The sequence below is a fragment of the Spermophilus citellus genome (genome assembly GCF_964194105.1).
Source record: "Spermophilus citellus genome assembly, chromosome: 12".
NCBI classification, from domain to species: Eukaryota; Metazoa; Chordata; class Mammalia; order Rodentia; family Sciuridae; genus Spermophilus; species Spermophilus citellus.
Window position 1 is genome coordinate 46,768,143 of NC_138198.1, and position 144,179 is coordinate 46,912,321.

The following is a 144,179-nucleotide window of genomic DNA, read 5'->3' on the forward strand; positions in this document are numbered from 1 at the left end:
CAGCCTGCCAGAATCTCTGCACATGCTACAGGTCTTTTTCAGGCAAAGTCAGTCTGCAAAGATTGAAATAACCTTCTCCTTCAAATACACAGACATTCTATTAATGAAATAAGAAACATGAAAAATTAAAGGACTTTCCCACCCCAAAACACAAAAGTCTCAAAGTAGTTGACTCAAAAGGAATAGAGATATGCAACCTAACAAAGAATTAAAAACAATCATTTTAAAGAAATTTAGTGAACTTCAAAAAATTACTGGAAAACAATAACAATTAAATGAAATTACAGAAATGATAAATGATTAAAATAGAATTTTAACAGAAAGATTCAAATTTTTTTTTAAAGAGAGAGTGAGAGAGGAGAGAGAGAGAGAGAGAGAGAGAGAGAGAGAGAGAGAGAATTTTTTTAATATTTATTTTTTAGTTCTCGGTGGACACAACATCTTTGTTGGTATGTGGTGCTGAGGATCGAACCCGGGCCGCACGCATGCCAGGCAAGCGCGCTACCGCTTGAGCCACATCCCCAGCCCCTCAAATTTTTAAAAATAAAAAAAAAAGCTTAGATATGAAAAATACAATGAATTCAATGAAAATACAGTAGAAAAATCAATACCAGAATTGATAAAGAAAAAGAATTTGTGAACTAAAAGGTTATTTAGGGATGGGATATAGCTCATTTAATAGAGTACTTGCCATGCACAAGGCCTAGGTTCAATCCGCAGCAATACCGAGAGAGAGAGAGAGAGAGAGAGAGAGATATGAATACAATAGAGGAAAGTTTATGGAAGTTATTGGAAAGTATTAAAAGTGAATATTTAAATTAGAGGAGTTTGTGAAGCAGAAGAGAAAGAAAAGGCAGAGTGGTTATTTAAAGAAATAGCATGAGAGTATTTTCCAAATATGGATAAAATATCTAGGTACAGGAGGGTCAAAGTTGTCAATCACATTTAATTCAAAAAGGACACCAAGACATTATTAGAAAACTGTAAAAAATATTTAAAAATTAAAAAAACAAGCACAAAGGGAAGATTCTCAAAGAGAAAAGAAGCAAATAACACACAATGATTATCAGTAAGACTTCTCAGCACAGACCTTACAGGCCAGGAGAGAGTAATATGATGAATTCAAAGAACTGAAGGGAAAAAAGAATCTCAAACAAGAGTACAGTGCCAAATAAAAATGTTCTCTAGAAATGGATAGATAAAGACTTTCTTGAACAAGCCAAACAAAGTTCAACAATTATGTCAAACAGTTGGCAAACTATAGAAAGGCAAATTTAATGTCAACACGATGGTCATCATGAGAGAAAATTTTACTCACATAAAATTTGTAATTTTTTACATCTATAGACAATTTACACTGTATTAATAAACATAGTCAGATATATTCATATTTTATTTATGGAATTCAAAATTTAAAAACTATAAAATATTTTCAATGATACTGTAGGACAAAATAAGACTTATTACACTAAGGGTATTTCTTTATTGATAGGTATATAATTAAAATCACTTATTATCTTTTGAGCAATGGGAAGAAAATCTGTATCATGAAATCACAAACCAAAAGAGACCTCAAGTTGGTCTAGTAATATGAAAGAAAATGAACCTCAAAACCAAAACTACTATGTGAGATAGAAGGCAAATTACCTGAGGAAGAGAACAATTCCATAAGTCTTAAAAATCCTAAATTTTTATGTTCTCCCAAAAGTTAAAGTACGTGAACACATAAAATGTTAGATCTAAAAGCAAAATACTTAAACTCAATGACAAAGATGAAGTTTTCAATAGCACTTGTTCAATAATTAATAGAAAATCTACACAGAAATTCAACAATTCATAGATGATAATCTTTACGAAATCATCAGAGAACCTGAACTAATTAACATTTACAGAACAAAATCCCATCACCAAAAAAAGAGCACTTCTCAAATGCACTCAGAATATTCAACAATCTAGACCACAGGTAAAACAAACATCAAAATGTATCATTGTTGATATTGTGCAAAGCCTATGTTCAATATCAATGGGGCTGGGGTAAATAGCTCAGTGGTACAGTACTCAGTTGCATACTTAAAGCACTGGGTCCATTCCTGGGCAACACCCATACACACCCCAACACACACACACACACACACACCAGAAAGAGACAGATAATGTTTAACATCCCTAATATTTGGCAATCAAATAGCATAACTCTAAATAATCCATGAGTCAAAGATACAAATAGAATTTTTAAAAACTTAGACTAGATAGATGATATAAGTAAAATCATATAGTGTTGAGAAGAACATGTGTAGCATTGAATGTTTCTATTAGAAACAAAAGAGTTTTAAAATAATTAACCTGAGCATTGACATTGAAAAAAAGAAAAAATTCAATCTGTGTCAAAATATAACAAATATTAAACTCGGAATCAGTAAAATAAGATAAAAGAAAATGGATTAAAAAAATTCAATGTGAACCTGGATATTAAAAAAACATAATTGTTAAATTCCTAACCATACTGATTGAAGAGGGGGGCAAAAATTGTTAGTATCAGGAATAAAAGAAGAGGCACCTTCAATGCCCCCAAACATATTAACAAGGAAATGATATAATACTACATAACTCTTGATCCCCAAATTTGACAATTTATGTTAAACAGATAAATTCCTGGAAATAGATTTTCTATTAGTTATTTGAAATGAAATGGAAATTTGAACTGGCAACTCTTCTTCCTAGGCCTAATAATTGGGATTATAGTTATGTGATCACAAATCATGTGTCACCATGTATTGCCTGTCTAATTTTTAAATTAATTTCTTATTTTGAATAAATAAAGTGTGAAGTTATATATATGTGTGTGTGTGTGTGTGTGTGTGTGTGTAAAGAAAATGTAATCAATTTGTTTTAATATGTATGAATAAGTACACATACCTTACAAAGGGTCCCCATAGTGAAATTAGAGTTTCATACTTGTACTGGAGGGTGGGTTCCTCAGAAGCAGCAAGCCTCTACAGCCAAGCAGCTCTGGGTAGCAGGCTCTGCCCACCCATGTACCAGCAGACCACAGCAGCTCACCACCAATCTTCTCCAGGTTACCGGTGTTTGGAATCCAAGAGAGGAAGTCCAGCCCCTAAGACACTATGGCAACTAGCCACAGAACTTTGCGAGGTAGAGGTATATATATACCTCTTGGGTCAATGCCATTGGTCACGTTTATGCTAATAAGGGTTTGGAAAAAGTTGCAATACTATTGGTCCAAATTTATGAAGGTTCCGTGACACCACGCCCCCTGAGGGGAAAACGGAAGTGAGAGCACCTGAGCTAACCAATAGCGTCTGTCTATTGCCAAAGGACCATTAGCTCAGAGGCCATCATTTCCTTGCAGCATCCAGAGCCCGGGAGCCGCCACAGGAGCAGGGGCAGGAGCCAGCTTCGTCGCGTGGGAGCCGCTGGAGCCACCGGACCAGAGCTGCTGTTGCAGAAGCCCCCAAGGCCACCGCCAACGCTGCTACCGGAGCCAACCGCCCTGCCCAGAGCAAATGTTGACGCCTCCACCAGAGCACAGGAAGGGCCAGAGCGCGGGAGGAAACGCTGCTACTGTCTCCCTCTTCTGGACACCAGAGCCACCTGCCGCCGCCACCACGTGCAGAGCACAAGAGCCGAAGCCACCATCGCCATTCTCAGCGATTAAGGAGCCGCCGCCGGCATCACCTAATCGCTGGAGCCAGGACGCCACCGTCTCGGACTCCAGGAACAGGAGCCGCTGCCAGAGCACAGGAGCCACTGAACGCTGGAGCCACGGCCGGACTCGGTGAGTTCAGAGCTGCCCAGGACAGGACCCAAGCCAAAAGGACGCTGCGCAAGGCTTGGCCATGGCCGTTAGGGAGCGGGAAGGACAGCCTCCGTCATTCCCACCGCAAGTTCACCCGCGCATTCCTGGCTGCTCCCCCAGGGGCAGAAACCCAGCAGAAGATGTGGAGCACCTTGAAGAAGGAGGTACAGGGACCCACTCGGGGAGGGTGCAGGCTCTTTGGGTGAGGTGCAGCGGCTTTTCTAGAGGTGCTCCTTGGCAGCAGAAGCCGCCACTTTAGAGGGCAGCAGAACTCGGGGGAGAGGAGCCCAGTGGGGAGCAGGGCCCAGGAGGACAAGGCCAGGAGGAGCATGGACTGGGGCGGGGGGCAGGACCAGAGGGAAAATAGTCCAGGGGACCCGGGCCAGCGGGAGAAGGACACATCGGAAGTAGGGACCAGGGGAGCAGGGCCAGGGGAAGCAGGGCCCAGGAGAGGAGGGCCCATGGGAGCAGGACTCGGGGGAGCAGTGCCTAGGGGAGCAGGGCCAGGGGGAGCAGGGCCCAGGAGGAGCTGGACCAGGTGGAGCATGACCCAAGGAGAGGAGGCCTATGGGGAACAGGGCCCAGGAGAGCCAGGCTAGGAGGAGAAGAGGCCACAGGAAATAGGGCCAGGGTGAGCAGGGCCAGGGGAAGCAGGGCCCAGGAGGAGCCGGACCAGGTGGAGCATGGCCCAAGGAGAGGAGGCCTATGGGGAACAGGGCCCAGGAGATCCAGGCTAGGGGGAGAAGAGCTCACAGGAAATAGGACCAGGGGAGCAGGGTCAGGGGAGCAGGGCCCATGGGGAGAAGGACCATGGCGAACAGGGCCCAAAGGAAGCAGGGCACAGGGAAACCAGTGCAGGGGGAGTAGAACCATGGGGAGGAGGGCCCAGGGAGCATGGCTGGGGGGAGCTGGGCCCAGGGTAGCATGGTCAGGAGAATCAGGGCCCAGAAATGAAGGACCAGGGGGAGCAGGGCCCAGGGACACCAGGGCCCATGGGGAGCAGAACCTGGGGGGGGGGAGGGGGTGGCTAGGGCTCAGGGAGAATGGCCAAGAGGGATCAGGGCCAGGGGAGCAGGGCCAGGAGGAGCAGGGCCGGGGAATGCAGGACCAGGGGGAGCAGGGCCCAGTGGAAGCAGGGCACAGGGGGAGCTTGACACAGGGAAACCAGGGCCCAGGGGGAGCAGAACCCAGGGGAGCAGGGCTCAGGGAGCACGGTCAAGGGGGAGCAGGGCCAGGGAAGCAGGGCCAGGAGGAGCAGGGCCCAGGAAAGCAGGACCATGGGGAGCAGGACACATGGGTGCAGGGCTCACGGGAGTAGGTACAGGGGGAACAGTACAGAGTGGGAGCAGGGCCCAGGGTAGTAGGACCGGGGAGAGAAGATGCCAGAGGAGCAACGCCCAGGGAAGCAGAGCCAGGGGAGCAGATCCAGAGAGAAAAAAGCCAGAGGGAGCAGGGCCAGTGGGAGAAGGGCCCACGGTGAGCAGTACTAGGGGGAGCAGGGCCCCGGGAAGCAGTCCCAGGAGAAACAGGGAAAGGGGGAGCAGGGCCCATGGGGAATGCCTTTAATTTTTTTTTCCCATTTAGAATGTTGTTAGCCTGAGGCTTATCATAGATAGCCTTTACAATATTGAGATATGTTCCTGTTATCCCTAGTTTTTCTAGTGTTTTGAACATGAAAGGGTGCTGTATTTTGTCAAATGCTTTTTCTGCATCTATTGAGATGATCATATGATTCTTTTTTTTTTTTTAAAGAGAGAGTGAGAGAGGGAGAGAGAGAAAGAGAGAATTTTAATATTTATTTTTTAGTTCTCGGCGGACACAACATCTTTGTTGGTATGTGGTGCTGAGGATCGAACCCGGGCCACATGCATGCCAGGTGAGCGCGCTACCGCTTGAGCCACATCCCCAGCCCGATCATATGATTCTTATCTTAGAGTCTATTGATCTGTTGAATTACATTTATTAATTTCAGGCTGTTGAACCAACCTTGCATCCCTGGGATGAATCCCACTTATTTGTGATGCATGATCTTTTTGATATGTTTTGTGTTCGATTTGCAAGAATTTTATTGAGAATTTTTGCATCTATGTTCAATAGAGATATTGATCTGAAGTTTTCTTTCCTTGGTGTATCATTGCCTGATTTTAGAATCAGAGTGATATTGGCCTCAGAATGAGTTTGCAAGTGCTGCCTCTCTTTCTATTTTCTGAAACAAATTGAAGAGTATTGGTGTTTGTTCTTCTTTAAAGGTCTTGTAGAACTCGGCTGTGTATCCATCCTGTTCTGGTCATTTCTTGGTTGGTAGTCTTCTGATGGTGTCTTCTATTTCATTTTGGGAGATACAAATTGTGAGAAGAGATCACTCCTCCTGAACACAGTTGGAACTGAAAATTCAACTTATGGGTGAGCTTCCTAGATGAACAACACTATACATAAATCCATGTTCAGTAAAATATATATTTATGGGTCTGTGGATAATATATATTTCATGATGAATTTCTTTTTTTTTTGTTTCTCTTGTCCTATTTTTTAGCCAAAGGATGTGATGTTTATTTTATTTTATTTATTTTTATTGTTGGTTGTTCAAAACATTACATAGTTCTCCCTTACCCTCCCACCTCTCATCCTTGTTTAATGTTGGTCTTCTTCTCGTGCTCTTCTTCCCTAGTCTGTTCTTAGTTACTCTCCTTGTATCAAAGAAGACATTTGGCATTTGTTTTTAGGGCTTGGCTAGCTTCACTTAGCATAATCTGCTCTAATGCCATCCTTTTCCCTCCAAATTCTATGATTTTGTCATTTTTTAATGCAGAGTAATACTCCATTGTGTATAAATGCCACACTTTTTTTTATCCATTTGTCTATTGAAGGGCATCTATGTTGGTTCCACAGTCTTGCTATTTTGAATTCTGCTGGTATGAATATCGATGTAGCAGTGTCCCTGTAGCATGCTCTTTTTAGGTCTTTAGGGAATAGACCAAGAAGGGGAATAGCTGGGTCAAATGGTGGTTCCATTCCCAGCTTTCCCAGGAATCTCCATACTGCTTTTCAAAATAATTTCCAATTATCCTTTGTATTTCTGCAGTGTCTCTTATGATACTACCTTTTGCATTTCTCTAAGTGCTAGAGATGATGAACATTTTTTCATATATTTGTTGGTCGATTGTATATCCTCTTCTGGGAAACGTCTGTTTAGGTCCTTATTGATTGGGTTATTTTTATTTATTTTTATTATTATTATTATTATTATTATTATTATTATTATTATTATTATCATTATTATTTTTTTTGTGTGTGTGTTTGTGTGTGCTTAGCATTTTGAGTTCTTTATATACCCTAGAGATTAGTGCTCTCTCTGCTGTGAGGGGTAAACATTTGCTCCCAGGTTGAAGGCTCTCTGTTCATCTCACAAATTGTTTTTTTCTTTCTGAGAAGAAACTTTTTTAGTTTGATTCCATCCCATTTATTGATTGGTTTTAATTCTTGTGCCATAGTAGTCTTACTAAGGAAATTGAGGCCTAATCCAACATGATAAATATTAGGGCCTACATTTTCTTCTGTCAGACACAGAATCTCTTGTTTAATTCCTAGGTTCTCGATCCACTTTGAGTTGAGTTTTGTGCATGGTGAATGATAGGGGTTTAATTTCATTTTGTTACATATGGATTTCCAGTTTTCCTAGCACCATTTGCTGACGATGGTATCTTTTCTCCAATGCTTGACTTTGGCACCTTTATCTAATATAATTTTAATTTTGTGGGATAGTCTCTGTGTCCTCTATTCTGTCCCATTGTTCTACCAATCTATTTTGGTTCTATTACCATGCTGTTTTTGTTAGTATTACTCTTTAGTATAGTTTAAGATCTGGTATTGCAATGCCACCTGCTTAACTCTTCCTGCTAAGGATTGCTTTACGTATTTTGGGTCTCTTATTTTTTCAGAAAAAAAAATTAATGATTGCTTTTTCTATTTCTATGAGGAGTGTCATTGGGATTTTGATCAGAATTGCATTAAATCTCTATAGTGCTTTTGGTAGTATAGTCATTTTGATAATATTAATTCTGCCTATACAAGAGCAAAATAGGCCTTTCCATATTCTTAGGTCTTCTTAGATTTCTTTGTTTAGGGTTCTGTAGTTTTCATTGTATAGACCTTTCACGTCTTCATTAAGTTGCTACACAAGTATTTCATTTATTTATTTACTTATTGAGGCTATTGTAAATGGGGCAGTTTCCCTCACTTCCCTTTCTGAGGATTTGTCACTGATATAAAGAAATGCCTTTGATTTATGGGTGTTGATGTTATATTCTGTTACTTCTCTGAATCCATTTACTCATTCTAGAAGTTTTTGGTGGAGCTTTATGGGTCTTCTAGGTATAGAATAATGTCTTCAGCAAATACTGCTAGTTTAAGTTTTTCCTTTCCTGTGCGTAACCCTTTAATTTCTTTCATCTCTCTAATCGCTTTAGCCTATGTTTCAAGAACTATGTTGAATAGAAGTGGTGAAAGAGGGCATACCTGTCTTGTTCCTGTTTCTGGAGGGAATGCCTTTAATTTTTTTTCCCATTTAGAATGTTGTTAGCCTGAGGCTTATCGTAGATAGCCTTTACAATATTGAGATGTGTTCCTGTTATCCCTAGTTTTTCTAGAGTTTTGAACATGAAAGGGTGCTGTATTTTGTCAAATGCTTTTTCTGCATCTATTGAGATGATCATATGATTCTTATCTTAGATTCTATTGATCTGTTGAATTACATTTATTAATTTCAGGCTGTTGAACCAACCTTGCATCCCTGGGATGAATCCCACTTATTTGTGATGCATGATCTTTTTGATATGTTTTGTGTTCGATTTGCAAGAATTTTATTGAGAATTTTTGCATCTATGTTCAATAGAGATATTGATCTGAAGTTTCCTTTCCTTGGTGTATCATTGCCTGATTGTAGAATCAGAGTGGTATTGGCATCAGAATGAGTTTGCAAGTGCTGCCTCTCTTTCTACTTTCTGAAACAAATTCAAGAGTATTGGTTTGTTCTTCTTTAAAGGTCTTGTAGAACTCGGCTGTGTATCCATCCTGTTCTGGTCATTTCTTGGTTGGTAGTCTTCTGATGGTGTCTTCTATTTTATCTTGGGAGATACAAATTGTGAGAAGAGATCACTCCTCCTGAACGCAGTTGGAACTGAAAATTCAACTTATGGGTGAGCTTCCTAGATGAACAACACTATACATAAATCCATGTTCAGTAAAATATATATTTATGGGTCTGTGGATAATAAATATTCCATGATGAATTTCTTTTTTTTTGTTTCTCTTGTCCTATTTTTTAGCCAAAGGATGTAATTTTTATTTTATTTTATTTATTTTTATTGTTGGTTGTTCAAAACATTACATAGTTCTCCCTTACCCTCCCACCTCTCATCCTTGTTTAATGTTGGTCTTCTTCTCGTGCTCTTCTTCCCTAGTCTGTTCTTAGTTACTCTCCTTATATCAAAGAAGACATTTGGCATTTGTTTTTTAGGGCTTGGCTAGCTTCACTTAGCATAATCTGCTCTAATGCCATCCATTTCCCTCCAGATTCTATGATTTTGTCATTTTTTAATGCAGAGTTATACTCCGTTGTGTATAAATGCCACATTTTTTTTTATCCATTCGTCTATTGAAGGGCATCTAGGTTGGTTCCACAGTCTTGCTATTTTGAATTCTGCTGGTATGAATATCGATGTAGCAGTGTCCCTGTAGCATGCTCTTTTTAGGTCTTTAGGGAATAGACCAAGAAGGGGAATAGCTGGGTCAAATGGTGGTTCCATTCCCAGCTTTCCCAGGAATCTCCATACTGCTTTTCAAAATAATTTCCAATTATCCTTTGTATTTCTGCAGTGTCTCTTATGATACTATCTTTTGCATTTCTCTAAGTGCTAGAAATGATGAACATTTTTTCATATATTTGTTGGTCGATTGTATATCCTCTTCTGGGAAACGTCTGTTTAGGTCCTTATTGATTGGGTTATTTTTATTTATTGTTATTATTATTATTGTTATTATTATTATTTTTTTTGTGTGTGTGTTTGTTTGTGCTTAGCATTTTGAGTTCTTTATATACCCTAGAGATTAGTGCTCTCTCTGCTGTGAGGGGTAAACATTTGCTCCCAGGTTGAAGGCTCTCTGTTCATCTCACAAATTGTTTTTTTCTTTCTGAGAAGAAACTTTTTTAGTTTGATTCCATCCCATTTATTGATTGGTTTTAATTCTTGTGCCATAGTAGTCTTACTAAGGAAATTGAGGCCTAATCCAACATGATAAATATTAGGGCCTACATTTTCTTCTGTCAGACACAGAATCTCTTGTTTAATTCCTAGGTTCTCGATCCACTTTGAGTTGAGTTTTGTGCATGGTGAGTGATAGGGGTTTAATTTCATTTTGTTACATATGGATTTCCAGTTTTCCTAGCACCATTTGCTGAACATGGTATCTTTTCTCCAATGCTTGATTTTGGCACCTTTATCTAATATAATTTTAATTTTGTGGGATAGTCTCTGTGTCCTCTATTCTGTCCCATTGTTCTACCAGTCTATTTCGGTTCCATTACCATGCTGTTTTTGTTAGTATTGCTCTTTAGTATAGTTTAAGATCTGGTATTGCAATGCCACCTGCTTCACTCTTCCTGCTAAGGATTGCTTTACCTATTTTGGGTCTCTTATTTTTTTCAGAAAAAAAATTAATGATTGCTTTTTCTATTTCTATGAGGAGTGTCATTGGGATTTTGATCAGAATTGCATTAAATCTCTATAGTGCTTTTGGTAGTATAGTCATTTTGCTAATATTAATTCTGCCTATACAAGAGCAAAATAGGCCTTTCCATATTCTTAGGTCTTCTTTGATTTCTTTGTTTAGTGTTCTGTAGTTTTCATTGTATAGATCTTTCACCTCTTCATTAAGTTGATACACAAGTATTTCATTTATTTATTTATTTTTTGAGGCTATTGTAAATGGGGCAGTTTCCCTCACTTCCCTTTCTGAGGATTTGTCACTGATATAAAGAAATGCCTTTGATTTATGGGTGTTGATGTTATATTCTGTTTCTTCGCTGAATCCATTTACTCGTTCTAGAAGTTTTGTGGTGGAGCTTTATGGGCCTTCTAGGTATAGAATAATGTCTTCAGCAAATACTGCTAATTTAAGTTTTTCCTTTGCTGTGCATAACCCTTTAATTTCTTTCATCTCTCTAATCGCTTTAGCCTCTGTTTCAAGAACTATGTTGAATAGAAATGGTGAAAGAGGGCATACCTGTCTTGTTACTGTTTCTGGAGGGAATACCTTTAATTTTTTTTCCCATTTAGAATGTTGTTAGCCTGAGGCTTATCGTAGATAGCCTTTACAATATTGAGATATGTTCCTGTTATCCCTAGTTTTTCTAGTGTTTTGAGCATGAAAGGGTGCTGTATTTTGTCAAATGCTTTTTCTGCATCTATTGAGATGATCATATGATTCTTACCTTAGAGTCTATTGATCTGTTGAATTACATTTATTAATTTCAGGCTGTTGAAGCAACCTTGCATCCCTGGGATGAATTCCACTTATTTGTGATGCATGATCTTTTTGATATGTTTTGTGTTCGATTTGCAAGAATTTATTGAGTATTTTTGCATCTACGTTCAATAGAGATATTGATCTGAAGTTTTCTTTCCTTGGTGTATCATTGCCTGATTTTAGAATCAGAGTGATATTGGCCTCAGAATGAGTTTGCAAGTGCTGCCTCTCTATTTTCTGAAACAAATTGAAGAGTATTGGTGTTTGTTCTTCTTTAAAGGTCTTGTAGAACTCGGCTGTGTATCCATCCTGTCCTGGTCATTTCTTGGTTGGTAGTCTTCTGATGGTGTCTTCTGTTCCATCTTGGGAGATACAAATTGTGAGAAGAGATCACTCCTCCTGAACGCAGTTGGAACTGAAAATTCAACTTATGGGTGAGCTTCCTAGATGAACAACACTATACATACATCCATGTTCAGTAAAATATATATTTATGGATCTGTGGATAATATATATTTCATGATGAATTTCTTTTTTTTTTGTTTGTTTCTCTTGTCCTACTTTTTAGCCAAAGGATGTATTTTTTATTTTATTTTATTTATTTTTATTGTTGGTTGTTCAAAACATTACATAGTTCTCCCTTACCCTCCCACCTCTCATCCTTGTTTAATGTTGGTGGTCTTCTCGTGCTCTTCTTCCCTAGTCTGTTCTTAGTTACTCTCCTTATATCAAAGAAGACATTTGGCATTTGTTTTTTAGGGCTTGGCTAGCCTCACTTAGCATAATCTGCTCCAGTGCCATCCATTTCCCCCCAAATTCTATGATTTTGTCATTTTTTAATGCAGAGTAATACTCCATTGTGTATAAATGCCACACTTTTTTTATCCATTTGTCTATTGAAGGGCATCTAGGTTGGTTTCACAGTCTTGCTATTGTGAATTCTGCTGCTATGAATATCGATGTAGCAGTGTCCCTGTAGCATGCTCTTTTTAGGTCTTTAGGGAATAGACCGAGAAGGGGAATACCTGGGTCAAATGGTGGTTCCATTCCCAGCTTTCCCAGGAATCTTTATACTGCTTTTCAAAATAATTTCCAATTATCCTTTGTATTTCTGCAGTGTCTCTTATGATACTATCTTTTTCATTTCTCTAAGTGCTAGAGATGATGAACATTTTTTCATATATTTGTTGGTCGATTGTATATCCTCTTCTGGGAAACGTCTGTTTAGGTCCTTATTGATTTTGTTATTTTCATTTATTATTATTATTGTTGTTGTTATTATTATTATTATTATTATTATTATTATTATTATTATTATTTTGTGTGTGTGTGTGTTTGTGTCGTCTTCTTTTTTTTTTAAACCAACTTTTCTTTCTTTTATTTTTTTATTTATTTTTTTTTTAGAGAGAGTGAGAGAGGAGAGAGAGAGATATAGAGAGAGTATTTTTAATATTTTTATTTCTTAGTTCTCGGCAGACACAACATCTTTTTTGGTATGTGGTGCTGAGGATCGAACCCGGGCCACACGCATGCAAGGTAAGCGCGCTACCGCTTGAGCCACATCCCCAGCCCCTAGGTCTTCTTCTTGCAGGCAGCTCTGGGCTTCCAGTCCGTCCTCCACCCTTGGAACATGCGCACGCCCTTGGCTGGAGGCGCTTTGGCGCTCGCCGGCCGCCACCCAAGGTTTCCAGTGTCAGTTGGGGCTCTGGCGTCCGTTGGGGCCCCAGCAAGGCAAGGCGCAGGCGCCAGCGTGGATGGCAGGTTCCCAACGCCAGGCCGGGCTCCCATGGCAGCGTCCAGACTCAGTCCCATAGGCCCGCAGGTACTGGCCCCGCGAACCTCTCCTGTCCCCAGTGTGTCCCTGCCTGCTTAGGTTTGGAGGGTGTGGGAAATAATACATATAAACTCAGGGAGTTTGGTGTAGGTGTAGAGGAACAGGACCCAGGGGAGTAGGGCCACGGGGGAGCTGGGCCCAGGGAGCAGGGCCAGGAAAGAGTAGGGCCCAGGAGAGCAGGGATAGGAGGAGCAGGGCCCAGGGAAGCAGGACCAGAGAGAGAAGGGCCCAGGGGAACAAGACCCAGGTGAGCAGAGCCAGGAGGAACAGGTCCAGGGGAAGCAGGGCCAGAGGGAGTGGGTCCTGGGGAAGTAGGACCAGGGGGAGCAGGGCCAAGTGGGAACAGGGTTCTGGGGGAGCAGAGCCCATGGGGGAGCAGGGCCCAGGAGAGCAGGGCCAGATGGAACAGAGCCCTGGGGGAGGAGGACCAGAGGGAGAACAGCCCAGGGGAGCAGCGCCAGGTAGAGCAGGGCCGGGGGAGAAGGGCACACAGGGAGTAGGGCCCAGGGGAGCAGGGCCAGGGAGAGCAGTTCCCAGGGAGCAGGGCCCAGGGGAGCAGGGCCCAGGGGAGCAGAGCAAGGAGAAAAGGGCCAGGGAGAGCAGGGCCAGGGGAAGCAGGACCCAGGGGAGCAGGGCTAGGGGGAGTAGGGCCCAGGTTAGCAGGACTAGCTGAGTAGGCCCCAGGGGGGCCATTGTGTATAAATGCCACATTTTTTTTTTAACCATCTGTCTATTGAAGGGCATCTAGGTTGGTTCCACAGACTTGCTATTGTGAATTGTGCTGCTATGAACATCGATGTAGCAGTGTCCCTGTAGCATGCTCTTTTTAGGTCTTTAGGGAGTAGACCAAGAAAGGGAATAGCTGGGTCAAATGGTGGTTCCATTCCCAGCTTTCCCAGGAATCTCCATACTGCTTTTCAAAATAATTTCCAATTATCCTTTGTATTTCTGCAGTGTCTCTTATGATACTATCTTTTGCATTTCTCTAAGTGCTAGTGATGATGAACATTTTTTCATATATTTGTTGGTCGATTGTATATCCTCTTCTGGGAAATGTCCGTTTAGGTCCTTATTGATTGGGTTATTTTTATTTATTATTATTATTATTGTTGTTATTATTATTATTTTGTGTGTCTGTGTGTTTGTTTGTGCTTAGCATTTTGAGTTCTTTATATACCCTAGAGATTAGTGCTCTCTCTGCTGTGAGGGGTAAACATTTGCTCCCAGGTTGAAGGTTCTCTGTTCATCTCACAAATTGTTTTTTTCTTTCTGAGAAGAAACTTTTTTAGTTTGATTCCATCCCATTTATTGATTGGTTTTAATTCTTGTGCCATAGTAGTCTTACTAAGGAAATTGAGGCCTAATCCAACATGATAAATATTAGGGCCTACATTTTCTTCTGTCAGACACAGAATCTCTTGTTTAATTCCTAGGTTCTCGATCCACTTTGAGTTGAGTTTTGTGCATGGTGAGTGATAGGGGTTTAATTTCATTTTGTTACATATGGATTTCCAGTTTTCCTAGCACCATTTGCTGAACATGGTATCTTTTCTCCAATGCTTGACTTTGGCACCTTTATCTAATATAATTTTAATTTTGTGGGATAGTCTCTGTGTCCTCTATTCTGTCCCATTGTTCTACCAGTCTATTTTGGTTCCATTACCATGCTGTTTTTGTTAGTATTGCTCTTTAGTAGAGTTTAAGATCTGGTATTGCAATGCCACCTGCTTCACTCTTCCTGCTAAGGATTGCTTTACCTATTTTGTGTCTCTTATTTTTTTCAGAAAAAAAAATAATGATTGCTTTTTCTATTTCTATGAGGAGTGTCATTGGGATTTTGATCAGAATTGCATTAAATCTCTATAGTGCTTTTGGTAGTATAGTCATTTTGCTAATATTAATTCTGCCTATACAACAGCAAATTAGGCCTTTCCATATTCTTAGGTCTTCTTTGATTTCTTTGTTTAGGGTTCTGTAGTTTTCATTGTATAGATCTTTCACCTCTTCATTAAGTTGATACACAAGTATTTCATTTATTTATTTTTTGAGGCTATTGTAAATGGGGCAGTTTCCCTCACTTCCCTTTCTGAGGATTTGTCACTGATATAAAGAAATGCCTTTGATTCATGGGTGTTGATGTTATATTCTGTTACTTCGCTGAATCCATTTACTCGTTCTGGAAGTTTTGTGGTGGAGCTTTATGGGTCTTCTAGGTATAGAATAATGTCTTCAGCAAATACTGCTAATTTAAGTTTTTCCTTTCCTGTGCATAACCCTTTAATTTCTTTCAACTCTCTAATCCCTTTAGCCTATGTTTCAAGAACTATGTTGAATAGAAGTGGTGAAAGAGGGCATTCCTGTCTTGTTCCTGTTTCTGGAGTGAATGCCTTTAATTTTTTTTCCCATTTAGAATGTTGTTAGCCTGAGGCTTATCGTAGATAGCCTTTACAATATTGAGATATGTTCCTGTTATCCCTAGTTTTTCTAGTGTTTTGGACATGAAAGGGTGCTGTCTTTTGTCAAATGCTTTTTCTGCATCTATTGAGATGATCATATGATTCTTATCTTAGAGTCTATTGACCTGTTGAACTACATTTATTAATTTCAGGCTGTTGAACCAACCTTGCATCCCTGGGATGAATCCCACTTATTTGTGATGCATGATCTTTTTGATATGTTTTGTGTTCGATTTGCAAGAAGTTTATTGAGAATTTTTGCATCTATGTTCAATAGAGATATTGATCTGAAGTTTTCTTTCCTTGGTGTATCATTGCCTGATTTTAGAATCGGAGTGATATTGGCCTCAGAATGAGTTTGCAAGTGCTGCCTCTCTATTTTCTGAAACAAATTGAAGAGTATTGGTGTTTGTTCTTCTTTAAAGGTCTTGTAGAACTCGGCTGTGTATCCATCCTGTCTTGGTCATTTCTTGGTTGGTAGTGTTCTGATGGTGTCTTCTATTTCATCTCTGGAGATACAAATTGTGATAAGAGATCACTCCTCCTGAACGCAGTTGGAACTGAAAATTCAACTTATGGGTTAGCTTCCTAGATGAACAACACTATACATACATCCATGTTCAGTAAAATATATATTTATGGATCTGTGGATAATATATATTTCATGATGAATTTCTTTTTTTTTTGTTTGTTTGTTTCTCTTGTCCTATTTTTTAGCCAAAGGATGTGATGTTTATTTTATTTTATTTATTTTTATTGTTGGTTGTTCAAAACATTACATAGTTCTCCCTTACCCTCCCACCTCTCATCCTTGTTTAATGTTGGTCTTCTTGTGCTCTTCTTTCCTAGTCTGTTCTTAGTTACTCTCCTTGTATCAAAGAAGACATTTGGCATTTGTTTTTTAGGGCTTGGCTAGCTTTACTTAGCATAATCTGCTCTAATGCCATCCATTTCCCTCCAAATTCTATGATTTTGTCATTTTTTAATGCAGAGTTATACTCCGTTGTGTATAAATGCCACATTTTTTTTATCCATTCATCTATTGAAGGGCATCTAGGTTGGTTCCACAGTCTTGCTACTGTGAATTGTGCTGCTATGATCATCGATGTAGCAGTGTCCCTGTAGCATGCTCTTTTTAGGTCTTTAGGAAATAGACCGAGAAGGGGAATAGCTGGGTCAAATGATGGTTCCATTCCCAGCTTTCCCAGGAATCTCCATACTGCTTTTCAAAATAATTTCCAATTATCCTTTGTATTTCTGCAGTGTCTCTTATGATACTACCTTTTGCATTTCTCTAAGTGCTAGAGATGATGAACATTTTTTCATATATTTGTTGGTCGATTGTATATCCTCTTCTGGGAAACGTCTGTTTAGGTCCTTATTTATTGGGTTGTTTTTATTTATTATTATTATTGTTGTTGTTGTTGTTGTTATTATTATTATTATTTTTATTATTATTATTTTGTGTGTGTGTGTTTGTGTCGTCTTCTTTTTTTTTTAAACCAACTTTTCTTTTATTTTTTTATTTATTTATTTTTTAGAGAGAGTGAGAGAGGAGAGAGAGAGAGAGAGAGAATTTTTAATATTTTTATTTCTTAGTTCTCGGCAGACACAACATCTTTGTTGGTATGTGGTGCTGAGGATCGAACCCGGGCCACACGCATGCAAGGTAAGCGCGCTACTGCTTGATCCACATCCCCAGCCCCTAGGTCTTCTTCTTGCAGGCAGCTCTGGGCTTCCAGTCCGCCCTGCACCTGTCGCGCATGCGCACGCCCTTGGCTGGAGGCGCTTTGGCGCTCGCAGGCCGCCACCCAAGGGCTCCAGTGTCAGTTGGGGCTCTGGCAGTTATAGATAGGCCTTTTGGATACTTCAAGGTTGGGCTTTTTAGCAGGAGGACAGATCCTCTATTTGACCAAGACAATAGATGAAGTTGAAACTGTGGAAATTCAGGTGCCAACACAAGCAGCAGGGAGTGATGCAGGAGAGCCTTCAAGATTCCCACAAATCCCTCCCAGAGCCCAGAATTGGTCTGGGAGATGCTTCCCTGCACCTCTGATCCCCAGCCAACCAACTGAGCAATCCAGGGGCCAAGAGTGACAGACAATCTGAAGTTTCTGGTGATGGGTGTTGATTCTGTGCTCAAGAAACACAGCTGAACTGGAGTCAAATGCTACCACAGAGTGGGTTTTACATATGTCTCTCTCTCTCTCTCTAACTTTCTTTTTTCCCAAATTTCTTCCCTTTCCTTCCTCCCTCTTCTTTCTCCCTTTCCTGCCTCCCTTTCCTGCCTCCCTTTCCTTCCGGGCCAACAGAGATACCAGTCCTGCCTTAGAGCAGGGCACCACTGAGAAGGGTACTGCCCCCCAGATTTCGGCGCTCCCAGACACCTCAAGTGACACCTTACAGGAAAAACGGATCCCAACCAGCACAGCAGCAGGCAATCTCCTGCACAGAGCATCCACTGGGCCTGAGGCCACCCGGCCTGCCCTCCCGCCACCCCCCAATCCTGCCTCAGCTTCTCGGCCTCCCTCCACCACACTGAAGGCGTCGCCAACCACAGACAAGCTGCCCTACGTGCCCCACAGCCCCTTCCACCTCTTCTCCTATGACTTTGAGAATTCTCTCTTAGCCACCAAGGAGAAGGAAGCGGAACTGCAGAAGGAGAACAGGTAGATTTGTCCGTGTGGGGCCCTTTTGAGGTTAACCTGGGGGAGAACACAGCACCTTAATTGCATTCTGTGACATGTCTTCTGCCCAGCTTGTGGGGTGAAGTCAGAGCAGACAGATGTAGCCTAAACTAACTCCCTGACCACTGACTAATCAATGACAAGTATTTAGATAAGAGGCAGAGGACTTGGGGGTGTAGCTCAGTGGCATAGTATGTGCCTTGTGTGTATCAGGTGCAAGGTTCAACTCCCTGAACCACCAAAAAATAAAATCACTGTACCTAAAACGCAGAGGAAAACTGTCATGTGTTTGAACTAAAGAGATCTTTTAATATAATTTTCAAATAATAGATTTTTAAACAGTCTGCCAGAATCTATCCAACTCCCACCCACCCATCCATCAGCATGGAGAGCTTTTGAACAGCAGCAGGCAGGGGAAGTGCTTCCCCCTCCATATAGCTTGGTGAGTGAGTTTTCCTTCCTTTAGCAGTTCCCCTGACTCCTCTTCTTGGAACACACACTCTGCTTCGGAGCCTTACAACTTCCGGTCTTTCTCTTCTAATAGGTGGGTGTCTTACTATTTCCTCCTTTCCCTATTCTGTAGCTGTCTGTTTTCTAATACATGCATTTTTCTTCTCAAAGATTGCTAGTTGATGACACACAATTACAGTCTGAGCCACTTCATGGGGCCTTGATGTAATTATACTACTTAACCATGCTCATTTAAATAAGTTATATAGTAAGAAATCTTACTGGCAATAGGGATGGAGATGCGCAAGTCCAATCACTGACTGGTAAGTTTAACTGATGTTTGCCGTATGAATGCCCTTCATTATTGCCTGAATTAGGAGCTCTCTGCTGGGGTACAGAACTGGGGAACAATGAGATTGTATATTTCAAACAGTTGTCCGCCATCGATAGTTAATCATTCTGATTGGCCACCACACATTAGAAGAACAATAATTAACATTTATTAGAAGCCAGGCCCTGTGTTTTCCATGAAATTAGTACTTTCAAGTACCACTTAACTCTTAAGTAGGTTCTATGATGAGCCCTTATTTGTGGAGAGGAAACTGGGGCACAGAGAGGCTAAGCAGCTTATCCCGAGTCACTCAGCTAGTGAGTGGGAGAATAGACAGCCTGTTCCACAACTGGTATCCTCACCTGAGCCTTGAATCACTGGCTGTCTCTAGCAGTCTGTTGCTATCTGCTCTGGGCTTGCCATACCTCTGCCAGGGGTCTTTGGACAGATCCTTATCAGTGAGAACTTTTGACAGAGGCCTGTGTTTGGGGGGCCCTGAGCCTGGGTGCCTGGCAAGAAGCTGTACCTCATTTTGAATGAAGCCTTATAAAACCTGAACCTGGAGGGCAGCTGTTTCACACCATGAAAATGACCAATCTCCAGGGTTATCAGACCTTCCATCTAATAAATAGAAGGAGTAATCTGTGGCCACTTGCTTACCTATAATCTAAAAGATTTTTGAATCTTGAAGTTTTAAGTAGCCCGTCTAAACCATTTTTAACCATAAGTTTCCATCGTTGTAAAGGGTGTAATTTGTCTATGGGGTATGGGTTGATTTTTGTCAAAACATTCAGATGTCACTTATTCAGTTACTAAAACATCTATGTACACCTAATTGGCAGAACCAGTCCTCCGTCAAATGATATCTAATTTCCATCAAAAGTAGCCTGGCTTCATGTTTCAATTCAAACAAACCAGCTCATCTGTGTCCCTGTGATAGCCATCTCGCTCCAGGGGCTTAGGTATGTGGGCAGGTAGATGGAGGTCAGGCATGAAGCCTTTCTCTGAATTTGTCCCTGGATAGATACAGCACCATTGTCTCCCTCTAAGAATTCCTGTGGAACTAGTTGCTTTCCCAGGTTCTACCTCTGCTTGGCCTCCTGGAGTCTACAAGGCAGTGTCCCATTTGGCCTCCGTCCCCTTGAGGTTTCTTCTTTCTAAAAGTGGAAAGCAAATGTTGGGGAAGTCCTTTGGGGTGGCTCAAGCAGATTCACAGTAGGAAGAGTAGCGCTGGGGCTAGTGAATCTGAAGATCCATTTCCCCTTGTTTACATGATGGCTTTGTATTCCTCTGGGGGTTACAGCAGAGTTTTTCTCCTGCTTCTCATAAGGTAAGTTTTTTTTTAATTGCTTTTATTTTTTAAATACATGACAGCAGAATGCATCACATTTCTTATTACACATGTAGAACATGACTGTATATAAAGTATGTTCACACCAATTCATGTCTTCATACGTGTACTTTGGATAATAATGTCCATCACAATCCACCATCATTGCTAAGCCCCTGCCCCCTCCCTTCTCCTCCCTTCCGCTTCCACCCCTCTGCCCTATCTAGAATTTGTCTATTCCTCCCATGCTCCCCCTCCCTACTATGAGTCAGTCACCTTTTATCGGAAAACATTCGCCATTTGTTTTTGGGGGATTGTCTAACTTCACTTAACATTATCTTCTCCAACTCAATCCATTTACCTGCAAATGCCATGATTTTATTCTCTTTTATTGTTGAATAATATTTCATTGTGTATATATACCCCATTTTCTAATCCATTCATCTACTGAAGGGCATCTAGGTTGGTTTCACAGTTTAGCTATTGTGAATTGTGCTGCTATAAACATTGATGTGGCTGTGTCCCTGTAGTAAGCTGTTTTTAAGTCCTTTGGGTATAGACTAAGGAGAGGGAGAGCTGGATTAAATGGTGGTTCCATTCCAAGTTTTCCAAAGCTCCATACTGCTTTTAGTTTGAAATACCTCAAAACTACTGGTTATCTATTGGTCTATTCCAAGTTCAAAATCCTGGGATTGGCCAGGCACAGTGATGCACACCTGTAATCCCAGCAGCTTGGGAGGCTGAAGCAGGAGGATCATGAGTCCAAAGCCAGACTCAGCAACTTAGCAAGGCACTAAGCAACTTGGCAAGATATTGTCTCTAAATAAAATGTAAAAAGGGTTGGGAATGTGGCTCAGTGATTAAGTGTCCCTGAGTTCAATCCCTGGTACCCCAACCTCCCACCCCCAAATCCTGGGATTGTGGTGATCATCCACAGTTTTATGGAATGAATCCAAAATGACTCCTGGTGCTCATCAGAACAGAACCTATGTGCACTTTAGGAGCTGTTCCTTTGACCAGGAAAAGATAACTTTGGCAACCTCCTCTTTCCTGGCAGGGTATAAACCACATTGGTGATCCTGGACTTTCTGGTGATGTTCTCTGCCTCTGATGGGGCTTACCTGGGCCCCAGGTCCTTTCTCCTATGGTCTCCAGTCTTCACCACTATGTACAGACACGGGGAATGAGAACAGTAGGGACATGAGTTACCCAGTGGAGTATGCTTGTACCCTGAAATGCAGCTCCGTCCTTGTGAATGAAGAACAATGTTGGTTTAACTGAGCAAAGTTTACAATTGATCTGCTGAGAATTTCAAGACTGTATAAATATTGCACTTATTGAATTTTCAGATGTTCACTTGCTGTGCTTTTCATAGGCCTGTGTGGCCACAGATTTGACTGCTCAGTAGTTGACTGCAGTTGAATGGGTTGTGTAAGAGACCCACCCGTTAGTCATGAAAAGGAACCCTCCCGGACTTACACGTAAAAACGCTGAACAGTGGAGTTGTCTGATCCAGTTAACTTGGCTGAAATTGAGAAGCAAACTTGGGCAGACGATAACGCATTTGAATTAATTGCTTAGTCATTAGAAAAACCAAAGGAGGGAAAAATACATTATGCTTGTTTTATTTCCATCACGTCATTGAAGCAATTTTAGCAACGCGATCCTGTTAAAACATTCTGCAGGATGAACACTTGTGGTCGGAGGGGATTGTTTCAGCTGCTGGGGAGGGACAACAAACTGAGCGTCCAGACAGCTGGTGCTTGTCCAGGCTGCAGTTGGTGCACAGTGGAGGCAGCCCAGCCTCATCCCTGGGGCCCAGGCTCCTCGTTCCCTTCCTCATGGCAGCTCTGTTCTCTGCCTTTTTCTTTTTTCTTTTCTTTTCTTTTTTTTTTTTTTTTTTTTTTTTTTTTGCTTATCAGCTTTCCCCTTCCTTCTCTCCTTTTTATGGTCCTTTCATTGTTCTGGCTTCTCCGTGGCCTCATGAAAAATCAAATTAATGCTCACTTGGAGAAGCAGTTAATCTGTTGGACCTGTGGAATGTTGGGCTTTTAAAGAGGGGAAAAGAAAAATGCCCAGAAACCAGGTCCACGAAAGTGATGTGTTAACACAGTAGGACAACGGGGTGAAACTGTGTGGCAAGTCTCCACTTACCTGGCAGAGTGTCTGACACGGAGCACATGCCCAACATGTGACACCAAATAAACAAAGGGCTATAGCCAAGCTGACCCGAGTCGTCAGCACAGGATTTGAGGAACAGAAATATTCTCATTTTTATTATGATAATGTTCATTCTTTTTGGAAACTGAAATTTCATCTCTATTCTACTTTATAAAATAGAGGTCCTATGTTTACATTCTTTGTCAACTCATAGCTTTTCACTTTTGAGAGTATTTTTATACAGTTGTGATCAGACACTACAGTTTCATATCCTGATATTTTCATTCAGCCTATATATCAACATTTTCCACATTATCACAATATAGGTAATCATTTTAATGGTTCTGTAATATTCTGTCAGTAAATAATATTGGGTTTCCTTAGCCATTCCTGCATTGAACCTGATTGATTAGTTAACCACGATCTAAATAATGTTTCCAGTGAATAGTTTCCTGCATGTCACTTTTAGTGTATAAATAACCATGATGCCATTTCATTACTTTAGGTCCCCAAAGTAGAATTATGCTCTTCAAGGATATATATACTTTGAAGTCAAATTGCTTTTCAGAAGGGTTAATACTAATTTCAGTTGCACATTTATCATAGTGACCTTTAGAGTTCCACACACCCTAACACAGTACCCCTAAACAGTTGAGAGTAAGGAGCTGACCTTGCCCTGTGCCCAGGTAGGCTGAGAGACAAAGCTCTCAAATCTTTTTTTTTTAATTTTTTATTTTATTTTTTTATTGGTTGTTCACAACATTACAAAGCTCCTGACATATCATATTTCATACATTAGATTGAAGTGGGTTATGAACTCCCAATTTTACCCCAAATGCAGATTGCAGAATCACGTCGGTTACACATCCACAATTTTACATACTGCCATATTAGTGACTGTTGTATTCTGCTACCTTTGCTATCCCCTACTATCCCCCCTCCCCTCCCCTCCCCTCCCATCTTCTCTCTCTACCCCATCTACTGTAATTCATTTCTCTCCTTGTTTATTTTCCCATAACGAATCATGGGCGTCTGGTCCCATAAAAGGGCTCCAAATAATGATTTGTTTTCTGCTAATTCTCTGAGTAATGACAGCAAAATAAAAACTGCCGAAGGGCATCTGTTCTGAAGACGGCTGCAGAATTTTATAAATGCTGAAATTCCACTTGTCACAGATGACATGGAAAGATCAAAGCCCATGTAAGCATAATGGCTGTAACTTTGGTTCAGGAGAACTGTCGGATGAAAGTCTGGATGTATCTGTAAATAGTAAGCTGGTCCAGAAGGCCTGGGCAGAGTTTCCTCTTTATCACAGGGCATATGATGGTGAATGAAATTGATTCAGAAGTATCTAAATCGGAATGATTAATGTTTCCTTGGCCAAGTGTATGATGTTTTCTACAGAACTTTGATAAAATTAACACTCATGGTACCATCCTGAGAGGCAAGAAATTGTTATGGTTCAAATGAAAATAACTTGGATTCTTAATTTATGTTAGCAATTAATTTCAATGTACATTTAAACAGACAGGAAATGTGAGGGTTTTCTTTAAACCCTTTGTCATAAATCCTGCTGCCTAATGGTTTGGGACTTTGAGAAACTTCTCTAATGAGCTATTATCAGAACAAAGCAGTTAGTAAATCCCTGTAGGTTACATAATCACTAATAGTGACAGTATTTAGTGAGCTGTTTGTTTTGCAAAAATTAAGATGATTTGCTCAAACTTGGTGTTTGACTGACTTGTTCCTGTTCCTCCAGTCTTTTCTCCCCAAGTGAAACTTCTGCAGTTTTTAGATACAGCAACTTTGGTAATGGCTCTTTCTACTCCTCAAAATTCTCATCTGGACCCAGTGTGCCCCCCCATACCTTTATCATCTTTCACCCCCAGGAGGGCAGGTTGGAGAGGTGAGTCTATGAGGATTGCTGACAGCTCACTCCCTTCAAGTGAAGGGAAGCTATCTAATGAAGCATAGTGGAAGGGAAGGGACAGATAAAAGGCAGAGTCAGAAGCGTTTCTTGACAGAAGCAGCTCCAGAGGCAAGAAGGTTGCTCCATCTTTCACACTGCAAATATTTTGTTAGAGGGGATTTGTTGCTATTTTTCATATCACCCCCTCAACATGCTTCCCAGAGAAAATATAGAAATGTCTTCTAAAATATCTGAATGTTTTAACTCACCCCTTAAAAATGGCTCAGAAACTATGTAAGCTCTACAATTTGTCTTAGGCACATTAGTTTTTACCTTCGAATGTTTAAATCTATGTAAGTCGGAAGGTAGTGGTACTGTGTAATTAATAAGAAGGTAAGGTGCTATAATTAATCCAGGACCTACCAGAAGAGAGAGAAATTATAAAGGTACATGGAAGGAATTTAACTTGGCAAGAATATTAGACCACCAGAAATTATCACTGATTATTCCTCCTAGAAGCCAGCAGTTGCACAAGGATGTGTTTACAAGGGAAAGGTAAGACCTGTAATTTTAGAACAATTAAAAGCAGTTACCCTTACATGGCAAGAGTGCTGACTGCTAGGGTTCCAACTCACTCCCTTGGAAGTCATTTAATCCCTGAGGGTAAAATACCAATTATGCTAACCCTTACCTTAGAGGGTGATTTTGGTGAGCAAGAAAAAATGTCCATATACTGTGTGAAGTCCCCTGGGTGCAGAGGGTGACGGCACATAACTTCCAGCAGCTCCTGATTCATTAGGAATCTAGGTATGTGCAACCCAAATCTAGGTATGAGTAAATCCCAAATTTAAAGCAAGCGAGACTAGATTTTACATGCAAGTCCTTTTCTGTGTATTGTGAAGTGTGTGTTGCTCAGTTCTACTGGTGATAGGTGCTTTTGTCAGGTTGTAGAGCAGACCAGACTTCACAGTCCCAGGAAGAAGGGGTGTCTAGTGGGGTTTGCCTAGCTGCATGTCACCATTAGCCTAAAATGACGTATCAGTCCTGTGGTGTCAGATTCTCAGTTGCCACAGCCCAGCATGGCCCTGGGTCTGGTGTTCTCGGGCAAAGTTGAGTCTCGGTAATAAGGAAACCAGCTGATGACACTGAAGGTACACTTACCTGTCTGTAGCTCTGTCCTTTAGCCTAGGGCACTTTCTGTTAGGAAATCTACTTGAAGAGATCACCTTAGAGATGACACTTGTCATAAGATGCAAGATTTGGGGCCAAAAGAGGAAGATTGATGTTGGACTCAGGATACTTGATGAGTCTCTCACATCAGTTGAGTTACCAATTCTTTTGGACTAGAACAAGGTTATGTTCACTACTGTGTCCCCTTCAGTACCCGAGGCCTGGTCATTGTAGAACTGGGGTAAGCACTGGTTGAAGGATCTAGTGAATTCACCATTCGCTGGTTGGGAACGGTTTAGAAGTCCATTATATTAAGAAGCTGTAATGACAGGAGATCTAAATTGTCCCCAGGCTCATTGAAGATCTGGGTTTGGGGATGTGCTTCCCAGGTAAAAGGAAGCCCCAGGCTCTACCTACTTCCCAACCCCTGGAGAGTAGACCAGGTTTTAGCTGGCAGGTCCGGGACCAGATCCTGAAGGATTCTTGTCTGATTTCCTTCCCTGCTTGGACTCCTTGCTGTGCCTTTGCTGGGGTGGTGGTGAAGTTAAACCACAAAGGGTTGGGCTGGGTCCTGGGTGCCTTGAATATACTCTGGGAGGAGGCTAGACTTTATCCTGAGATCATGGGAGCTGTTCATGTTTGGAAGTGGGAGAAGAAGCCAACTCTAATTTTTCAGCAGTAGAGACTGAGCCAGCAGGGGAAGCAGAATGAGTGAGGGTCCAGGCTTGTACAAATGCATGCTAGAAATAGGGAACTAAGACCTGGTGGAAGAAAAGCAAAGTGGGTGTAGAAATGTTGGCCTGGGGTATGCAAAGTGTGATGCCAAGGGAGATGTACTGGAGGCTCCAGTGTGGTGAGAGGTCCAGTCCTCATCTTAAAGCAGGGATGGTGATTAAGTCCTCCAGGAGAGTGCACACCCTGAGACCAGGTCACTAGGGAACAGCAATGGCAGGAACAGCTCCTCTTCCCTTTCAAGTTGCACTATTGCTATAGGAATTTGGTTTCCTAAGAATTTATTACTTACTTTACATTTGCATGTCTTTTGACCATCACTGTGCAGTTTTGAAAAATCATGCAAAGAGTCATTTGAAATATCATGCCCAGTTTCATTAATACCAGGAAGCTCCTGGCTGCACCACCGCTGCTTTCTCACATCATGCTAGCCTGTACTCTGTGACTGTAAAAGTAAAGAAACGTAAGGGCTGTTCAACTTACACCATTGTCCAAGTATATTATGTTAGTTGCACTTGTGAAAACAGTTATTTTTGCAGTTTATTTTTTTTCATTTTGACAACTTAATTCTTTAAGATAAGTGACTATTTTTACTGAGGTGTAAACTCAGTAGAACTTGTAAGATTTGTTGTTGTTGTTGATGAAATGTTTTATATACACATATATTATTGAAACCCAAAGGAAAACTCTCCGGAAAGAGATTGAAATATTAGACAATAGTCACATATTTTTGCAAAAAGAACCCACCCCCGCCATCAGCATACCCCTAACTAATGAACATAGCACCAGAATCCTGTAGAGTACTAGAAATTTATAACTCCATTGCCTTAATTTAGAAACAGGCTCGATTTTCTTAAATCCTAGACAATCAGGCTAACTAAACAACCCCTTCAGGCCCTTGGGGCCACTTGGAAATGCAACTGGGCATCATCAGGAGCTTAGAGTTTTCCATTTATTCCAAATGTGTTAATATGTTGGATGCTAATAAAACTTGGAATGATAAATTGACGAGAAAGAAACTGCTGAAGAAAAAAAATGCAGACAATTAAGGCAAGGCAGGAGTATTAAAATGAATCCATCCTCTAGTCCTCTTACAGCTTTATTTAAAAGTGCTCTTTTAGAAACAGTGTAGCATTAATTTTCATGAAACTGCCAAAATACAACAAAAATCCAGAACTATTCACACAGACCCCTGGGGATATAATATGCAACTGTTTCATGAAAGCAGACTTTACAAATGCTTCAACTTTGAAAATGTACTTTTTAAGCAAAAAAGTTCTAAATATTTTCTTTTTGAAGGACAACAAAATTATTGGAATATGTGAACCATTCATTTCAAATATTCAGATGAACAAATGAGCAATAATTACACCACAAGCGAGTTTGCAGCCTTGGGGAAGGCAGAGGGCTTTTCTCATCCGCGCAGTGATATCTCCATCTTGTGGGCATTTTCAGAAATGGCGGCTGGAGGCTTGCTCAGTGGTGATGACTTTAAATTTGCGAGGGCCTGCAAGGGAGTGATAATTCCAGGGCCTGGGATGATGGTGCATTGAGGCAGTCTGTCCTTGTGCTGGGACTGGGGAGTCAGTACTAAGAATGAGGTGTGTTCTGAAGGGCTCAGTGTGAGGATGGAAGACCTGTGGGCCAAGATTGCAGGGAGACTTCCCTGTAAGCATGTTAAGCTAAAACTTAAAAGATTAGAATGGACCTCAATCATTCATTCTTTTATTTCCGCTTAGGATATTATTGTTTACTATAAACCACAGTTACTGCCTGTTTTACAGATTAATGCCCAGAGCCCTCGAAAGAGGTAGAAAATGGCCTGGCCCATATAGTGCCACAACAGTTTTTCCCTTCTTCCCAGATTATAAGCCCAGTAATGACATTCCTTTGGGGAGTAACAATGGCTAAGAAGGGGTAAATAAAGGATGTGACATTTTGTGCTGAGTGTATATACTGTGGTCGGAACACCTAACATGAGGTGTGCTCTACTAACAAATTTAAGTACAGTATCTGGTTAACTACAAGCACTGTGTTATGCAACAGATCACTTACTTTCTCATTGTATATAACCAACTGTGTACCCACTGAACAGTGATTCCCCACATCCCCCTTTTTACATCCCCTGGAAACCACCATTCTATTGTCCGTTTTTGACATTTTAGATGCCTCCTATGAGAGGAATCATGCAGTACTTATCCTTCTGTGACTGGTTCACTACAATTTTAAACTTTATTGTTTTATGAATTTTACATGTATAAGAATAAAATTAGAAAGATGTGAAGGGAAGTAAGGTGAAAGGGGAACTCCCTCTTATCCTTGCAGAAGCAAGAGTTCCTAGAAACTTCTCATGTCTACTTCCAGGGTCATGTTTATATAAGCTTGTAAATGTTTAATAGTTTTACTCAAATAATCACTACACAAACTATTCTGCATCTTTTTTTTTACATAAAAATCCTGTCTTGATTTTCCTTCCATAGCAGTACTTGCAGCTGTTGCATTTGTTCAATTTTAATGGCCATGGTGTGCTTCTTTACCTGCATGCTATTCTACATACCTAGACTGGTCCATGATGCTGGGCCCCAGCCTTTTGCTGCTATGAATGATGTTGCCTTGTAATACTTACCCATGTGTCATTTTGTACAGGTGTGGTTATGGATTCTGTAAATCAAAATGATTACACATTTTTAAATTTTGATTTTTTTTTTTGCCAAATTGGTTTTTGCAAAGATCATACCAATTTTGATTCTCAGTCATGCATGAGAGAACTTACTTCCTGACACCTTTGCCAAGAGGTATTAAACTTTAAGTTTCTGTGTGGTAGTAATGAAAAGTTGTATGTCAGTGAAATTTTAATTAGCATTTCTATCCTGAATGTGATTGAACATGCTTTCATATTTTATATTTCCTACTTTGGGTTCATAGTTGAGAGGTTTTTTTCCCCTTATTGAATTGTAGCAATTTATAACATGGGAAAGGAGTAGCACTTGTTTGCATCAGCCATTGGTGTTCATATTTGTGGAGTTTTTAATGTAGAGAAAACTGTCAGTTTTCCAAATCTGTTCATTTTTCCTGTCTTTCAGGTTTTGTGTTGACTGAAGAAAGCCTTTAATCCCGTGGTTTCTTGTAGCACTTGTAGAGCTCTGCTTTTCACATCTAATTTTTTTTCTACTTGGAAATTATTTAGCAAACCAAATTATTATGGTGTGAGGAAGGGGCCCAACTTCCACATCTTCACTCATTCTAATACCTTTTATTGAGTAGCCCACCATTTCCCTACTGATTGGTCATATACCAGCAGGAATGCGGCCTGTTTGTGTCTGAGTGTTCCATCTGTTCCCTTAAGAACATTGTCTGTCTCTTTCTTTGTGTGTCTTCCCTGATCAACCATCCTGGGCTAACAGGAACTACTACCCTTCCTCTCAGGGTTTACCGTTTCCTTGGTAGTCACTGCAACATGGCCGTATCATACTATCTTGAAACAGGCCTGTCGTCGTTCTTGTTGTCCGCTGTTTTGAAGTTTTGTACAGTGATTGCCGGTTCTGGGATAAAGAGCACATATTGGGATGCTGGGACCCAGCAGTGGGAGCCTGCTGTGCTAAGCAGTAGCACCTCCTACCAGCTCAGGCTTCCCTTTATTGGAATCTTCCTTATGACTTGCTTGGATACCTGCCTCCACCACTTGGGTGATGATTCCTCTCTAAAATGTTTCCTCCCTGCTCTTCTGGAGTTTACCTGCTGAACTTGCCTTTGATAATTGCCCCGCATGGAACTCACTGCTCCTTGTGTCTTCCTCTCCTAATGGCCGCCTCCCAGTGGACCATCTGTTCTGTGTGGACCTGGATGCTGCATCTTTCTCTTGTTGTCTGCTTTGGCTTTGGTGATTTCTGGTTCTGACCTTGCTGTATCTCCATGTACCTTAACGTTGTCCTGAAAGTCTAGTTTTTGGAGTATTGTGCTTTTGGCAAATATGTGATCTGTGTGCTTTTCTGGATCCCAAATACTTGAGGGCTGCGTTTCATCACTTGATCTGTCCATTTCTTTTAAGAAGTTGTTCCGATGGAGTCGAAAGTCCCACTGTCCAAAGGAACACATTTAAAATTTTTTATTTGATCACAGTAGATCCAAAAAACAAACTAAACATCACTGAAATTTGAAGAAATCCCCAAAATAACACATAAAGCAGGATAAGAGAGATGACCTTTCTACCCCATGGCAGTTAGTGGCACCCTATCATTGTCAATAGGAAAGAAAAGGTACCAGCACAGCCCGACTCCCTGCCATTCAAACAGAGAAGCCGTGTGTGCCCTGTTTGGTACAGCTGCAGGCTTCCCACTTGCCTGCTGCTGGCTCCTGATAGCAATCTTGTTACAAACAATAAAAGTCCCTGTAAGGCAAAATGTGGTCCTAATTAATTGATGGTGTTACATCCAAAGTGCACAAGAGGAGGAATGAAGGTCCCCCATTGTCTGAGAAAGTTTATGTAAGGTCTGGCTCCTGCTGGCAGCTTCCTGTTGCAACTCTGGGCACTGGAGGACCTGGGCTTTGAGTCAGCTCCCTGCCCTGCCTAAGGACTTTGGGTCCTCAACAGATGCAAGAGATTCTTTGTCCCACATCTGTTAGGGATCTGACACCTTATCATTTCTACCAGCCTAGGTTTAGTTCAAGATCTATGTCATGCCTGGACTATACGTTTGTGGTGATGAGTGTCACAGGTCCTTACTGAACTACAGATCTGAGACAGTGACTTTTCCTGCTTAGAAACTGATAAAGGTCATATGTAGGAGTTCTTGTGTGTCCCCTGCATGCACCATTCAGCTTCACTAGTGTGCCCTAACTGTATGCAAACTCCACACACACTCTCCCAAGCCATGGACATACCAGCCTGGCCTGAGTGCCCTCCTTTATATTTGCTCTCTGTCTGGCCTCTTTCCTTTCTTCATTTGGTTCCTCTTTGTCCTCCCAAGACCCAAATAGATGACATCTGTCCTGAGTAACTGATGGCCCAGACAGAGTTATCGTACACTTTGATTCATACACCTCGGTTCTGGCTCAGTCCTTGGAGTCATTCTGTTTATATGCATGTTTCTAAATTGAGTCTCACCCTTTGGCCTGTGATGGTACGTAGGTCCTACAAAGTCACTGAATGCAATGGTTTGCCTTTCTGACCTTGCAATATTAAAAGATTCAGAGAAGATATTAAGAGAAGCAGGCATATGCCCCGGGGGATCCAGTGTTCACATGGATTTGAAAGATAGAGGTCTTTGTGTTTGCAGGGGGTATATTGTGCTGTTCTGGTATTCTCAGTCTTCTGCCTTTAGGGCTTCTTCCCTCTTGTACAGCACCCATTTCTGTATTTTCGTGTCTCTCCTGTTGAGGCTAGGAGACACTTGAGAAGCAACTGTGCCTTCACATCTTCAGGGTCCCTCACAGCCAGCTCCTCTGCTGCTTTGTTAAATAACAAATGCACGGGCAGTTTTTTAACCTTCCTGAATTGTTGTTTTTTTCCCCTTTGGAAAGTGGGATTTTTTTTTAATAATTTCTCTCCTCCTCTGCAGGAAGTGTGTGCATAGCAGCCTTAAGGACTGATACTGCAATTCCTTTTGCAAATGAGAATATCTTGCTCAATAGTTGCAGATCAGATGAGGTCTGTAGAAAGGAGGGTAAATATCCCCCAATGAAAACCCTATAAGGTGAAGTGTCACTACCCCCTCCCCACAGATGTAGACAAAGCTAGTCAGTGCTATAAACAGAGCCCTATGTGCCACCACCACTTTCTATGTCCCCTCTCAGTGTGATGGGCTTCCAGCTGCCACTGGCTACAGTGGTTTTGCGTTGTTGTACAAAGATCACAGAGCAAAAGGGAGTGTGTGTGTATTGAGATTTCCACTGAAGAAGATGTCCTCCCAGGTCTTCGATGTTTGTTCCCTGATCCCATTTCCCCACTCCTCCTTTCAAAGCCCAGCAATGAAGATTCATTAAGCTTTACAGTTTTAATGGAAGGAGACTGTTTCTGGGTTGATTTTTGGAAATCTTGTACATAGGATGCACAAGACCTGTACACTCATGAATTTCATTCAGAAAATATTTATTGCTACCCCTAATGTTCCCTGTGCTTGGCATGGTAACCCAACACAGATTGAATCAGACCCAGTCCCTCACTGCATAGGGTTTACACATCAGTGGCAAAAACAGATGATAAGCAAACTGTCAGCAAATAGAGTTTCCGTTGTCATAAAAACTGAAGAAAATGAATCTTCGTAAAGAGCTAGAAAGAAAGGCCTGTGGGGGCCTGGCACAGGCGCTTTACTCTGGCAAAGGGTCTTGGAAACTGAGTCACCATAAGATTAAATAGCGGTTTGACCTGAGACCTACCTGTTGGGGATCCAGGGAGATGGGAGGGCAGGAGGGAGACCAAGAAATGGAGTGAGTCCACATCTTTCTTTAAAATGCAATCCTGAAAAACTGTGTATGAGCTGAGACTAAAGTAAGTTCAGGGGTTAGAGTTCAAACTGATGGATGTCAGTCCAGGCCAGCAAAACCTGGAAGCCACGGAGCTAGTGGCAATCGGTGCTTCTGGAAGCTGCCAAGAGAATGATTGAGTTGCATAAGCCAAGCAGGGGTGGACCTGGGCCTGGAGCTGTGAGAGGAGGAGAAAACTGGCCTCCTTGCTGCCAGAGAACTTGCTCAGTCTTGGATAGAAGGATGGAAATTAAAAGGGAATAAGGGAATGGGCAAGAACTGCCGAATGCCAAGGTCAGGGCCTACAGCAGAGGCCAGAAGATGGGCTGAAGCGTGACAACAACCAAGGCCTGGAGGACTGGCGGCGTGCTCTGCTCATGAGCCAGCACAGTAACCTGAGACCCCTCATGGGACCAACCTCCTCAGCGCACTGTGTGCACCCTGCCATTCCCTCCCACATCCAGGAAGCTCAGATCTGCACTCAGGCATGAGTGCAACCAGCTGGAGAAGAGAAAGCAAGAGCGAGACTTCAATTCACATCCCTGTCTTGGACGGTGGGCATATTCAGGATTGTAGCACTGAAGACAGGCAATAGTTAGGTGTTTCTTGGAGTTACCTCTGGGGTTCACTCATTTCATCATGATTGTTCGGATGCAGCTCCAAAGATGTGAAAGATTCTTGTGTTTCCTTGTTTTAGGGTGCTGTAATTGGGATGTTGAATGTTTCTCAAAGGCCCGTGTGTTAAAGGCTTGGTCCCCAATAACACTATTGGTGGAAACTTTACAAGGGAGGTGTGAATTGCCCTCCATGGGGATGCGAAACCTTGACACTTTCCTCTTTGCTTCCTGGCCATAAGGCAAGTGGTTTTGCTCTGCTGTGATACGCTACCTTGCCACAGACCCAAGAGCAACAGGGCAACTGTTCATGGACGGGAACTTCCCAAGACTGTGAAAAATAAACCCTTTATAAGTTAATCTTCTCAGGTATTTCATCATGAGGGAAGGGTGACTAACACAGGGTAGGTGAATGACTTTTACAACTAAGCATAAGCCAGTTACCTCTTATCCTGTGGTGTTTAGATCAAGGTGATGCTCAATTTCACAGGTTGTGGAACCATCTCACTGTTCAACATCATTTCATTCCCATTTTATGATGACTTTTTGACCTTTAAGCTTTCATATTAAATTTTCTGCTTGAGAATTAATAATTTCAAATACCAGACACTTTGTGAACTTAGTTTGACGTTGGTTAATATTTCACCAGACAGTTTTTAAAATAGATAATGTTAAAAGTTTCAGCATTTAATTCTTCTACTAGTAAGAACTTATGTAATTCAACAAACAATATTTTAAAGCAGTTTTTGCAATAAAATTATGAAAAACTGTACTTAAATTTGGGCCTGTGTATTACCACAATCAAGGTAAAGCCCATATCCATCACCCTCAAGAATTTTCTCGACCCTCTTTGTGATTCCTGCTGTCCTTCACTCTCCCTGAGTAACTGCTGATGGGTTTTCTGTCAAATTTTCATTTGTGTTTTCTATTAATGTAATGATGAACTCTTTAGGGAGTGTCGACTTAATTAGCTAAATTTTTGAGATTGATTTATTTTACTTTGTTTCAATAGTTCATCACTTTTAGTGCTGAGTAGTAGTCATTATATGAACAAACCACAATTTCTTTGCTTACCTGTTGGTAGGTACTTGGGTTATTTCAGATTTTTTTTACTATGAATTTTTTTAAATAAGTTACTCCTTTGTGTGTGTGTACTGGGGATCAAACCCAGGGCCTTGTCCATGCCAGGCAGACACTCTACCACTGAGCCACATCCCCAGCCCCTAGTATAAACATCTTATATACAAAAATCTTTGAATTTTCATGTCTTCATTTTTCTTACATAAATGCTTAGCAATGGAATGGTTGTGTCATACATGGGGGTTGCATGTTTAGCTTTTTAAGAAATTGCCAGACTGTCTTCCAGAGTGACACTATACCAGCCTGAAGCCTCTTCAACTTTCAAGAAAGTTATTTAGGTTAGTATTACTTGTTCCTTAAATAGTTTTTAGAATTCAACAGTAAAGCCATGTGGTACTATAGCTTTCTTAGGGGAAAATTTTAAACTATAAATTCAATTTATTATTTGATAGGAATCCATATTAGATCATCTATCTCTTCTTCAGTGAGCTTTTGTTGTGTTTTGTTGTTGTTTGTTTGGTCTTTCAAGGAATTTTTCTATTTCATGTAAGATGTCAGATTTATTGATATACATTTGTTCAGGGTAGTCCCTTAATGTTGTTTCAGAATTTATAGAAACTAGTGGTGTCATTTCTCACTCTTAATATTGGTAATAGGTGTCTTTTTCCTGATGATTCTGGCCAGAAGCTTATCAATTTTACTGATCCTGAAGAATCAGATTTTTAAATTTCATTTGATTGTGTATTTTCTATTTTATTGATTTTTATATTCTTATTTCCTTCTTTCTTTGGGTGAAACTTGTCCCATTTTTTTCTATCTTGGGAAAGAAGGTCATTGATTTGAGGCTGTTTTTTTGGTTCTGGTTTTTTTTTTTTTTTTGAGTTTTCTTTTTTTTTTTTTTTGGTGTAGGCATTAGTATTATAAGTTTTTATGTAAGTATTGCTTAAGCTGCATCCTCTAATTTTGTTTTATTTTTACTTTGTTCAAAAATATTTCTCAGATTTTCCTTTACTTTGTATATTATTTTGAAGTGTTTATTTGGGTACCAGGGATTGAACTCAGGCACTTGAACACTGAGCCACATCCCCAGCCCTATTTTGAATCTTATTTAGAGACAAGGTCTCACTGAGTTGCTAAGCACCTTGCTTTTGCTGAAGCTAGCTTTGAACTCGTGGTCCTCCTGCCTTAGATTATAAATATTTGTGGATTTCCAAATTATGTTACTGTTTGCTAGTTTAATAAAATTGTATTCAAAGAGCATACTATATACGGCTTGAATTTTTTACATTTATTGATGTATCATGCCAGATTTATCATCACAAATATCCTGTGTGTACTTGAAAGAATATGTACCTGATGAGGTTAGGTGGAATGTTCTGTAAATGTCATCTGTTTGCTAATATTGTTTCAATATTCTATGTCCTTAGTGATTGTGTGTGTACACATTCTATCAATTACTGAGAAGGTAGTAAGAAATATTATTACTATAATTTTGGATTTGCTTATTTCTTGCAGTTCCATTGGTTTTCCCTCATTTATTTAGAGTTCTTTTATTGGATGGATAAATTTTTATAATTATTTTGCCCTCCAGGTGACTGACCCTTTATCATTTAAAATTACTTTATCCCTGAAAACATATTTAATTCTTCCATTTCACATCCTTTTGTTTGAATATAAATTAGATTTTATATTTAAAGTGCGTTTTGCAAGCAACGTATTGTTGGATTAAAAAAAAAAAACAACTGATGATCTCTGCCTTTTCATTAGGGTATTTGGACCAGTTATTTTTAATGTAATTATTAATTTAGTTGAATTTAAATCTATGTACCTTTGTATTTTTCCATGTCTTTTTATCTTTTTCTGTTTTTGAATTGTGTATTCATATTTTATTTTTGTCCCTTGTTGTCCTTTCTGCAGTACCTCATGCTATTTTGCGGTTGCTTTGGTGTAAATAGTGTGCATTTCAACTCACTGTAGTCTACCTTTAAATAGACTATATTCATGCACAGTACAATAGTCCTGCAATAGTAGACTTGTGTTTCTTCTCCTAAGGTCATTATTGTGTTTTACTTTTAAATGTGTATTGAACCTCGTGATACATTGTTGTTCATTCTACACAGTATATTATCTTTTAAATATGCTTATATAATAATAAGGCTTTATGGGGCTAGGGTTGTAGCTCAGTGGTAGAGTGCTCGCCTAGCACATTCGAGACCCTGGGTTCGATCCTCTGCTCCATATAAAAATAAATAAAATAAAGGTATATTAAAAAATAAGGCTTTATATCTATCTTTATATCTATTTATATCTATTTTCTGATTCTCCTTATTCCTTTGCGCAGATCAACTTTGCCAGGTGGTACCATTTGCCTTCTGTCAACATTCGAATGTTTTGTAGGGCAGAGCTAGATGATGAATTTTATTTCTGTATTTGTGCCTAAAAAAAAATCTCTTCCCTGCAACTTTTTGAAAGATAGCTTCTGGTGGATAAAGAATTACAGGTCCATAGGTCTCCCTCCCTTCCTTCCTTGATGTTGCTGTTTTCTTCTACCGTATATTGCTTCTGACAATGTCTTCAGCCCCTTCACTTTTGTACCTCTGTGTATAGTGTATCTTTTTTCTTCTGGCTTCTCTTAAGACTTCCTCTTTATTATAGGTTTTTAGCAATTTGGTTGATAATGTCTTGGTGTCGTTTTCTCTGTGTTTCTTGTGCTTGAGACTTGTTGAAATTCTTGAATCTGGGTTTACAGTTGGATTTTTCAGTACTTATTAAACTTTGTTTCATTTCTTTTATAACTCTAATTACATGTGTACTGGGCAACTTGAAATTTTCCTGGTTTATTGGCACTCTGTTGATTTTTTTTTCATTATTTCTGTTTCATTTTGAATAGTTACATTGCCATGTAACTAATCATGTTTTTCTGCAGTGACAATCTTTCAACTGGGTTCTTTTTTATAACTTATGGTGTAACATGCTAAGTCTTTAGCTTCTTGACTGTGGGCTATAGTTACAGTAACTGTTTTCATGTTCTATCAACCAATTCTGTTCTCTGTCATTTCTGGATTAGTTTCAAATGATTTATTTTCCCCCTCATTATGGCTTGTGTTATTAAACTACTTTGTATACATAGTCATTTCTTTATTGGATACCACATCTTAACAAATTTTACCTTGTTGGGTGCTACAAATATTCTTGAGCTTGGTTTTGATGTAATTAATTCAGAAAGTTTGGTCCTTCTGGGTCTTCCGTTCTTAGCTTTGTTAGATTGAACCAGAGCTTTCTAAAGTCCAACATTTTTCTACTTCTGAAGGAAAACACTTGTTAGAACTTGAACCATTGCCCCCTAGATTACCAGGTTTTTCCCTCTGATGGGAACAGGCCTGCTCTCTGTAATCTCTAGACACTGTTTGCTCTAGTTCTTTTGAGTCATTCTCTTCTTGGCCTCAGGTAATTTCTTCACACAGGTGCTGATCAGTCCTCAACTGAATAGTTGATTGAAACTGCACATGCAATGAAGTCTGTCTGTGTCACTCCTTTCTGGTACAGTGCCCTGCCAACTTGGCCACATTGGCATCTCCAGACTCCAGCTGCATCTCCTCTACTCAGACTTCTCTTCCTGTCACAGCCTGAAAACTTTCTCCAAGCAGTACATGAGGGCAATACTGGGAAATCACCTCTGTTGCTTCTCTCAGTTGTCATGACTTGCACCATCTGATGTCCAGTCTTTGGTGTGCCATTGTTCTGTACATTTTGTCTGGTTTTCAGTTATTTCAGGTGCAGGCAGATCTGGCTCTTGCTACTCCATGTTTCCTGAAAGTAGAAATCCCAAAGCTAGCTTTTTTTTTAAAACCACCGAAATAGACCTTGAATTATATGTAGAAAATCTATTGTTCAGTGTGCCAAGATTTATTTTGTGGTAACTTGTATTGGTAAAGCTAATTTCTCTAGAGATAGAAAAGGAAAAAGCATGGACATAATGGGGTTGCGGTCTGTACATCTATCCACTTTCTGGAATCACTGATATAATTGAATTGGTGCGTATTGACACTCAGCTTGAGATATAACAGGATAGGTGTGGGGAGGAAAGGATGAGGAGATGAGGACCATGCTCTGAGTTTACAGCCTCATTAAAAATGGTGTTCATTCTCCAATCATTTGTAATGATGTGCCACACGGATACAACTAAGGGTTCAGGGAAATAACATGTCCTCTGTGATCATTAAGTGAGGTATCTTGAAGAACTTGGGGAAGATAAAAGGGGAGAGTGTTTCAGGAAGCAACAGGCTGGTAAGCAAAGGAGGCTGGACTCTTTGGGAAGCAAGGTAAATAGCTTGAGTAGCTGGGGAACAGTGAGATGAGTTTAGTTGATCGGTTAGATTGCAAGATGACTTTAATTGTGCCTACATTCAGATTTTATTGAAAGTCAACAAAAATGTACCAGCTTCTTCTGACAAAGAAAATATTCTAAAAACCCATCCTGTTTCTTACTATGTAAGAAAACACTAATGACAACTGTGGCTTAAAACAACAAGGATTCACCAAGTGATTCTGCTTATTTTCTATTTTGGCCAGGCTCGCCTTGAGTGGACTCAGCTGGGTGTGTTCAGGGGTTAGCAGCCAGATGTTGGCCTTCCTGGTTATCTGTATCTAATGATTGGCCCACTACCATTTGTGCTGACAGGGCTGTTGGGCAGTGGGCTTGTCATCCAGTTGCCTGGTCCCATCTTGTTTATGTGGTGGCACTTGCTGGGCTCTCATGGGCAACATGGGAGTAACCTTTGGGAAAATGGTTCAAGCCTTTGCTTTTATCATATCATGTCTCTGATTGCTGCATTGGCCAAACAAAGCAAGTTCCACATTGAGCCCATATTCAGGGTGAGTAGAGAGACTGCTTTTTTTCCCCCTCCCATATATTTTTATATGGTGCTGAGGATCAAACCCAAAACCTCACATATGCTGAGTCATAATCACAGCCCAAAAGACCATTTTTTGAAAGAAGCTGCCACAACATTTTGTCTGTTTTGTACACCCATTAAATATTGTGTAATAAATGAAGAGGATCGGCCTGCTGACTGTTGAGTTTAAAGTTATATCACTTCACTCAAAAAGTAATTTACAGACTAGCTGGCAGACTTAAAATTATATTTTGCATGATTCTCAAGTGTTTGTTTCACTAATGTATTTTTGTCTCTCCCATTTGCCTTAGCTTTATCTTTATAAAGAGTTCTCATTTTTGTTTAGTCTATTTGCAGATTATTAGGTCAACAAATGCCAACCCATCTAAAAAGAAAGACGTTGTTGACCAAAAAACAAACAAACAAAACTCTTCCTCCACTTGTGATCAAGTTATCTCGGTCGGTTGTGTTCGCACAGTTTAGGCAGTGGGTTCACTCTGTGAAGAGCCAAGAGATATTCCAAACAACTCCAGGTCCAGATCGGACTGGTTGGTTGTCTTGAGTTGTTCTGGAAGGTCACTTTACCACTGGAAAGGCAAGGAAATCTTGGGAAAAGGAAAAGTTACTGTTTATATGAAATTCCCTTGTGCTATAGAACACATGTAACTTTATGAATCTAAGAAATCATTCTGCTTATCACGTATATAATTTTTGGTTCTTCCTGGCACCAGTCCTTTTGCTACTCAAGTTAGCATAATGGAGGTAATGCTGAACTTATGAAAAAAACAATGTAAGTCTTGAGACTTTCCCTCTTCCCTTCAAAAAATGGGGGATGGTATAGGAAAGGGACTAGGCTAAGGTAAATGCTCTTAAATGCTAATTACCATGTGATAGGCTTTTTGGCAATAGTGAACACTCCCAGAAAGCAAAAAAAATTGAAGCAAAGTTGGAGTTCCAGAAAGCCCTGTCATGTGGTCAGGAGAACGAGAATACAAGTAACATTAACTGAGGGGAGCACCTCAGTGCTGCTGTGAGCCTTCATGCGGAGACAACCATGTCATGTAAGCACGTACCCCTGATGGTGAATTCTGGGTTAAGATATTACATGAACTCTGGTGCAGAGAGAAGGCAGCTTTGATAATACTCACTGATTTTTGGATTTGGCTCTGTCAGTATAATTTTATCTAAAAAGTTAAACCTAAAATTTACTGTTATTTTCAGGGCTATTTCATGCTGGTATAATTTTTTTTGTATTCTCTTTCTCTTTTATTAGTAGTTAAGCTCCTTTGAGCTTGGGGTACTCCCAGAGATGGGAGGCTAGGTAAGAACTCCCAGGACTATCGACACCATGATTTGTTGGACATGGTAAAGACCTCCTGTGTATCCAGGGAAGATTGAAGGGCCAAACACACACCATCTTTCATGGCCATCTTCTGCACCAAAGATCAGAGCCATCAGGTGTCCCTGGCAGATTTCTTAGCTTTGTGGTCTGTTGTTGTTTAATATGTCTTCGTCCCTTCCCATGTGGTTCTCTCCTGAGTCTGTCCCTTTGCTTACTGTTTCTACCACCTCTGTCTCTTACACATTCACTGTCAATTTTTATGCTCATAAGACTTGGGTTTGTTTTCCATAGTTTGGCATCTTAATTGGGTCTCATACTGGGCCACTAAGAGCCTCCTACCTGCAGATCTATGACTTCTGTTTCTCCCCAGCTCTCAGTTCAGAGTCTGAGTGTGGATCTGCAATTAGCTCAGCCTTCTGCCCTGGAAGCCTCTGGTGACACTGCACAGCCTGCCTTTGGATGGCTGCTTCAAGGCAGGAACTTACTCTGCTTTCACTCAGCTGTTGCCAGAGGACAGCGCCTTGTGCAAGCAGCTCCTTCTCCATAGATCATCATCATGTGTTTTCCTATAGAGAATGGGCTAGGGGTTGGAGGCAGCACTGAGACTGGGACCTACAAGTTGTTCTCACTTCATGCTTCTTACTCAATAGTTAATCGATTCTTCAGGCAGTATGGTTCTTCCACATGCCAGGCCAGAGAGATGAGCCACAAAATAGGATCTGATTCCAAAACCTAAGCTGTCAATAGAAAATATAAGAACATATGGGGGGCAATGATAAAGACAAAATTTATGGTAGTGATCATCTCTAGAGAAGAAATGAAAAAAAGTAATTATGCTGATAGTGTACTGTGACAAGTGCTGTGCCCATGGTACTCTCCGTACTAGAGGTATACGAGAAGGGATGCTGGTCAATGTGGACTCTGGCCCCACTCTTCTACATCCTCGATGTAACTTCTTTGTGCCTCAGTCTCCTCATTTTCTAAAGGGGACAATGAGAAAACTTGGTATAAGAGGTTGTATGGATTAAAACAGCTGGTTCTATCTGCATAAATGGGAGCTGCTACTACCAGTCATTTTCTACTCAAAGGCCCTGTTCCAAATGTTCCAGTGAGGGAGGCTTTAGCCAGGTGAAGGCTGAGGGCCAATTCTGGGATTAAATATTGCAGCTTCTGTTGCTCAGAGTATATCATCCAGTCTCTTGCAAACTCTCCCCCTCTGGCCTCTTGCCATCTGCTTTCCTATGGCTTCACTTGGTCACAGCTGCCTTGGATGTAACTTCCGATGACTTCAGCTTTCCAGGTGTATTTTCGGGTGCTACACAGTCCTGACCACTGATCCAGCTGGTAGCCATGATGGGAAGATTCATATGGAACCCCTGCCCGCTGGCACCTCTCTGGCTGGGAAGTGCCAGGGTGATTCTCCAGACATGGTTTTTTGAATTGCACTGTGCATCCCTCTCCGTCGCCACCTACAGATTTTACATTCCAACATGAAATGGTATCTTTTGAGGGCCTACCATGGCCCAGATGCTACTTGAAGGAAATTCATGCAGACATTCTCATTTAAACTATATGGTATCTCATGAGTTGTATGTATGACTATCCCCATTTTACAAAGAAGTAAACAGTGGCTTGAAAAGGTTAAGTGACTATCCTCACTAAAATTTTCTCATTGTAAGCTCTGTGCTCATTCCTTTACACCACTTTGTCCCCAAACTAGCTAAGAAACACTGCAACAACTTCCAAACACTGTAGGTGTTTCTAGAGAACTTACTATGAAAGATAAAATATAAAAGATACCGTTAAAAAGCATTTACCATGCTAGCTTGAATTTGGGAGATCTTTTTGTAGTGATAATTTGGGCTATTCCCTTTGTGTGCTGCAATGTGGCATTTGTATTATACCTTGAGAAACTTCCAGAAATAGGATTTGTAGGACCAGGTTGATACTGCCACGTGCTGAGCTTATCTGGGTAGCAGGAGACCTAGAGAAACTTAACTTTTGAATATTGTATTTGTAACTGTTGTTTCTAGTATGACTAAAATGGTTTATATATATCCAGGACAGACGATCTCGGAGTCCTTTAATCTTATGTTATAGGGATCAGTTAGGGCATGAAGAGAATGGATCTGGAATTTTACTGTTGGGTTTAGCCTGCATTTCCTTCTCCTGATTTTCTAGTGAAAATGAACATCGTTCACATGTTTATTGGATGTTTAACTTTGTTATTCAGTGAAATACCTATTATTCTCTGCCTGTTTTTTTTTTCTACAGGGTAGTTTATCTTTTTCATACTGATTTCAGGGTATTATATTTGTACAATGTATTCAAATCCTCTGGTTTATACATGTCATAAGTAGCTGCTTCTAGGCCATTGATTTTCTTTATGTGGTTTTCAATGTATACAAATTTTAAAATTTATATGTGTTTATCCAGTTTCCTTTTTCATCTAAATTTTTTTTTCTATCCTGGGATATAAAAGTTGTAAAGATTTGCTTTTTTCACTTAAATTAGCTAGAATTTTTTTGTTTGGGTGTGAGGCAGAGCTAGTTATATTTTACTCTTATAGCTAACAGTAGTCCCAGCAGCATTTGTTAAATAGTCTTGTACTTTCCTTGAAGATATGTACTGACATGTCATGATTCTTTATTCCATCTATATGAAATATACATTTGTACATGTTATACATAATTTATAACTTAATATAAATTTTAATATGCAAATCCAAGTAAAATATACATTTTAATTTTATAATGTATATGATATATATATGGTATGTATCTTGTATATCTTGAGCATCTATGTCCTGGCTCTACTCATTCCATTATTCCATATTTCAATTCATGCACTTGATCATTGTGGTTATAGAATAAATTTGATATCTAGTGGGACCAATGCTGTTTTGTTCTTGTTCAAAATTGTGTTGATTATTCTTGGACCTCAGCATGTAAAGTTTCATGAAAAGTCCTTTTGGGAAGTTGAGTTAGAGGTATGCAGAAATTGTATTAATTGAGGAAAAGAAGAATTGGTATCTTGACTGTATCTTTCTACTCATGAATATGATACAATTACCATGGACTTGAGTCTTTCATACATACTAGGCAAGTACTTTACCAATGAGAAATACTCCCAGCCCATATTTGAGTTTTAAAATGTTTTATAAGAATCTTTTTTTATGGTCATGAATTATGAGTTACATAATTCATAGTTAACTTATGGCTAACTTAGTAAGGTGTATATGAAAATGCAGTTGATTTTTGTATATTTTGCATGTAGAGACTTACTGGAATTGTTAATTTTAATAACTTGATCTCTCTACATAGCTGATAAAAGTTATCTGCAAATGATGGCATTGAATTTCTTAAGTTTTTTTATCTATTCTTCATGTATTGGCTAGGGCCATCAGAACAATGTCAAATATGAGCAATGATAGGAGCATCTTCATATCATTTCTAACATGCAATTACTTGGTGTTTCAGCTTTAAGAATAATGCTCACCACAATTTTTAAAAATGTCTCTGCTGAACATCCATCAGATTAAGAAAGTTTTCTTCTATTTTTAAGTTTGATAAAAGTTCTTATAAATAGGTGTACAATTTAAAGTTTTTGTTCTTTCTTTCCCTTTATCTTTGAATTTATTCAGTTTTATAATTGTTGGGTTGACTACTCATTAACTTTTGCTCTTTTTTAATATAAATACTTAGGCAATAGATTTATTTCTAAATATGTTACAAGCATCCTACAAACCCTGACATACAGCTTTTTCATTATGGTACCCTTTGTATTTTTTAGCTTTCTGTATTTTTCTTTTTTGACCTGAGTTATTTAGAAGTAAACTAAATTTTCCAACTATGTAAATTTCTTTTCAAATTTAGCTTTTTTTCAACTTGATTGCGTTATGGTCATGAGGGAACCAATTCTTGGCATTCATTCAAGATGGTCAGTTTTTAAAAAGTCTGTGGATCTAATGTATTTTCTCAAATTTGGGGTGCTGGGTGCATCTATCAGATAAAACTTATTAACCCTGTTATGTCTTTAACAATTTATATCAGTGTGCAAGAGATAATAAACCCCTTCACTTTAACTGTGGATTACATTGGTTTCATATAGCATTTAAAAACTATAACAGTAATTCACAGAAGACAGAGGTCAGATAGGGCAAGGTCTGAACTTATTTTACATGAAAGATAAATCTGTCTATGCCCAAGTGTCCAGGGTTGATGTAGAAGCTCCACTGTGAGCCTGGAATATAGGACTTGGTTACAGGGCCAGTGTTTTTTTTTTTTTTTTTCCCCTCCACTTCCTTCTCCACCCCAGTTGACAGCCACAGGTGACTCACCTTTTCTCCTGCACTAGAGGCCTTGTGTTCCCCACTCTGCAGGCATATTTGAATTCAAGTATTATTTTATCCCAGCTATATCCTTCAATAAATAAATTGAAAAAAAATACATTTCATAAATATTTATATCTTGGCTTTGGAAATTTTGTTGTTTCATAAATGAAAGCAACAACCTTCAGAGGCACAACAGATTCCCCAGATAACCCCTTTATTTGTCCATGGAGTTACCTGATTTTTCCCTTTCCCACCCATTCTCTGCTGACATTTCTTACGATCTTTACCCCTGTGATTCCCCACCAAAGCACCTACATAGCTGACATACCCACAATGTCATCCTTAGTGAATAGACCAGAGTGTGTGGTGTTACCAAGAGCCAGGGATCATTCTTTGAACATGGGAAATCATGGGAAATTCTTGATACAGGGGAAATTTACTTTATTTGCCTTTTAGACCATTGCTGTTCTCCTCATCTGTCTTCTCAACATCTTGTTTTAAGATGACACCATTGTTTTGAGGTTCCATATTAAAAAAACTGGTATATGGTGAAATATCTTTAGTACATAATAGAAAACATTTTTAGTTGGAAAGGTGATTCCAGGTTATCAATGTCTTAACATAGATTTTAAAGATATATATTTTTTTTATTTTATGCATTTTACTGAAATACTTTCTATTTATAACAATACCTTGTGATTGATTGACTACTATATGCCAAGCATATACCATGTTGCTTGGTATTTTATGTAACCACCTTTTTATCCTAGCAGTGCTTGAAGCAGATTGCATATCACCATTGACGGACAAAATTCCTGAAATCAACCTGAGACGCTCAATAATTTTCCCCAAGCAGTGCCTAGATACTGGCAGCCCCTCAGTTCTAACCAAGCTGCGACTGATTCCTGCTTCAGTACTTTTAACAGTCCAAGCAACTAAAACATGAACTCATTGTACCTTCAGGTCATCACTGAGTGGTCTTCTCACATCATCCTTTAGGCAGCACCAAGAGTCACTGGCGGCAGAGAGAGAGAGGTGGCGACAGGAGAGAGAAGAAAGGTTGCAGAGAATAGAACGGGAAGAGAGAAACAAATTCAAGTAAGAAGGATTTTAAGATTCTTTTAATAATGGATTGCAGCTCAAACCATCTGACTTGATAGCTGTGTATCAATACAGTGCCAAAATGTACAAAATAATCTATTTGTTTTTAATTCTGTGTATATCTTTAAGGAAACAAGACTTACCTACAGTAGGCTGGAACTGATTTGTTCTGACCTTTCTCTAACCATAGGGCAGGAAGATCCAAATACAATTAGGGATTTGTGTGTTACTGGGTTATCCATTATCCAAAATGGTTCTATCCAGGCCTTCCTGAGGACACAGAGGCTAATTGCCTTAATCTGATTTGCTGTTTCTCTCTAAAGGTCCTCATGTTTTATTCATATTCTATTGGATGCCTGGAAGAAAATGTTTTTCTTACTGTAGCAATCTTTAATATTATTTTATATATATTATTGTTACATATGTATTATATATATATATACTATATATAATATATATTATTTATGTGTGTATACGTATATAGCAACAATAATCCCACTTCATGATGGAGGAAAATTCATTCTGTTGATTACCCCCAACCCATTGCCCCTTGATTTCCTGGTCTCTGTCCAGCTTCAAGCATATTTCCCTGGATGGTGGCCTGTTATAGATTTCATGTCTTGGGTTGTCTTCCCCCACCAAGTCCAGTGTCCCTCCACTTCTTCCTCTGCTAGTTCACCTGTTCCCTCTTCTCTAGGACCACCTCCTTCCACCCCCTTCCCTGGTCTTCATGGAATGCAATCCACTTGCTGAATCTTTCCTTAAACACATTTTCTTCCTTTCCCTATCAGCTTACCTGCTTTCCATTTCTACTTTTCCCCATTTCTCCTACTTCTGTACTCTCTCCCCTTCATCTTCCTAGACGTCTCTCCTAGAACATCTACATGATCTCTTCGTTGCAACCTCTCACTATCTCTGCATCCTGTTTCCTTCCTTCAGTTCCTCTGGTAATTATTTCCATTGATCATTCTCAGTCGGATCAATAAGTGATATAAGGCATTGTCAGTGAGGACTTAACAAATTGAACAACTTAGTTTTTCTCCAGAAGCCAGCAAGAGTATGTGTAATTGTAGAAATGATAAAAATTGCTGGGTGTGGTGGTTCATACCTATAATCCCAGCAGCTCTGGAGACTGAGGCAAGGGGATCACAAGTTCAAAGCCAGTCTCAACAATTTAAGGAGGCCCTAAGCAACTTAGCAAGACCCTGTCTCAAAATAATATATAAAAAGGGCTGGAAATGTAATGTGGCTCAGTGTTTAGGCACTTCTGGGTTCAATCCCCGGTTCCAAGAAGAAAAAATGATTGTGAAGTTGTTAAGCTATAACTCACTATTTCTTGGAAACAGATACCCCAAGTTCATGGGTGAAATGCTAATCCTGGCTTTTATAAGAGTGGGTGTATGAATCACATGAAGTAAAGCATTGCTGCTTTACCATACTTAAGTGGCACACCCTGAGCTGTCATACTTCTACTGAAAGATATTGGAAACATCATCCCTGTATTCACATTTCTCATGAAGTAGTTTGAAAAACTGGTCTTTTCTGTAACAACTTATCTTTAAAACTCCTGGAACTAGTTAAATGTTTCCTGATTTATGGCTTTCTGAAAAATCTGCATACTTTGCCACCAAATAGCAACAGGGAATTTGACTGAAAGATGTGGAAAATTCAGAGATTAGCCTACATACCCCAAATTTTTTATTGGTACCCTATCTTAAAATGCCGTCAATGTTGAGACAAATGAAATTGGCACATTGTTTCCTGTCACTCCTATTGAATCACTGAGTGCACTCATAAATCATGGACAGAATCCAGAGCTGAAAGCTCTGAAAGAGCAGGTGAATCGAGGGAGGAGACGAGCATTTAAAATTCCACCAGGGAGAGTTCATTATTTTTCTCCAGTATCACATGACATGACCTCAGTAGCAACCCAAAACTTAGAATTGCAAATCAATGTGGACCAAAAGAACTCCAAAAGAAGCCCTCTTTTCCTGGACTGAGGCACAGACAAAGTAGTTCCTAAGGGTCAGAGTAGAGAAATTCTCCGTTTTTACTTTTTTCTATTTCTCCTGGCCCAGCTTCCAAGCAGTATTGTTTCAAAGGCACAGGATAGCAGTAACACCCAGGCAGGAGCCTACACTCTGAGAGGAGAGCCTATCCCCTGTCCAGCAGAGCAGTGGCCTGGTGACACTAGGCAAATCATTTTCCTGTCTAGCCTTCTGCTGCTGTTTGGCTGGATAAAAGTACAGTCAGCAAAGTATGCAACAGAGCAGGGCAACTAAAGCCACAAGCTTTGACTGAAGGACCAGCAAGGAAACCAAGGAAGCCTGAAAGTGTTAGTCGCAAAGAGCAGGGAGATCGAGTGAGCACTCCTGAGCCCATCTCTGATGTGTGCAAGTGAAGGCTCTGAACGTGAACCACATACCACAGCTTTTAAAAACTAAATAGAGGACCATCACCCAGGTCCCTGACTAGCCAATGGGTGGTGCACACAGGGCCTGATCTTAGTAACACTAAAAGTGGATGCAAACTGAGCTAATATTGGAAACAACATCAGAAGGCAGGCCAGAACTCACAGGCTGAACCTATCCTGATTGTCTGCTAAAACAAAAATCAAGATTGTTTTTGGTAGAAATGCCCAGAAACTCACTATAGGATATTTAAAATTTATAGAATACAATTCAAAATAACTTGTCCTGCAAATAACAGGAAAAAAGCATTTTTAAACAATATTTTTATTCTAGATGGTCAATAATACCTTATTTATTTTTATGTGATGCTGAAGATCAAACCCAGTGCCTCACTTGTGCTAGGCAACTCTCTACCACTGAGCCACAACCCAAGGAAAATTTTAACTCGAAGAGAAAAGATAATCAAAAGATAACCACAAAATGAAGAAGATGTCATAATTATTACAAAAGACTTTAAAGTAGCTACTGTGAATGTGCTTCAAGAAGTAAGGACAGTTGGGCATGGTGGCAATGCCTGTAATCTCAGCAACTTGAGAAGCTGAGGCAGGAGGATTGAAAGTTCAAGACCAACTTCAGCTTTAAGGCTTTAAGTAACTTGGTGAGACCCTGTCCCAAAAAATAAAATGGGCAGGGGATGTGGCTCTATGGTAAAGCACCCCTGTGCTCAATCCACAGTACCCTCCCCCAACAACAACAAAAAACAGTAGGAGACAAATGTACTTGAAACAAATAGATATCTCTGCGAAGAAAACAAGCAAAAAAAAAAAGCTGTATACATACATATAGAACTTAAAAATGTTTTAAATCAAAATGAAAAAATTACATTAGCTGAGCAACAGAAAAGAAAGGAGTCGGTGAACCTGAAGGTGGTACAGTAGGAATTATCTAATCTGAAAACGAAACAGAAATTGAAAAATATGAATAAGGGCCGAAGTTGTGGCTCAGTGGTACAGTGGCTTGCCTAGCATGCGTGAGACACTGGGTTCAATCCTCAGCACCACATACAAATAAGTGAAATAAAGGCGTTCTGTCCATCTGTAACTACAAAAAAATTTTTTTTAAAGTATGAACAGTTTTTGAGACCCATGGAAAACACCAAAATGTCTAGAATTCATGTGTAGATCCCCGGGTATAAGAGAATAGGAAAAGAATGTATTGTAATATATATTGAGCCCCTTATGTGTGACACATGCACACAGAGTTGAGGATTAGAGTTGGATACCCTGCCATAGGAGATTGTTCATAGCTGTCTGCCATTTGCTCTTGGTTCCAAATGATTTTCACTTCTCATTTAAGAGAGCAGACATACCCAGCAGAATGACTTTTTTTTCCGGAAAGGAAGCTAACATCAGGGCAGAGCATAGGCAACTCAATTATAATAGCTGCGATTCCATATTCTGACAATGAATGAAATGAGACCTGAAAAAGGATATAGGAAGAGCTTTACATGGTGGTCTCTAGTGTTATCAGAAAGGCCACCTCTCACTGGTTTCATTAACTTAAATTGTTAACCTTTCTGTGGTTTTCTTTTGTTATTTTTGTTCCTTATCAGTTGTTTTTGTTGAATGTGGTTTTAAGTTTTCAAGGTTATGAGAAATTTTATTTCTTGTGTGGAAAAGGATAATGTTTATAAGTGATGACCAATCTGAGTCCTAGTTGCAGCCCACCCCCAACCTACTTCAGTCTTCATGAAGTACTGTCCCTTTTAATCCAGTTAGGGACTCTATTCAGTTAGGAATAAATACTAAGCTCCATCATGAGGGTCACTGTAGAAAGCCATGTCTTGATTCTCCAGGAAAATAGTCCACTGAGAGGTGACTAACCAAATAGTCTTAAAATCAGATTTGAGTTGGAACTTGATCAAGAGAAAAACAAAAAGTTGAACAAAGATGGGCATCATATGGCTACAAAGAATGCATGAAGTCAGAGATCCTAACATTCCCGACCTAGAAACTGAGAGTGTGATGATGGGGAGAAAGAACCCTGGACTGTGGAAGGAGTGTCCAAACTGCAGAGTATAACACAAATGGCCACAACCTTTGGGCACACATTGATTGATTTTGTGTGTATGGGGTAGGGGGAATTGAACCCAAGAGTGCTTTACCTCTGAGCTACATCCCCATCCCTTTAATATTTTTGAGAGAGGGTCTCGGTTGCTGAGGCTGGCCTTGAACTCGGTGATCCTCCTGCTTCAGTCTCCCAGGGTGTTGTAATCACATGTGAGCACCACCATGCCTGGAAGAAGTTTATTTCATGAGATGGATATGATGGAACTACTGGAGCTCAGTCAAATATTAATTACCTCCAATAACTACTGCTTACTCATAGTCACCACATTTTTAAATGTATATTTTAAAACTTCTCTTCCTCCCTCACTACTTACCTTTTTTCCCCACAGAGTAATAGTGTTGCTGAGTGAATCCTATATTTTTGTTTTTTGATGTCTTTGTGATTTTATTGAAAATCCATTGTGTTTAGAACTTTAAAGTACAGCCTTTAAACTTTAAAAAATTGAACAGCATGTTTTTTTCACTTCTAAATAGCAGGCTTTCATGATATCCTGTTAATAATAACTTTGTAATTTTATAAGCATCTAATTTTATTATTATTTTCCTTCCCCGTTTGTTCTGCATATTTCTATTAGCCGAGAGTATTTAGACAAAAGAGAAGAGCAAAGACAAGCAAGAGAAGGAAGGCTGGTATCTCTTCTTTCCCATTCTAACCAAATGGTATGTGACTTTGCATTGTTACCCAAGCATGCAGAGGAGACTGTGTTCATTAAAATATTAACTTCTTCTAAGGCACCTAAAGCATTGTGTAACTGGCATGGGGGGGGGGTGGGGATGGGAACGGGTGCCATAGTTGTGTAAGTTTTTCCAGGTAAAGTTTTATCATTTAGTGTTATGGTGGAATGCATGTGTGCTCCTCTCCAAATGAGCACATTACTATTACCTTACTGACACATAGTACATGTATTGTCACTTGTCACTTAACTGCTGGGATCTGTCCTTGAGATTACTTCTATGGGACCATTGTTGTATATATCATCCATCAATGACCAAAACACCATTGTGCAGTGTATGACTGTTTGACATGGCATGGACCACCACTGCTCAGCCCAGGTTAGATACCTTTAGCATGTGCTTCCATATCACTTCATTGCCATTCCTTCAACAAATATTTGAGCACACACATAGTAAGGGGTGATAGACACACCCGAGACTCTTGCTGGTTGTGCCTGATCATACCCCCGTCTCCTGAGTTGCACCCAGCTTCTGAGTGTTGGGAATTATGCCTGGTTTACCTTGCTTCCCCCAGTGCCCACCACAGTGCATGGCATGTAGTAGGCACTTAGGAATGTTATGTAGAATAAACAAATGAGCAAATGAACCAGCAGCTGTATTTTAAGATATTCAAGCTGTAAGCTAGCTTATTAATTTCAGTGGAAGCAGGGCTTGAACCCCAATAAAAATAGTTAGCGTACTCAGTGTTTGATAAATGTAGGTAAACAAAAAAAAAAAAAAAACTGGTTTTAGACAAGTTTTTACCCTCTACACTGTACAGACTGCAGTTGTCACCTCTGCCACCAGATGGTGTTACAGCATGGAGAGACGGAAAGGCTCATTTTACACCTTTTGTATTGGAGCCAGCTGGGAACCTAACAATTTCTGGACTGTGCCAATAAGATGTGGAATCATGCTAATTTTTTAGACACCATCAGCTAAATAGATCAAGACAGTCTGAGCAGAGTGGAGACTGTCTGTGCTCAATTAAAAAATTAGGTGCTTAAGTCAGCCTCATAAATAAAACTACAGCAATGCTTTATTTTCAACATTCTATTAGATTATTGTCATCCTAACTACCAGTTGTGGCTAGTAAATTCAGAATGAAAGATGCTGGTAAGGAAATAAGAAACTTCTGTTTCTCTAACCAGTGTCTGTTTATAACATGGGGTGGGGGTGTATAAATTATACTCCCTCTTACTGAAAATATTGTTGACTTTCTGCCCAGGCTTAAGGATTTTTTTTTTAAAGTTTTTCCTCCAGAGTCTATACTTTGAGCTTCCTACAACTTGACCATCAGATTATTTAGGCAAAGCTTGACAGCTCCTGGGGAAATGTCAAGGTGTTTTGTGGTTCAGACTGACTTCAGAATTTTTCCGAACCATTGAAAAGCCAGGGGTGGTTATTTGCTGCTCTTTTTTCCAATAAGGGCTTATGCCTGGCAGACTTGTGTAGAGGAGTTGTCAATCCTCTCCTCCCCTATTTTTCTCTGCCTTTGGTCCTCAACCACAAGCTGCCCATCTGCCTGGGTTGCCTTGGCAGGTGCAGGAGCAGACTCCCCATGGCCCCATGAGGGCTCCTTCCCTCAGCCCACATTGGGGTATCACAGAAGTTTGATAAAAAGCAGGCAATAATTTTCCTTTGGTTTGGATCAAACACTTTTTTGGGTAGTTTGATTCTTGAATTACCTGGTGATAATAAGAGTGAGGGAGAGATACTCTAATCCCTATTTGGAAAGTTTTGAGTGTTCCTGGTAATCCAGGAAATAATAAGATCTCCAAATATAATGAAATTTGGAAATAAATGGAGCAACTAAGTGGAGATCAGAGGTAGAAAGAGGTTCAGAAATAAGAAAGGAACTCCACCTATTAACTCTATCTTGAAGAGGGGCGTTTCCAGGATTTAACGACTCTTAATGAAAAGTCTCAGAGAATGATGGCCTGAGTCATGACCAATGGTTTTGGGGTTTGTGTCATGTTAGTTGAAGAAGATAATCATTGTTTTGCTATGTTGAGGTCCAGTGACCATCCAATTAAAATAAAATTTATCTTTCCATGATTTCAGACAAATTTTATTGACAGTGATAGACCAGGAATGTTTCTATGGAGTTGCTGCTTCTAATTTTTTAAAAATAGAAAAGTTTTTATATGATATGATCCATTTTAAGGGAAATGCATGAATTTTTCAGAGAGTGGAGTGGAGTATAATGAGATCCAATCTGGGGACATATTGGGGTGGAGGTGGGGTAGTTGGTACATCAGTTCAGCCTAGGTTTTTTTTTAGTCTGAGGGGGGAGCTGGGTAGCCGGATCCAAAGAGGAAATGCCACCTGGTGAGCATGGCTTTCAGAAACCAAGCACAGGCAAGATTTAGGGGCTGGTTTGGGAGTTTGGAACTTATACACAAAAGTCAACAATGAAGCAGTGAGAAAGGATTCCGAGCATTGCTTAAAAGGACTGAGAATAGAAGTTAGAGGAGCCAAGCTTGGGAGAGTTTCCAGGAGGAAGGAAGCAGGAAACATTGTCGGTGACTAGATATAGGTTAACCTCAGGTTGGGTTTCTACAGAGTCCTGTGCAAAAAACCTGAGCCACAACTCCAGCCCTGCCATCAGACCCTGGTGGATGCTGGGTTTATTCCAGCAGTTTATTTACCTTTCTTGTTTATTATTAATTCTGTTACTAGAGTTTTTAGCACATGAAAGGGACTCAGCCAATGTCCAGTCAATAAGTGAAAAGATGAATGAGCAAACAGGATGAGGCACAATGAGGAGAAATGGGAATGTTTAGATGAAGGCAGCAAAGGTGGAAGGTCTGTGCCTGGGGCCATGCTCTGTAGCCTGGAAGCCACACCTCCAGCTTTGCACAGGAGGTTCCCTCATGCTCTGTTCATTGCTGTTGCTTCATGAGGCAGTAGACACATGACAGCCACTGCATGGGCTGATGGGCTCCCCAGATCAAGTGTGTTTGGGCCCCTGAATGCTGGGGCTTTTAGTCTAAGGGAGAAAGGGGCAGGCAAGGAAGGAATCTAAGGGAAGGCCATGATATGGGTCCAACTTTCTCTCCAGGGCTCCAGAGGACCTGTGGGCAGGAGGGTCGCTCAGCTGTAACTTCTCACTGCTGGCTACTGTGCCTCTTTCCATGAGTACCAGCCCACCACCCTCACCCCTGATTGCTATCGACAAACACTGCTGCTCCTCTTCCAGAAAAGTTCAGTGCTATTGTGAGTGCACAAATGACGGAGTCAGGGAGCAGATCTCAGATCAGCAAGCTTCTCTTTATTCAGCAGCGGGGTCAATCGGACAAACACCTGCTGTGGCTCGTTTTCAGGGATAAAATGGCTGCTGGCCGCCAGGTTCTGGGCTTTATATACAATCTTAGCAGAGCTAGGCCATGGGCGGAGTCAGTCACTTTTGGCAGGGCTCCTTTGGGGGTCAGGGGGTCGGGCCAGGTCATGAGAGTTATGTTGACAGGATCGTTTAGAGTGGGAAGACAGGTAACCCTGTCCCTCACTCTTGTCCTCCCTGACACTCTGCCGCTGCCATTTAAAATATATATATATATATATATTTTAACAGATGAAGCACATAGGACACACTTGGACATTTTAACCATTTTAAGTGTATAGTTCAAGAGTTTAGTACTATCAGGTATATTCACGTTGTTGGGTTACCAGTCTCCATATCCCTTGTCTTTTTAAACGGAAACTCTGTACCCATTAAACACCATACCCCACCCCAGCCATTTTTGTCTACATCCTCATTCCTTGGGATGATTCTGGTTAAACCATTGACTCTTCCCCAGGATGGCATCCGTGAGACCGAGGGATGCATAGGAGTAGTCTTTGTATTTTATCTATTCTGGTTCTGGGATCAGCAGCTGGGATGAGAGTCCCCCAGAATGTAGTGTGAACCCTTTGTTTGCCAGCCCATGCCTGCCAGAATGGCTGCCCACAGGGAAGGATAGGGAGGGATATGGAAAGCCAGGACCAAGGCTGGACCAGCTAACATGAACCCCGGAAAAGGTCATCATCCTGATTGGAAGTTTTTTGTGCAAGGCCTCATTACCACACTTCCTGGTTTCCTGTTCTTGGATTCTGACCTTCTAGACCTCTGTGGATAGTCTTATTTGTACTTCCTTCCTTGCCTGCCCCTTTCTCCTGTCCTAAACATGGACTCAGTGTGAGAATGCCTGGGCTCCCTCCTCCTGGCCTGACAGCATTCATGGCCTTGAGTAAACTATCTGAAAAGCTTCCAGGGGTCTCAACATGCTGCCATGAAAATCCTTTTATTTCCCAGCCTGGCAGGGGATGGAGGTTTCCTTGCTCATCTTAACTGAGTTTAGAAACATGTTCTTTGTTACCTCTTTTACCTTTTGTGTTAGTCAGCAGCTTAGAGGAAAGGTTTAATTTTGGCTCATTATTTCAGAGGTTTCAGTTCATGATTGGTTGGCACCATTGTTCTAGGCCTGAGGTGAGGCAGAACATCATGGTGGAGGGGTGTGTTGGAGGAAAGTTGCTCATCCCCAAGTAACCAGGAAGCAGAGAAACAGGAAGAATGGGAGGGGCTGGAGAGAAGATAAATCCACCCAGGACATGACCCCACTAACCTCCTTCCTCCAACTAGGTCTCACCTCCTAGTAGTCCATTTCATCATCCACTGTTGAGGTCAGAGCCCTCACTTCCCAGAAGTCTCACTTCTGAACACAAGAACTTGGGGAGATTCCAGATCTAAACCATGACACCTTTTGAAGAGGTGATGCTTTTGGCAAAGAAGTCCAGAGTGTGATTCTTTCTGGGTACAGCTTCATCCCCTATGAGGCATCTGCTCTGTCACCAAGTCTCAGATGTTTGTATGCACAACCCATCACACATCTTTTATCAGACTCACCAGGAAAGCAGGCTCACTGCCCATGAAAATGAAATGGTGTGCCTTTGCTCCTCGGTACCCTGGGCCGCAGGTGGGCCTGTGCAGGTGGAGGCTGCTGTGCAGGTTTCTCCCTGTGCACTTTGCCTGCTCTCCATTAGCTGACAAATCCAAGGCACTGAGGGAGAGAACAAAGGATGGTAATCTTCCTTGTTCTGAAAAATCATATTAGCTGCTTGTTGAAAACAGACGTACACATGTGAAAAGATGACTATGCCAGGCCATAAATGTAAAATGCCATCCGAGTTGAATGGGCTACATATCCGACATGAGTTCAGAGGTAGGACCGAGATCGCTTCCAGCTGTGGTGGTCAAGGCAGGCTTCACAGAGCGGGAAGCGCGTGCAAGAATGGGTGAAGGACAGTCTGCCTTTGTGCTGGCCGGGAGAATGGGTACTGGTGACAGGGAGCCATGCCCAGTCAAGGATGGGATGGAGAGGTGCCTGCTTTCTAAATGCATCCTTTGTAAAGATTCTAAATATGTGCTTTGCCTTTCTCATCCTGGTGAATTAGGAGCATCATGTCCAATGCCTGGGTGGGTCCCTGGTGGGTTGGGAGGGGCTGAAGCAGTGCATCCAGATGGGTGTGGAGTGAGGGTCCCAAGTAAGTAATTTCTCCATAGGGAGCTGTCTGATCTGCTTATTCCTCTGGGATCCAGGCAGATGTATTTCCTGCTACTGGTACATCCTGCCTGGATTTCTTTATCATGACTAGTAGTGTGTGCCTAGGACCTGAGCACTGCCCTTGGATGCACTGCCAGGATTCCAGCAATGTGGCCTTGCCCAGCCCCAGGGTCCTATCCTCAGGAAGGACCCATCCTCCTCTGGGTTGTGCATGTGGCAATTGGCTCAGAGGTTTTTGTACTATCAGTCATTTTGCTGCCCATTCACAATTCACAGCTGATGGCTTTGCTCAGCAAAAACATGCATACGCCTGACTGCCATTTCCCTGCTCCCTAGTGCACAAGTGAGAATGTAAGCATTTCATCTTGGTGTGAGCATTCAATCACCAGTCTTGATGGGTTTACAAATAGTCTTTAATGCCCATGAGTGATTCTTTAAATGTTTTTCAAAATCATGGACTAACTTTACATTATGAACAAACATCATCCAAGCAATGGGTGATATGCCTCGTTGGTTTAGCCAATGTTTCAGAAAACATCAGGATGCTGCTGCTTGTCAGTTCGATTCCCTGCGGATTTTGTCACTTTTCACCAGAAGAAGTTAAAAGAGCATGTGTTTTCTATTGCTGTGTAGCAAAATACTGCGCACACAGTGATTGAAAATGACATTCGATTATTGTCTCCCAGTTTCCCTGGGTCAGAAGTCCAGCTTGGCTCAACTGAATTCTTGGCCTTGTCTGTCATGAGGTGAAAATTAAGCTGGTGGCCAGCTGGGTTCTGATTAGGAAGCACTGGGAAGGGTCTACCTTCAGGCCCATTCAGCACGTAGGCAGAACCCACCCAGTTCTTTGCACTTGTTGAACTGGGGTGCCTGTTCCTTGTTTTTATTCTCTTCTAAAGGCCATCTACATTCCTGTCACATGGCCCTCCAACTTGAAAGCCAGCAGTATGTGAAAGAAGATCCTCCTGTTTTTCACCTCTCTGGCTTTCTTTTCTGTTGCTAATTGGAAAACTCTTAATTTTAAAAGGTACACCTGATGGACTTGGGCCTAATTAATCTCCATATTTTAAAGTCAACCGATTTGGGACTTTTATCTCAGGATCCACGATCCTTGCATGCGGTACCCCCTCCCCCCTTAGTATCTGTCTGGATCTCCGGGGAACAGGAATCTTGGGAGCCATCTCGAGACTTGTGTTCATCACAGAGCAGCACAGAGGAATCGACCTCACATCCGTTCTCCCATCTTAGGTGACCCTCCCCTCTGCCAAGAAATCCCTGTTGTCAATGTACTCTCCACTCTTATCTTCACCAGTGAGTGCTGGGGATCCTGAGCCTGAGTTGGAGGCAGAGGCAAGGCAAGTTGCCAATGAAGCCAGCCAGGACATAGCCTCTTCCCAAGGGGAAGCGGAGAGTGAAGGGGAGCGGGCCCTGGAGCAAGAGCCCGAAGAGCGAGCCTCCCTCAGTGAAAAAGAGAGGCAGAACGAGGAGGTTAACGAGAGGGACAACTGCTCCGCCTCCAGCATCTCATCCTCCAGCAGCACCTTGGAAAGGGAAGAGAAGGAGGACAAGCTCTCCAGGGACAGGGCAACTGGTAAATGAAACCCCTTTCTGCAGGGAACCCGAGATAGAGGACCTGGTTTGCTACAGAGCCTGTCCATAGGCTGGCCTACAAGGTGAACTGCTGGGACAGCTCACTCCCCGAGCTGTATCACCCAGCATCTGGACAGGAGTACAGTCACACTAACAGCATGCTTCTCCCCCAAATCCTCTGCCCTGCTGTTGCATTTCTCACTTCCACAGGGAACAAAAAGGGCCCAGGCAATGAGTGCTTTTCCTGAAGAATGAGCCTTGGAGGAGAAACACATTTCACTATTTGCTTAGTTGTTGATAATAGTATGGGTGCCTTTTTTGGGTTCTGATTTCAGTTTAGAAACATGTCATATTGTTATCTATTCCCTTAAAAGATTTTTAAAAGTGAAGTATGGGAAGTCTGGACTTTCAGAAGGAAATAGATTTATTGAGTGTTTCTGAAACTTTGTGGTTCACAGTGTATTGAGGTCAATTTGATATGCTAAACTGGAATATACCAAATTTAGGTGGTTTTCTCCATTGTACTCAGGACTCCTGTTTTTCATAGATGTACATGCATTTCTTTATGAAATTTTAAGTATTACCCCTGTTATTAATTCAGTTCACCTGAGTATGGGGACTTTGTAGTTAAGGATCAAACGGAATGCTAGATTATAGATTTGGCCCCTAAGGACCTCACCTGAGATTAAGGAGATACCCCAGAAGGTTATAGATGTTAATTTTATAGAAATTAACAAGGCATTTCAGAAGGTTATAGATGTTGTAACCATTCACGACATCTGTGACACCACCAGGTTGATTTCCTGATGTGTGTGCTGTCAGGGTGTCCTGCCTTCCTCAATAGTGAAGCCTAATCTTACAGGCTTCCCCCTGTAAAGCTACATACAAGGGACACGCCCTCAAGTCCCAAAGCTGTACAGGGACTAATCAGCTACTGCTTGTACTTGTTAGTTCCCAGACTGAAAATATACTTGGCTCTGAAGCATAGAAGAATGAAAGAAAAAGGAATGAGTGAATAAAATTAGTCTTCTAAAATACCTGTCAATCAGTAGTATAGTCTAAAATAGTTCCTTTTAAAATATTTTCCAGTTAGGATGTGCCACTTTTTTTTTTCTAATCATGATATTATAATTAAAAACTGAGAAAATTTATTAATTTATATCCTAGAAATTGCCCTCAAAAATCTTGTGTGTTTAGTTGAAGATGTATGTGCTAAAAAGCATTACACAAATTGATATTTAATTTCCTTCAAAGTCAGATTGTAGTTAGTATCACAAATTCTACTTGTACTATTGATGTCCATTGAAATTTTGATCATAGCTCATAGCACAGGGTGTATGGTGAGTCTTCTTGATCACTTTGGCCTTAAATCATATTTTATGTATTATGAGTAGCTTTAAGTATTATTCATCATATCTGGGTTTAGCATGCCCCAAAAACATCAACAAGTTGGATTAGTAAAAATAAGATGGGGAACAGAACTTTCTTGGATCAGGTTGTGCAGTATTTTTACCAAATAAGGACAACTTTCCAGAAATGGAGACTGCTACCAGTGAAGAACCATTGACTTTCTACTAAAAGTGGATGGTGTCCAAGTTGTGTAGACTCGGGAATCAGGATTTCACAGTGATTTCTCTCCAGTGCTGCGAAGAGATTTGATCATGTTTATTTGCACTAGCTTATTGGTTTTTAAAAACTCCCACTGCTCCTAGGCACCTATAGCCACAGAGTCAGGGCAGTTCTGTCATAGTAGCTTTTGCTTTCAAAATGTTCTGTTAAATTATAAACTTTAGAGGTAATTGAAATTATTACCAATATCATTTCTAATCATTGTGTCTATTATTGACAAATGAGTGGTCAGCCTGAAAGAGACTCATCTTATTCCAGTCAGGTGGTGCTATTTTTCTTTCACATGTTCTGCTCTATGGCCCGAGTATGAGAAGCTTTGGCATAGCATTCGTTGCCCTTAGTTAAAATGACTTTTGTAATTGTCTGTTGTTTACACTTAAATGTCAGCTTTGTGAGGATGAGATGTCAATCAGGTTCACTGTGAGCCCTCAAGTCCTCACTCTGTGCCTAGAGCACAGTAGTGTCTCACGAGATCATCAGTGGGTAAATGAATGAAGAGGCGTCTGGTCCCCTTGTTCTTGATGTCAGTGGAGCCCAGAAGAGAGCTGAGCCTTCATCCTCATATACAGCGGGAAATACTGCATTTGGAGGAAGCACTAGTCTGCAGTGATCTCCCCAACCCAGAGTCAAAGAGGACTGATAGGGAATGTAGCCTCCACCTCTACCTAGAGACGATGATGCAATATAAATCAGTGGTCTGCTTTCCCTGGGAAGATGGCTCTGGGACCAAGGAGGTGGGAGGAACTGAAATCTTGTCATACTCATCTGTGCTGAGACAGTGTGAGTCAGCACCCTTGCCAGGGAGCTAAACACCTATTTCCACCAAGATCTGAATGCTATACCAGGAAAGGGTGACTGCCTGCTAAGAGAAGATTCAACAGGATGCAAATAAGACTCAAATTTGCTAGGATATGATTGAAAACTATCCATCCTATCAAGAACCAGAGCAAGTACAACTTGAAAAAGAGAGCCAACAGATGCCAACACAGATGAGTTTCACATTGGAATTATGTGACAAGAATGTTGAAGCAGCCACCATAATAAATCTTCAATAACTCAGGATGTACATGAAGAAAATGAAGTAGAATATGTATGAAAAAGAACCAGGGGTAAATTACAGAAATAAAAGGGTTAATAACCAAAATAACTAAGTGGGGTGGATTTAATTAATAGTAGATTAGAGACAACAAAGGAAACAGTCAACTCAAAAACAAGGTCAGTAGAAATAAACCAATCTTAACAGAAGAAATAGCAAAACAATTGATAGAGACACTACAGTTCCTCAGAGACGAGTGGAACTAATAATAATAGGTCTGACATCCTTGTCACTGGAGTCTGAGAAAGAGCACAGGGCTGAAAACATGTTTGAAGAAATTCTGTCCAAAAATGTCCCAAGTCTGTCAAAAGGCATAAACATCCAGGTTTATGAAGCTGAGACAACTCGAATTTGGTCCAAAGACATCCACACCAAGATAAATAATAAACTTCTGAAAACTAAAGAGCTAAAACAAAGTTTCAAAGGAGGCTGGAAAGAAATATGTGACCCATAGGGGAACACAGATTTCTGGGAGAGCTCATCTACAAACACAGAAGCTAGTGGGAAGGGCACAGCATTTTATTAGTGCCAGAAACAACTGTCAACCATAAGTTCTGTATCCAGCAAAAGTACACTTTAAAGGGAACATAAGGCTTTCTCAGATGAATACAAACTAGGAGAATCCATCACCGGCAGACTTTCCCTTCAAGAATGGTGGAAGGATGTTCTCTGAACAGAAATGAAATGATAATGGAAGGCTTAGAATTTCAGGAAGGAAAGAACAGAATGGGTGGAAATAGGGTAAAGAAAATAGACTTTCTCCTCCTAGGTTTCTGAAATAATATTTGAAAGTTGAAGCAAAAGTTTTAATATCATTTGGTATAGTATTTCTCTGTGTATAGAAGAAATATTTCAGATAATTTTGAAAGCATAGATGGTAAAAGGAACTACACAGAAGTCAAGTTTTCTTCATTGCACTTAAAGTGGTTAAACCTCAACACTTGTAGATCACGGCAGGTTAGTGTGTATGTTATAATACCCACAACAACCACTGAGAAAAATGCTTTAATGTACATAAAAACACTATAAAAATAATTTCTAAAAAATATTCAAGTAATGCACAATAGCCAAGAAAGGAGAAACACTGGGGGGGGGACCAAAATGGCAGACTTAAGCCCTAACATTTCAATAGTTACTTTACATTAAAAGAGATTGACAGTGGATTTTTTAAAAAAGCTTAATTACAGGCTGTTATATGCTGTCTGTATGGAACTGTTTTCAAGCATGATGACCCAGAGATTGAATGTTAAAAGTTGGGAAAAGGGATATCAAGCAAACATTGATCAAAGAAAAGTAGAAGTAATTATGTTAATATCAGATAAAGTAGAGCAAAGGTAATTACTAAAGACAAAAAGGGACACCATAAAATGATTAAAGTAGATAAATGATAGGATCAAAGTATGTTTTATGTGTATATGAAAATGTCACGCAGAAATGTATTATTTTGTATAATAATCTGCTAATAATTTTTAATAAGACATAAAAAGAAAAGGCAAGAGAACTAGCCAGGTACAAAAACTATCAAGAAATACACTTTTCCCTGTTGCCAGAAAATGAAAGGCCAATATTTCCCATCAAATGGAGAAAGAATCAGCCTGTCTGTTGAAACTCGGCCACTCACCTACTGTGGCATTGAACAGTAGGACAACTTTACAGGGACAACTTGTGCAGGCTGGGCCCAGGGTCTTGGCAGTAGAGTGTGATGAGGAAAGTGGCTGGATTCTGGCTGTAACATGAGGATTTAGTCAGCACAGGAGGCTCCTTGGTATGTAGAAGATGAAAAAATAGGAGTTGAGGGCAATCTCAGTGTCTTTGGAATTGGCAGCAAGGTGCATGAAGCCACCCCAGCTGAGAGAACAAACCACTGCAGAAGATGCTATGGTGAGGGCAGAGAACCCGGGAATGTGAAAGCCCTGAGACTAGATGAACTGATGACTGTAAGAGTGGGGTAGATGAAAAGAGAGCAATGGACATTTAAAGGAAAAACAAGGAGAAGTCGGGGAAGGAGCAGCAGAAAGAAGGAAGGTGAATGTTGCATCCTGGCAGGGGATGGAGAAGAAGGGGGAGATCAGCTTTGTCTAGTGAAGGTCATGGTTACTTGGAAAGGAGCAGCTTTGAAGACCATTGGGAACAAAAGCTCTATTTGAGTTCTAGAGAAAATAAAAGAAAAATTGGAGATGGTGAGCAAAACAACTCTTATACTCTTGTAAATGGTGTGACCTTAAAGGAGAAAAGTTGGGTGACTGGTGAAGACAGAAATGGGGTCAAGAAAGTCTACTTGGTTTTTTTTATGGAAGAAATTAAATTACTCAGGCTGGGGTTGTAGCTCAATGATACAGCACTTGCCTAGCATGTGTGAAGCACTGGGTTCAATTCCCAGCACCACATATAAGTAGTAAAGGCCCATTAAACAACGAAGAATTTTTTAAAGAGAAATTATTCATATTCTTCCAGTAGGAGAAGCCTGGGAGATGCAGGACAGAATCACTGGCATGGGCTCCTAATGTAACAGTTGAACCCTGCTAAAGGACAATTTGTGTTTAGTCACAGGAGGGAGGCTTCTTCCTGGTTTTAGGTGCAGGTGGGAGGGTAGAGATGGAATGGAGGCTCTGGAAGATCTTCTGACTTCATCTGCTAAGTTGGTAAATTAGGTGAGATAATTAGGTGAAGATGAGATGGGAAGGGAGGGGAGGGGTGTGGAAAGTTCTGGTGGTGGTAAGCCATGGCATGGTTTGTGTGGATACGGAGTTGGAGTTTGGGGAGACACAAAGGTAACCTTATAGCCTCTCCAGTGCCTGCTCTGGGCCAGGGAACTGCTACCTTCCCTTTTTTATACAGTTAGAAAAGAGGCCCCTTGCCTGTGACCTGGTGGGTCCTGACCCGCTGCCACAGGAGGGCAGAGAAGGTGAGGAAAATTTCTCCCGTGAACCCAGGTGGGAGCCAGGAGCACTATGATACATGGAAGGGGTCCTGGTCCCTGAGCAAGCGGTCAGTCTCAGCCCTTTCTGCTTTAATTGCTTTATTTCAGTGTCTTTTTCTGAAGTCACTCCATGTGTCCTGTCCCTGTGTCCCCTCATTGGTTTTCTCATGGACGTAAAGCCCCCTTGCCACCTTCTCATTGTCATTTTCTTCTGTGTGCCTTCAGGTGTGTGGTCCACAGGCCTTCAGGATGGAGGTGTAAATGGACAGTGTGGCGATATCCTCACCAACAAACAGTTCATGCTGGACATGCTGTATGCCCATAACAGAAAGTCCACAGATGACGAGGAGAAGGACAAGAGAGAGACCAGGAGCAAGGAGCTGGAGGCGGAGGCGGTGGCCAGCCTCGCCTCCAGGATATCCACCCTGCAGGCCAACTCTCAGGCCCAGGACGAGAGCGTCAGGAGGGTGGACGTCGAATGTTTGGACAACCGGGGAAGCGTGAAAGCATTTGCTGAGAAATTCAACAGCGGGGACCTGGGGCGAGGCCCCATCTCTGAGGATGGGTCCAATGACAATGTCCCCGAGACAGCGCCTGCGCAGCTGAAAACAGAGTCCGATTACATCTGGGACCAGCTCATGGCCAACCCCCGGGAGCTCAAAATTCAAGACATGGATTTCACCGGTCTGGGAGAGGAGGACGACATTGATGTCCTGGACGTGGACCTGGGTCACAGGGAAGCCCTAGGACCACCACCTCCACCCCCGCCCACCTTTCTGGGTCTGCCACCCCCGCCCCCACTGCTCCTGTTGGACAGCGTCCCACCCCCTCCAGTCCCTGGTAATTTATTGGCTCCTCCTCCTCCAGTGTTCAACTCTCCTCAGGGCTTAGGGTGGTCCCAGGTACCCAGGGGTCAGCCCGCATTCACGAAGAAAAAGAAGACCATCCGTCTGTTCTGGAATGAAGTCAGGCCTTTTGATTGGCCCCGTAAGAACAACCGCTGCTGCAGAGAATTCCTATGGTCGAAACTGGAACCCACTAAGGTGGACACTTCCAAACTGGAGCACCTGTTTGAGTCTAAATCCAAGGAACTGTCTGTCACAAAGGTAGGTCTGGGCTCTAGCATGTTTCTTGATTTGCATTGGGGTAGGGCTGAAGAAATAAAGACCCCCTCTCTAATGTAATTTTGGCTATTTGTTTAAAACAAACAAACAAACCCTGGTATATTAAAAAAAAAAAAAAAAAAAAAAAAACTAACCTTTAGGATAGTAATCCTGTGGCACATGCTTGATGTAAGTTATGTGAGTGGAACATCACTTCCATCACGCAAAACAGCTTTCAGTGACTCGGATAACCTTAAAAAAAAAAAGCCCAGGAAGGTTAGCTACACAGAGCACAGTCCAGTAGCAGATATTAGTATTAACTAGATGAAAGTGGCCTTGCTGATTTAGTAGACTCAGTCAATGTGTTTACCTTCAGGGATTATGGTTGATAGTAGTATCATGAACTTCAGTTGTGGCTCCTCAATGTTTTTACAAAGACAATAATTCAGTGACATTTCTTTGGATAATCCCCTAATGGAGACACCATAGTACAACTATTGGATATTTCCCAATGGCCACATATTCATCCTATAAATATTACATATGCTTCTAAATTTCATTTTTTAAAAAGTATTTCTTAGTTGTTGATGGACCTTTTTTATTTATTTGTATGAGGTGCTGAGAATCGAACCCAGTGCCTCACACATGCTAGGCAACCTGAGTCACAACCCCACTCCTAAATTTCTTATTGTTCGAAAATGTTTTGTAACCTATAAACCTTCCTGTTGTGGTATTGTTGAAAGAGATGTTGGGTCCACTTTTATAGATGGGAAACACTGCCCATGAAATCATGGTTAGTGATGCAATATACCAGATCACAGAATGCGTGTCTCACCAGTTCAATGCAATAATGTCTCCTTCACACATTTTAAAGAACTAAGAAAACAACCAAAAACAACAACAAAAAAACCTTGTGACTCGGGGTATATTCCAGTTTTAAAACAGGCTTGAAACCATCTGCTCTCCTTAGGAACTTGGGGTTTGAAAAAGCACTTTAAAGTATAATGTAGAGTAAACATTGCGAGTGTTTGTTATCATGAGTCAATTAGAACTCTATATTGCTGCCCTGTTCTTGAATCATCTTTTGGGGTGAATAAAGCTGCCTGAGTCGGGCCTTCAGAACTGACTGAAGAGTAATATACAATCAGCCCTCCATGTCTATGGGAAAATATTCAAAAACTTTTATCTGTACTGAACATGTACAGACTTTCTTGTCATTGTTTCCTGAACAATAGTTTAACAACTATGTACATAGCATTTATGTAGTATTAGGTAACATAAACAACCTAGAGATAAAAGTATATGGGATGATGTGCATAGGTTATATGCAGATGCTATGCTACTTTATATAGCAGACCCGAGCCTCTGAGGATTATGGTGTCCTTGAATGGTTTTGTCACCAATCTCCCATGGGTACTGAGGAACAAGTATATTGAGAAACTTGCGAAATTGATTCTAGAAGTTGAAGAGTCAAGCACCAATTCTGAATCCAAACTCTGCAGGACAAGAGTACCCTACAAACAAGGTAGTGCGTATCCTTGCTGTGCGATGCCAAAAGGCCAGTTAGGAGAGCTGTCATTGATGAATTTCCTCTTGAAACCCATGTTGAGGCTCTTAAACTACTTCCCACTCTTTGCTGGTTGGCATTTGCCCCAGTGTCTCTTTCTGCCCAGTCTGAGTGAGGATGTGATTCTAAATTGTTTCCAGCCTTAGGAATCCCCTCAAATAAAAATTAAAGATTTCTCGTTTGTAAACCCAAACTGCTGAGGTCTAACATTAAAAAAATCATGTTACTCCTGCATTTCAGTTAAAAGTGGGTCTAGCTTTTGCCCTCTTAAGAAAATAACATCCAGGAAGGTAGTGCTGGACCCTTACTCTTGGTGTGCTTATGTCCATACTGGTTCCACGTGGTGTTGAGCAACCCACATGCCCCTTTCTGATTGTTACATTCAGACTGGCATTTGGGAGAACAGCTGGGGTTAAGACAGCAGTCCCTGGCTGCCAGAAGTCACCCACAACCTGCTTTTCTGGCACCACCCCTGACCCACTGATCCAGTTAGCCAGCCTCCTCCTCCTCCTCTTCCTCCTCCTCTTCCTCCTCCTCTTCCTCCTCCTCCTCCTCCTCTTCCTCTCCTCTTCCTCCTCCTCTTCCTCCTCCTCTTCCTCCCTCCTCTTTCTCCCTCCTCCTCCCCTTCCTCCTCTTCCCTCCTCCTCCCCTTCCTCCCCCCTCCTCCCCCCCCCTTTGTGTGCTCTTTCGGCAGGTTGTGTTAATCACCCTTGGAGTTTGCTGGCGAGAGACTATCCCTTGACTCATGGTTGAGAAGAATGAAAAAGAGTAATGGTTTGGCAGCATAGGCACTTCTAACTTAATTTTTTTTACAATGGAAATAGCAAGACTAAGTTGCCCTGAGAAGACCCATAATGAGTGATTCACCTGCTCCCTCCTCTGCTTGGTTCCATGTGGCTGGATTGGTTGATAAGACTGGGGTTTCTGTCCTCTCTGTACCTGGAGGTTTCATTTTTACCTGAACTATGTAGTTACCTCTTAAAATACTGTAATGACTAGCTGATGGATAAATGTTTGCCTAGTTTTTGTCCAGTGTGGACATAAGACGAAAGTAATATACAATCAGCCCTCCATATCCAAAGGAAAATACTCAAAAACTTTTGTCTGTACTGAGCATGTACAGACTTTCTTGTGATTGTTCTCTGAACAATAGTTTAACAACCATGTATATACATAGCATTTATGTTGTATTAGGAAATATAAGTAACCTAGAGATAAAAGTATATTGGATGATGTGTACAGGTTATATGCAGATACTGTGCTACTTTATATAGCACAGACCTGAGCCTCTGAGGATTATGGTGTCCTTGAATGGTTTTGTCACCAATCTACCATGGATACTGAGGAACAAGTATATTGAGAAGTTTACCAAATTGATTCTACAATGAGACACAGGAGCCTGTACCTTTGGGTGGTGGTTGTTGTTTTTGGAATAGAAAATGTGAGCAGGAGCCTATTTTAAAAGGTGACCAAAAAAAATTCAAATTAGGACTAAAACACATCACTTTGGAGAGGTGTATCCATTTTGTGTATGGTCTCAATTCAGACATAACCAATTTCACTTCTGTTTCTAATCATTGATTTTCATAAAAAACAGCTGTAAATAGTCACTTCCGGATTCTGGCTCATGAGAAGTTTTTCATTAAACACAATAGACTGAAACAAAAAGGAAATAGACTTCACAAGACAGCAGAAAACAAAGGAAATGGGTTTTAGTTTCCATTGGAAAACTAACACCAGATCTGAGTTATAGGGCATGGCTGTGACCATCCAAGTCACTTCCAAACAGTTACAAGCCAGAGCCAAGGCTGGAGTGACCATTTAATGAGCATGAAAAGGGCAAAAAGATGTGCTTTTTGGTTTCCTTTCAAAATAGTTTCTGAAACAGGATCCCCTTTTCTCAGCAGGAAATATATATAGCTTTGTAGTAAGATGACTCTGGTTGTGTTTTATGGAGAATGGCAGAAATCTTGTGCTAAACTGCACGTTGTATTTCTGCTGGTCTGAAATGTGGCGAATCATATAGGAGATTAAATGAACCCCTGGAAAGATGTCAGGGTGGAAAGCTCCAAGTGAAAAGCTCCTGCAAAGCTTATGGGTTTGACACAAGGAGCCCCAAAAGGTGGCCTCCCAGCTCTTGTGCCTCATCAGGTGCTAGGAGCCACAAGCAAATAATACGATGTATGGCACCTTTGGTTGTAAGGCCAGCTAGCCACTGAGATTTGATTATGCTAAGATTTACATTCATATGGAAATTGGACTCCCCCTGTTCACCTTGGCCTACTACCGGACTCATGTTACGGGGACTCATGGAGAGTTCCCATTGGTTGGGGAAGGATAGTAGGAGGGAATTCCGGAGGAGGTCCCAGGAGACCGGCAGTTCCGGGAGACGCGCGGTTCCGGTCAGACGCCCGCGTGGGAGGACCGATTTTGGCTTGCTGGCGCTGAGAGTGTTGGCGGCTTTTTCAAAATAAAGTTTTGTTCCTGCTTGAGTGGCTCCTGATTCTGTGCCCAGCCAAGACTGCGGCAATCAGGGACAAGTTATCACCAAATCCAGAAAGGAAAGGAATAGAACAGGAGACTAGAAAGATGAGGACTTAGTTTCCCTTTGGGGGCCTGATGGTATCTTGCTTTCTTGGGTTCACTAGGTTTTCATGGGGGTGTGTGTGTGGGGGGGGGCTCCTGGATGAATTTGGAGATTAGTTTAACTTTATTTACCCCTAAATTTCAGAATACATCAGAAACTACTAACAGTGACTTTTAAAGCAAATTTGGGGGTAGTGATTTGATTGGTTGGAGGATAAGCCCGGCCTGGGCTGTTTATAAAGCACCTCAGGGACTTTTGAGTACAACCAAGGTTGTGACTTACTGATTTAAAGTGACAAATGAGGCACCAAAAGGGCATTGCCTCCCTATCACCACCTCCCACAGTGAGGCCCTGATCTATTTTCCTGATATGAAAAACATCCCTACACTATATTCAAGGTCAGGGCATAAGAGAATATATTATTTTATTTAATATCAACCTCAGACAACCTGAATTCTACCTGGAAATTCGAGACAGGTCCTCATGTATGTCTCCTGGTTAGGGTAATAGATACATGACCACAGAATGTCTGTTTAACCACTGGCCTCTGCTACCAGAGACCCAAAGGGCAAATACTGGACATTAATATTTTTTTCCCTTAACAGGAAGGCAAGCCTATTCTGGTGAAAATTTTATGCCTAAGTAGAGGCTTTTCAGTTGTTTTTTTTTTTTTTTTGAGACTCTGTTATTCTCATTTTTCTGCCTTACCCTTTGCTGTGTATCTCACCATCTCCCTTATTGCCAGGACATCTATATCATTGCATCCTTGTAACTGCCCCTTTCTCAATGGACCCTTTGGAAAAGATCCTGTGGCATCACTCTTTGGCAGTGGTCAGGGAGTGAGGAGGAATGATTCACCATTTCTAGAGCTTTGGGGCCAGATCCTGACCTGGGGTCTCCGACAGAGATGTTGAGAAGCATGCTCAGAGCTGGGTTGCCTTTCATGGAAGCACTCTAGGACTTTGCATTATTCTCCAAGACTCGGAGTTCTCTAAATAGACAATGTCCTTAGCTTTGTTTCTATTTTCAGTCTCAGGACCTCCTGGGGTGACAAGTTCTATGCTTTGACTGTTTACTTTTTAAATACTGTGTCTTCAATTCCTAGTGAAATTAACAGTTAAAAATTCAAAGGGGGTGATCAGTTGTGTTGGTATTTCCAGGAACTTGAGGCTTAATGACTACTGTGCACTATTTAAATTTGCCTCTCCAGCTTTTTGAAATCTGCGGCCTGAATCCTCATGCTTCTCTTTCCCCAAACTTGCATAACTCCTGAGGGAAAGTTGAGGTCTTTTCTTCTCCCTAGGATGCTGACCCAAATCAAGTTGTGGTCTTTCTTGTGTGGTGGTTACCTTTTCCCCAACAACCACTGAGGATCAGGTTTGGGTCCTCATTTACAGGTTCTAAAAATATTAATTCTTGGAGGCAATAACTTGTTCTATCCAGAAACCTGACTTCCATATCTCCTTTCTGTGAGGCATTTTGTCATCCTGTGTGTATCAAGTATTAGTGTTAAGCCAGCCCTCTGGGTGGGCTCTTGACTCTGTGTGGCTTATTTCAGAGGAACCCCTGTAACTGGCTTACTATTTTAGCAAATATTCCTATTACCCTATGTGACTTTTGGCTTCTAGGAGAGGCTGAACTTGCAAGGTCCTGTTCTTGGGGCTGCTGGTTCTGCGGAGTGGATCTCTACACAGGTAGCTCACTGCTAGGTGAATCTAAGGCTGCAGAGATAGCCATAGGCCTTCTGTTAAGTCTTGGCATTTAGCAATTACCACGTAGGTTGGCTCCCTCCTCTGTGTGACAGAAGTCCTGTGAGTCTTTTGGTCTCAGGTGCTTCCCATCTGAAGTCTCATTCTGAAGGGACTCACCCCTGTCTTCCTGAAAACTGTACCCTGACACCCCCTACCCCCACCCACAGGCAGCTTGAGAGAAAGGAGCCAAGTTGCCTCCATAACCTCCTTCCCGTCCCTTCTGAGAGTTTTCTGCTCCTCTGGGCACAGAGGGTAATTCTCTGTCTCCCTGCCCCTTCTCCCTACAGTGTTCTTGGCCAAGTCGAAAACAAAAACAAAATCCATACACGGCCTCCAAGCCTCAAGCATTTCTCCCAAGAATGCTCCGCTCTGGAGGAGAAGGGGCTACTGGGGCATGCTGGAGGCTCCCTAGTGGGTTGCAGCTTTGTGGGAGGGGTGCTGCTCCAGGAGTTGAGCTTAACTGGATTTTTCTGGCACTAAAACAGAGCCTGACTTTTTCCCAGCATACCCCTTCCCTCCTTAAAGCAGCAAGTTCCTCTTCTCCCTTGAGGACTTCTGGACATATTTGGGAAAGTAACATGTTCAGAGATAGCCCCTTAGTGGTGTCCCCCACACTGCCTTCCGTGGACCCTTTTGCTGATCCACCCTGGAGATAATTGTTCCTGTTTGAGCATTCAGCTGTCCCCATTGGTGCCTCCTTCCAAAGTCCCTTTCTCCCTGTTCTTGGAACTTGAAGAAGGCGGCAGAGGTTTGGTGGTTGACTTTTCATGAAAGAATCGTCTGAAATGTCTTCAGGTTGCAGTTGGTAGGGATGGAGAGGTACCCCAGGCAGCAAGAGGGTGCCCCGAGGAATGGTACACCCCAGCCATTCTGGCCCTTGGCCATTCCCACACCAGCCTATGTTCCTGCTTTCCCCTGGCCTTTGCCTACCTGAAGAGAAAGATGTCAGTGGGTCTACTGTTAGTGTTCACTCGCTATATTATTCTGTTAGACGTTTTTGGTCCCATATTAGGAATCCCCCTCATGGTAGATTCTGGGTCACTAATCTTAGTGTCTCTGTTGAAATCCCCTGGGCCATATGAGTTCTTCTACTCTGTCATTCTGTTCTCTTCTATCATTCCAGCTATTCAAGTGTCTGTGCTACACATTTGGTCGGTTTTGCAGTAAGCTTTGATGGCGGAGTAGATATTACATGTAACTCTCCTTTTTAAGAATATTTTTGACTTTTAAAATATTAAACTTAGAATTTTTCTAATTCCAAAAACAAATCTTATGGAATTTGAATAGAATTATTTTAAATATATTAGATCAGAGAGACCTAATTATACTTACAAAATTGACTTTCCTTTCTAGGAACATGATGTTTCTCATTTATCCTATTCGTCTTTTATTACTTTGAAGAAAATTTCATCAGTTTCTTGCTGTAGACTTTGCCCTGTAATGATATTTCAAGAAGTTTGGAGTTTCATTTCCTTGTTTGGGTCTTATTTTGGGATGTGTATCATCTATCAAACGTAAAATGACTTTTCTGCCTAGAAACCTTGCCACTTCGTTCCAACCCATTACCTCTTCCTCATCACGTTTCACCACCACCTCCTAGATGCCTTCAGAGATGGGTATTTGTGTGTCTTCACTAGGACCACTCTGCCTTCTCTGACTCCTGCTTTATATCCCCTTTCTTTCTTTGACCAATTTCCTAATTTTCTAATTGTATGTAAACTATGGACAATCGCCACTCTCTGACCAAAGAAATACAATAAGGAAAAGGGTATCTGAGAAAGACTTGGTAAATGTAGGATGGAGGGTGGGGGAGAAGAGTCTGGAAGTGGGCATGATGGACTGGTGTGAAACTGAGTGCTGGGAGTCAGGCTCAGGTGGAGGTGGCAGGTATGGAGGAGGAGGAACGGGCATGGCAGGTTTTGTGGAAAAAGAGTGGGCAGTCCTTCCACTGTTGTGAGACCATGTGGAGGATATAGTGAAGCTCATGATTGTAGATCTGGGGCTTGATCCAAAAGGACAATCAAAATGAATCAGAACTGATGACTGATCATCCTTGGACATGGTCATGGGCTCCAAAGCTTAGAGAGTTTTGGCTTGCTGTTGCAGATGTGACTCTGGTTCTTAGGGGAGGGAAGGAGATGAAGAGATGGTCCCATCTGACCTGCCCCCTTATCTTGGGCAGAATTGACCAGAAGACACACAGAAGACACACTTGGTGTTCAGCAGCACCAAGTAGAGCTTTGCTTTAATTATCAAGAGTGGCATTTAAAACACCTCTTGCTAAAATCCAGAAATTGAATAATTCAATTCCAGGTGTTCCTTCTTACCTATCCTTCATGCCCAGTAGATGTGCTCTGTGGGGACAGCTCTCCCTGTTGTCTCAGCTTATTCAGTAGTTAATAGTGGAGTGTGTGGACATGTCCATCTGTGTAAACTGAATCCTACTGAGATTGGAACAAGGTCATGTCAGCTTCAGAGCCACTATGGAGATTTTGTGTTTGACATAAATGGGCATCAGCTACCAGGAAAGAAGCTGAAACCTGAGTGGTGGTGCTTTTCCAAACTGTTTGTGGGCAGCTGTTCATGGTGGGGCTGTGTCTCCCCAGAGGGAAGCATCCTTTCCTCATTTGTACAGAGGCTCCAGCTGGCCTAGCTGGGCTTGCACAGTCATCTCTCCAGGATCCTTGAGTGACAAGGACAATATGGATGAGAGGCTGAGGACTGACAGTTCCCAGATTATCCTTGCTGCATGACCATTACTTTGTTCCATATGCTCACAAGACGTTCTAAGCAGAAAGAAGGGAAAGGCTAAAGGCCTAGCTTGTTGGATCTGTCCATTTTCAAATAGGAAATAAAAAAACCAAAACTAAGTCACAGGGCCAGATTGAGGTGCAAAGAGGGTTGCTTTTTTTTTTTTTTTTTTTTAAATGGACGTATTGCCAGCTAAAGAAGAAATGAGAGTCCTGGTGGTGATCAGGCAGGAAAGAACAGATGCTGAGTAAGTGATCTGCAGAGCCTGGAGAGGCAGGCACCCCAGCACCCCAGTGCTTTATCACAGGTTATAACATCTCCTTCTCACTTCCCATATTCTGCATTTTGCAAAACCTTTCTCATTCCTTCTTAGTGTTCCACATACAACATACTATTTTAAATTACATTTCAAGACTAAATTCAGAATTTTTGGTTTATTTGGCTAAATATATAAAAGACAAAGCCTGCCTTGCAGAAGGGGGAAGCATCTATGCCACATGTCTCTGGGAGCCCCTGTTCAAAGCCAGTGACCATACCCACAGGAATTGCCCCTCCTGGCCACCAGGCCCCCAAACAGCTGGGACATCTTCAGTTGTTTTCTTCATGAAAAAATTTGAGTTTATTCCCAAATGCATATTTAAGGATCTAAAATAGAATGTGAGCAATTAAGTTTGGAGGGCCCAGGAGAACTTTAGTGGGGCTTCAATTTGGTTCTCCTTGGTGACTTCCATGTCTAGTGTTGCCTCAGGCCAGCTTCTCCAGATGGCTCAGCTGCTCCCAGGCTACATTTTCTCCTTCAAAGGAAAGGGTGAGAGTGAGAGTGGTTAGGAAGCACCGTGAGCCATCCAGCGAGGGCTGGCTGTAGAGTATAGTCAGAGTCCCTTGGCCTGCCACTGAGGTCTTTAGGGATATGGCCCCATCAACCTCCAGCCTCATTCCTGGCAGGTCCCAACAACCTAGGCAAAGATACTGCCCATCTCATTACCTTATCCTTTGGACCCAGGATAGATAGATCCCAGGTGTTCTTTAGGAGGGAGCTCCAGTGACTCACTCCACCACCAAGTGAGTTATAGCTGCCTCACAGTGGAGCCCCCTTGCAGTGAACACATTTCGTCACTGTGCTGTGTGTCTTCCTTCAGGGGAACCTGCTTACTCATTTCCCGTTACCCTAGGCATGCATCAGAATGCTCATCCTCCCAGCTGTGTGTGCCTCAAAGGACACATGGGCAAGAGCAGATGTGCTGGGCCAGGTCACCTTTCACTTAACAACTCCCTTGTCACCTACGGTTCCTTAGAACTGCAGGGGAAAGTTTTGGGGGTGGAGGGAGTGTTATGGTTTGTGGTCACAACTCTGGGTTATGATACATGTTGGCTCAGCACCTCGCACACCTTCATTTGATAGGGCTACCATAATAAAATGCCACAGACTTTGGGGCTTAAACAAGCATTTATTGCTTGTAGTTCTGGACACTGGCAAGTCCAAAATCAAGGTGCTGGCCAAGCTGGTTCCTGCTGAAGGTTCTCTTCCTGGCTTTCAGATGGCTACCTTCTTGCCATTTGGTATAAAGAGAGAGCTACCTGGTTTTTTTGTTGTTTTTTAATTTCTTATGAGGATACTAATCCTATCAGGTAGACCCCACCCTTGTGACTTCACCTAAACATAATTACTTCCAAAGGCCCCATTTCCAAGTACCCTCACATGGGGAGTTAGGGCTTCAAGATAAATTTTGGGTGAGGGAGCATGCAGACATTCAGTCTGTATGCTAGCCCTGGGCTGCCTACAGGGATGAGAGGGGCCTAGGGCCTGCCTCCAAGGGGGACCCAGGGCAGCGGGGACACCACACATAGGGTTCTATGAGGATGTCGGGATACTTCTAGTTCCCTGTTCTCTTCCCCAGCCTGAGCCTGCCTGTACCTCTTTCTTCATCAGCACGTGGCTTGCCATCTCTTGCCTGTAGTGGGCCCTCTTCATCCACCCAGTGGGCAGCTGCACAAATGACTAAGTGTGGCAACAAAGGAACAGGTGACCTGATAGAAAGGACAAGGGATATTTGAAATGGGCAGATGGACCCTGAGGAAATGCAGCCAGAGATCTGAAGAGGGGGGGTCCTGTCCTCTCAGCCTGTGCACTCACTTCTCCATGCACACGCCAACCAAGACACAAGTTGACACCTTACAGCCCACAGGAAAGGGACTCTGAAAGATTTTACTGTTTTCACTGCTTCTATGGAAAAAAAAAAACAGGTTATAGCTATCACACAGTTGAAAAAAGTGTTTTTTTTTTCCTTGCAAAATATCACATTTTTTCCCAATTGAAGAAAAATCTATTTTATTTTTTAATGTGTCTGACTCACAAAGTTCCATTGCTGACCCAAGTTTGGCGGTATCTCTCTCTTCTGGACTGAGCAGTAGCCAGTCCTCGCCTGAGCTGCAATTGGGGCCATTGATTTTCATTTCTGAGTAAGTGGTGAGTTTTCTTTTAAAACAGAAACACAGAAAGGACCCATGGTGATGCATTAATCTTGGATTTTCCTTGTTTTATCACCAAGAAAACTGCTGCAGATGGAAAAAGGCAGGAGATCATCATTCTAGATTCCAAGATATCAATTCAATCCATTATTTGAATTGGAACCAGTTATAACATTTATTCACAGCATGGTCTATTCATGCATTGTCTCTATATTCATAGACCCAGGGTACACCTATTTGTACCCCAAATGCTAATTTATAGGTCTTCAACATATTGCTCCCAGAAATGGTGGAAGAAGTACCCATGTCACCTGATCTCCATATACATTTTATCACAGTGATATTCTGGACACAAAATGCAAAGGTCACACTTATGATTGTACCAAAGCCTCATTGGAGAGTGAGCATGGATTACTAAAAACATCCTTGTCCAGGTTGCCTAATGCTCTCAAATGTCAATCCTATTGGTGACTACAAATTTGTTTCTTCCTAAGATGATATATTCAACCTCAACCCTGTTGAAAATGTCTAATCCTCTCACTCACTTTATACTTTGCCTGATTTCCTCATGTCTCTATTGATATCTGCTTTCCTACATATGTTCCCCAGTTCATCATTGTGACTGACTCTTCCCATGTGCTGACATTTACATTCACTCTCTAACCGACACCCTATTGCTAAAGAACTTTTGGTCCAAATTTTATACTCACTCTTCTTCCTCAACCTACCAACCATCTTCCTAATCCTACCTACTATCCCCTTTTGACTGGATGTTCTCTTCTACATTCAATCATCCAAGGTACAAGGTCCTATGCCATTGTATATCGATTTATCTGAGACATCTGTGCAGAAAGTCATTCAAAGCTAAGTATCCCAATCAAGGGCCCAATGCCCTTCTGGCCTTCAAATCTTACTTGGATTTCTGTTTTCATACATATATTTCACCTATATATTATTATAAATATCGCAGGTTCCCAATACCATTCTTCATCCAGCAGAGTGATTCCTAACCCAAGTCAAACAGGTTCTTAACCCTAACCATACTCTGTTTCCTCAATCTAACTTTACAGAAGAGCAGGGACAGAGTTGGTCTTACAATACAGGAATGTAGGGGATCTTCCACCTGCTGAGAACCTCAAAGGTCCATGCAGAAATGATCCCTGGAGAAGATGTAGGCAGCTATGAAGGACCTGAGAGAGCAGAAGTCATCTTCCATGGCAAACAACCTGGTCAGGATGAAGGGATGTGTCTGAATGAGCCTCTCTCTTCTTAATGTAGACAAGATGGACCAAAGCAGGCCTGTGTGGACAGCTGTTTCTTGGTGCCTGTGGTTGATATTCCATTCTAACTTGGGAAAGTGTCACAGGAAGGAGGGGCAGCCTCCATCTCATGGGAGCCTTGGAAGCAACTGTTAGGACACAGTGGTTGCCAAGGCAGTGACCTCATTCAGTTCCCGAAGGAAGTGACCTCACCTCACTTCCTTGGTGATGGAACTCTCTGAACTTGGGATCCAGGAAGCCAGGCACCCAGAGCCAGTCCCAGTCCCAGTCCCAGTGGGCTCACTTGTTTGGATTTACCAAGGACAGAGTCAGTCTTTCTTGGTACCTACTGATGTGAGGATGGCCAAATGCCAGGAAAGCTCTGCAGAGGGGCCTTTCCTGAGAAAGCAGGTAGTGGCTCACCACTGGCTCCTGACAACTTCACAGAGTTGGCCAAGGAGTCCAGATGTGAGACAGGACAGGCCCTTTCGGGGGAACATAGTATGGCCCACCAGTCATTGACACTCTGGGTAGTCACAGACCAACTTGGAAGGAGGTGCCTTTGTGGGTGTGGGTGTGAGTTTGTGGTTTTGTCTCATGTTCTGAGAATAGGTAGGAAAGGCGGTTTGTTTGGTTTGGAGTGGACTGTTTCTAGTAAGGCTTTTGACAAGGCGAGTGTTTCTATGTTTGTGTATCCCACTGTGTCCCTGGTTGTAGACATTAGAAAAGAGAATGCATCAATGGATATGTCCTGTCTAGTAGAAAGCTTCCCAGCATTCATCCTGCCCAATTTATGAATGGACTGTGGCTTGCCTTATGGATGGGCAACACCTTCTATCTTCCTAAGTTCCTGTTTTCTTCCTGAATTCTGGCCACTCTCCAGAATAGGCAAATGGTTTTGTGTCCAAGATATGTACCACCTACAAGCTCCCTGACACGGCCATGTACTGGATAGTTGAAAGGAATGGTGAGCATCTCAGAAAACTCAGATATCAGTGTGACCAGTAAAGTCTCCCTGGAGAAACCCTGCTTTGGGCCTTTGGCTTACCTAGTGTTCTGTTGCCCTGAATGTCAGGAAGGCCTTTGCCTCAGGGCATCCCTTTGTGAAGCCTGAAATAAACAGTTTTCAAATGGAAATGAATGGGCATCACCTGTGGCTCTTTGCTTAATTGCTTTGCAAAGGGATGTGTCTGAATCAGCCTCTTGGCCCTGTGTGAGGCTGTGGCTTAGATTGTCAGCACCTGATGGATCCAAAGAAAGATCCCATGTGTGCATCCAAAGCCAAATTGGCACAAAAGCAGTCATTGTGGATGAAGTCTCTCGCCTTCCTCTGTAAGGTTCCTGACCTCCATCAAGTGAGAATAGGGATCCTTTGTGTCAAATGAGTTCTTCAAAGCCCTGCAGAGGCTAGCCCATAGGTGCTTGGGTTTTCTCATGACTCCAGTTCACACAAAGAATCTGTACCCGGCAGTCAGTAAGCCTCCAATTGGAGAAGTAGAGCAGTATTAACGGCAGGCCTATTTGATCACTCCAGGTTCACAGGAAGGGTGTCCAGTCCACCCTGACATTAGGCAAATGAGAGGCAAGGGAGCTTTTTGTGGACACTGTCTTGGGCTGTGCCCCTCATGGAAACCTCCAGCCAGAGGTTATGATGAGTGTCTATATGGAAGAAGATGAGGGCCACGTGGCAATGTTTTGGTTTGAATTGTGGTCATTGGTGTGGCAGTGGGAAGAGATGACTGGGTCCACCTGGGCTTGAACTCTGGTGTGATTCCCCTTCGAGGCTGAGTTCTGGAACTGACCTCAGAGAAGTATTGCCGTGAATTGTGTTGGGATTTGAGGAGGCCACGCATGAGAGTCACCCTTGGAAACTGAGATCTAGGCCCAGGCTGGCTTTCCACAGAGCACTGGGAATCTCAGCCCGGATATCACATGATTTTATTCTTAAAGACCTGGCAGCCATAGTTGAGAGTCCAAACACACGTGGACCTCACATTGTAGACCTCAATGGGCCTGGCTTCCTGTGACCTTTTGGCCACTCTTTGGGAAGCCTTGTTTGTGAGAGTTCTCCAGAGCTTTCATTGAAATGAGCTTCCTCAACATTTAATGGTTCCCGAAGTAATGGAAACCCACAATGCCTCCAACTTCATCCTTTAAAAATGGCTAGCTAGATAAATACCATGAAATTTTTGAAATTCCCATGACCAGGTGGCACTGGAGAACCTTTGGATGTCCTGTTGCTGATCATGAGTGTACCAGACAGTCCCTTGATTGACTGGGTTTCATGAAAATGGTGTAAAACAGAGATGCCAGTACGTTGGGGCCTGCTGAGTAGTGGGCCTAGAGCAGTGGTGTGCAGGTGTGTGATAAAACATGTGTGGTGGGGCCATGTGGATCTGCCATTGGCTTCCAAATGGCTTGTGACTGACATGGTGCCATGAGCAGACCCTTCTATGTAAAGGCATCTTGTTATTTGGAGAGGTTTCAGGGCAATGTTCAGAATCAGGTTGCTATGGTCAAGGGGGCAAGCTCTGTGGGATAGAAGCCTGGCTGGTGCATTCTCCTAGGACCTTGACCCACCACACGTGACAGAACTCCCTCCAGCACTGTGTCCCAGTTGAACTCCTTGTATTTCCTGAAGCAAATTCCAAACTCCCAGTGCAGCAGCAAGAAACACCAGGAAAAGTGGAGGATGACCAAATGTCTTCACAGTCCACACAGGGAGACACTTAGACCCCAGTGGCCACAGTTTACCTGCAAAGAGAGAATTCAGCACTTCTGCCTCATGTTCATTGGAAAATCAGAAACCATGTCCTCCAGGTCACCTAGATGCAGACCAGGTTTGATGGTCTCACTACAAAGGAAGCTAAAGCTCCTGACAACAACATATATTTCAAGTGCCCAAACTCAGAGGCAGTTTCTCACAAAGTCTTTAGGCCAGCAGAGCTCCATGTTTGTGGAGTGTTTACCCTGTCCCTTACTCATGGAAACTCCTCTACCACCTCCAAGGTTGTGAACTCCTGAGCATTTTCCATTCCACATATGTATTCACAGCTTTTCTAACTCTTCTCCTCAAATTGTGTCTTACTTATTGTGAAGGTAATGTCAAGGCATTGTTCTGGAGGAGAGTGGGAAGATTTTTGTGTAGCACATATTTGCCTACACATTGGATTCATTTTCCTATTTTCCGTTCGAAATACTGAATCCCTGACACTAATCCATACCCTACTAGATTGTGACTACGAATACTAATATGATGGAGAAAAATAACTCAAACAGAATAGAAATACAGGCAGTTCAGAGGAGGCCTGGTGTATACTTGGACTTGCCTTTTGCATTGTAAAGTGTAGGTGTTATAAATCTAGTCCAATTTAATAGAAGTAGTTCTCCATGTGTTTTGACAGTTAACAAACATGTGAATTCCTGTCTCCCTTTCTCTGTAGCCTATTCAGCAACATTCATTTTTACGTGCACATATAGAATCCTACCTGCTATCCCACGTACATTCTTGTGAGGTGGCTGACTTGGCAGATACAAATTGTGAGAAGAGATCACTCCTCCTAAACGCTGTTGGAACTGAAAATTCAACCTCCAGGTGAGCTTCCTACTTGAACAACATGATACATAAATACATGTTCAGTAAAATAAATATTTTTGGATCTGTGGATGATAAATATTTCATGATGAATGTCGATTGGCATATATATTTCTACTCTTTAATGTCTGTGTGTGTGTTTTGTGTGTGTGTATATATATATATATATATATATATATATATATATATATATATATACACATACACACACTCTCCAGATTTTTCAAAATATGAAATGTATGTGTCTTATTATACACTCCCTAAATTCATTCATGTTCATATATGTGGATTTATAATCAACTTTTCACAAGATTATTCTCAGAAATATTCATCCACCTGAAATACATATTTGTTTCCTAGTGCTGAAATCCTAATATTTCTACAGTAACTGACCCAGTTTAACATCAGTGCAAGTAGATTCCTCTGGGACATGATGTGTATTTTGACGTTCATTTTTATTCAACACTGGTACATTACTATTTCTTCAGTTGATGCACATCATAGGATATGTATTTCATCCTCAAGTTCACAAATTTCTAGGCATTTGGTTCCCTTTCCATCACTTCCTGCTTCAGAAAACATGTATTCCTCCACGTTTGCTCTTCCAGAGTCCAGACTCCAAGAGAATGGGTTTCTATTGTTTAAGTCACCCAGTTTATGGGACTTTTTTTTGCAGCAGCCTTAGAAAACTATGACAAGAGAGCTTTTTGTTGGAGAAAAACATAATGGTAGAGAAAAGCAGAACTAATTACCCACCTTGAACAGCCTCATCTTTATCTACAAATATGAAGAGATCCATAAAGAGTTACTAAACATTTGGGGGGGGGGCGGAATGAATAAACAGAATAACTCTATGGAAGAAGTAGGTGATTTAAGGAATCAAAGAGAACTTTTAAAATATGACTATCAGGAGACGTCAATATATCTATTAAACAAAAATAGGATACTAAGGAAAAGGACAAGAAGGAGTTCTTAGAAATTAATTTACATTCATATGTACATATATGTAATAAGCCTGAAAAAAAAGTCAGTAGATGAGATAAAGGATGGGGTCCATTCAACCTTACAGATATGAAGAAAGGGTAAAGAGACAGAGAATGTTTAGATATTAATTTAAGGGATGGAGAGATGGATTCTATAGATTTTACTACTCATCCAGAAAAAAAATCCTGATAGAAAATAAAGAGAAAAAAGAAACTAAAAAGGAAGAAATAATAAATGTAAAAATAAGTACCAAATAAGCCTGACAAAACTCTGTGCATTCAAATTGAAAAGGTTTTGGAATTCAAGGAATGTGAATGAAATTTTAGAACCCCAAATGAGAAGATCCAAAATCTTCTAGAGGGAGGGACCTGATACTAATTCACATTAAGGGGTGGGGTGCAGGGGGCACTGAGGAAGAAGAGTGTTACCTTAGATTAGGTACAGGGAAGTGATGGGAGGGGAGGGGAGGGGATGTGGAGATAGGAAAGATAGTAGAATGAAACAGACATTACTACTTTAAGTATATATGTGACTGCATGATCAATAGGATTCTGCAACATGTACACACAGAAAAAGGAGAAATTATATCCCATCTATGTATGATATATCAAATTGCATAAATGCATTCGACTGTCAGGTATAACTAATTAAAACAAAGTTAAAGAAATTTAAAAAGCCCAAATGGCCAACTATTTTCTCATCAGAACTTTGAAGTGCAGAAACAATGTATCAGTGGCTTCCAACTTTCCAGGGAAAAAAATTTTAAATATTGAATTTTATGCTTAGGCAAATTATTGATCAAGAGTACGGGTGAAATAAAAACAATGATGTGCTCAAATATTTTACTTTCTCTACACTTTCTGTGGTAAAAGGTGATTGTATTGAAAAAATATCTTAACATAAATTTAAAAAGATCTATGGAAATGGTGGGATCTAAGACCCTGGAATCAACCTAGTCGGCAAGGAAAAGATTTAAAAAGATGGCAACTCAGATATCTTTAACAAAAATACACATGGGAGAAAATTATTTTCCTTTCAACAAACACCAAAATTCACAGGTTGAATGTTTTCAATAACAAAAGAGGCAGAGAATCTTTCTCTACATAAGGTAAAAACAAAGACAATTAGCAACTCTAAGGAAAATAAAAAGCTGAAAGAGAAAGTTACAACTAGATGTGAAGCAACCAATAATTAAACATGATATTCTTTTAAATTTTAAGGACTAGATGGGGTACAGGAAAGCAGAGTCCATTGACCTTGCAAGAGTTAAAGGAATCCTTGTACATCCCCGGCCCCTCTTTTTTTTAGATACCGGGGAATGAATTCAGGAACACTAGACCACTGAGCCACATCCCCAGGCCTATTTTGTATTTTATTTAAAAACAGGGTCTCACTGAGTTGCTTAGCGCCTTGCTTTTGTAGAAGCTGGCTTTGAACTCAGGATCCTCCTTCCTCAGCCTCCGGAGCTGCACTACCACACCCAATTTTTTACATTCCCTTCTAATCCCACTGCTTGTGAATAGTGACATGATTACATTATACGTGTTAATTTTTAGAATCCTCCTAGAGAACAAAATCAGAAATTGTTCTACAATTTTTATACCTGACCTATGTTGAAGTCCAGATGTAAATGTCAGAAAGCCTTAGATTGAACGTAAGGCCAACACACGTGGAGCTAGAGTGAGTGGAGGGAGAAGCTAGATGCACTTGAACTAACTCCCTTGTTTTTTGCAGTGGAGGATCAAGAGATCTCTGGGTGGTAGAGAAGGAAATGACAAATACTTCTTGGTCCTGCACAGCAGAGGCAGGAGAAGCAGCAGCAGATCAGGAAAGGGCTGTGGCCCAGGGGCCTCGCTCCTTATTGTGCTGTGAGGACACAAGTGCCGGTGCATGGGTGGCTGTAGCCTTCTTGGGAAGGGGCGTGGCATGTCGATGGCTTTTAGCACCCTTCCATTCGGTCCCCATTGCATTTTGTGGCATGGATTCTCTTAAAGTTGGATATAGAGTTCATACCGAACTCTTTTTCTGTGCTTTTAACATTTGCCTTCCTATTTTTGCTTTTATTCCTTTTTGTCAGATCCTAAGATAGCTGTGGGGTTGGTAAACCTGCACTTATGCTACCATCTTTCTGGAAGTAAATTGCAAAATTGATCTTGATACCCAACTGTCTCAGAAGCAAGGGCTTTAAATATAGTTCCTCTGCCAGACCAGAAATAAAATTAGAGAGGAGGCAGAGCTGATCTCCTTGGTAGTGGGTTCAGAGCAGAGCAGCAGAAGGAGGCAGGACCTGTGACCACCCAGTCCCCAGGAACTGTAATGATAGGAACCTAATAACCCCAACCAGATTCCCTTGAATTTAAACCTGCAAGAATCGCCAGAGACAGGGATCTTTTTAGCAACTCCTACGTTAGATATCAAAGATGGGTCCCCGATGTCTGAGACAAAGGTAACTCCTTACATCCAGAAGAGGAAAAGATACCATAACTGACAATTTTATAATGAGCAGAGCTTCACCTAACGATGTCCCAGAGTTTGAAGAATAAAAGGTAACTGTTAGCCAGCTAATGATTGGTAACAGGCAAGCCACCTTTCCACGCAGACCTGTGTCTTCAGGTGCCAGTGAGGAGAACCATGTTGAAAGGTTACCACAGCCAAGTTTAGAATTCTTTTTAGGGGAAGGTTTCTGCTCAGTAACACATCTACCTTGGTGTGTGTTTTTACACAGAAGCTCTAGGTTTAGCACAGAGGGGCTGGGGACAGATTAAAATGAGGAATCAACTACTTCCTACAGAAGTGAACTTGTATTTGGAGGAAAGGGAAATACAAAGACAAAGTTCAAGAAAGAAACAGAGAATGGCAGGCCACACTTAAGAGGGAAGGCATCTGAGGATATATTGGATTCTAGTGCCAGATGACTGAGAGATCTGAAGGATAAGGATGGCTCATATTAACTTTTCAACTAACTTCTGTGTGATTCTGTCATGTGAGCCCCCTCAGCCACCCCTCACCATCAGTAAAATTTGCTAGACAAATGTCCTCTCGGGGGTAGATTGAAGCTATGAAGCCGTGCCAGGGTAAGGATGCCTCTGAACTTGTGTCTCAGTCAAGGTGACCAGGAAAAGCTATGTGCCTCATCCCAGCTAACCCCAGATCCTAACCAGTTATACTACCCAGCCCATCTGGAAGACCCCAGACTCATGTCCCAAACACTCTTTGTCCAAGATTGTCCCTTTACCTAATCAGTTCTGGGCACATACTTTCCAATCTAATAGAAATGGGTTGTAGCCTAGCTGTGACATGGGCTTAAGAGCCAGGTTATTGCTGGTTCTTTCACGCTTCTACCTTTGATTTCAAGCCTTGATATTCTTCCCGTGTTAAAAAAGAACTTCTTTTAGTACCAAAAGACTAAGTTACAAAGGGAGGTACAAACAGTTATTTATTATACATGCTTCACTTTCTAATTTGTTTTTAATGAAGTTTTCTGTTCATGTTTTTTGTTCATTAATTCATCCAAAAAATTCTTAAATGCCTACCATGTTGAAGCCACTGTAGGTTCTACTTTATGAAATAATTCCACCTTTTTGTGCTTGGTAATAAATATATTTGCTTCCCAATACAGCAAAAATTGAGTAATATTAAGCTCTTCTTTGATATTCTTTTCACCAATAACTACATTTTTTTTCTATTCACATAGAACTCAAGGCATTTATTGAACATTTTCCAAAGATTTTTTTTTAACACTCTAGCCAAGTGGATAAAAAAAAAATTGTTATTCTGATTCAAAGATGACTCAGGAACAGGGCCCAAATCCTATCAGGAGTCAAAAGCCCTTTAAAAATAGGACCATTTCTTCTTGGTCCTGCCTGCCTGATGGTACCTTACCGCTTCCTGGCTAAGGCTGAATGGATACTTCCTTTGCAGCCCTGAGGTAAGTAACAAGAATGGCTTTTCATTTCTGCTGTTGCTTTTACACCAGGAAAAATGTTCATTTTACTTCATTAACAAGAAAAGACTCAGACCGTCTAGGGGCTGGTGCTGCTGCCTGCAGAACATTGTTTCCTCGTCTCTTGTCCTCAACAGCCCTGATGGGGCCGGGAGGTCTCTAGAGAGCTTGCTGTGGGATGACCATCATTATTAGTGTTAGGGTATTGTTTGCAGCTCATCAGCCTATAATCAAGACCACAGGAAAACTTAAACTATAATTTCTTACTTTTTATTAACACAGGAAAAATTGCTAAGCCTTTGGCTACATCTGTTGGTGTTTGTTGGTTTGTCGTGTTGTGGACAGTGTCCCCTCAGGTAAAGCCATGCAGGTCCCCCTGCCCCTCAACACACACCCAAGCTCTAGGTCAGCAGCAGAGGCCCCACACTGGGTGATTCCTTCTTCCCCTCCATGATCAACTTAACTAGAAATTCTTGTGAAACATGGTTTTGAGACTTGCCCATTAGCCAGGAGCCCGGCTTCAACACCACCAACTTGGATGAATGATTTAACCCTCCTGGAGCTTTACCACCCTTGCCTCTAATTAGAGATCAAAACAGCACCATCCTCCAAGGGTTTCCTGTAAGGATTCCATGAGTCAGGACATGGAAGGGTCAGCACAGAGATCCTGCTGTGAGCCCTTAATAAAGGTCTGTTCATTCTCCTCAGAGTTCTGTGGCCCTAACAACACATGTAAAAGCCCCCCAAATGCCTGTATGGAGCGCCTTGACCTGGTGAGGGGAGGAAATGGGCCTGCTTCCTCCTTCGCTCCTCCTTCCCTTTGCCTCCCTCCCTGACTGAAGGGCAGAGAAGGGATTTCTAATCATGTTGGTTAAATCCCAGAACAAAATGGAGCCGCGTCGGCCTGATAGGAGGGCTACTGGACCTTTAAACAAGCGACCGTTGTGGGACCACCCTGTTTTTTCTGTCATACTGCAGAGCCAGGATGCCTTGCTGTAGCCCCCAGGTATGAACCACATTTTCCAAATCAGCTCTTACCTGGTTCCAATCTTGGAGGGTTTTGGATGCTGACTTTGAGTCTATTTGGCACTTTTACCCTTGGCCAATGTTTTGTCAGCTTTTTCACTACTGTGACTAAAAGACCTGGCAAGGACAGTTTTAGAGGAGGAACAGTTTATTTGGGGGCTTGCGGTTTCAGAGGTCTCCATCCAGAGACATCTGACTTCACCTTCAGGGCTGGAGGTAGGGAAGAAGGACATGGTGGAAGAGTGTGGTGGAGGGAAGTGGCTCAATGATGATCAAGAAGCAGAAACAGACTTCACTCGCCAGATACAAAACAGATACCCCAAAGGCATGTCCCCCAGTGACCACCTCCTCCAACCACACCCTACCTGCCTTCTTCAGCCACCACTCAGTTAATCCCATCAGGGGATTAATTCACTGATTGGGTTAAGACTCTCAACTCAATTATTTCTCCTCTGAACTTTCTTGCATTGTCACACTTTGAGTGCGCTTTTGGGAGATGCCTGTGTTAGGTGCAGGACAGGCTGAGTAAGCTGTCTGCAGGACATGCCAAACAAAGTTAGCTGCAGGATGACCTGGCCACTCAAACCCTCTGTCTGGCTCTTTATCACCTGTTTGCTTCAAGCCCAAACGCCCAAGCCCCTGCTCAAGGCTGAGCGCTTCGCTCCCCTGCCCAAGGCTGAACACTCAACCTGACACTCAAGGCCGAACACTTAACCCCCTTGTATGCCAACAAGGCAGCTTGCAGACCCAGAGACCCCATTAGATTTGGGCTATAAAAACTCCCTCCTGCCGGGTCTCTCTCTCTTCTCTTGCTCTCTCTGTCTCCTTTGCACGCGTTCTCTCTTCTGTCTTCTCCTTCTCTCTCTCTCTCTCTCTCTCTCTCTCTCTCTCTCTCTCTCTCCTTGTCTTTCTCTTCTCCTCTGTTTCACTGCTGTAATAAAGATCTCTTGGTTGCTCTGAGTGTTGTGGTCACTTTCCTTTCAGCCTGTCATTCAAACCATAACAGCCAGGAACCCCAATGTGAGCATGCTAGTGTGCTCGTCCTAAGAGTATCAAAATCTACTCCAAATGCCCAGCCCCAGGCACTGTGTCAAAGTCTATGGATTCAAAAGCGTGTATAAGCCCTGTAAGCCTGAGGGAGGAAGGTGTCAGTATCTTCACCTTTCAAGGGACCAAACAGGTTATGGATCTTGTCACAGAGCTAATATATGGAAATCCAGCTCTCTCCTACTGCAAAGCCAGTGTCCATAAGTCTTACGCAGCACCATCTTAAATGTGGAGGAATTGTGGTAAGTGGCAGCAATCCCCCAACTAATAAAACACAAGCCCTGGCACCATGGAGCTTGTGGTCAAGATGGGAACTCAGAGACAGCACCAGGTGTGGCCTGTAGATCATCTGAGCAACTTCGTAACGAGTAAGTTCCCAACCCTCTGCTGCACCAGACTTGCTGATTCATGGACCCACAGTTTCTGCGTTTTCAAATGTATCTCCAGATTGCTCTTAAAGAAATTAAAAGTTAAAAACTAGTAGTTTCAAATTTAAAAGTGGAAAACAAGACAGGATATGAAATGGCATATTTTAAGGAAATCCTTTAAAACATTCATCCATAAGAGTGTTCCTTTTGCCAAACTTATCTTTCTAAATTCTTTGCCTGACTCTTTTCTGGGGTTGCTTAAATTCACCAAACATAACTCTCAGGAGAGTCTTGTTAGCATCGGATTACTATAAAGATTTTATTACTAGACTTCACTTTTTAAAAAAGAATACATTATTACAGGGCTAACAAGAACCGTAACTCAGGCATGACAAACGTGCAATCCCAGGTCCCAGAGCCTTTTCCTTGAGTCTAAAATATTAAGCAATAGCTCAAACAGCTAGAGGTGAATCTATAAATTCTCCCCAGATCAGCATGCATTTTGTTGTGTCCTGTTTTGCAGCTTAAAGGAGGGTCGTGCTATCATTTTAGGAGGAAATTTTGCCTCTCTGCATTCCATCTGTACCTTGGCTCTCTTCATCTGTGTCCCTGTTTTAATTCTCAGAGACCATTTCCTTCATATTAATCATCAAATTGACTTTTCACGTAAATCCTCTACCCAAAACCAACTGGAGTTTCCTGAAAGAGGTCCCCTCAGTCTGACAACGTGAAACTCTCTGCCATCTGGATCCCTCATCTTTTCTTTCTTCTTTCATTTTTTTTTAAGACTCTGTCTCTTCAAAATTAAGCTTTTTGGAGAACTGGCCCATTGATGATTCTACAGGCCCAACTCTATGCTTCACTTCTGCCTTTTCTCCTGTAAGTGCTGCATCAGTCAGACTAGGCTGGTTTGATGGCACTCACCAAACAATTTCTTACTCTCAGTGACTTAAAACAACAAAGGCTTGTTTTTGTGCCAGTGTTCGTCATAAGTTAGCAGGGAGCTGGCCTCGATTTCATACTCCAGAGTCAACTGACGATGGAGCCATTGAGTACACCATTGGCTGTCAGGCCAGAGGGCAGACAGATCTAGAGACTCATGCTGGCCATTATGACCTTTGACCAGGAAGTGACAATTGTGAGCTTTGACCCGGAAGTGATACATACCTCCACTCATTCATCAAAACTAGCCACATGTTTCCATCCAACCGCAGGATGTAGAATCCCACCAGTGGCTCAAATTTGGGGGGGGATATTTGGAAACAGCACTCACAACTATCAAAAGTACTTTTTCAAATCCTTTCAATACTAAACACTGAGCTCAAATAATTCTTCTGTTGCTTTTACAACAGAGCCCAGCTGGATGGCAGTGGTCTCTTTTTCCCTTTGTTCTAAGAATTCTTACTTTCTGTTCCATTTGGCACTGTCAGATTGATACCTACTCTAAATTATTATTTCATGTCTATGTCTTACATCCCCTGAAAACAGAAATTGTGTCTTTTTGGAAGTCATTCACCTGATCTACCACAGTTAAGAGCTCATAATAGATATTTCACAGTGTATCTAGGCATTGATTACATTTCTAAATTACAGTTAAAATATGACATCTATAACCACACTTTCATTTTGCACCACTGATATATGCTCATGGCACATTAGATCTTTGAACTCCTTGTGTATTCAGTTAAAGGCTTATGACAATCATTTCAAATGTTATTTCTTTACTTTGTTTAATAAAGCATCACATTTTCTGAAACACTTGTTTTTAGATATTTTAAAAACGTGTTACATGTATCCCAAACACAGGACAGTGCCTGACAAATAATAAGCACTGAGTACATATTTGTTGAATGATAAAATCAATCTGTGTTCAAAACAACCCTAAAATAAAGAAAGCTTATTTTACAGATAAAGAAATTGATTGGGGTTTAGGGAAGTCTGGTTTTTAAAAAAAAGTAACATAGAAATCTTACATAAAATAAATTTTTATCAAAACTATTAAAAGAATATTGCTTTGATTTAGGATAGAATTTATATTTTAAAAGCTTTTAAGCTCTTATTCCAGCTGTGCTTTTCAGGACAACCAAGAGAAGTCATCTCTAGCTAGTTAGGGAGAAAAAGACACTTGTGGGGGCAAGGAGGAGTGGGTAAAGGAGAGCCTGTAGAACTGGCTAGAGAATTAGGACCAGAAAGGAAATCTGGAGTGAGGAGGCCCGGCCTCGAGGAAGTCCCCTGGCAGGGAGTCTGCTGAGGAAAGCACAGAGCCTGTGCTTTTCCTGCTGGCTCCAGGCTCTGTGGATACTGGGATCTATGCCTGCCGGACACTCTGGCCATCTCCTCTGACCTGTACGTTCACTGGTCAAGCCTGGTTACATGTTATAGGAGATGGAGTCCTGTGTCTCCCATCTTGGGAACCTCAGGGAGAATAAAAGCAGGAAATGAACCAAATGGCAATTTTCAAGATAGTTATATAGAATTGATCAGATTCCATGAGCTGGATCGGTATTTCTGCTTCCAAATCAAGAAAACATGATCAACCCTTGTATCAGAGCTTAGAGTATAGAAAGTGCTTCCACACCAATGACTCCTTAAGGCTAGATGTAACTGCTATTCCCACTCTGTAACAAGGAAACTGAGTCACGGGCAGGTTACCTGATGGGAACAATGACAGAATGTGTTAATGGAGACAGAGCCCAATACCACAGCCTTTCTTTCCCCATTAAAGTGTTTATTTTACCACACTACACTGCATTTCAGTTCACAGTAGAATTCAGGAAATGTAGAACAACATAAACTAGAAGATCAAAATTTCTTTATTTAGAATGCTTGTTATGGTTTAGATATGAGGTATACCCCCAAAATTCATGTGTGGGGCAATATAAGAAAGTTTAGAAATGAAATGATTGGGTTATGCTATCTTAACCTAATAACTGCACTAATCCCCCGATAGGGATTAACTGGGTGGTAACTATAGGCAGGTAGGGTATGGCTGAGGAGGTGGGTCCCTGGGGGGTATGCTTCTGGGGTATATATTTTATTCTTGTTGAGTGGAGAGTGCTCCCCCGACCCCTGTATTTCTCCCCTCTCTGTCCTGACGTGATGTCCTGAGCCACTCTCCTCCACCACAACTTTCCACCATGTTGGGCTCTGAGGAATGGAGATGGCCATCCATGGACTGAGACCTCTGAAACTGTGACCCAAAGCAAACTTTTCCTCCTCTAAAATTGTTCCATCAGGTCTTTGGGTCACGGAAATGAAAAATCTTACTAAAACAATGCTGCTTCCCCACTTCTCATGGGATGGCACATGCAGAGAACTTGATTGTGCAGCCTACTGGGCAAATGGATGAGGCCAGCAGGCTGGAGGCTCTAGGTAAACCTGGGCCCATCAGGCTCCAGGGAAGGCTGAGAGCAATGAGATCTCACATCATACTATTTGAGGAGCTCTGGTTTATTAAAGAGCTACATAAAAACCATGATGATAAGAGAGAGGGTTTTATTTTCATTTTGCTGCATATAAATTTCCAGTTCTCCCAGCACCATTTGTTGAAGAGGCTCTCTTTTCTCCACTGTATGTTTTTGGTGCCTTTGTCTCCTATGAGATAACTGTATTGATGTGGTTTGGCTCTGTGTCTTCTATTCTGTACCGTTGGTCTACATGTCTGTTTTTGGTGCCAATACCATGCCATTTTTTTTGTTGTTATAGCTTTGTAGTATAGTTTAAGGTCTGGTATTGTGATGCATCCTGCTTCACTCTTCTTGCTAAGGATTACTTTGGCTATTCTGGGTCTCTTATTTTTTCCAAATGAATTTCATGGTTGCTTTTTCTATTCTATAAGGAATGGCATTTAGATTTTAATTGGAATTGCATTGACTCTGCATAGTGCTTTTGTTAGTATGGCCTTTTTGACAATATTAATTGTGCTATCCAAGAGCATGGGAGATCTTTCCATCTTCTAAGGTCTTCTTCAATTTTTTTCTTTAGAGTTCTGTAGTTTTCCTCATAGAGGGTTTTTCACCTCTTTTGTTTATTATTTTAAGGGTATTGAGAGTGGGACAGTTTTCCTAATTTCTCTTTTAGAGGATTTATCACTGATACATAGAAATGCTTTTGACTTATGGGTTTTGATTTTATATCCTATTATTTTGCTGAATTAATTAATTAATTCTAGAAGTTTTCTGGTGGAGTTTTTTTGATCCTCTAAGTACAAAACTCAACTCAAAGTGGATCAAGGACCTAGCAATTAGTCCAGAGACCCTTCACCTAATAGAGGAAAAAGTAGGCCCAAATCTTCATCATGCCAGATTAGGTCTTGACTTCCTTAACATAAAAACTCCTAAAGCTCAAGAAATAAAATCAAGAATTAATAAATGAGATTGAACTCAAACTAAAAAGCTTCTTCTCAGCAAAAGAAACGATCAATGAGGTGAATAGAAAGCCTACATTTTGGGAGAAAATTTTTACCATACACATGTCAGACAGAGCACTAATCTCCAGGATATATAAAGAATTCAAAAAACTTAACACCCCCCCCAAAAAAAAAAAAAAACAGCCCAATCAATAAATGGGCTAAGGAGCTGAACAGACACTTCTCAAAAGAAGATATACACTCCATCAACAAATACATGAAAAAATGTTCAACATCTCTAGTAATTTGAGAAATGCAATCAAACCTACTCTAAGATTTCATCTTATGCCAGTCAGAATGGCAGCTATCAAGAAGATACACAAAAATAAATGTTGGTGACGATGTGGGGGAAAAGGCACACTCATTCATTGCTGGTGGGACTACAAATTGGGGCAACCAACCTGGGAAAGCAGTATGGAGATTCCGTAGAAAACTTAGAATGAAACCGCCATTTGACCTAGCTATCCCACTCCTCTTGGTCTGTACCCTAAAGACTTAAAAACAGCATACTGTAGTAATGCAGCCACTTCAATGTTTATAGCAGCAGAAAAATTCATAATTGCTGAACTGTGGAAGCAACCTAGATGTCCTTCAATAGATGAATGAATAAAGAAACTGTGATACATATACACAATGGAATATTACTCATCATGAAAAGAGAATAAAATTATGGCATTTACAGGTAAATGAATGGGGTTGGAGAAGATAAGCTAAGTGAAGTAAGCCAAAAAAAACCAAAAGCCGAATGTTCTCTCGGATAAGTGGATACTGATCCATAATGGGGAGGAGGAAGGCATGGGAAAAATGGAGGAAATATGGTCAAAGGGGAGGAAGGGCAAGGAGGGAGGTGCATGAGGGCAGGAAAGATGGTGGAATGAGAGACATCACTACACTAGGTACCTGTATGACTACACATATGGTGTGATGCTACATCATGTACAACCATAGAAATGTAAATTTGTGTTGCAACTGTCTACAATGAATCAAAATGCATTCTGCTGTCATATATAACTGATTAAATAAATAAATGATTTTTTAAAAAAAAACATGATGATAGCAAGCACTTTCTAACCAATGTGGCTATGAGCAGAATATTAACTGCAATAGCCCATCACCTGGGGTCATCTACCAACTCTGATGTCACAACTGCTCTGGGCCAGACTAAGTGGCTGGGGCAGAGAAAGATGCCTCAGCACTCATGAGGAGCCCACAGTTCATAGGAGAGACAAAAAAGGAGCAAGAACCCACAGCAGTGTGTGATGCAGCTAGGAGCCAAGGACTGGAGGCAGCCACTGGGACTGGAAGAGATGGGTCTCCCCAGAGCGGCAGAGGAACTGTGCTCTGCTGACTCTGGACTTTGGCTGAGCCAGACTGACTTCTTCCCTCCAGTCTGTGAAAAAATAAATGTCTGTTATCAGCCACTAGGCTGTGAAGAGTTTTTTCAACCTGAGCTCTAGTGATTTATTGTCAAAGTGGGAGTGGTGCAAGGCTCGGAATCCTGTTCTCTGTATGGTTCCAGGGTGGAATGACCTCAGAATGAAGGCTCGGAGGATTTGGGAGGCAGCAGAATTGCACTGTGGAGGTCGTCAGGGGCTAGAGGCAGAGACAGGCACACAATACAGGCTCCCTCTTACCCATTCTGCTCTGCTGATGGCATGGCAGTGCCTGCAGGCCCACGCTGACTCCGAGCTGGGAATACACAGAGCCAACAAGCCAGGGGGAGTCAGCAGCCTTCCACAGGCCTCTACTCCAACCACCTGCAGGGCCCCTTGTGTCAGATCCTCATGCCTGCCTTTGACAGCTCTTGCAATCTTGATTCTTTCATTCACACCAGGACTAATCGGTAATTTTTCTTTGATTTTATAGTTCTCCTTTTCGGATCTTATGCTCCCAGCTTCTTCCACAATTGTGAAAGTTCTTCCTGCTACCAACTCTTTAATACGCACAGAGGTTTTATTTCCTTGATTGAATATTGACTGATCCAGACCCTGAGCTAAGCTACGCTTGAGCCTAGTGCAGGGGGGAGAGAGGAAGAACAGGGGCAGAGGTGTGAGATGAGAGAGCCAGGGATGGCTAGGAATGATAGATGGAGGTGCAGAAGGGAATGGAGGGGAGATTTCTGCTTGGGATTTGGGGCAAGGTGCATTCATTTCCCAGGGCTGCCACCATAAGGTAGCATAACTGGCTGGCTGAACCAACAGACATTTAGGGTCTCACAGTTCTGAAGATCAGAAGTCAAGGTCCAGGTGACAGGAGGGCTCTGAAAGTGGAGAGAAGGATCAGTTTCTGAGCTCCCCCAGCGTCTGGTATTTTCCTGACCATCTTTGGTGTTTCCTGACTTGGGGGTACATCACCCTCATCTCTGCCTCAGGTTCCTATTGCACTCTTTCTGTATGCAAGTCTGTGTCAAATCTCCCCTATGTAGAAGGACACCAATTACACTTGTATAGGGGCTCACCCTGCTCCACTAGGACATCATCTTAACCAATGACCTACAACAACCCTATTTCCAAAGAAGATGACATTCTGAGGTATTAGAGGTTGGCCCTTCCATGTAAGAATAGAGGACACACTTTAATCCACAATGGGGATGGTGATGAAATAGGAATTCAGGAGTCATGTTGTGGAAGGTAGTGTTCAGTCTGGGGTGGAACTTTAGTCAGTGGCCGTCAACTTTTGAGTGTTTGTGCCAGGAATTGTGCTCATGGCTCCACAGGTGATATCTCACTTAGTATTTACCATTTCCACTTTCCAGGTGCTTAGAAATAAGCCACAGATAATTTAAACCTCTTGACCAGTGCCTGCAAGGTTCAGGTTGACTTGGAGGTATCTGATCCAGAACCCTCACTTTACCTTTTATGGTATTGCTCCCATGGGAAACCTCATGAAAGAGAGAATCTCATAGGCAGTCGTACTGGGTGAAGATACAGATTTGACAGATATCAGCTTAGAGAAATCTTGAACATTCTAGAATCTAAATATAAGAACATATGAATCTTTCCTGCAATTGAACTATCAACAATAAATTGATTCATAGTTAATTTATATTATATATTTGTCAACCCATTCAGTTACCTAAGATTACATTTTATAAGGTTCTTGCTAGAAATATTGTTTTAGTCAGTTTATTTTCCCTATCTATGACCAAAAGGCTGATAAGAATGATTTTAGAAGAGGAAAAATTTATTTGCAGGCTCAGGGTTTCAGAGGTCTCAGTCCACAGACAGTCACCTCCATTAGGCTCAAGGTGAGACAAAACATCATGGTGGAAGGAAGTGTGTGGTGGAGGACAGGGCTCAGAACGTCACATTGAGAGAGAGAGAGAGAGAGAGAGAGAGAGAGAGAGAGAGAGAGAGAGCGCTTTATTCTGTCTTCAATTATCACCTAGTTAATCCCCATCAGGGGATTAATTTACTGATTAGATTAAGGCTTTCATAACCCAATTATTTCAACTGAAAACTTTCTTGAGTTGTATCACACATGAGTTTTTCGGGGGGACACCTCACATTCTAAACCATAACAAATATTGAATGTATAGCAGATACTTATTGTTGCTAGGTTTTTTTTTTTTTGGTCACTTGAGTAAATATAATATTTGCTTTAATGTGTTTTTTTTCAAATGGATTATTGAGGTCAAAACCAGACTAAATTCTGATATTCTTCCCAACTTGTTCGTCAGTGCCACTTCCTCAGAAAAGTCTTCTATAACCTGCTCCCATGAGGAAGTAGAAGCTATTCCATATGCTCACACTGTCAACACACTCATCCTCTCAAGGTGCTACTACACTTTATTTAAAGCACTTCTTACATTATCAGTATCTATTTCTGGGTCCTATGATCCATGATGAGAGGGGCTTGGTCCATTTTGTTTCCATCATGCCTTTAATATCTGGTACACCTTCAGTGAAATTTTGATGAGTTCATAAATATATAAATTAGTTTAACTTTAATCATCCATTATTCTGATCCTTGGAAACATTAACATTATTTTAACAGGAATGTCTTGATTTTGTCTGTGGATATTCTTTGGGTGATATTACAGTGCCTTGTTTGCTTACTAGTTATGTAGGTCTCTTCCTTCATAAGACGGAATCAATCCCAAGTCCAGCCATGGTCTTACCCTTGAGTGACATAGACATCTGCAATTCTATGTATTTGTAAGTGTGTATACATACTTAATATAAGCCCTGAAATAGAATATGTGGAACAATTCTTTTAGGAGACAGAAAAACCCAGGCTTCTAGAGACCCTAAAATATACCTAGAGCATTAGAGTCCTGCATACCTGGAACAAAACCCTGTAGCTTTTCACGGAATTTTAAAAATTGAACTTCACTTGAATATAAATGCCATGTAACAACATAATTGTTTTTCTCATGCTGTCTAACTCAGTTTTACCGTGGGGATTTTTTTATACCTTTATTTTATTTATTTTTATGTGGTGCTGAGGATCGAACCCTGTGCCTTGCACATGCTAGGTGAGCATTCTAGCGCTGAGCCACAACACCAGCTCCCATAGGGATATTTTTGAGGACGGTGGTCACTATAGTACATGGCACCCCTTGTTAGAGACCCAGGCAGAAACATCAAGTCCTATGTTCTATTTCTTTTGAAAAATGTTTATTTTTGTCATATGGTCACATCTGGTTTTCTTGCTTGAAAGATGGGAATAATCAATGTATCCAACTCTTCCCATTTGGGAGAGAATATAATGTGTTAATATCAGCAACAAGCTTACTTAGCCCAGTGATTGGCACAAGGTGAACAATAAATAAATATCAGCTCTTGGTCTGATTATTATCATCACTGTCATTATCGTCATCACCCTTGCCATCTTGATCTTGGCATTTAGGGTTGGAAAGCTCCAAGGCACATTCTTGGTCCCTTTTACTAAGCAAAATCATTTATGGCCAAAACAACCTTAGACTCATTTCATTTTTCTCTTAAACCAATTTTATCATTTACATATCTCTAAGTGCATGTCTGAGCATACTTTAAGACCCCAGTTTCCAACCTGGGTAGAACAAGGTGAGTTGTTAATACATGCATACATTGGGATATGAGTTTTCAAAAGGGAAGACAGATCACAGAGAAGTGAAATGATTTGTACCTCCCCCAAAGCAAAGGAGGAGTGATACCTGTGTCCTAAATCCTAGCTCATGGACTTGTTTTGGGTGTGCATAGAGGACCACTGAGGCTTCTCTCTTGCTGAATTTCTACACAGTTCCGTCTAAGAGTCTGGTGTGATTTCTACCCCACTCTCTGTGACTTATTGTCGAAATGAAACTGTTCCTCCTTATTTGGCACAGAAATTACATTGAAGGAAGGATGGACCCTGAGAGAACAGATCACAATAGTAGGAAAAATAATAGAGGATCCCTGGAGTGCTATGTACAGCTGAGGTAACCCGAGTATTGCACAGTGAACTGACATAAGTAGAGATTTTAATATTATTTTTAAGGGAAGAAAAAGTCAATTTCTCTTCATTCCCAATAGTGGCTGTGATTAATCTGTGGGGGAGCCACCAGACACAGCCCTTGAGGATTTATGTCTCTGTATGTGTAATAAGCATAGGTTTAGAACTGTGTTTGTCTGTAAGCCCCAGGCTGTGCCTTCCGACTCTTGAGGCACCTTCCTCCTCCCTCTGTACTGCATGGCCTCAGAAGCTACAGCAGGGACATTTGAGTCTTCCACCTGATACACATATCTCTACAGAAATTCACTTATCTGAAAAAGAAACACAATTAATCAGCAAATATATGAAAAATGTTCAACATCTCTAGCAATTAGAAAAATGCAAATCAAAACTACACTAAGATTTCATCTCACTCTACTCATAATGACGATTATTAAGAATACAAGCAACCATAAAATATTGGGGAGGATGTGGGGACAAAGGAACACTCATATTGCTGGTAGGACTACAAATTGGTACAACCATTATGGAAAGCAGTGTGGAGATTCCTCAGAAAATTTGGAATGGAACCACCATTTGACCCAGCTATCCCACTCCTAGGTTTATACCCAAAGGACTTAAAATCAGCATACTACAGTGACACAGCCACATCAATGTTTATAGCAGCTCAACTTACAATGGCTAAACTATGGAACCAACCTAGGTGCCCTTCAACAGAGGAATGGCTAAAGAAACTGAGGAATATATACACAATAGAATATCACTCAGCCTTAAAGAAGAATGAAATTATGGCATTTGCTGATAAATGGATGGAGCTGGAGAATATCATGCTAAGTGAAATAAGCCAATCCTAAAGATCAAAGGATGCATGTTTTTTTTTTTCCTGATATGCGGATGCTAATTCACAATAAGAGGGGGCAGGCTAGGGAAGAATAGAGGTACTTTAAATTGGACAGAGAGAAGTGAAGGGAGGGTAAGGGGGTAGGAAGAATAATAGAATGAATTGGATATCATTACCCTACATGCATATAAGACTACATGACCACTGTAATTCTACATCATGTACAAGCAGAAGAAGAAGTTATGCTCCATTTATGTATGATTTGTTAAAGTGCATTCTATTGTCATGTATAACTAATTAGAACAAACAAAAAATGTAGAAAAAAAAGAAAAGGAAAGAAAGAAATTCACTTTTCTCTGTTGCAGTAAGTTTCATGCTTTCCTACCACTCTCATCCTATTCCCTGCTTCTGGCCTTACAGAATTGGGTAACTCCACTCCAAACCATTTGCCTTGGAGTGACATAGAGGAAGGCCCAGGTGGCATGCTGTCACCAGCAACTGCTGCAGTCCAGAAGCTTGTAAGCCCACACTTCAGACTGCCCCAGATCCCTGCCCAGACACAACTCAAGGCACAGGAGAGATGGGTCCTAAATGTGTTTCTTTCAAATGAGCTGCAAACTGCTGAGGGCAAGACCACCTCCACAGTCTCTCTAGCTCTGGGGAGCCGGAATTACATTAAAAATGTTGTTTTCGTACAATCCCTCCCTCCCCGACACACACATCATCTGGGGGTATCTTTCAAGTGATTTACTATGTGATTCCTTAAGCATATCACGACAAGAGGCACAGCAACGTTTCTCCTTTCCTGCTGTCGGGAGTCCTGCTAGATACCAGCCCAGACCAGGCCCCAGCACAGAGCTTCCCGACTCTCAGCACTAAGCCTACGGCTGTCAACAAACACACACATTTTGGCAGGATTTCAAAGTTGAATGTAGAGCTGTTTGCCTGGAATACTGAGTTCCAATCTTGGCTTGAACTCTGAGTCTTTTGCTTTTGTTTGTTTTTAAAGGAAACAAAACAAATTTTCTCATCAGTTTGTGCAAAGTCACTCTCACCTGCCCCTCTGGGTACAGTGAGGACTAATGGCTTCTATTTCCTATCCACACCCCATCCCTCCCTGGTAGTAAGTTAGGGATATGAGCCCATTAACTGCGAATGTGGCTCCAGTGGCCTTCAAGGATTGATATACTTCTCAAAGCCCCGAATTTACTGGTATAAGTATAGCTCAATGAGTTAGTGGGCTAATTAGTTAATTGTCAACTCTACAAAGATATGAAGTGTTTTTTTCTTTTTTTCTCTTTTTGTTTTTTTTTTGACTTTATTATATTCCAAGATGTAACAATTACAGAGAAAAGATCCTAAGAGGATTTGAAACAGACTGGATGGTTAGGGCGGGAATCTGTCATCGACAGACTCTTGTCCAACCTGCACTGGGGGAAGAAGCTGGAGTTCAGTTTGATGTGGAGATTCCTGTCATAAAGTAAAATGAAGAGCCAGGGCAGTAGAATAATGGCCTGTTCCTGTGTCACTGGGTGAGTGTGGGATTCTGTGCTGATGTGTGAACTTGGGAAAGATTTGATCTGCAGCAGAACTGAATATGGAAAATGGAGAGGTATTAATAGTGAGTGAGGCTTTATTATATCGCTTGAAAATAAGTGTTTTTTTTTCCAGAGCCATAGAAATGAGCAATGGGAACACACTTGAAAATGTGAATATTCTGTATTTCAGAGTGAGGTGAGACCAGCATGGGGACATCTGAGTCACAGACACTATTAGCAAGGGGGAAGTCATTGGAAGATAATTCAACTGGTTGGTTGTGATCAGAGATTATAGAGCTCAGATAATTTTTTTCTAAGGAGAAAATTTTAAAATTGTATGAGCCTCTGGATGATTTGGGAATGTGCTCAATCCCTGAGCACACCAGTGCCTTCTGAAGAACTGGAATCCTCCACGGAACAGCCACAGACCAGATGATGGATAGTTAAACATTCTCACTACCACAGGAAGCATGTTTAATTTAAGGCTCTTGCCAACACAGTATCTAATAAGACTTTTGGAAAATGTATATATTTATGAAGAAAAGCTAAAGAGCTTTTCTCAAAAGTGAGTTTTTGTTAGAAGAGAAAAAAGCTTCCAAATGGAAAACACACAAACACACACACATGTTCCCAGTAATGGTGCCTGGATTCCTCCTTGAGTGAAGGAGGAGACGCTCTTGGTTGTCTCAGCATTAGTCACTTTTCTTTCTTATTGCAGCCCACACTCCAATTTTCTTCCCTTTCCACCTTTTCCAGAATCAGGCAACTCCTGAAAGTTCTACATCACTCGGGATGGGTCTATTGCTGCAACTGATTGGTTCACAGTTGGGTCCATAGTCAGTTTTGTCAATGAGATAAGATATATATATATACACACATACATACATACATACACACAATAGAGTTTTACTCAGCTATAATGATGAATGAAATTATGGCATTTTTTCTGGTAAATGGATGGAAATGGTGAACATCTTGCTAAATGAAATAAGCCAGATTCAGAAAGTCTAGGGTCAAACATTTTCTCTCATATGTAGAAGCTAGAGCAAAATAAGGAGGAAGCATGGAATACTATAGGAAAATAGAAGGGAGGTCAGTGGAGTGAAGGAAGGGGATTGAAGGGAAAAGAGGAAGGATGGGATAAGGGAGAAATGAAATCGACCAAATTATGCTATGTACATAGACAAATATACCACAATGAATTTCTGTTTTATGTATATCTATAAAGAACAATTAAACTTTTAAGAAAAACAATTAAAATTAAATTAAAAAAACAATAAATAAATAGAAGAAAGACCAGTAGAGTGGAGGAAGGGGACCAGGGGGAAGAGGGAGGGGTGGATAAGAGGAAGCACTGGGGACTATAATGGAGCAAATTCTATCCCATGCATGTGTGTTCATGTCAAAACTATACTCTTATGTATAACCATATTGCAATAATAAAAACATAGAAGAAAGTTTTTCTACTAGGAAAAATTTCCTTCCCCATGAATTTCTTGAATTTCTTCTTCTTCAATTGCTGGACAAAGTTGTATTTTGGAGTAGCTCTGGTACTACTTCAACAATCTTGCAATTATGGGAGAGACCACCTTTTGATGAAGCCAACACAGAGGACAGAGAGAGCTCAAGTCCTTAATGATATTCTTGAGCAACTGATCTTGCTATTATGTATTTCTGGAGTTCTGTTCATATGACATGCTCAACCCCTTTACTGCTTATTCTAGTTGGCCTGAGTTCTCTGTTACTAGATGCCAAGGGATCTTCACCAGTGAAAAATAAATGGGCATGACTGCCCTCAATCCCTGTTTTTTCAAGTAATGTCAAATATAAAGTCATATGTTCATTAAGAACACCAGCAATAGGGACAGTCCTGTCTATCTGTACAAATGTGGATAAGCCACTAAAATTGTTCAGACCCCAGGCTTCTCCCTATAAAGGGACAATAACCACTTAAACAACAAGTTGAACATATTCCAATATCTTTCCCTAGTTGATAGTATCATGACTCAGATGTCCCACACTGGTCTCACCTTACTCTTATTTGTAGAATATTTCATAGTCATAGAGTAGTTTATAACATTATAATGAGAATGTGTGCTAAATGTGGACTAAAAATAATATTTAAAATACAAACACATATACCATATAAAGACAACTCTGACAGCTGTTTTTAAATAGGAAAACAAATCAAGTGAGAAAATAAACACCATTCACGCAGCAGGATAAACAAACCTTGAAAGCCATATGGTATATTGGACAGCATCTGTGCATAGGACTTAAGCCGACCTTTTTTTAAATACCTAATCCATAATTAAGTGCAAGAATATCAGTATGCATCTCAGATCTTTTAGGAACTTGGAGTCTGAGAGATACTCAATGTCCCATGTCCTTGAGATTATCCGAGAAGGATCAGTCAAGGAGATGGAAATGGAGCAGCCTGTTAGGTCGGTAGAAAAAGAATAAACTAAATGTGCTTATCCAGAAGCCAAGAGCAGTGTTCACGAAGCCAGGGGTGGACACTGTGCTGAATGCTGAGGAAAGACCAAAGGACACAAGAACCAGGAAGTGACCACATGATATCTGTGGAGGAAGGAGAGGAAAACATAATTGGATTGTTCTGAGTAGTAAATGAGGTTGAGAGCACAGAGCAAGGGAAGAGGAGGGTTTTTGAGATGGGAGATCGTGATGAGATATTTGGCTTTCAATAGGATCCTGACAACCTTATTCACATGGGATGGAAGGTGGGTACAGGCAGGTGCAGGTACATGGTGGATTTAGTGATGGGAAGAAAGGAGGATTTCTGTTTGTTGGCTGCTATCCTGGGCACTACAATATACAAGTGAAAAGGGGAAAAAAAAAAGTTTTACCAGGAATGGAAAAGTGTTGCGCATTACCTTTCAAAATTTGACCTTGGGATAAAAGCACAGAATTGTGAGAATGAAGAATAGAATTTGTCTATAATTAGACAACACTCTAATTGTTCAGACACTGAGTCCCTTGGATGAATGATAGTTTCAGTGGAAATGCTCTGGGACAGGATGGTCACACATTTAACAAGAAAACCAATTTTTTGATCATTGTTCAAATACTTGGTAGTAGCTTCATGAGATAAAACAATTTGGGGTCAGAGGAAATGAGGCAAGCTCCCAATTTCATAAGCGACACAAGCCACATGGTACTGGATAAGCACTTCATCATTTATCCATTTCTATCTGTCTATATATAGAATTATTAAAGTAATAAATTATCTTATAGATTTGATATGAAAATAAAATTATATGAGAATAACAATAATAATGCCCCTTATAGTAATAAAAGCTATTATTTGTTTTGTGCCTATTTTGGGACAGGGATTCAAACCTACATTCTTTTTCTACAACACACACACACACACACACACACACACACACACACACACCCCTCCCCTCTTCTTATCCTAGCTCTACAAACATAGGCATTATTGTCTTCATCTTGAAGATGAGAACACTGAGGCTCGGTGAGTTTAAGTGACTTCCTTAAGGTCAATATGACAGGTAAATGCTTACAAGGGTCTCTAAAAGACCCTTTAAAACTAATTGAAATATTGAAGCCATAGAAACAAAACTTAAGAAAATAAAAGAGTGAGAGAGAGATAAGTGTCACAGTAGAATGGGTAGAGAGACGTGATGGGAGGGGAGGGGGTATAGGGAAGGCAGCAGAATACAACTGACACTAGGATTGCTGTATGTATACACATGGCTGTATAACCAATGTGATCCTGCAATCTGTACACGTGGAAAAATAAGAATTCATACCCCATTTGAATCAAATGTATGATGTAAAGATCATTGTATTGTCTTGAGCAACTAATAAAAAAATTAAAATAGAAAAAAAGAAACAAAACTTAAAAATAAAATAACTTTAACTTTTTCCCATAACCACTTTCTTAAATAGATCCCTAGTTAATCAGCTATGATGTTGCAGCTCTTCATTGTGGCTGTTGTTGCTGTTGTTTTCAGAGCTCCAAGACAACTATCTCCTCAAGGTTTATTAGAATTTTTAAACGTCCTTCTTATTACACCTTTTATTGGTCCCTGATTGCAATTCTATCTTTCAAACTCAATTAACCAAATTGTTTATTTTTCCTGCCTTTGTTCTCATTTCAACTGGGTACTCCAGGGGACCGCAACTTGCCAGTTTTGCAATGAAGTGATCAGAGGACAACTCCGTGCATGCCCCTGTTCCTGGGACAGTGTTGCCATCAGGTGGTGCCTGTACCAGTGCAGTCCCGGACCTCGTAGCTTTGCAAGCATCTGGGCTCTCTGCTTTGCCCTGAAGCATTTCATTTAGATTAAAAGTAGAGCCTAAAATCTCCTTTGTGCATTCTTGCCTGGGACTGGGTGACTTCCAGTAGTAGGGTCAATAGATATAATTAAAAGGCTCATCCATCTGGATCTTTCTCAGTATCTTCCCTTGAAGGGCCAACCCTCTCCCTCTTCTAAATGGATTTTTAAACAGGAGGGCTTTGAAAGTTTGCGGATATCCTCAGCCTATTGATTTGCATAGTCAGATGTCTGGCCAGTTGTGGTCAGAATCCTCAGACAATTAAGGACACACCTTCATATGCAGAGAGCTAACAGATAATGTCCACTGCATTATTGCCTGACCAATAGCCCTACCTAAGAAATCTGGTCCACTCAGCTTTCTTCATAGACAGGTAATAATGCCATGACTCACCAGGAAATAAATGAAAAAAAAAACCCAGAAGGTGTCAGTTTCTTAAATTACCATTTTATAACATTTCTTTGTCTTCTTGCATACCTTAATCCTATTTTTGAACATAAATCTGCAAGGTGCCAATTATTACTTTTTTCTCATTAATAAGGAAACCAAAGCTTGGTTAATTCCAGTAATATATCAACATCTCAGAATTGCAAGGTGTCTGAGATTATCTCTCCATCACCAAGGCCTATGTCTTTTCAATCTATTAAATTTTCTCTCAGCTAATCATCACATTGCAAAGACATGATTTTTCTTTAAAAAGTTAACCTCTGAAACTTTGTTGAATGGTGCTTCCTTATATCACCCGTCTGAGCTACTGTCCTGCTTTAGAAGTCTAGATGTTCAGTAATCCTTTGAATTATTGGTTTATTGCCATATCATTCAAAATAAATGACAGTATGGTTCATTTAAAAAATCTCTTTTGCATCTGAGGTTTTGCCAAGATCTGTTTATTGCTGTCATGTGGAAAAGGAAAATATGATGTGGCTTGAAATGTTCTAATGTGAAGTTTCCCTTTTCCCATTCAAATAAGGGCCAGCAACAAATCAAAAGGCAAGATTTCATTTTCAGTGATTGACTTAGACAAACTTAAGGCTGAACAAATGCTGGATAAATTAGTTGTGGTGACTATTGCTTAAAATATGTGAATCTTAATGCTTCCGAAAGGTAACGAAGAGATTGGAATCAGATCTTCTATCAATAATGATTATTATGATAAAGATTATTATGATAGTAATTTAGGTTTATTTTCCCTTTTTCCTTCCCAAGAGCTTCAAGCCATGAGCTTGTGTCAGGAAATAGGTCACAGCTGGGCATGCACAGTGATCACCTCTGTGCTGGACCACTATGATTCCCCTCCAACAAGCTGCATTCCCTTTAGGAAGTTCAGCTCCTTCCCAGTTGGTGGAGACTGCAAAGGAGAATTCAGAGAGATGCTTGTTGCCATGGGGATAAGAGTAGAGGGGAAAGCTCTTCAATGAAAACTAGTCTCCCAACATAAAACCATTCCTTTTAGATATGATTCTCCTTCTGCTCTCTGGAGACCAGGCAGGATATAATTTGCAAAAAGTCAGAAATTTGAATAAATGCAAACATAACCTTTTCACATATCTTTATAGTTACATTTCTATTGAATTTTTGTTTGAAAAATGCAAGGCAGATATTAATGAATGAGTAACAGAATCACCAAGTTAATAGAATTTTGATAGCTTAGCAGTTAAGAGAATGAGGTTGGAATTCAAGAAGAGTCACTTTCAAATCCTGCTTCTGCCACTGATGAGCTTCCTGGCCTTGGGGAAGTTACTTAACCTTTTGTATCCACAGTCCCCTCATCTACATGTTGAAAGCAGTCACATTTAACTCATAGAGTTAATGGACAATTAAGAACCACGATGAATACCATGTATGTTTCAAGAGCCTGGCATGAAGACAACATGAACAACAGTAGGCTTTAATATTAATATTGATGATTAATATTTTCACAGTATTGTGATAATCCTACTGGGTCATAATGCCATTGGTCAGTTACAAAGGTAGGTTTATCTTATGTATTTGCAAAAATAGTAAAGAAAATGAAAAGGAGTAAAGTGTTTGAGAGATGATGAAAGGACTTGTGTTGGGATGACTTTGTATAGATTTGTTGGGGGGTGGAGAATTGTAAAAGAAACTAAGCTGAATGTTTTTAAAAACCACACAGTAGGGTACTAAGGTGGAAATCACAGTTGAAAATCAATATGATTTGCCAAAAATATAAATAAGAAAACTTTTCAGCTGGAAGAAGCATTGCTACAATGTGCATGTTGCTTCCATCTGGAAGGAAAATGCTAGAAAGACACTTAATATTCATGACTGACACATTTTCTTTGTACTGCCAGTCAGCTGGAACCAAAATACACAGCTGGTTAGAAAGCGCATCTCTACTTCATGTTCCATCTGATGACCTTATACATCACATCAAGAATCGTGGGCTGAAACAACACTCTTCATCTTGATTTATTTTATTTTTTTTCAGAGGATGGTAAAGTGACCAAAATCTGCCACTGTGTAACCTCTTTCCTTTCTTCACCTTTCAAATTCTTATCAGAAGTCAACACCAGATTCTAATTCCAATTATCAGCCCCAGAAATAGGGAAGAAAAAAAAATGCATGTGGTCCAATATCGTCTTTGCAAGCAAAGTAATTTGTCAAAGAGAAGATTCATTTTTGTTTTTACAGCACTGAAATTATGTAGAGATGTTTTAAAACCTATTTTAAAAAATTTGGCCATAAATATGCAGAAAATCTAAATGTTAGAAAGAATCTTCATTGTTAAAACATGTCTATTTTATAAAGGTTGTAAATTTCTCGAGTCAGAACATACCATTTATTATAGTTTCCCTGAATTCTAATCTGCAGGAGAAGAGTATTTATCGGATGTGGTTTGCACATGCATAGGACCCACGTGCCTAATTATAAATTCAGAATTTTAGATTTTCACATCGGGAGTTTTATCTGTGACCTGAGATGGAAATACAGGAACTGATGCAGGAAGAATGACACTGTGCTTGAATTCTTCAGAAAAAGAAAATCAGTGGCCCTTGCCATTTGTCTGAGAGTATGAAAGGTGTCATAAATTCGCTTCCCCTTTCATTCACAATCAGAAACCAAAGTGTTCAGGTCAATGCACACCTCAGTCTTCCATGATGCTTCTAATCCTCCTTGGTGGGTCACCATATTCAATCAGTAAGAAAATATTTGGGTTATGATGACAAACCAAAATTACTATCCTTAAACAATATTTTATGAGGGATATAATTCTTAGAACCATATAAATAACACTTATTCCCTCCTGAGGGATTCCTTAAAACTAGCATGCAAGTCCCAGAGCATTGTACTGGAAATAAATCCCTAGCTCTCCAGCCTTCTGAGAACTGATTGCAGATTTATACATCATTGCTTTTTGGTATGTAGCAGACTCTAAAGATCCCAGGAAGACAGACTGTGGTTGTGATCCTGCGGTATGAGAGATTTAATTAGACATCAAATGCGCATTGCCTAATGATGGTTGTTTAAATTATCAAGGCTCACATTGCAATTCTCCGACCCACAAGCCGGAAGGAAGAATGGGGTAAAAATACAGTAAATCCCCTTTTGACATAATGGGATGCAGGGAAATATCATGTTACCATTGGCAGGCTCACAACTCTCCACCTCTCCTGCTCTAATAGTCTGGGCTGTTGTGTATTTCACAGATGATTGGCTTATTCTGTCTCCCAACTACCAAGTCTGTTCCTCATCACATTTATCAATTTAATACCTTGGCTAATTTCACCCCAGAATAATGTTTCTGTTTATAGAAGTCTAGCCTCTGTGGCAAGCAACAGATACCTAGGGGCTTCCAGGAAGCTGGCCTAATGGATGCAGGGTGGTGAGAGGCTTTCCAATCAAAGCCCAGCACCCACTCTGGTTGCCTTGTCAGTCCCAACCCTGGGAAGTGGTGATTAGAACCCTGCTGGGTGCAGCTGTTCTCAGTACAGCCTGTCATGTGAGCCATAGAGAGAGGGCACCTCCTTACCAGGACTCTGAGACTGCAAGGTAAAGGATAAAGAAAAAAGAATCCTTCAACTAAAGGTCAGGAAGGATGGGGTGTGTTAGGGAGACAGGTGCTCTCTCACTCTGAGCGTAGCAGTGTGTCTCACTGCCCTCCATCCTTCTAACTTACAAGGCCTGGACCATACAGGGTGGAGAAGCTGCTCTTGGTCATCTCAACAAATGGCTGCGGTGCCCGGAGGGACGGAAAAGTTGCTGATTAGAGAAGGATTGATGACTGTGAACGTTTCCCAGGTATAAACCATCCGGGCAGGTGTCTTTTAACTAAGATTAATAAACATATGTCACCAGGAGCTTCTCATTACAAGAAGCATGATAATGCAGAATCAAAATTTCTGAGTCCAACTCAGCCAGGCTGCCACAGAGCATAATTTCTCCAGATAAACAAAACCCTGTGCCAACTTGGATGGAAAAGCTACCCTCGCTGCACCTGAACTACTTACACCCAAGGTAAATAGTCCTCCTTCTTTCTGGAAAAGTGGACATGGACCAGAGGCCTCTCTGTTGGGGCCAAAACATAGGTTATAAAATGTCCTCTCAACCAGCAATCTGTACTCATATGGACCCAAATCAGCATCCTGGACTGTAAGCTAATGTCTGAAGCCAAATATGAGACTATTTTAGCAGCTCTTGTCAGAAATTGGTGGCCAGGGACTGGAGAGACCAGCAATTTCCAAGGACAACTACAGAAAAGTTGAGGATTAATGGTGACAAACATCAAAAGTGTTCCAAGGAACACCAGAGGGGACCGTACATGGTCAACTTGAAATTTCATTTCTCCCAGAATATCAAAATGGGCAAAGGCTATGAGCTCCCAAGGAGCCATCTGAGCCATCCTTTGGGTTTCAAATTCAGGATCAAAATATGTTTCCCTTCTGTAGCTCATGTGTGTAAATCTACCACAGAAAATTAGCTTAAGTCTTGCTGCAAAACCACAGGCCACCTTTTTTATAATGAGTGCAAGGTATCTAATCTTCTTGTCCACAAAACTAATTTTTAATTTTTCCATTTGCTTGAACTTATAGTGAAATGACAACTCATTTTTCATTTTAGAGCTAGAATATATTATATATACACATATATGTATGTGTGAGTGTTTAATATACATACAATATATTTCTACAGAAGTATATGTACATTTGCACGGACAGATATATGTTCAAATCTATATAATATGTGTTGTGTATGGTATAGTGTATGTGTGTATGCTGTTTATGTATTAAGATCCATAGATACTGAGAAGTAATAACCATATTAATTTGCTTCATAAAAGCATTATGTTAATGAAAAGTAGACAGGCAAACCTTTAACAAGGACTTATAAGAAGTCAGCATTAATTTAAAAACTGTCAAGAGTAGAATTTCAATGTGAAATTCAAGCACATAAAATAAAAGGACAAAGGAAGAGGTGGATAGCATTGTATTGTTAAGGTAAAGATACTCTTTCTTGCTCTTTCTGGTTATGCTCATAAATGTTTCTCATGTGAGAATGAGTATGGGTGTTATTTTCCCAGATTACACACATAATCACTTCTGATAGCTTGGCATAGTTCATCCCATGTGCCAAATTTGATGGTTGGCATGACTGTAGGACCGCTGTGTTTAGAAGACCTTTGAGGCTGCAGCTGGGCCCAGAGAGGCCAGGGACAACCAACAAATAATATCTGCCATGGCTGTAATTTAGGTAGGAAGTGATTACACATGTATTTGTCATGGCTCACCTCGAACCTAACAGGTGCTTTTTAGTTATTTATTATAGATGATGAAGAATAGAAAATTCACATGCACCCAAAGACCAAAGGTCAGAAGCCAGAGGACAGTGGGAATCCGCCCAATAAAGAGAAGGTTCCTAATGAAACAGATTCAGCAAGGTTCAGTAACCTGAAAGTTATTGCTGCTGTATGAGGGAGTCATCTCTCAACCCAGGCAGAATCTATTTCACTATTTCACATTGTGACACTTGAGGGCCTGGTACCAGAAATAGCCACTGAAAGCAAAAGGAAAAAGCAGGTTCCTTGGAACTAGGGAGAGCAGGGAAGGAGAAAAGACCTTGAAAAGACATGAGTTCATGATTAACAATGACAGGTTGGGGAGTCAAGGTGCATGTCCTATCTTACACTGCTGCATATATGCATAGGTTGGTACATGCAGGGAAGTTAATAAACATTAACCCTAATTTTGTGGGGTAATTAATTAATGAAGCCCCAAAGTCAGCCTTGTGAGTCAAGGCTGAGCACCAGGATCACCTGGGAGGCAACTACGGATCCCTACCCTGTAACCCTTCATGCAGGTGACCCAAGAGTATATTTTCTTGTGTCCTCAAAAAATTCTTAATCATAAACAGTACTTAAAGCCACTAAAATTTAGCAGAATGTCTTCCTGAGGTTCAGTTTGGATAGGCAAGATAAAACAAATAGATACATAACAAAAAAGTAAATAAATACAATTATGTATGTGTGAAGGATTTTCATGCTATTTAGCATGCAGTAATAACTTTAAAAAATGGTTCAATCTGAATCTTAAGATAGAATATTCCTGGACTTACTTTCTACTTTTTCTCATTTCCAACAATATTACAATTATCATATATGCTACTTAATATGCTGCAGGGACTCAATAGATATTAGCTGATTTTGAATCCTGAATAAGATTTCAAGATTTCCTTAATTTTGATATTAACCTCTTGGTACTTCCTATTTTTTTATGATTTCCAACAATTATTTTGCATATAGTACACAAGAAATGTGTGTGTGTGTGTGAGTGTGTGTGTGTGTGTGTTAGAATTGAAAATGAAGTTATTTTAGAATTTGTATTATGCTGTTAGTTTAGTGTAAAGCTACAGGAACCAACACATCTTAAAAGACAGAAGTACTTGTCTATCAAGAGGTTAGTCTACAGCAATGTTTATCATGGAAGAAGGCCAGGCAACATCTCCACTGCTCAGAACGACACTTTTCTAGAAATAAGACAAATTTATCTGAACAGAAAGAGTTGCAACTTAGTTATCTTTCTAACAAAGATAACTATTTGCTTCTGTGTTTTTCTTTCATTTTATTATTGTTGTTGAGGATTAGAACCAGTAACCTTTCACACTGGTTTCAGAGCTCATTTTGACTTAATCTGATTTCCTGGCTATAGTTTTATTCATAGTTGCATAATATTCATACAATTGTAGAAATCTTTCTTGAGGTCCAGTTCTAGTTAAGGTGACTTTAACAGACCCTTCCCATCTCTCTTACTGAATACTACTAAGGAAATCTGACTAAACCCATAGAGTAAATATCTGAAGATTCTGAAAAATAAGTGATAGCATACAGCTTGGGGAAGAAAAGTGGAACTCATCAAGCCATCAAATCAGAGGGCAGGTGCCCTGTGTAATTTTGCCTGCAGTTTCTCCTAGCTGTCACTCAAGCACATAGAATTGTATACTGGATACAAATAGGGAAGTCTCCAACAGGAGCCCTCTTTTTACTGTCTGAGAAGTGGGAGAAATGGTACTTGTGGGACAAAGAGAGTTGAGGAGAATTTTTATTTTTTATTAATTAACTTTTTGTTTTTACTCTCTTCTTCCCAGGACTCCAGGAAATATTATGGTTTGGACCAGAGTCTCAAATCTGAGAAGGGAAACCTTCCCTGTGATAAGAGAAATGCTGGTGTTAAGGACATGGTGTGGGGGGGTCCCCATTATTTTTATTTTGCTACTTAGTCCCCAAAGCAGAGGCAGGTACGGAAGCTATGTATCAAAATCAAGTCCCAAGTTTCTTTTCAGATAGCCTATGGATGCATTTGGAGCAGGAGTGTATGGGGGAGATCCTAGAGAAGAAGGAACCAATGAAAAATACCATAAAATTGTGTATGAGCTCCTGGGCTCACCACTGAACCATGTATAGACAGATCTGGATCTTGAAAGCATTCCAAAAGTTTTGAGTACTGAAATATGAGGTAGACAATTGTCCAGGTCCCAGACTAGTCATAAGGAAACCTATAGATCTGGCAGATTCAAAGGAAACAAAAAAGTTTGAAAAATGAACTTACATTACTTTCATAGGTCATAGAAGGTGGGTAGCAAATTTTGGTCTAAACACCAGTTTCCTGCTAATTGTTTTTTTTTTTTTTATTTTAAAAGCCAACATTCTCCATAGATTCATGTGATATAATATTCAAAATATCTTGTGTCTAAAACCAAATTATTCAGCATATAAGGAATCATGAAAATCTCAATATTGCTCAAGGAAAAAGGTGATCAAGAGATGCCAACTCTGCGTTGAATCAGATATCGGAATTATCAAAGACAACTATTCCAACCATGCTCCAGCAAGTAACAGTGAATATTATGAAAATAAATGGAATGATACAAAGTCTTAGGAAAGATCTGATACTTGTCTTGGTAATCAGGATCTGGCTCTCATTCCCCCAGGTGTTGAAGATTAAATACTGAGAAACACCAAGGCAAGTGTAGAAAGCAAGTTTTATTTAAGAAAGGGACAGAGCCAGACTTCTCCAGAGAGAAGTGGGGCCCAGAGCTGGGTGCCCACAGGAGTGGGGGTGTCTTGCTCTTTTATAGTCCAACAGGATCCTCCACCTTCTCTTTCTTCCCTATCAACTGCCTAAGGGCAGGAAGGAGTAGCACAGGGGGTAATCTCTAGCAATTCCTGGGAAATGCAATCCCAGGGGTTAACTTTTAGCAACCAATTGTCTTTTCTTTGATAACCAGCCCCCTCTGGACCCCAATCATTCTGGCCCTGCACTGCCTGCCACACCTTCTACCCAACCCACCTCAGTTTTTTGAGGACTGTGACATTTCTGGTTCCCTCAGGCCAGGCAGGGCCGCAGACAGATTGCTTTTGGGCAAAGAAAGCATGTGCCCATCAGTACAGTGGGCTCATTTTATAGAATTACTCTTTGAACTCAGAGTTGCCACCATTACAGACCTAGAAGACATAAGGAATGGCTCAAAAGAATTAACCTCACTGAATAGACTCAAGAGCAGAGTGGGGGTGACAGAAGGAAGTCATTGAAACTAAAGATGGCTCCATAGAAAGGAGGCAATCTAAAAAAAAGGAGAGAGAAAAGAGTGAAAAAATGTGAACAATACCTTGAGGACACATGGGATTATATCAAAAAGTATTTGTGTTATCAGAATCCAAGAGTGAAATGGAGAAGTGTGGTGCAGAAAAATTACTTGAAGTAGTAATGTTAAAATATCCCAAATGCGATAGGAAACAAACCTAAGATTTAAGAAGCTCATAAATTACAAACAAGATAACCTCAAAGACCAGACCCAGACATGTCATAATCACCCCACAGAAAACTAAAGGCAAAGGAAGAGGAGACCTTAAGAGCAACCAGAGAAAAGTGTTATATTACACAAAGAAGAAGAATGATGCAAATGGCTGTGGGTTTCTCATCAGAAACCATAGAAGTGGGGCAACAGCCTTGTTTAAATATTGAAAGAAAAGAACTGTCAACCTAGAAGTCTCAACGTAGCAAAAACATACTTCAGGAATCTAAGCGAAATACAGACATTCTCAAAAGAAGGAAAACCAAGAGTACACATCATGGGCAGACTTGCCATAAAACAATCAGGTTCTTCAAAGGAAAAAGAGTGCTGTCAGTGGGAAATTTGGAACTTCAGGAACAATGAATCTGGTTAATATATAGGCTTTCCCCCTCATCTAAAAGCAAAATTTGATGGGATTTCAATATATAGTGGTTATAACATATTTGATGAGTAGAACAAAAGGAAGAGGCACCAAAGGCCAAAATTTCCTCATTCCACTTAAAGTGATGCGATGTTCATTTTAGGTAGACTATAAAGAGTTAAGTCTATAGAGTGTAACCTCTAGACAAGAACTGAAAGTTAATACAGAGGAAAATATTTTAAAATTTAAAACCACAGAGGCTGATGAAGGAAATCAAAGAAGTAATAATTGAGAGACCATGTTCATAGATTAGATGACTGAAAATAGTTAGGATACCAGTTCTCCACCAATTATTCTAGGCATTTAATAAACTAAAATGGACAACCAAAAATATACAAGTAATCTATAAGGAGAAAGTATAAGGGGAGTTAAGAATGAAAACCAAAGGGAACAAGCAAATAAGTAAATAAATAAATACTGTAAACCTAAATCCAAGCATGTCAGTAGTTGAACTACATAAAACAGTCTATGTGTAAATTAAAAGAAATTCTCAGAAGAGAAAACCAGAGCATATGCTGTCTGTAAAATGTACTTGAAATATTATAGCATAAATAATTTAAAAGCAGAAGAGCACAAAAAGATATCCATGCAGACACTAATCAAAAGAAATCTGGGGTTGTTGCATTAATTTCAGACAATGTAGACTTCCAGACCAAGATTTTTTCCAGGGATAAAAAACAAATTACTTAAGGAGAAGGGGGTTGATATAGTAAAAGTCCATAATAATTCTAATTGCGATGCTTCTCACAACAGAACTTCAAAAAACATGAAGCAGACATTTATAGTTGAAGAAGAAAATAAGCAACCCACAATTCAACACATTGCTATCATTTATCATAACAAATAAACAGAGAATAAACAAGGATATGAAAGTGAACATACCCTCAACCACTGGATCTAATTGACATCCACAGAATACTTCATACGGAGAAGCAAAATTGCATCCTGAAAACTGCAAAGGCTGATGAAGGAAATCAAAGTAGTAATAATTGGGAGACCATGTTCATAGATTAGATGACTCAAAATAGTTAAGATACCAGTTCTCCCCAAACTGATCTAGGCATTTAATATAATTCCAATCAAAATCCTAGGAGGATGTTTCGTAGATACACTTAAGCTGCCACTAAAATTTATATGGAAAGACAAAATGGTATAGCCCAAACAATTTGGAACAAGATTCACATTGGTGAAATTGCACTATGTGATTTTAGTCTTACTGTAAAGCTGCAGAAACCAAGACTGGGTGGCTTTGGCAAAGGAATAGACAATTGAACACAGCACAGATTGATCCACCCAAGTAAGTTCAAAGACAAGTAAGTTCAACCTTCTTTGACAAGTTGAAAAAGCAATTCAATGGAGGAAAGCTAGCATATTCAACAGATGGTGCAGGAAAATTAGGTTATTGGACATGTGCCTTTAACGGAGATATTGGGACCCTGGTTCTTCTCTCCCTCTTTCTCTTTCTCTTTTCCTTCTGTGTCCTGGCTACTATGAGGTACAAACAGCTTCCTCTACCACATGCTCCTGCTGCCAGGATATCCTGCGTCACCACAGGCCCCAAAGCAACTGGGCAAACCTCAGAAACTGTAGTCAAAATAAATCTTTCCTCTTTTAAGTGTTTTTCTCAGGTATTCTGTCACAGTAATAGAAAGCTGAACAACACACTGAACCCTCAAACAAAAATTAACTAAGAATCATTGACCTAAATATAAAATATAAAACTAGGGAACTTATAGAAGAAAACCAGTGAAACCTTACTGACTTTGGGTGAGGCAGAGTTCTCAGATATGACACTTAAAGCATGATCCATAAGAGAAATATTGAACCACTGGACCTCATGAAAACTGAAAAATTTGCTCTGAGATTGACACTGTCAAGAGAATGAGCAGCTAAGCTACAGGCTGAAATAAAATATTTGCAAATTATATGTTACTTAAAGAGGTCATTACAAAATGATAAGGAACTTACTCTTAAATGTGATATTAAGGCAAAGAATAAAAAATGGGCAAGATATCTGAATGGATACTTCAGCATAAAGAGATGAAAATGGAAAACAAAAATTAGGGAAATGCAAACTAAATCATCATAATATACTACTATACATGTATTATAATGACTAATATAAACAAGTACATGCATACATCCATAAATGCCTAAATGCATACATGAAAGACAATGCCAAGTGCCAATAATAATGGAACTTATGTAATTTCCATACATTGATCTGGTGGGACCCAAACTGGTATAGTCACTCTGAAGAACACTGGTAGTTTCTTCATAAGTTAAACATGCATTTGTCACTTCTGTGTTATGGAAGGCCTAATGCAGCCATTCTTCTCCTAGGTATTTACTGAAGAGAAATGAAAATGTATATTCACACGGAAACCCATACACAAATGTTCATCACTGCTTGGTCCATAATTGTTAAAAATTGAAAACATCCCAAATGTCCATCAATGATGATACCCATGCAGTGGAATATTACTTATTAGTTAATGAAGAACAATTAATATGCCACAGAATATTGAACACATTTCAAGGAAAGTAAGCTAATTAAAAAAAAAAGTTGATCTCATAAGGATGCATACTGTGTGATTCCTATTTTATGGTATTTTGAAAAGATAAACTAGTGATGGAGAACAGATCAGTAGTTACATGGGGTTGGAATAAGATGAAGGCTTGATTCTAAAAGGGCAGGATGAGGGAGATTTTTGAGTTATGAAACTATTCCACATCCTGGCTGTGAGGGTTGTCAACAAGAATCTCTACATGTGTGAATACAGAATTGTACAGCTTAAGTCAGTCAGTTTCACTGTAGGTAAATTTAAATTTTTTTAAAAAATTAAGTCTTTGTTGATCATATATAAAATTATCTTATATTTGCCATGTTAGCAAACACGCGACTCTGTTTTGTGTTTTGCTTCTGGCTGTAACTCTCCACCTGTCTGTGTCTCTCCACCTGTCTGCGTCACCAGCTGTAGGAGGGCCTTACGGTGCAATGGAAGGGACACGAACATTAGAGGGAACACTGATTTTAAATTTCTGCCCTAAAACTGTGTTCATTTGTTAGATAAACACTGACTATGTGCCAGGTATAAACGAGATTCTGGGAAAAGAAAGGAATTTTTAAAAATCAGGTGTTTTGTCATTAAGGAACATATAATCTTGGAGAAAAAAAAAAGACACAAAGCAGACAGAGACTTAGAGAATAGATAAACAAAGATAACTGGAGAGTGTGGTTAGTGCTACCAAGAACACAAACAGGTGATCATCTACAGTAGATGTGGAGTCTGCTGCAGATACAGAGGTCTGGGGAAGGGAGGCAACCGGCAGCTATCCACAAGGCTAAAAAAGGAGACATACCTGTTTCAGGAAGCTGCAAGTCTAAGGACAGAGGGTTCCATATGTTCTGAGACAAAGAGAGGCCCAGAGGGTCTGATAGAAGGCCAAGGGACCTGGAGTCAAGACAGTCTGATCAGTCAGATGATAGACTTCTAGGTTGCATGCCTCGTGCAGAGCCTTTTAGAATACGGCATAAAATTTGGTTGATTTTGAGCAACGGAAATCCACTGGCTTTTTGTTTCTTTAATCTTAAGTGAAGAAGTAGCCATGATTTGGCTTATATTATAACTGTGACTGTGAGATGCTCTTTTAATGTGTGCAAGTTCAGGTGGAGAAATGCTTACAGAACAATGTTTTAGGAGAATTATATACATCGTTGTCTAGAATTACACAAGTTACATGGCAGGTGCTGATTCAAGTATGGGCTTCTGTTCCTCCACTGTGTTTCTTTTTGGTGTGTGCATGTGTCTGTGTGTGTGTGTGTGTGTGTGTGGTATGTGCATGCCTGTCTGTCTTTGTTGCTTTCCTATTTGTGTGAGTGCCTCAGTTGTGTCTTTTTTTTAATCCTGCCAGCCTATATTTTGGGGCTTCTTTCTGACTTGGAAAGGCAATCTGAGCAGGTCCTGAAAGGCACAGATTATTAGAGCCTCTGATTTTGGCTGCCTTGCCCCCATGTGGAAGTGGACTTGGAGGCAAGCAGCTCATTCTGTTTGGCTGAAACTTGCAAAATGGCTGTTTTTTGGAGATCAAAACCAGGAGAAATAAGCTGAACCAATTTCATGTGGTTTGGCTTCGTAGCACGCCAACTTTGTCATTTGCTAAAGATTACATTATTTGGGGACCCATTCTAGCTCTGCATTTGGTAATTCCAATCAAGCCCATGTCCATCAAAGGTGTGCCTTTTCTTATTAGTAGAAGTAAGCATCCAGCTCTCTTGCACACTGCCTCTGTCACCAGCAAAATTCTGGGAGGTGCCTTTTAGAATCATATACCAATTATAAAAAGAGCTTTTCTGAGGGCTGAATTCTACATTAAAACACTTCATTTTCTATCTTTTTATTAAGAAAAGTTTATGGTTTTGTTGTATGGAACACTGCTGTTTTCTATCATTTCGATGAGGATAGGTTTGATAGAAGGTACAGTGGAATCAGAGTCAAGTCAAACTAATCTAGTCAGTGGATACAGTTGAGTCTGTGACACCTAATTTATAATTGCTTGTGGATAATATGTAACATCTATGAAATGCATTTTGAACAATATTTTTAGCTGAGTAATTATAAACCTATTCTCTGTTGCTTCGTAAGCAAAGCCAAATCATTTTATTTGTGTATAAGCAAGAATGATGGCATGATCATGATTTAGCTGAACACCAGCCTAAAAAAGTCCCTGTTAGCATTTAGATGGGAGGTGTCATGCTCATGCATGAGACAACCCAAGAAAGTTCAGAGGTGATTTGATTGGGTTATGAGAGCCTTAACCCACTCAGTGCATTTTTCCTCTGACAGAGATTAACTGGGTGGTAACTGTAGGCAGGGAGGTGTGGCTGGAGGAGGTGGGTCGCTGGGGGCATGCCTTTGTCCCTGGTAAGCAGAGCTCTCTCTGCTTTCTGATCACCATATCCTGAGCTGCTTTCCTCCCTTCTTCCAAGATGTTCAACTTTACCTTGGGCCCAGAACAATGGAGTTGGCCATCTATGGAGGAGACCTCTGAAACCATAAGCCAAAAATAAACTTTTTTGTCCTCTACATTGTTATTGTCAGATGTTTTGGTCAGAGCGATTAAAAAAACTGACTAAAACAGCTTTTTGTGTGCAACTACACGTGTGTGTGCCTGTGTGTGATGATACATATTAGCACATGCTATTTTATCTGGCTTTCTGCCTTTGCATTGAAAAGAAAAACCCAGATAAATAAAAATTTAAAGTTATGCATCTCAAAGGTCCAGCTCCTGAAGTGTAGGTTGTGATTTCTTCACTTGCCTCTATTGCTACACCTGCTAGCCCCACTTAAAACACCTACTTTCAGCCACCTAGGTCAGTTAGGGAGGTCATATTAATTTCTAAAGGGTTTTCATATCCACCATTGATCTCCCCAGATCCTCATGGGGAGATACGGCAGATATCGATACAAATAAACATGCAATTTGTTTATTCATATCAAAGCCTCTTTCTTCTCAGCAGGAAGTAAACTTCAGCTCGGTCTCCAACCTCCTGGGAGTGATGAATCAAAGCACTGCATCTGGAAGAGCTTAAAAACATTAAAATCAAGAGAGGCCTCCAGGGCCTCCATGTCCTCTGCAATCTCCATTGAGTCTTTCTTTCTTCAGGGTATTGTTATTAAACTCGTTGATAAGTGCAGAGCCGCCCTGGTGAGAGTTTCTGAAGATCAGTGACATGCCAAATATGATGGTTTTAAGGTACCCTCTGCCCAGACTAATCAATAACACTTTTCATGGGATCTTACCCACATCACCAGCAGGCTCTGTTAAATCACATCTTCTCATTCGAGAGGTCTCATTGTTGAAAACTGTTGCCCATCCTCCAGAGAAATGAATTAGTGTATATTTTTTCAAATTGCTTGACAAAGCTGTATCGGATCCATCCTGTCCCTAAACTAAGGTACCAATGACCAAGCCCTGGAAGATTCTTTTCCTCCTTGTACAAGACATGAACAAATATCTTCATTTTTCTAATAGCATATATGAGGAGAAGAGATCAGAGCCAACCAGTTGTAGACTCACAATTTCTCAATGGAAAAAGAGAAACTTTTGGAATTTGGAAGTTGGAGACAATAACAGAAACGAAGACAAGGTAGAAAGTCTCAGAGATTGTTTGTAAGGTGTCAAATGCTATACAAGAATGAGAGGTAAGGAAAACAGAGTCCTAACCCAACAGGGGACAGAGTGCAGGAGGCTGAAGACTAGCCAAAGCAGCTGGATTCTGGGAGAGGAAACCACCAACACACCCCTTCCTATTCGGAGAGAGGACTCAGGCATGTCCAGAACTTCCGTTCTTACACGTTAACTTCATATCTATCTGTGAACCTGGCGAAGATGCTGGATTTCTAAGGCTTGTTTCTCCTTTACCAAACAATAGTTTGCTCCTATTTGATCACAAGGTTTGAAATAATTTACTCCACTTATTTATTAATTATTTCAGGTCCAGTGCCTCTATCTGTTCTTCTAGATGAGCTTCTGGCCTCTCAGAATTTCTTTGCTGCTCTTGTCTGATCCCTTTCCTCAGTACCCTTCATAATGGAGACCCAGGATTCCCCCTGACATATTTGGAGGGCGTTTCCTCTCACACCTCCAGCGAGTAACATTAAGTGGCTTTGAGGTAAGCACGAATCCTCCACACGCCTTCCCTCTCTGCTCGCTGTGTGGCACCAAGCTTTTCCCCATGTAGGCAGCCCGTGATGAGCCAGGGACATCTCTGTGTGGATAAAGTCATCCAATGGTGAGGATAGGGGACGAGGAAGCAGGACACACAACACAAGGACAGGAAAGTGCACCACCAAGATCCTAACACAGCGTCAAATTCACCAGCTCCCCTGCCAGCTCCCTTTCCCCCAGTCACCCTGCGGCATCGAGATCCTTATTTAACGGAGCCTTCCAGATTCCAAATCTCCCAGTCTTAGAGCTGGCTACTGGCCACTCGCAGCTAACTGGCCCTCATCCATGCACAAGGAAAGAGGCTAAACCTGAACAAGAACAAAGAGAATCTATTCTATTTATATTGATGAGATGCATTTCTGGCAATCATTTTGGAGAATATGGAGAAAATCGACAGTCCTTAATTCCAAGATAATTCTTAACTCCCTTCAATTTCTAAAATAATTCAGCCACCTCCTTTGCTTGGACATCAACATATATAAACAGGAAATTCAGGGCAGCCTCAGGGCTGAATTGGTAAATTGATTAAGTTCTCTGAAGAAAACCACTGGAGTCTGGGGAAAAAAAAAAAAAACAGGGTAGCTGAGAGAAGCTTGAAAGTTCACAATCAATACAGATGCTAATATATCACAAACTACGTCTTCTCACTTCTATTTGTTTTCCTAACAGATCTCTTAAGTCATCTACAACCTTTCCTGCTTCACATGAGAAGTTTGTATTAAGGCTAAGTGGATATTGGACATGAGATAATTATTTGGGAATATATTTATGAAAATAAGATTACTTTTTCAGGGTTTCAGTCCATGATTTTCCCTTCAAGGTTTGACAATGACTAATAATAATGCCAATAAACACCAACAATAACATATTTGTCATTCTGCTATAATAGCTAAGTGGAAGCAATTCTAGCTAAACATGATCATCTCTTGAAAACAAGATTTGGATTTACAAGAAATGAAAAAAGATTCGCGTTTACCCTAATAATGGGAAAGAGATTATTTCTGAGGCCCAAAGACAACATAAGTTGTTTTGAATTGGGCTTCATCTCATTATTGATATATTTTCATTTGCTGAACTGCCGCAGAGTTATGATCTGCCCTGGTTTCCTGTTGAGAGTTTTATCTATCCATTTTTATAGTACATGCCTTTTCAAAAGAGTAAACTTCCATAGCAATTTGTTTAAGAAGATACATGAAGTGAATATCAAGATCAGTGAAAAATTGTCATGAACACATGACAGTTTTTCCAGAGAACAAAGCTCTGTGGCTGGCTCTTCATCTCCAAAACCCTTTTGGAGAATTTGGCTCCGGGAAGCTATGTAGAGTTGGGCAGGTTGCTCACTTCACAAGGGCATCTGGCAGCGGAGGTGAGGGCACTGAAATCCAGCCCACTCTCTACTTGCTGAGCCATGTGCCCTGGCACAGGGTGGCATCCACCTGGAAGAAGGAGTGTCTTCTTACAATTCACACACAGGCACTCTATGGGCTAGTGACAGCCCTGTTTAGTTTGGCAGCAAATATGGAATAGGAAAAATCTGAAATGTTAAGATTAATTTTTGCTCAGTAAAGGGCAGGAAGAGGAGAGTGTCACCAGAGTAAGGTAGGGAACTGGAATCACGGAAGCATGAACTTCTTCATAGACAGACATGGCTATTAGCCCCTGACCCATCACAATGACCTTCTTCTAGACCTGGTTTCCTCATCAGTAAGTTAAGGGTATTAATGTTAAACAGCAAGGTAAAGAGGATAATATAGTGGCTGGACTTAATAGGCCTGTGACGCTTGTGGCTATTGTCACCGTGGGTGCTGCTAGTTTTATTGTGCAATAATATCTTTCTTCCCATACTTCCCGGTAAGAATGCCATTCTGCCAGACTCAACTCGACTGCATACACATGTGCAGCTAGGAGTACTCAAGAGGTGAGGACGTCAGCTCAAGTCCACTGTCTGCTGCCTGCTGCAGATGTGCAAGAGGAAGGCAGAACGTGACATTTCCCCAAGTACACCCAGCTTGTGTCACAATACATCTGACTTAAGTCTCATCCCGGAATAGCATTCTCAGTGAGTTGTCTGAGAGGAGCCTGTGAAGCCCCATGATTATAGGAAATATTTAAGGATACATGAGTCTTTGCAATTCTCTGGAGATTGAGTCTCTAGCACTCACTCAGTTCTCAGAGTGCCCCACTCAAAGGTTGATGATAGCTCTAGACAAAGGAAAGAGAGAAAGAAAGAAAAAAGGAATCAGGAGGACTTTTTCTCCCTTACCCCTGGAAATGGAAATCTTATCTGGAATGAATGTGCCAAGAACTGCCTTGTCCAGCTCTTCACCTCCTATTATCTCTTTTTACAAGACTCGAGCTGTCCACCTAAAGCTGTTGGTTCGTAGCAATGCAGGGAAATCTCTCCTAACTTGAACTGAAGAAAGCACTTGGCATCATATCAAGAGTATTTACTATTGCTTTCTTGGTGTGCTGTCAAGTCTCTGCATGAATCCTTGATCCCTTCTGTCTACTTCTCTTCCCAGCTTCTTAGTCCTGGACACCTGTTTAATACCTCTTCCTTTTGATATGACCATTCTCGCCCAATTCTAACTGCATTAGGAGTTGTGTTCCATGTCTGCCAGTCCTTCACCCAAATCTCCTACTCTACTCAATCAGATAGGATCAAGCCCAGGCTTAAAAAAAAAAAATTTAGCAGGACTTTCCAATAATAGCATTTTCTGCCTAGGATTGGCCAGTAGATCATAAAGTTTATGACTCATCTTGGTTTCCTTCCAAGTCTGTCAACTTGAGTCTAGCTTAGTAAGCTAGACAATGAAGATTCAGATGTCCCTAAAAGAAAACATTATATGGTAAGAACAGTAGTGTTTAAGAATAAAATATATCTTCTTAATCTTGGGACAGGTCCAAAGAAAGATCAAAGAGCCATGAGTCAACTGAATCACCTATGTTCATTGACCTGACCTCATGTCCACTCTTGTATAGTCTAGGGAAGACTCTGCAAGTCTACATTTTGGTCTCTCATCTCTTTTCAAATCATGAATTTTCAGTCATGATCACATTCATCCTGGCATAAATTTTCTGTTAGCTCCTCTTACTCAAATGCCCCTCAGCTGTCCTCCCCCAAATGACTTCCCAACTCATATGTATTGTCACACTGCAGTCAGAAGGATCTTTCTAATATGCAGCTCTCAGGTAGTTGCTGACTACCTCAAAAAGTCTCAACCACACCCCATCCCCACAGGACCAATTCCCATAGAGTGAATTCTATTTCCATTGCCATAAAAGAAATTCTCACAGAATGATTTCAAACTTCTTCCAGTCTCATGACACAAATCCCAAACTTCTTAAATATGGCATCCAATACAATAATCCATATGAGGGGCAAAGACCATGAGGTAGCCAAAACTACAGGCACCAGCAGAAATGATCTTATCCAATGCTATCTACATATCCATTCACAAACACTGGTATATACCCATATAACTTGGGGGTTTTCTCAACCTCCATTAACCATTGTTCATATAATGCTCCTAGCACCACACTTGGATTATAAAAGATGCTTAATAAACATCAGCTCATTTCCTCATACCTGTGTCCTCAGGATGATTTTTTAATACATGTCTCCAACAACAGAATCTGTGATTTCTCCCTATTTATACTTATTATAAATATTTTTATACTGTAATATTTTGAGCATTTGATGACCATGGGTTTTCTGTTGCTGTTGTTCTGGGGTTCCTATTCTGCTGCTACCCAAGAAACTATCCCTCTTAGCTTTTCTTCCATTGGGCTTTCCTATAGTACAGCAAGGCTCTGGAATCTACAGTCCTTGTTCCTGGGCTGCACTGGAATGGGGCACATCACAAATCTATGAACATAAGGCAAATCCCCTTGCCTCTAGAAGGTGAATCGCAGACTGGGGATGGGCCAGGACAGAGGCAGAGGGTCCAACAGCAGAGATTCTGAAGGTTCTGCCAAGTTCAAATCCTATGGGTATCTTGAACTTGGATTTTAAGGGCCTGCACCACCATTTTGGCTTCTAGGTGCTTCTACTAAGAATCTTCTAAGCATCTTTTATAATCCAAGTGTGGTACTAGGAGCATTATATGAACATGCTTCTACTCCCCATGTAAAACCTTGGCCTATGTATGAACCCTCAGCAAAACCCTTACTTCCCTCAGCAAAGCTAAAACACTTCAAGATATTTTTTTAAAAGACTTTAAACATGAAAGAAGACCAAAAATACAACAAAGAAAGTACAGGAAGCATAAACTCAGTCATGATTAAACCAAAGGGGCCTGTAGCACTTCATACTTGGTTTTCTCAGTCTCTGCGCATTGTGGTACAGGGAGGAGGTGTGGCCTCCGTTGCAAATCACACTTTATTTGTACTTGCCTTGGTCCATGCCTGATCTATTCTGGGATATTTTCAGTCAGGTCGTGATTATGAGTATCAAAAGCAGTCCTGTCAGGATCCGCTCTGACCGCCTGGGGGGCACAGAATGCCTGCTGTGTGACAGGACAGAGCTGCCAAGATCTTGAAGGCTTGGCACCTTGGAAGAGGAAACAGCGCACATTTGTTTATTACAACAGTCCTAAAATGTACATATGCTCTCTCAATTAGGGCCTAGGATCATTACGGTTTTTTTCCTTCCTTTACCCCCTCAGCCATTTTTTGGTCTGTTTATTTTATTCTTCTCTGAACAGTGCAGTGATCCCATCGTGAGATTGGTTATCTAGGTTCCCTGAATTCTTTCAATAGTTGCCTCTTGGTTCCATGCATCGTCTTATTTGATGATGCAGAAGCTGCTGCACCAACGCATCAACTACCTACTACGGCGACACCCTCCTTTCGGAGTCAATTACTGATTGAACATGTAGGACTTGAGCCGCGGCCCTTGATGGGCATCCAGCAGAGAGGCCCCAGACAGAGTGAGCACTGATCTTGGAGTCCAACTCAAGCTTGATAAAAAATGAGTCTGTCTCAATCTCTTCTATTGAATTTTTAGGTTACTACCTAATAATTAATCAACCTGTGATTCAATATCTACTTATTGAGTGCTCACTATGCCACACGATAGATGAGCTTTTTCCCAATATCTCTTTCTGTTGCATTCCCACTAAGAAAACCAAGCCCTCTTTGTTTTGCATTAATTTTCTATATAATGCTGCAAACAAAATTTCACCTTATAAAGCCACTCTTCATGTCAAGTAAATATAATATCCAATTAAAAATCACTTGGTTCCAAAAGGCAGGCATGTAAGTAAAACATGAAAGTATTAGGTTTAATTTATATTTGTCTAAGTTTCTAGCCATTAAAAAATGAGAACATGGCAGCATTAAAATTACACTCAAGAGAAATTATTTGAGAATTGGTAAATGGCAAAAAAAACATAATCAGGATTTATTTTCAATTAATAAGTTCATCCACAGGAGCTCCAGACTGGCTTCCACAAATAACTAGACTGCATTGGGCAGGAAAGCCAACATTCAGAGCCAATAGCTGTGCACACATAGTTCCGCACAATTTATTATTCTGTACAGTAAATGGCTGGCCCATAATTCACAAGCTGAGAGTTAATGAGAATATCTGTCCCTAATACCCATAAGAAAGATAAGGACTGGTATAATGTGGTTTATCCAGTACTTCTGAGCCTTTCAAGGGCAGGAGTGAAATCTACTCACAGCCAAATGCAGCAAGAAATATTGCACTGACCTACAGACTTCTTGCTCTCTCATCAAACCAATCCATGTGTAGAGGCATTAAGGAACAATTCATTCTGAATAACTGTTCCCAAATAACTAGATCCTTTTTAATTGCTGGCATAATTAACTTAATGATGTAATTGTGTAGCTCCAAATAAGAAAGGATAGAGTGGGGTGGTAATTTACTTCTTCTTCTTTCCATAGCAAAACTAGAGAACACACACACATGCATGCACACATGCACACACACACGCACACATACATGCATGCACACTGCACACACATGCACACACACACAAGCACTCACACAACATACATGCACACAACACACATGCACGTGTGCACACACATAGGGTTAGGAGTGAGGAACAACCAGAGGCCAAGTCCTCCCAAAGGCTAATTGTTTATCAGTCTATCCATTTTTATTACCAACCTTTAGAAAGTAAATATATGCTGGGGGTTTCATCAGAGCTATAATAAATATTAATAATTACCAATTGATTAGAGGTTTTAAATGGTCCATCTAAAACAACATGTCAGCAAGCCTCTGCTCCTGGTAAGCACAGAATGGATGTCTGCATTAACAGCGTCTCTTTAGTTTGGGGTTTTAAAGACGGGGATGTTCTCAACCGTCTATCCTAATGGCCCTCTAACTCTCTCTGCTATTTCCTCAAAGGCAGGTGAGATGTCCTATAAAGAAGATAAGTGTTACTACCCTACACGGAAATAAACCTACCAAATCTCCTGCCTTAAGTGAAAGCAGATTTTGTGTGTGTGTGTGGCATGTGTGTGTGTTTGTGATGTGGTGTGTGTGTTGTTTTAGGTACTTGGTTGTGGGGGGCTTGGCATAGGCCCTTGAGCCAGGGGCAGTGCTCCTCAGAATAGTGCATGGACCAGCAGTAACCTCAGCATCTCAGCTTGTCGGTTGCCAATCTACTCATTTCCTGGGGTGGATACCAGGAATCTGGATTTATAACCCTACAGGCGATGTTTTGTGTTCACTGAAGTTTCTGAAATAAGGATCTATCTAGAGGTTTTTGTTTTGTTTTGTTTTTGGCTACAGAGTACAGTTTAATATTGTGCTGTGAATATAAGTAAGGGGTATAAGCAAGCAGATGTCAGATACTAAATGACATGATTGCTGGCATTTTAGATTTCATATAAATGGCTCGTAGGACCCATGACATTGTTTGCATGCTAACTGAAGAGTTTGGATATTGCTTTTTATGAAGGGAATGCTCGTGGGATGTGAAAGAGTAAAGTGGTATAAAGAATCTTTTCCCCCTTCCTGCATTGTGACTTATGTGGCAGGAAAGAACTCATTCTATTCTAAGTTTAATCACACTTCAGTGAGAGTACAAGAAATGGAGTTTGAGTATTCATGTTAAAATTCTACACCCTAACAACTGTGTCTGAGGAGAAACGAAGGAAAAAGCTAGATAAGAATACAAAAGTGACATAGTCGGAGTTTGTGATCATTTGCTTAGAAAGGCTTAGGTATGTACTTAAATGTGCTGCCTGCAAAACTCAGGCCTCAAATCACTGCTAGCAATTACTTTTCTGCACGGTCAACTAGCTGAGGGAGTGACGCTAAGCATACTCCTCTTTGCATATACAGTATTCATTTCCTTCTGCCTCAATCTGTTGCTTCAAAGGCACTTAAAAGTAGTGCCTGCATGCTAAGCAAGGGTGACCTACCTTCCAAGCTCTGGCAAGGTAAACAAAGAGAGGGTGAGGTTGGAGCTAGCAACTGGAAAATTAACAAAAACATTCTTTTCAGGCCTTGGAAACAAAAGCCTGGAGTCTCTGAGATTCTGCCTTATCCGCCTGAAGAAGAAGAGAGAAAAAGAAAACATGGTGGTGTGCACCCAGGGAAGCTTCACTTTCCAGCCGGGGGGCCCCATTCTTCTTGGCTAAAATAGAAGAGCAAAAATATTATAGCTTCCTGTGGGGGCAGAGGAGTAAGGAAGGCACCTGATTCTAATATTAGTGCCTTTCAAGGACTCCAGGTTCTAAGCCAGGCTGATCATTGGGTACCAGTAAAGTTGTCTTGACACTTTTCTATTTCCCTTTTAGCTCGGGGTAGGTACAAATTTTGCCCACTTAATAATTAGCTTTTGGGCTCATATTTTATACAGGTCAAGGTAAACTTGGCTGGTTTTATGCCACCACTTGCACTCCTCAGATTCCAGCTTCCTTTCTTCATCTGGATCCACCCCACATGGCTCCAGCCACCATTTATCACCAAACAACACCAGATCTCCCATGGGCACAACTGTCATTGAAATCTACATTTGCTACAACACCCAGATTTACTTCTGGGTTACAAGTTAAGAGTTTATGAAGCCAACATGGAAGTTGTGTACAGGATGTATAACCGGTTACAAATGAGCAGGATTTTTTTTTTATGTTTGCCATTCTCACCCCCTGCCTCACACCAAACCCAGGGTTCCATAATTGGTCACTATCACACATTTTCCCAAACTAGTGGCAATGAGAATAAGATAGACCTAGCTTCTGCAACAAACAAACAAATAAGCAAACAAAAAGACTGAGCCATAGATGATCCCCATCCTTTCAAGTCTAAAGGGTGGGGTGTGTACGTGTGTGACCCTGTGTATGTGCATTTATGAGGGCACAACCCCACAGTGACTAAGGTGGTCACACTGTGTCTCCCACAGGAGAGATCTGTTCAACGTCGACTGGATGAACCATTGGGAATAGTATTGGAAGACTTGCTATGTAACTAGCACTGTCCTGATGTAGTATGAAATGAGAATACAATGGATGGGATTGTGATATGAGGCTGAGGACTCTGGCACAGTGGGATGGAGTCACTATAGACTCCAGTTGATGATTATTTACTAACTACAACTTAGCAAAGTATCTAAAATCCTTCAATTAGAAGGTGCCAAAAATATATAGACTAATAATTATGCTGTGAGTAAAAATACACTAAAGTTGAAATGCTTAAGGCAATTTACTCATAGATTAGCTTTGTTCAAGAGCTCTGCCCTTGGAGTGAGCTATGCCTGTTTGTTAAATGTTATCAATTCTTTCAGATCAGCAAGGCCCTAATGGGACAAAGTTAATATATAATTTCTTGCATGCAACCTGAAGAGGTCTCAGATAATCTCCTCGAAGGGCAAACCTCCTGGCTGAGGATAGCCTGGTAGCTATAAATTATATTTTGGTGACAAAGGGGAGAGGATTTTCATCAAAAAATAAAAAGACTGAAGTTGGTGCAAGGTTGCCTGAGAAATATTTCTCTGTGGCACCCCAAAGGAAGATTATCCTTAGAGAAAAACGGCAGTTCTTTTGATGGATTCCAAGTGAAAGGATTCCCCTTAAAGATGTTAGAGATTTTCCAAGTCCCACAAACAATTAGCTGCAATCATGTAATCAGTCATCTCCAAATGTTATCCCACCTAGGCTCATAAAACTTCTACTTAATGATTTTGTCAGGAAACTCCCCCCTAGGGAATTTCTGCCTGAAGAAAGTAGAGGGAAAACAGACATATGCTAAGAATCTTCCTAGTTAAGGGATTGAAATAACAAGCAAAAGACAATTAGCACATATAATCAGTGCTTTGGAAATTTGCTGCATTCAGAGTTTTAAATTTTCCCTTTTTAAGATGATTAACACCATACTATCCCATTTACTTTCCAAGGGGTATAAACAGAAATTCCGTATTATATGTTTCTTTTAATCATTTTTTTTGTTTGTAAAATAAGGTTTATAAACGGATAATTAATTGCTGCCCTTTCGTGCAAGTACTGGGAAAGGAGATGAAAATTCTGGTCTCTAAAAATTTAACCTCTATTTTTCCTGACTTTTTTTTCTCTTACAACCTTGAGGGATACAAATAGAATGGAGTAAAGACCAACTATGGTTCTGATTGATTGGCATTAGGTTCTCCTGCCAGTTTATGCTCAAATTCTGAACATGGAAATTTAGAAGAATATGTCTCATACAATTAAATAAAAAAATCAACTGCTACTCTGATTTCATTATCTGTAATAGCATTTATTACAATGTCATTTCTAAATATCAGATAAAGCTGTTATCTCAAAATAGAACGTGTCCTCATCACTTTCGGAGACCTGTTTCATAGTAAAACACCTGCCAGCACTCATAAAAGGAAAAAAAAAATGCTCTTTAAAACTCTGAGTCTATATTTAGTACACAAAGCTTTTGTTGAATACATTACCATATTCTTTGTCAAATGCTTGGTTCCAACCTACAAGGTGAATTTAAGAGAGGTGCACTGTGTTGGATGGAGAGAAAGAGAAATGACTTGTCCGCTCACTGAAACTCTCAGGGGCTCAACCCAAGAAAAGTCCCTGGAAAAACCTCAGAATGCTGGTGCATTCTTAGGATCTTACATTCAACTAAGCCAATTCTGCTGTAGATACAAAGAGACTAAGGCTCAGAGAAACAATGTAGACTGTGGAGTGTATGAAATATGGCCAATGTAACTAAGAGGAGACTGAGTTTATGATTTTAGTTACTCTTGATGATTTCAATAGGCTCCTACCAGACAGTGCAGGGTCCCTTCCTTTATCCTTCTCTTCATCTGGACTTGAGGATCGGCCACTGGTTTAAATTCAGTGGAATTCAGAAGATGAAAGTCATTTGCAATTCCTGAAATTCCCAAAGCCTTCTGGAAACCAACCCCAAACAGGACAGACATTCCAGAGAAAAGTTATCCCTACAACAAAGACTCATGAAAAAACCCAAAAGCACTTGGGAGGGCTTAAATTCTTCCATGGGAATTCAAAGTATGAGAAAGTGGCACAAAAGATCAGCCAGGGAACACACCTGTCCTTCTCATTTCCCAACTAGCATTCACTCTGCCTGAACAGGAGCAGCAGGAAGAACACTTGTCTGGATGCAATCAAGCACCCAAAAAGGGGACCCCTGACAGGATGGCTTCGGAGATCTTCCTGCCCATGTACTCTCTGCAACGTGTACCGATCAATGCCCAGAGGATGAGTGGGCAGCGAACACTCATCAAGTATATTGGATTTTTATCACTGTGTTAGCAAGTTTGAGTGTGACCTTGGGAAACACACTTAGCTCACTATCTCAGCAGCTTCATCTATTTAAAGAAATGATAATGAGACTTGGTTTCAGGTGCTTTGGGAAGCCTCAGATGAAAGTGTAAGATATAATCATCACTTGTCCCTTTTTTCCTTTTCCATCAGGCCACACTTTGGCTCTCTAGTTAATAAGACCAATCGCTTTCAAACCACAGTCTAGTTTCTTGTTATAGAATTGTTCTTTGAAAACAGTCCGACTGAACACTTTTTAAAGCTTCTTTGGAAATACAACAATTGGAGCTAAAATTAGTATTGTTCGTGCACTCCATACAAAAGGCTTTGAAATATTCAATGGAGGAGCAAGAGTATGTGAGGAAGTCCTCAGAATCTAAGGAAGTGAATGTGAGTAAACGTTGAATTAAGAGTACTATGAACTGCTCTTAATTAGACGACAAATGACTGTGATTCTGTCGGGATAATTGCAAGTCATTGTGATTTTTTTTCCATTTCTACTATTTTTCTGCACACCACATTTCCCTTTGAAAATCTGAATTTTTTTTCTAGCTTCAGGACTATTCAAGAATAATTATGTTTGAAACACATATTGCTTCAATATGCCTTATATCTTACTTTCTTGTCCAAATTTGTCCCATTTATTTTTTATTTTATGCAGTTCAGAAGCTTTAGATAGTGCTTACTAGACAGACAGCACTGTTCTGAGTACTTTGCAAACATTAACTCATTTAATAAGCAACACTATGAAAAAGGCACCATTAGAATCTCCAGTGTACACAGGAAGAAACTGAAGCCGAAGGAGTTGAGGATCTTGAGTGAGCTGTGGGGTTCCTAATGGTGGAGGAACTTATCATCAGGATTTAATCTACAGCAGTCCAGGTCTGCCTTAAAGGCTGGATCCTGTTACCAGTGTGTGTGTGTGTGTGTGTGTGTGTGTGTGTGTGTGTGTTTTCATGTCAAATTCTAAAATAATCATTGTAAAATTAACTGGCTTGATAAACTTTTTAGTAGGTCACCTTTTTTTTCCCCCGAGTTTCCCCCCACACACCCTTTCCCCCTCAGACCTCATCTGCAAAGGGAAACAGCCCAGGCCTCGAGTCTCACCCACGTGAATTGTTATTCTCAGGAAGATCCAGATCCCGCCTTGAACAGGATTATTTGGGAGAGAAAGTTGTTTCCAGCCTCTCTCTTTAATTTGTTCTGTTGTTCCCGAAATTCAAGGGACAGAAATGGAGAGAAGACAGATGGAAAAGAGAAGAGTTGGAAAAGTGAATAAAAGGGAAAGAGGACAGTGGAGGAGACAGGGGAACATGGGAAAGAGCTGTCAGCCTTGCAGGGCCTCCGAGGAGCTCAGCTCCCACAGCATAAATTTAGTAACTGCTAATTATTTAGAGTCAGTGACTTGAGTGGTTAAAGAACAGGTTGGACTCCAAATAAATATACCTTATTCTGCCAAAAAGAAGCCGTCTTGAGAAAGGCCACTGCGCCAATGAATAACGCCTTGTTAGTTTCACTCACCGGGCAGCAAGGACAACCTGGAGAACAGAGAGGAGAGCTCCAGCTGCCCAGAAGAGAAAGGTCCACACAACTGGAAAGGTCCCTCCACCTCCTGTAGCCGAGGAAAGGCTGGGAAATGATGAGAATCTGCGTCCTAACACCATCAGTATTTAGAACATCTTCAATTAACTTGCCCACTCTGATCTGGGGTATAGACCTAAACACCTACAGATCTTAATTGCCAGCAATGTAATTTTTAATTTCATTAGTTTACACACATATTTTTAAAACATACATATAGTAAATACACAGCTGTGTGTGTGCATGTGTGTGTGTGTGTGTGTGTGTGTATAGCACATTGGTTTCATGTTTTAATTTATTAATTGTTAGGATCAGAGTTCAAGGCAAAAACTGAACACAAAATTTATATCTCTTTCCTCCTAAGATCACAGTAGAACAACAGAAGTGAAAGTTGTGTGTTGTGTGTGTGTGTGTGTGTTCCATCAAAACACATAGATCTCAAAAACACAGGACTCAGTAAAAACAAGCAATTTGAAAAAAGTATGTTTTCATTCACAATGTAATATTTTTATACACATAGGTTTCCATTCACCATATGAAATAGAAGTATGAGTGTGGACTAGAAGGATGCACACCTAATACACATGCATGATTGTCTGGAAAAAAGACAGAAAAAATTGGGAAGGGGAACCTAAGGAGCCTTCAATTTCATCAATTTTAATTTTTTAAAGAAAGTTATTTTGTGAAACAAACTAAAGCAGTTGCTAATTCTGAGTGGTAGAGGCATGGTAATTTATATATTTTCCTAAATTGAAAAAACATGGAATAAAATTAATGGAGAAAACAGCAGAGGGACATATGCAGTCAACAACAGATGAGACCTATCTCCAGCAAGAGAGCCTCCCAAACTCAAGGCAGAAGAAACCTGTCTAACCAAAGGAAGCTCCCAGACCCAATGGAAATGGGAAATTTCAAATAAAAGAAACTTTGTAAGTGTGGACAGGGGCAAAAATCATCAAAGTAATTATATAGCCATTTATGAAACAGTTGGACCCATTGGATCCCAATCACACTCCTTGGTAAAAAATTTCATAATTCCATATATACAGTGAACATCCCAAAAGTTTCCAGGGAGAGAAAAACTAGGCTGCTTCCAGAGAAAGAGGGGAAGATTAGTATCAGTCTTCTCAGCAGGAGTGTGAGTGCTGAAGGATAAGGTAGCCTTGCTCTCCAAGGACAGAGAAAAAACACATCTTAGTATGAAATTATCTACTTATCCAACCAAGAAATGGTGAGGACAAAGGGAGAACACATCTTCAGAAACACAAAAACTCAGGAATTTAACTACTGATGGATGCTTTCAACTTCAAAAAAGAAAAAAAATGTTGACAGTAAAACTTCTTGAGGAAGAATTTAAAAAATAATAAAAATAATTAAGTGATATGGAATTTAAATTAAAATAAATGTGATGTCCCATTAGACTGAGACATTTGGAAGATTCTCCCTCTAGCAATTTGATGATTTGTAATACACGACTTAATGATTTAAAGGTATATGGCTTTATTATCTTCATTATCAGCTCAAACAGTCTCCTGGGTTCTACAGTGAATAAAATTTCCTTACATAAGTCTAACACTGTAAGTGCAGATTTAAACATAACATTTAAATGTCTAAAATCACCCTTTAGATAAAGCATAAAATATTTAACTATTTTTCTATTTTTGCAAATGAGAATGTAAATATAATAAAGCTTGACTATAATGGGATCCTCAACAAAATGAATAGGTAGAAATAAAATGCGGAACAGGATGGGAGCAGTTGAGTTCCTCACCTTTCACCACAGGGAGGCATTAAGTCTGTGTGAAGTCAATAATTCAAGAGCTGGAAATACAAGTTGGTAATCAAAATCATAATTGTGACCATAAGAAGAGAAAACAGGGGTTGGGGTTGTGGCTCAGTGGTAGAGTGCTTGCCTAGCACATGTGAGGCCCTGGGTTCGATCCTCAGCACCACATAAAAATTAAAATAAATAAATAAATAAATGTATTGTGTCCAACTACAACTAAAACATAAATATTGGAAAAAAAAAGAATGGGGCTGGGGATGTGGCTCAAGCGGTAGTGCACTCGCCTGGCATGCACAGGGCGCTGGGTTTGATCCTCAGCACCACATAAAAATAAAATAAAGATGTTGTGTCCACCGAAAACTGAAAAATAAATATTAAAAAATTCTCTCTCTCTCTCTCTCTCTCTCTCTCTCTCTCTCTCTCTCTCTCTCTCTCCTCTCTCTCTCTCTAAAAAATTATAAAAAAAGAGAAAGCATATCTATAAGTGCCTACATCTGAAATTTGAGGCTCTTAGGTCTCTACTTCTTTAAAAAATGTATTTTTTTCATGGTAATGTATTACTTTAGTAAAAAAGAAAAAATTAAAGTTTTAGTTTTAAAAGAGCATATACCTGAAGTACATGAGGGTCGATAATCACCTTTCAGAGATACAATGGATTGCTTAACTTGAAGGCCCTGCTATTACATCACAAGTAGAGTGCAGATAAGTTACAGCAAATATAACTTCCTAAACCACTGCCACATTTTCAAGAACATGAGGTAAACCCTCAAGTGCTGAACCGTGTCCTAAATCCTGCAGGATGAGCTGAAAATGAACACTGCTTCTTGGGTGGCCCATGGTTCTAAAAATAGGGCTGAGGCCCGGGTGCCCAAGTACACAAGCCCTGTGCAAGGAAGGATAATTACGCTTCCCAAGCTTGGTGGCTTCAAAAACAAAGTATCCCCTTGGAGTTCTGGAGGCCAGAACTGAAGGCAGTTTTCCCTTCAGAGGTCCTGCCTGAGCTTCTGACCCTCTCCTTTTCAGCTCCTGGTGGCTGTCAACACTCCTGGGCATGGGCTGCCTCACTTCAGTCTCTTCCTCTGTCTCCCCAGCCTCCCTCTGTTTCTCTGGCCCTCTGTCTTTCTTATATAGTGACAAAACTGGATGATGTTGGCTCAATATCTTTAACTTAACTAAATTTGCAAAGACCCAGTTTCCAAAAAAGGTCCCAGTCACATTCTGGGAGTGGACTTATGTTGAGGAGGTGCATGCACCCCACAACATGCAGTGGCAGACACAGCTAATTATATATATTTTTAATATTATTTTAAAACCTGAGAACATGTTCACAACATGTGATAAGGGAGAACAGAGTTTGCATGATACCACAAAAGCTAATACACAGATAAGTAAACCAGGGATATGTAGATGTCAGGAAAGGGTATTGGCTAGATCATGATTCTCTCTTTGTGGAAGAAAATAAGTAATCTGGCTGGGTGTGGTGCACAGCTCCAATCCCAGCTACTCGGGGAAACCAAGGCAGGGGAGAATCCCAAGTTTGAGGCCAGCCTGGGCAACCTAGTGGGACCTTGTCTCAAAATAAAATCAAAAGGCTGTGGGGTATCTCAGTAGTAGAACATTTGCCTAGCTTGTAAGGCCTGGGTTTTACTCTTTGTACTAAAAAAAAAAAAAAAAAAATTGAATTTTACACTTTTTTCTATGTTGTTTATGTGTTTTAATTTTTTATGTTCTTTTTATGCAGAAAAAAATTAAACTCTTTTCATCTTGAAAGTAAAATGCCATTGATGGTTGATTTTTTACATTTTCACCTTCACTCACATTTCAACTTAGGTTGACAGAATTTTAGAGGGAAGTGAATGCAGCCTCACAGTTTGATATGTCATGGCTGGTCTCCTGACTGTTGGGCACAATTTCCAGAGCTTCTCAAGTGTCTACATGGTTAATTGCTTCTTCTCAACAGGAGGCACAGGGGTCAGACTCACATCGGAGTCTAAGGAACATGGGGCATATGTTCTTTTAATATGTTATTTTTTTTTTTTTTTTTGGTCAAAGGCATACATAGAATTTTAAACAATGATCTCATTAACAATAACACTTCTGTAGTCTAATGATTTAGTGCAAGCCATGTGGCGTGTCTTTACCTTCACTTAAGATAGGCAAGTTGAAGGAGGGATGGGGCTTGTTTAAGCTACCCCATGAAGAAGGGGAGGTGTGGAATTGGCCATGCACACAGCCACCGGTCCCATGTCACTGGATCTTGTGACAGTGGAGCACTGCATTTCTTATAATCCCTGCTTTCCCTCAAGGCTTGTGCAGATCTAGTTACATATCTCAAGATGACAGTCTTTCCTGGGCCCTGTAACTAGCACTCTATGACCTTTTCCCCAAATGCCAACTTGGCTATAAATGAGAACTGCTAAGCGTCCCTTCCATGGTATCAGGAAGATTTTACCAAGCAAATGAAGATTTTAAAAACTTTTTTATTATACATTTGTCCTCCTGTTAAACTGATGGTATTTAGTTCTGGGAAAATGCACGTGGGGAATCTCTGTAGTTACTGAAAACTCTTTACAGAAAATTGAACATTTTAAGTGTGTTTATGCTCATGCTTGTAGATTAGGGTAACTGATATATCTATTTATTTATTAACAATGAACTATAGTGAATTATAATATCAGGATAATATAAATTAAATGATAAGTACAACAAAATAAAACCAAAGACAATAAAGGTAAACTGATGAAAGATAAAAAGTAGAAATTAATGAAATAGAAAATTAACAGAAAACAGAGCTGAGAAAGTAAATAAAAGTTAAATATACAATTATTTGGCCAAATTGGTACAAAAGGGAAACACAAATAATAATATTAGAAAAGCAGCATTACTTCAGATACATAAATGATTTTTAAAACTGTAATAGTATAGTATGCATAATGTTATACAAATATGTTTTAAAGTATGCATGGAAAACATAGACCAATGAAACTGACTCAAGAAAATTTAAAATACCTCAATGACTGCAGAAAAATAGCTAAAATTTAATCAAAGCTCTATCACCAATTTAGACAACCAATCCAGATACTTTTATAAGTCAGTAACAGAAAAACAAAGTAATGAAATGAAAAGTACCTATCTTACTTGAACTATCCAGAGCTTAGGAAAAAAAAAAGAAGAAGGTTTCACATGCATTCTATCAGCTTGTGTAACACTGATTCCAGAATTGGGCAAGAGGAGAACTCACAAACACACACAACCCAAAACTTAATCTGATTTATGAATTAAATGCAAGAATCATAAAAAAATAGTAAATAAATCTAGTAGTGAGCCAACAAATTGTATACATGCATCTATATGTGTGTAATTACATACACAATTATTCACAAATAATAAGACACACTGTATATTCTGACATTTTTGCTTAAAATGTGAAAAATATCTTTGACTTTTTAAAACACATAGTATCCCAAAGAAATTAATACTTGAAGGCAAAATGAGGAAATAATTTACTTGTGACAAACACAGAGCATATCTGTAACAGAATTAGGGGACAAAACCCAAATTCTTGATGGTTGTTCATTTTAGCAATTTTTAATTAACTCCGCAAATAATTATAGAGTCAACTGTTAATTTTCTATTTAAGTGGAGACTAACATGGCAGAGGGAATAAATGGAGTCAGGGAGTGAAAGCTAAATCTGAGAACTGATGTGCTGGAAGTACTTAAAAATATCTGGGGTATTTATTTCCTAAGCTAAAGGGTGATAGAGGCAACTGGAGTTAGGAGAGATCAGAGAGCTCTAAGAGTGTACCAGGTGCCCAATGAAATGAGAACAATCATAATGGCAAGAATTTGTACTATTACAGAGCATCTAGCACCTAACAGACTCTACACATGACTCTATACAAGAAAGAAAAAGCATGATGATTATTAATATTATTCATTTCACAAACATTTTTTGTGGTTTTCCTGCAAAGCAAGGCAGAACAGTAGGCAACACACAGTTACTTAATGAAGCTTGAAAATTTATATTATAATGGATGACATCAGGCAAAACATTTATGAAAAGAAAGCATACAAAGGGGGTACATGAAGTCTGCATTTTCAAACTGGCTTAGCTCTGGATAGATATCACCAGATATGTTAGATGGATTGGTCTTGTGCAAAATCAGCCATGGTCAACTAATCAGCAAGGGCCTAAAGCTTCCCCCCGTATTACTTGAGGATTTTTGCATTTGGTTTGTGGTCTTCTTCTCCAACTTATTTAACAGGTTTTCCCACAATCATCTCCTTGCGTGACCCCACCAAAACATCTGGAGTCACGAGGGTACATAAGCCTGAGGTATGCCTGGTAAAGAGCTGGGGTCCCCATTTCTCCACCTCAGCAACTGGTCCAGGGAGGATACAGGTCCCTGGAAGAGACACAGTCGATCTTGCCCTGGGAGTTGTGTGTGGGCTTTGTGAGACACAAGTTTTCTTTATACTCTGCTAAATGAAGAAGTTGGAAATCTGGGGATGCCCGTGGCCATCTTTCATGCCATATGGAGAGCATTTGTTTGCAACAGCAGAGGACAAAGTAAACACAAGAGTGAAAGAGAGACTAAAGTGAGAGATATATCAACCAAAGTGCCCTACATCACATGTGAAGTGAGATTCACCTTCATCCTTCTCACATCAGGGAACAAATTTGACTTTTTATGTTCATTAAAATTGCTGGCACATCTAATCAAATGCCTCCTGACTACATCTTGTAAAAACCTACCCTACTCCCAAGATACTTCCTTATTAGAATGATTCATGGAATACTCTAGCATTAGCGCTCTTTGATCATGCTGTCTCCCAGTTCCCTTGAGCCCCAGCCACCCCTTCCTACAGGTACAGTCAAACCCTTCTCATTACTCAGAATCATCCCACCAGGAAATGCTCCTCCGTGACATCCCCATTTCTATTAGTTATAGAGATACACACATTTCTTAGTTGTTGGTTGTGAGAAAACAACAGCAGTAGATGGCATAAAATAATTTCTTAAAAAGTTTATTAGTTATAAAATTATGAAGAAAATCATAAATTACACAAATATAAAAATTCACATTTGGGGTAGCGATATTGAAAAAAGCACAAGTTCTCTATATAATCTCTAGCTAAGCATATGACATATAAGAGAATAGATCTTGTAATGATTTTCTTTGCACCTATTTGAAAACATATGATATTCTTATATATGGATTAATCTTTAACCAAAATAGATGAAAAGGGAAAACCAGGCCATTCTAATCGCACTAAAAGTCAAATATAATTGATCATTTTTTCTTCTTAATTTCTTCCATCCTTATGCTGCATTTTTAGGAAGCATATAGAATTAATTGAATCTGATGAGCAACCGAAGTGTTCTGAGAGGGCCTTGGGATAATAGAGAGGTAAAGAGCTAGGCCACTGTTAATCATAACAACATCCCACTTAAAAGCTGGACCGCATCAGCAATCTGCTGTTGCCATATTGATTTCACTTAGCCCTTCTGGATAGAATATCAGGGAGATTTTCCAAGGCAGAATCAAGACAGATGGTAGGGAGGTTGGGAAAAAAAAATAGTCTCACAGTATAATAGAAGTCAAAGCAAAGCTTTTTGAAAAATATTATTATAATTCCTTGACAAACAACTGACATCAAACCAAAAACATCTATTAGTAAATGACAAGAATCAATGGCATGAGGACCCTCCAGCACCCAGTGATGTTCACTAGCTGTTTACTTTTTATCAATGATTTCAGATCTAGCAGAATTACTGACGCAAGTACCACATAGGTGTGTCCCTAATATCACTTTATAAATCAAATTTTATAATTTCACTAATGAGATGACAGTTTTAAGAGGTATCTTGACCTAAAAATGGAATTAAATAAAATATCATTTAATTACACAGCAAGTGTTTAAATGTTATATCTTTAATTTAAAAATTATTATTCCTATTCATGAATCAAACATTTACAATGATGCTTCATAATTTCATATGGGATCAAAACAGGAGCCAACCTTATGCTATTCTTGAGATGGAGAAAAGATGGGAGCCTAGTCTCAGAGCACCGTCAGCTTTATGTAACCCAAAGAACAGGAAATAACTGGTTTAAACTAGGTAACTCTATATAGATAGGTACTGCATACACTCTGTATTCCTTGGGTATGTATCTCACCTTATTTTGACCCTAGCTTCAACTTCGGGGAGAAACTCAGGTAATTGCTATTTTATATTCCTATTAAAAGACAGATGTGTAGAATTTGGGGGTTGAGGTTTTTTCAAATTCTATCACATATTATTTCTATGACCCTTGAATAAGTAATATAACCTTTTATAGCCTCCCAATCCTCAATGCAAGATTAGTATCATGCAAAAAATTTAAAGATTATTAAGAAGAGAGACTGCTACATGATCTCTCACATGTGTGGACTCTGATAGTTGATTTTCTAGAAGCTGACAGTGGAACGGTGGTTACCAGATGCTGGGGAGAGTCAGGCATAGGGTAAGACTGGTCAGCAAGGACTAAGTTACAGCTAGACAGGAAAAAATAAGTTGTGGTGATCTGTTACATCGGTGACTACAGATAATGATAATGTATATTTGAAAAAAGCAGCAAGGAGTGCTTTTGAGTGTTTTCACTATGAAGAAATGAGAAGTGTTTGAGTAGATAGAGATGTTTGATTTGAAAACTGCACAATGTATATATATATTGAAATAGTACCCTATAATTATGTATAATTTTATGCATCAGCTAAAAAGTTAATTTTTAAAACAAGGGCAAAGGAGATTGGATACATAATTTTTTTTAATTATTTTATTGATTATTTATCGCATTACATAGTTCATGATATATCATCTTTCATACATTAGACTCAAGTTGTGTTTTGAACTCCCATTTTCACCCCAAATACAGATTGCAGAATCACATCTGTTACATATTCACATTTTTACATAATGCCATATTAGTGACTGTTGTATTCTGCTACCTTTCCTATCCCCTACTATCCCCCCTCCCCTCCCCTCCCCTCTCATCTTCCCTCTCTACCTCCCCTGCTGTTGTTCAATTCTCTCCCTTTTTTTTCCCCTCCCCCTTGCCCCTCATAACCTCTTATAATTTTATGTACCCTTGAAGGTCTCCTACCATTTCCATATGCTTTCCCTTCTCTCTCCGTTTCTCTCCCCCCATTCGTCTTTGTTTACTGTAGTCTTTTCCTCATGCTCTTTCTTCCTGTTCTGTTCTTAGTTGTTCTCTTTATATCAAAGCAGACATTTGGCATTTGTTTTTTAGGGCTTGGCTAGCTTCACTTAGCATAATCTGCTCTAATGCCATCCATTTCCCTGCAAATTCTATGATTTTGTCATTTCTTAGTGCTGCATAAACTAAAAAGTTTTTTCTCAGCAAGAGAAACAATAAAAGAGGTAAATAGAGAGCCTACATCCTGGGAACAAATCTTTACCCCCCACACCTCCGATAGAGCCCTAATATCCAGAATGTACAAAGAACTCAAAAAATTAAACAATAAGATAACAAATAACCCAATTAACAAATGGGCCAAGGACCTCAACAGACACTTCTCAGAGGAGGACATACAATCAATCAACAAGTACATGAAAAAATGCTCACCATCTCTAGCAATCAGAGAAATGCAAATCAAAACCACCCTAAGATACCATCTCACTCCAGTAAGATTGGCAGCCATTATGAAGTCAAACAACAACAAGTGTTGGCGGGGATGTGGGGAAAAGGGTACACTTGTACACTGCTGGTGGGGCTGCAAAATGGTGAGGCCAATTTGGAAAGCAGTATGGAGATTCCTGGGAAAGCTGGGAATGGAACCACCATTTGACCCAGCTATCGCACTTCTCGGACTATTCCCTGAGGACCTTAAAAGAGCGCACTATAGGGATACGGCTGCATCAATGATTATAGCGGCACAATTCACAATAGCTAGACTGTGGAACCAACCTAGATGCCCTTCAATTGATGAATGGATAAAAAAAATGTGGCATCTATACACAATGGATACATAATTTTAAAAATCTCTAGATTAGTCTCTCTACTTTCCCTTAGTCTTGGGAAGAAAGTACACTCGGCCTCAAAGTGGGAATGGAGGGGGGTGGTTTTCAAATGCGGGTTTTGTACCATCAATGAATCTAACGCTTTTCTTAGGTCTAGTCCTGATATTACTGTGGGATGGACTCCCTGCTAATGGTATTATTATTATTATTATTATTATTATTATTATATTATTATTATTGGTGCTGGGTATCAAACCAAGGGCTTCATGCATGCTTAACAAGTGCTCCATAGAGCCACACCCCCAGTCCGTGCTTTTGTTTATGTTTTTT

General features: G+C 40.6%; 1 protein-coding gene and 1 long non-coding RNA gene across 2 annotated transcripts; both read left to right on the top strand.

The window, feature by feature from the left end:
- The first annotated feature begins 18,010 nt into the window (after positions 1-18,010).
- LOC308631738 lies at positions 18,011-51,393 on the top strand. The gene is made up of 4 exons (XR_014018326.1): positions 18,011-18,300; positions 18,785-18,862; positions 46,090-46,224; positions 51,343-51,393. It is a non-coding gene; the product is annotated as an uncharacterized lncRNA (long non-coding RNA).
- Positions 51,394-56,670: 5,277 nt separating this feature from the next.
- LOC308631627 (FH1/FH2 domain-containing protein 3-like) lies at positions 56,671-67,671 on the top strand (the record flags this gene model as incomplete). Its single annotated transcript, XM_081263006.1, has 4 exons — positions 56,671-56,794; positions 58,337-58,615; positions 64,485-65,365; positions 67,624-67,671. The coding sequence occupies 4 exons, from the start codon at positions 56,671-56,673 to the stop codon at positions 67,669-67,671; spliced, it is 1,332 nt and encodes a 443-aa protein (XP_081119132.1).
- Between the last annotated feature and the right edge of the window lie 76,508 nt (positions 67,672-144,179).